The 122,290-nt window shown below is 40.3% G+C and overlaps 2 protein-coding genes and 1 pseudogene across 3 annotated transcripts; 2 read left to right on the forward strand and 1 right to left on the reverse strand.

Annotated features, from left to right (window-relative positions):
* Positions 1 to 14,329: 14,329 nt before the first annotated feature.
* Positions 14,330 to 38,727, forward strand: samd10a (sterile alpha motif domain containing 10a). Its single transcript, XM_051653246.1, has 5 exons — positions 14,330 to 14,497; positions 20,258 to 20,439; positions 31,269 to 31,437; positions 35,408 to 35,548; positions 36,763 to 38,727. Exons 1-5 carry the CDS (start codon positions 14,485 to 14,487, stop codon positions 36,783 to 36,785), a joined length of 528 nt encoding a protein of 175 aa, XP_051509206.1. The 5' UTR covers positions 14,330 to 14,484; the 3' UTR covers positions 36,786 to 38,727.
* A 4,168-nt stretch (positions 38,728 to 42,895) lies between these two features.
* On the forward strand, positions 42,896 to 55,785 carry LOC127415382 (uridine-cytidine kinase-like 1; annotated as a pseudogene).
* Positions 55,786 to 60,378: 4,593 nt separating this feature from the next.
* On the reverse strand, positions 60,379 to 116,603 carry LOC127414857 (uncharacterized). Of its 2 annotated transcripts, none has more exons than XM_051653210.1 (7): positions 116,184 to 116,603; positions 74,761 to 74,974; positions 71,511 to 71,568; positions 70,609 to 70,642; positions 69,413 to 69,990; positions 65,572 to 65,706; positions 60,379 to 63,320 (listed from the first exon to the last, which is right to left on the reverse strand). In XM_051653210.1, the coding sequence occupies exons 2-7, from the start codon at positions 74,892 to 74,894 to the stop codon at positions 62,766 to 62,768; spliced, it is 1,494 nt and encodes a 497-aa protein (XP_051509170.1). In that variant the 5' UTR covers positions 74,895 to 74,974; positions 116,184 to 116,603; the 3' UTR covers positions 60,379 to 62,765. The 2 variants fall into 2 exon arrangements, with proteins under 2 accessions (XP_051509170.1, XP_051509169.1); XM_051653209.1 differs by having other exon boundaries at positions 70,555 to 70,642.
* Positions 116,604 to 122,290: the final 5,687 nt, after the last annotated feature.

Below are 122,290 nucleotides of genomic sequence, written 5' to 3' on the forward strand. Positions count from 1 at the left end.
CAAACTCTTGTGCCCATATAATGCTGTTCTGTATTCAGCAGTGGGCAGAACCTGTGTTCATCCAATGTAATTGCCTATCAAAATAGGGTGGTGTTCTTTTTTCATTTCAATAACAATTTGCACCTTGTAGAGGCTGCAACTAGTAGTAAATGACTCAAAGAGTGCATAAAGTAGAAATAGACCAACACTGCACATTTTGTATTTGTCCCTTATCTGACACACCCAATTCAGGTCTTGGAGTCTCAACTAATAAACTGATGAGTTGAATCAGGTGTATTTGATTAGGGAGATATCCAAAATGTGTAGTGTTGGGGGGCCTCCAGGAACAGGGTTGGGAACCACTTATGAGATGTCTGCATGTTTGTGTGCAGGATCAAATGTTCACTATATGGGAACATAATCTGGAAAAAGCACATAGGCTTAAGTTTTTTAACGGCCTTTGATATGGACAAAAATCTATTACTTTCTCTCTCTCCCGCATCTTTTTTTTTCTGTTGTCTATGTCTGCTAAAAATAGCACCAACCAGTTACATTCAACTCCTGATGGTGAAATTAGTTAAGTCAGCTGTGTGTTTGTCTGCTAAAGGCTGTTGTGTTTGGTGTGAAGTGTGGCTGATGCCTGGCACCTTTTCACTATACAGAAACAAGACTTCTTTTTCCAGAACCAAAAGTGATCATCAATTTATTCTCCTGCAGCCAGACAGATGTATACATCTCAGTACAGGATGTGTTCACTTGTTTGTGTGTGTGTGTATGTATATATATATATATATATATATATATATATATATATATATATATATATATACAGGTGCATCTCAATAAATTAGAATGTCGTGGAAAAGTTCATTTATTTCAGTAATTCAACTCAAATTGTGAAACTCGTGTATTAAATAAATACAATGCACACAGACTGAAGTAGTTTAAGTCTTTGGTCCTTTTAATTGTGATGATTTTGGCTCACATTTAACAAAAACCCACCAATTCACTATCTCAAAAAATTAGAATATGGTGACATGCCAATCAGCTAATCAACTCAAAATACCTGCAAAGATTTCCTGAGCCTTCAAAATGGTCTCTCAGTTTGGTTCACTATGCTACACAGTCATGGGGAAGACTGCAGATCTGACAGTTGTCCAGAAGACAATCATTGACACCCTTCACAAGGAGGGTAAGCCACAAACATTCATTGCCAAAGAAGCTGGCTGTTCACAGAGTGCTGTATCCAAGCATGTTAACAGAAAGTTGAGTGGAAGGAAAAAGTGCGGAAGAAAAAGATGCACAACCAACCGAGAGAACCGCAGCCTTATGAGGATTGTCAAGCAAAATCGATTCAAGAATTTGGGTGAACTTCACAAGGAATGGACTGAGGCTGGGGTCAAGGCATCAAGAGCCACCACACACAGACGTGTCAAGGAATTTGGCTACAGTTGTCGTATTCCTCTTGTCAAGCCACTCCTGAACCACAGACAATGTCAGAGGCGTCTTACCTGGGCTAAGGAGAAGAAGAACTGGACTGTTGCCCAGTGGTCCAAAGTCCTCTTTTCAGATGAGAGCAAGTTTTGTATTTCATTTGGAAACCAAGGTCCTAGAGTCTGGAGGAAGGGTGGAGAAGCTCATAACCCAAGTTGCTTGAAGTCCAGTGTTAAGTTTCCACAATCTTTGATGATTTGGGGTGCAATGTCATCTGCTGGTGTTGGTCCATTGTGTTTTTTGAAAACCAAAGTCACTGCACCCGTTTACCAAGAAATTTTGGAGCACTTCAGGCTTCCTTCTGCTGACCAGCTTTTTAAAGATGCTGATTTCATTTTCCAGCAGGATTTGGCACCTGCCCACACTGCCAAAAGCACCAAAAGTTGGTTAAATGACCGTGGTGTTGGTGTGCTTGACTGGCCAGCAAACTCTCTATGGGGTTCAGGTCTGGTGAATCTATGGGGTATTGTCAAGAGGAAAATGAGAAACAAGAGACCAAAAATGCAGATGAGCTGAAGGCCACTGTCAAAGAAACCTGGGCTTCCATACCACCTCAGCAGTGCCACAAACTGATCACCTCCATGCCACGCCGAATTGAGGCAGTAATTAAAGCAAAAGGAGCCCCTACCAAGTATTGAGTACATATACAGTAAATGAACATACTTTCCAGAAGGCCAACAATTCACTAAAAATGTTTTTTTTATTGGTCTTTTGATGTATTCTAATTTTTTGAGATAGTGAATTGGTGGGTTTTTGTTAAATGTGAGCCAAAATCATCACAATTAAAAGAACCAAAGACTTAAACTACTTCAGTCTGTGTGCATTGAATTTATTTAATACACGAGTTTCACAATTTGAGTTGAATTACTGAAATAAATGAACTTTTCCACGACATTCTAATTTATTGAGATGCACCTGTGTATATATATATATATACACACACACACACTACCATTCAAAAGTTTGGGTTCACTTGCCTGAAATGTTTCTTATGATCTTAAAAACCTTTTGATCTGAAGGCATTTGCTTAAATATTTGAAATGAGTTTTGTAGACAAAAAATATAATTGTGCCAACATATTAATTTAATTACAAAACTAAAATTTTATAAAAAAAAAATAAAAAAAAGATTTTTTTTTTTTGTAAATGGATGACTTGGACCGAATAATTAAGAAAAATAGCCACTAAGTGCCCAGCATATAGATGGGAACTCCTTCGATACTGTTTAAAAAGCATCCCAGGCTGATACCTCAAGAAGGTGGTTGAGAAAATGCCAAGAGTACATTTCTGCAAAATCTAGGCAAAGTGTGGCCACTTTGAAGATGCTAAAATATAACACAGTTTTTATTTATTTTGGATTTTTTTAGTCACAACATAATTCCCATATTTCCATTTCTATTATTCCATAGTTGAGATGACTTTACTATTATTCTAAAATGTGAAAAAAATAAAAGTAGGGTAAGTGACCCTAAACTTTTGAATGGTAGTGTGTGTGTATATATATATACACTGGTGGCCAAAAGTTTGGAATAATGTAGATTTTGCTCTTATGGAAAGAAATTGGTACTTTTATTGACCAAAGTGGATCACAATGTATAGTCAGGACATTAATAACATGAAAAATTACTATTATAATTTTAAATTTTTTTTCTTAAACTACTTCAAGGAGTTCTCATTAAAAAATCCTCCACGTGCAGCAATGACAGCTTTGCAGATCCTTGGCATTCTAGCTGTCAGTTTGTCCAGATACTCAGGTGACATTTCACCCCACACTTCCTGTAGAGGAGGATGTTGTCTTGTCAGGCACTTCTCACGCACCTTACAGTCTAGCTGATCCTACGAAAGCTCAATGGGATTAAGATCCATAACACTCTTTTCAAGCTGTTTCTTTTTTGCCATTTTTGACCTAATATTGACATATTAAGACATGCCAGTCTAGTGCATACTGTGGCAACTCAAAAACAAACACAAACACAATGTTAAGCTTCATTTAACGAACCAAATAGCTTTCAACTGTGTTTGATATAATGGCAAGTGATTTTCTTGTAACAAATGAGCAATTTAGCATGATTACTCAAGGATAAGGTGTTGGAGTGATGACTGCTGGAAATGGGGTCTGTCTAGATTTGATCAAAAATGACTTTTTTCAAATAGTGATGGTGCTATTTTTTACATCAGTAATGTCCTGACTATACTTTGTGATCAGTTGAATGCCACTTTGGTGAATTAAAGTACCAATTTCCTTCTGAAACAGCAAAATCTGTACATTATTCCAAACTTTTGGCCGCCAGTGTATATGTATATACAATATATATACATATATATATATATATATATATATATATATATATATATATATATATATATATATATATATATATATGTAAAAGAAAAATAAAAAAAAAAACCTTTCCTAGCAACTTACACATGAATTTGGCCTACATATTTACAGATCCAAAATGCTTCTTTTGACATTATTTGACTTTTATTCATTGGCACATGGGACAACCCCAAACCCCTCATGGTATTATGAACCAATAAAATTCTGGTCTGATATGCCTATCTAGGAGTATATATCAGTACTTAGCCCTTGCCAGGCCAACTGTTTTCATGTGAAAAGCTTGAACTGGTGGACAAAAATTCAGAGGTGGGACCCTGCAGGGCCCAAGTTGGCTATAATTTGATCCCCAATGCCACAATTGAATTTTTGAGAGGAATACTCACCCTTATTTTAGCTGAGTTGAATTTCAGATCTGCATACTTCACACGATCCATATTTACCAATTTAGGTGACGCTTTATTCAAAGCTAATTCATCTGTGTCACTGCATACGGCATACTGATGGTGTTTTGTAAAGTCTGTATATGAATCGGCTTTTCCAAATCTTTCGATCGGACAGTTATTTTCTTTTAAAGTTGTATGTAACTGTCAAAGTTTAGAGCTATTGTTTTAGCGCAAGGGCTGATTGACAGGTAAGTACAGGGGGGGTTAGTTCCCTTAGGGATGGTTCACCCAAAAGAGAAAATTAGGTAACACTTTATTTTGATGGTCCCAAATAGATATTTAACTGACTATAAGTGACTTATCAACTGGCTTGCTATAGCTAGTAAACAGTGTTTCAACAAACATTCATTAGACTTTCAGTAGCCTGTATATAGATCTTTATTAATGACCTACTTACATTTATCAACTGACTTGCTATAGCTAGTAAACAGTGTTTCAACAAACATTCAGCAGACTTTCAGTAGCCTGTATATACATCTCTATTAATCACCTACTTACATTATTGTTGAGAACATCATTTCATTAAAAGGTCATTAATAAAGATCTACACTAAACAAAAATATAAACGCAACATGTAAAGTGTTGGTCCCATGTTTCATGAGCTGAAATAAAAGATCCCAGAAATTTTCCATATGCATTGATTAGATTAGATTAGGGCCTAATTAATTTATTTCAATTGACTGATTTCCTTAAATGAACTGTAAATCAGTAAAATCTTTGAAATTGTTGCATGTTGCATTTATATTTTTGTTCAGTATATATACAGGCTACTGAAAGTCTACTGAATATTTGTTGAAACACTGTTTACTACCTATAGCAAGTCAGTCGATAAGCTGTTATTTTGCTGCTGTTATACAGGCTATTGAAAGTCTACTGAATGTTTGTTGAAACACTGTTTACTAGCTATAGCAAGCCAGTTGATAAGTCACTTATAGTCAGTTAAATATCTATTTGGGACCATCAAAATAAAGTGTTACTGAAAATTATCTCATCATTTACTCACCCTCCTGCCATTTCAAATGACTTTCCTTCTTCTGCTGAACACAAACAAAGATTTTTAGAAGAATATTTCAGCTCTGTAGGTCCTCATAATGCAAGTGAATGGGTACCAAAAATTTAAAGCTCCAAAAGGATATAAAGGCATTTTAAAATAATCCATATGACTTGTGTGGTTAAATTCATGTCTTTATAAGCAATATGATAGGTGTGTGTGAGAAACAAATCAATACTTAAGTCCTTTTTTACTATAAATTCACCTCCCTGCCCAGTAAGTGGCGGTATGCACAAAGAATGCGAATTGCCAAAAACAAAAGATATGGATTAAACCCCTGGAGTTGTATGGATTACTTTTATGCTGCCTTTACTGTATATTCTTTTTGGACCTTCAAAATTTTGTTACCCATTCACTTGCATTGTGTGGACCCACAGAGCTGAAGTATTCTTCTTAAAATCTTTGTTTGTGTTCAGCAGAAGAAAAAAGTCATACACATCTGGGATGGCATGAGGGAAAGTAAATGATGAGAGAATTTTCATTTTTGGGTGAACGATCCCTTTAACCTGTTGATGTTCATTGACCCCACCCATGAGTTTGACTTCACTTTGCTTAAATGAGTTCACATTTACTATATAGTTTGCTGTTCAAAATTGTTCATAATGTTGTTGGGGGGGGGGGGGGCATGCACATCAACAGGTTAACATGTTTAGAACACAATAATTACTTTAAGATAGGCTACTTAATGCATATAGTTACAGAAAACACAGAGATTTTGCTAATCTCTATGCACGGTTCACAAATTTGAGATTATTGATGACGAAAGCAAGGACGGCTCTAGGGTCGGTAGATATTTGGGGCATATCAGAAAGTGGGAATTTCCAACTTCCTTCTAGGATAAGTGCAATGGAATGCCTTTTTAAGTGTGACATCCAACTTGGAAACTTCAACTCCAATTTCGCCAAGATGCAGGTGCCTGACGTAACACACATATTCCGCACCAAAGAGATTTACACAGATAATGGTAAACTTTCACTTTTAATAAATAATATCCAGCAATGGATACAATTCCTACATTTCATGATAATAAACCCCATCTAGCAAGCGTTTGCAGAGACAGGTGTGTAAAACACTGTAAATTATACTCAATTTTGACAATCGTACACCTATACACAAATGCTAGCATTGCAATCACATACTGTCAGAGTATGTTCTATATTTGCTGAAGGACGCACTTCTGTATCTCGCCGGAAATAGTAGGTCATCCTGGTGTTTCTCGCTTACTGTTGCATTAATACTGATGATTCAGACTACTCCATTGGCATACTAGATGGAAGTGTGGAAATTCGGATGTAGCGTGAGACTAGGCTCTTGGAAAAGGCCTTAAGATAACTGTGGAGAGAAAATAATTTAGGTAAAATGCTGCCCCCTAGTGTTTCAAGTGCTCCGAGCACAATTCGTCCATTTGTCCAATTATGGGTCTCCAGTCTAGGTAGGAGTGTCTCACACAAAAGTATTAGACTATAAAATGGGAAATATTGCATAAATCTTTAAAGTGAGTCAAAAAAAATACACTAACAACTTAATGTTTATTTTATTTTTTATTTTTTTAACAATTTTCTGAACTTTAATGAAAATTATGTGAATGGTCACAGAAATACATCCCCATACACCTAATGGTTCCATGCTTGTGCGTGTCTGCATGTTTCTCTTCACATTCACCACTACAGACTAATTACAGGCTCCTCATGCTGTAGCTGATCTAGAAGGGGATGTGAGAGAGAATCGGGTAGCCGTTTCTCATGAAACACCCAAAGGGGACAATAAACAGGACGATTAAAAATAACAGAATACACGAAGCGAGGGGGTTTTACTTATTTATTACACTTTTTGTATTATTATTATTTTTAAATGTGTATATCCAAATGTGTATGTTTTATTTATGATACGTGCAATATATAACAATGTCAGAGTTTAAGATATTATATATTTTACTGTTTATGTTTCATAAATTATGTAATAAAGAGAGAGAGAATTATATGTAAAACCAGATTTGGACAAGTCGTGCGCTTTTATGCATTTTTGTCATAATGCATTTCTTCAATCCACTATATGCATGATTAGCAGGGGTGTAAAAATTACTCAGAAATTATACTATAGTGAAAGTATGGATACTGAGTAAAAATTTTACTCAGTTAAAAGTCCAAGTATCTGGCCAAAAATATACTTGAGTTAAAGTTAAAAAAAGTATTCATATTAATTTGTACTTAAGTATTAAAAAAGTAAAAAGTAACTTTTTTAGAATGAAATCAAGAGAGGAGACTGTGAAAGAGGATGTTGTTAAATTCGAGTGGTTTGTTAAGTTGCCTTTTTACTGTCTCTAACGACTGTCATATTTCTCCCCCAGTGGCAATCGCAACCTGGTCATAGAATCATGTTACAATATCTACATTTTTGCAAAATGATTTTTATGTTGCCTGTTGTACGTAACACAGCAATTTACTGGTGAAATGAACACTAGAGGTGCTAAAATAACAATTACTTTTATCCCCTTTCACTCAAATCACAAGTAAAATGGCAGATTATCAGTTTCTAAACATGTACTTTTCGCTCTGTTCCTCACAAAATGCTATCTTATGACATATAAACACTTTTACTATAGCGTATGACATATTTTATTGTTTGCATTACATTGTACACTGTAGGAGGGAGGAGTGTAGGAGGGAGGAGGGTGGGGCCGGGTCGTGATGCTGCACACCTGGCCCCTAATCAGGCTAATCAAGCCCTCGAGAGGAATAAAAGTGACCGGAGGCTGCAGTTCCAGATGGAGAGTTACGGGCAGCTGCCCGACACCTGTGTGTGTGTGGCTTTTGGTTCAGTTTATTATTAAACTAATATTTATATCATCAAGCCATTTCTCGCCTCTTCCTTTCCATTGAACTTCGTTACATTGGTGCCACAACCCAGGAAGGAGAAGGGATGCGCTGTCGTGGAGTCCTCGCCACTGCCATCCACCCAAAGGAGCAGCCGCAGCCATCCGCCGGGGGATGGAGGAGTTGCTGCCAACTGCCTGGACGCGGAGGAATGGCCACCGTCCACGAGGGGAGGAGGGGCTCGCTACCAGCCGCCTGGAGAGGTGGAGCCGCTGCCAGGGGCGGAGGAGTTCCCTACTGGCTGCTGAAACGCAGCGGGGCGTTCTGTCCACTAGGGGTCAGAGGACTTGCTCCAGTCCACCTGGGGAGGAGCGGCTGTCATCCGCCAGAGGGTGGAGTGGTCAACGGCGTGTCAGAGAACCGGCGAGTAAGTGTTTTTTTTTTCTCTCTCTCTCTCTTCTCTCTCTCTCCCGCTGTCGCTCCGTGTTGGCCTTTCCCTCTCGTATTTTTTTTAATTTTTGATTTTTTCCTCCCCTTGTCACCCTCCCAGGTCCGAAGAGGCGGGGATGACCTGCCGGCAGGCAGGGGGATGTACATCATGCCGGGGGCTCCCTGGCCTCCTCGCCTCTTCCTTTCCATTGAACTTTGTTACAATAACCATCTACATTTACAAGCTTGTTTAAGTGTGATCAAATTGCACGGAAGCTCAACTGATAGAGTGTTGCATATGCGATACAAAGGACCGGGGTACGTGTCCTGAAGAGTCGACAAGTAAGCCGAAAGTGTCATAGAAGCACCACAAAATTACATGGTTGCGTCTGAAATTGTGTTTTTAATCTCACATTTGCTTTTTCTGACCCTATCGGTTAGGTTTAGGTTTAGGGTAGGGAGGTCAGTTTTGTTGATTTAAATCTCGATAGAACATTATTCTTAAAAACCTCATCTGTTCAGGAGAACATTTCACTCGCTTTTAGCACCACACAGTTGTCAGTTGACTTCAGAACTGCCCTGAGAGGTGTAATGAACCACATAATTGTATTTTGCAAAAACATTTCCACAGTCACGCAATGCTAATTGAATAGGAGAAGCCACTCATGAATTGTGATGTCAGAACACCCAGTCCCTTGAGACATCCCTTGAAAAAATTTCAAATGAAGCTTTGAAGAAAGTTAGTAATGTTGTTGGTTTTGTGAATTGTTTTCTAAGGTTTGCTATACAATTATAGATATGATTTAAATATGAAGACAAGTGTAGAAATAAATGACATGTACATATTTAATTACAAATGCCTTTTGTATATAGAGTGGTGGTGGCGTAGTGGGCTAAAGCACATAACTGGTAATTAGAAGGTTGCTAGTTCAATCCCCACAGCCACCACCATTGACTCCTTGAGCAAGGCACTTAACTCCAGGTTTCTCTGGGGGATTGTCTGTGTAAAAAGTGCACTGTAAGTCACTTTAGATAAAAGCGTCTGCCAAATGTGTGTATGTATATATATTTGCAATGTGAATGACAATTTTTTACTTCATAACTGTCCAATCTGTAAAAGTAGCAGGCGTTTAGAATAAAGTTTAGGATAAAAACTGTCAGTGTTTCACACTTTGTGCTCATTGTTTTGAATGAATACATCACATTTAGTTGTGCGGCATATGGTCTAGTTGCACAAATATTTTAATATACACAGCCGCCATGCGACACTCTGCCATTTGTCAATCTGTCGTTTGTCGGATGCAGTGAAAAGGCGGCTTCAGTCCAGTAAGACGAAAGAAAATGATCTGCAAAAATGTAACAAGTACTTTTCAAGTTTAAATTAAAAAGAAAAGTGCTATATTTTCTTTGGAAACTCATAAAACTTGACACCAGGTGACGCACCCTGAAAACTGCACCGTTAGAACGCTTTCATGCTGAAGAGCCCCTTAAAAGTACATTTGTTTTCTCTCTCGTAAAAGTAAATGAGTGTAAATGCCAACAACATCATATATGTCGAAAAGACTGAAGCCTGTCATGCAAAACATCTCACTGATGTCATTAAATATCATTCTGCTTTTTTATTCCATCCGTTACTCCTGGTCGGAGGCTGCCGTAAATATTTAGTTTATACATAGGGTTACGTCCTACCTAAGTTTAATGGTGCAACGCTCAAATATTTAGTAGTGCATAAATTGTGACTTAGTCCCCATTTACGCCACAACTAGGCTAAGTTGTAACGTAGTATAGCTGGTGCAACCGGCCACTGGGTAGGGTGTAAGTTCTCATGTAAGTAGGGACGTAATGTTCACACTAAGGGCTTAGTAACTACTAGTTAGTTTGTAACTAAGTCAGTGCTTAATTAGGTTGCACCACCTGTTCTTAAGGCAAGATTTAACTAGTAGGTCATAAGCTCTCCATAAAGTGATGCGTTGTCGCATAATATGACGTTTACTTGTATTGATCCAATCAGCATCCTTAAAATTTGTACACAGAAGTGTGAAAAAGCCGTGAATTTCAATCTGATCTTATTACAGTTGATGTTCAAACCTTGTTTACTCACTTAACTGTCAGCTGTAATAAATTATATCCCCATTAAAATACGATACATAATAAAACAAGATTTCTTTAATGGTATATTTAGCTGTAGAGCCAAGGAGGGCGGGGCCGGGCTGGAATGACGCACGCCCGGTCCCCAATCAGGCTGATTGGGGACCGGGCGTGCGTCATTCCAGCCCGGCCCCGCCCTCCTCGGCTCTACATTAGCCTATGTAAATAACAATATTTAATAACTATCTAAAATGAATAAGGGACAATAAATAAATAATTACTTATACAACAGGCTGGAAAAATAGACATGTATTCATTTTAATATCTTATATATTTCGTATATGTTGAAACTTGACACCGTACACAGGAAAGTGCACTGTTAGATCGGTTTCATGCTGACGAAGTATTTTACAACAAGTGTAAATGCCAACACCATCATATATATCAAAAGAACTGAAGCCTGTCAACCAAAACATGAGCTCATTGATGTCATTAAGTGAGTCTGTTTTTTTATTCCATCCGTTACTCATGGTCGGAGGCTGCCGTAAATATTTAGTTTATACGTAGGGTTACGTCCCACCTAAGTTTAATGGTGCAACGCTCAAATATTTAGTAGTGTGTAAATTGTGACTTAGTGCCCATTTACGCCACAACTAGGCTACGTTGTAACGTACGTATAGCTGGTGCAACCGGCCCCTAGGTAGGGTTGCACCAGCTGTGCGCAAGTTCTCACGTAAGTTGGGACGTAAAGTTCACACTAAGGGCTTAGTAACTACTAGTTAGTTTGTAACTAAGTCAGTGCTTAATTTGGTTGCACCACCTGTTCTTAAGGCAAGACTTAACTAGTAGGTCGTAAGCTTTCCGTAAAGTAATGCATAGTCACATAATATGACGTTTACCTGTATTTATCCAATAAGCAGCCTTCAAATTTGTACACAGAAGAGTTAAAATGCCGTGAATTTCAGTTTATCTCGCTATGGTTGATGTTCAAACCTTGTCTGTTCATGTAACTGTCAGCTGTAATAAATTATATCCCCATTAAAATACGATTTGAAAAGTAGATTTGATCAATAGTATATTTGCCCTGTGTAAATAACAATATATAGGAACTGTATCTAAAATAAATAAGGGGTGATAAATAAATACTAATACAACAGCCTGGAAAAATAGACATTTATTCATTTTAATATCCTATATATATTTTGTATATGTTGAAACATGACACCGGGCGACACACCCTGAAAACTGCACCGTTAGATCGGTTTCATGCTGAAGAGCCGCTTAAAATTACTTTTTTCTTTCTCTCTCTCGTAAATGTAAACGAGTGTAAATGCCAACACCATCATATTTGTCGAAAGGATTGAAGCCTGTCACGCAAAACATGAGCTCACTGATGTCATTAAATATCATTCTGTTAGTATACGTACGTTACAACTTAGCCTAGTTGTTGCGTAAATGGGCACTGGGGGCCGTTTACACGACAAAGTTTTCAACTAAAAACTGAAAACTTTTTATGCGTTTTGGCTGTTCGTTTACACAACAACGGCGTTTTGGGGCCTGAAAATGCAAACTTATGAAAACGGGTTTCAAAGTGCAAGTTTTTGAATACGATGCCGTTATCGTCTCCGTGTAAACATACAAAAACGTGAATTTGTGAAACCGATGACATCATCGTGTTATATAAAGAATGATGGATTGATAGGCATCAATTTGAGATGTATAATTATCAATATGAATACTGGTGTCTGTGCAAATAACAATAATCAACAATTTATTAATCTGGAGTGTTTTGTATGGAGTGTGAACACTGTACAGCAGGCAGAACTTGCAATTTGAAAATCTTGAAATTAATGTATGGATTCAGGTGGGAAAAATGTATTTGTATTTTAAATGTTATTTATTTATGTAATTTTATTTGATGTACCTTTACCCTGCAATTCATTCACCCACCGCTTATGTATATAGCCTATAGACAGAGATGTGATGCCATGTACAGTATTCAGTGATATGCTTAGAATATGAAAACATGAGGCAGTGAAAATGCATGTTAAATCCAATGTACACAAGACCTCTCTCTCCGTCAGAAGATATCCATATATCAGAGTCCTGTCTGATATCCAAAACCAGTCAACATCAACAGCTTGTTACGTTAACTTACTCTCCTATCAGCCCAAGAGTCAGCAGGGGGAATACAGAAGGCAGAAGACAAAGTGATGGTAAAAATGAGCAGAGATTATTGAATAATCTTGAGAGTTCAGTCTATAGGCATGCGCGCGAGACATTCAAAACTACAATGGCAGACTACAGGACTGTGTTTGTGCTGCTCAAGATTTTGAGTTTATAGACACTTCTCCAGCAAAATGTAGATTTACTGCAGCACTACTGCGACCAGCGATCGCCATCTTCATTTGTTTGTATTCACCGCTCTGTGGAAGAATGCTTATGTGCGCAGGTGCGTAGTGTTTCTTTACAAAGTGACATCGCCAACTACTGGCCTGGCATGCATAATACAGTGTTTTTAGTTGTTTTCACGGATCCGTGTAAACGGGGATCTTTTTGACAACGTTGTCATCTGTACGCAAAACTTTTCAAAAACGCAAAGGAAAAACTTTTCCGTTTTTAGTACATCAATGTCGTGTAAACGTACCCAAGTCACAATTTACGCACTACTAAATATGTGAGCGTTGCACCATTAAATTTAGGTAGGACGTTATCAATGAGCTCATATATGATGATGTTGGCATTTACACTCGTTTACATTTACGAGAGAAAGAAAAAAAAATACTTTTAAGGGGCTCTTCAGCATGAAACCGATCTAACGGTGCAGTTTTCAGGGTGCGTCACCCGGTGTCAAGTTTCAAAATATACAAAATATATAAGACATTAAAATGAATAAATATCTATTTTTCCAGCCTGTTGTATTAGTATGTATTTATCACCCCTTATTTATTTTAGATACAGTTCTTATTTATTGTTATTTACACAGGGCAAATATACTATTTATTAAATCTACTTTTATTACGTATCTTATTTTAATGGGGATATAATTTATTACAGCTGACAGTTACGGGTTACAAGGTTTGAACATCAACCGTAACGAGATAAAACCGAAATGCACGGGTTTTTAATAATTCTGTGTACAAATTTGAAGGCTGTTTATTGGATAAATACAGGTAAACGTCATATTATGCGACTATGCATTACTTTACAGAGAGCTTACGACGTACTAGTTAAGTCTTGCCTTAAGAACAGGTGGTGCAACCAAATTAAGCACTGACTTAGTTACAAACTAACTAGTAGTTACTAAGCCCTTAGCGTGAACTTTACGTCCCAACTTACGTGAGAACTTACGCACTGCTGGTGCAACCCTACCCTTATGATTAGTGTCTGATGATTGTCCATTTTCAGTTGTGTGCAACCATCCCATAATATTCAAAGTCGATTTGTCTCTGTGAAGTCTTCAAATATCCATGCACATTTGTTTTAAATCGTCAAACATGTTTAAAACCCTTTATAATACTACATGAACTAAGAATGAACTGTTTTCACAAATATGACAAAGCTTCATAAACCGAGCTGGCTGAGTTGAACAGTGCGCGTGGGGAGGTGTCAGTGTGAGAATGGGCAGCGCGAGCCTTTTATTGGCGCGCGCTGTGTATACTATCATATTGTACACTGAGATGTGTGAAGCGCGTGAGTCGATCACACTGCACACTGGATGTAACAGCTAAAGAAACATCTTTCCAGGCACACAGGGTGAAAATGGGACAATTCAGTGTTCAACATTTAATCTAGCAGTAGCAGTGTTGCTTGTAGGAGCTTGTTGCACAGAGTCTGGATCATTGACATGGCAGTGGACGGTAATTATTTTGTTCTTATTGAAAAATATAATCATACTCAAGTCTCAGGTAAATAGATTGTACATTGCAAGCTAGAGATGACTTGAAGGATCAGTTGTCATATTGGAAATTGTTTTTCTTTTAACGTCCTATTTATATGGTTTTAACTATAATAATTCATATAATATTTGTATACATTTATATAACATATAATTTATATACTTTAAATACAACATTAATGTTGAATACTTGGCACTCGGCTAGGCACTTGTATGTATTTGACAGAAAATATAAAGATTTCTCAAGCATATTTGAATTTTCCTGGTAGACCTTTCAGTTTCAAAGATATAATTGCCTTGTATTAATAACTTAAAGATTCATGGTTAGTTTTTGAAGTAGAATATTGCCAGTATGTTGATTAATCTGGTTGATTATGTTGATTCATTTTTCTGGACTTTTGTGGGCTTTTTAATGTGTACAATATACAGTTTTAATTCAAAAGGATCATTTAAAATGACTGTGATTTTGTCTTGTATTTTGAATGGAGTTTTTTTCTTTTACAAGTAAACACACAAAGGATTGGTCAACAGCAGAACTGCAAATGAGGAGATGAGGGGGAAAACACCTTGCAACACTGCTTTGCCTTTATTTGCTTCAAAGGATTAACAAAAACTTAATTAACTATAATTCCTAATTATGTTTATTTCTCTGGCTTCCTCAATGTGAGCATAAAATGACAAAATATATTGATTATTGATATTTTGTGAGGGTCTCTTGCTTGTGTAAAGTTAACAGGAAAGCATTATCTGCTTCTTTGAACATTTTGTGGTTATCATCTGTAAATTGAAAGGTGTTGACTTGTGATTGTGGCTTCTTATTGGAACAGAAAGTCCCGCACAAGGTTCGAAGTCTCAACATGCCCTTCAAAATCCTCAACAGAAAACCCCAATCTTCTCCCTTTTTCCTTTTTTACACAAACACACACACATAGGCACATGCAAATACATACGACACTCAAACCTAGTGTGGTATGAGATCACATACATAATGAAACTAGCCTAATTTTCCATACTTTAGAAATGAACTAGTTACCTGCTGAGCAGTTTGTGTAACTACACTGCTTTAATGAAGGCTTGCATATTCATTTTCGCATTCATCTGCATAGATAATAGAGCCAGACAGATCTGAAGGATCTAGCTCCATATTTCTCTCTCTCTCTCTCTCTCTCTCTCTGCCTATCTGTAGCTCATTACTCTACACAGAACCTCACTTTTCCTGAAGTTCAAAACCCCTCATGCTGTTCAGAGATCTCTGGCACACTTGCTTGGCTCTCACTAGCGACTACATCATAAGTTCAGTCCAGTGGGTGAAGCAGGTGAGAAAATGAAAACACCTTGGCCTAGATTTAATTATGTGATGGATGGATGGATAATGGATCCAGGGGCAGACTGGGAAGAGAAATCGGCAAGGGGTGGGTGGGGGTGTTGCTGTCCTGTTCTGCATATATCAGCCCCCTTCGGCATAACGCGGTGACCTGATTCAGCTTATCGCTGCCCGTTCTCCCTATGGCCAGTCTGCCCCTGAATGGTTGGATTTTGAAATGTGTCTGTGGTTGACTCTCTATTTTATACAGTGAAATATTATTAGTATTTAGCACTATTTATTTATTTATTGGCTTGCTATAGACCAGTCACACTAGACAGTCATTTTCTTGATTGACACATGCAGTGGAATGGACCACCTATGAACTTGGCACCAAGAAGAGTAGCCAAATATTCAACAATAAAAGTGTCCAAATGTTATATGTTGGAGATCGGCCATTAAAAAACAGTTATGATGAAATTTGTCCTGTGATAGAAGGGTTTAGCTTAAGAGAAAACAAAGTGAGACTTTTTAATTGTCACATTTGTCTGTACAATCAAAATACTTTGAAGTCATTCTTCTCCGTTTCAGTCTTGGCATAGTTACTGCATTTTGGCTTTGTAGGGCTGCAATGTGGTTGCGGCGCTGAACGCAGACATTCTTTGTTTGATAAATAAACAACCAGAATCTGCTGCCTCTAGATTTATAGTGGGTCAAGATTACGGTTTAAGAAGGAGATGTTGTTTCTAGATTTAGGAGTGCAAGTCTTTTTGTACATGAATATATAAAATAAGGACAACATCTGTTTGGGACTAACAGGCCTTGACGTAATTTTACCCTCAAGCCACAGCAGTGCAACATCTCTCTAATGCCTGTTCAGAAGTACTGTGATGAAAGACTTTGTTCATCTGTGACTCCATCCCAAATGCATTCATACAGGCAGGCATCCCCATGCTCTCTTGATGAGGATGGCCTTTGTAGCCGTCTGTGAGGCTGGAGGGAACGAGAGAGCAAAAAACATCCCTTTTATCTCATCCAGGCCTCCACCTTCCAACACACGTAATCTTAGTCTCTCCCTCTCATCAACTCTTCCATATGCACACACATATATGAAAATATAAAAAATACACACTCATGCAAATACATTCACATACACACACAGGCATGCACAGAGATTTTTGAATGTGCTTGTTTGTGCTAAGACTATGGTGGTGATTACAAGCGTGAGGTTTTAATGAGCATGTATGCACATTGTCTCTGTCTTTGTCTGTTAATGGACTGGCCTCTTAACTCGTGGGAGAATATCTGCTCAGCCTACCCAGCAAATTATTTGAAGCTGCCAACCATGTGAAACTATGCTGAGCTGGTCCACTGTATTGCGTATAGAAATTTACACATTTTTGTCATTTTCTTACAGGGGTCATGACATACTCTTTTCTTAATCATTTTTTTATCTTCCTTGAGATCCACTGATAATATTAGTAAAAAGAAATGTATTATTATTTAGTAATATATGATCATTTTCCACCCTGTCTCTGGATTATCCTCAAATACAGCCATATTTGAAACTCAGTCGGAAGAGAATGAACAAGCTCCACAACATTATAAAATTACATTTCAGGGTTGACACTAACACACATCCAACACATTGCATCCGAATATATTAAACCAGGGGTTTTCAAAGTCTTAAACAGTAAGCCCCACTCTGACATAATGTACAGGGTTTATATACATACAATAATGTTGTATATAGGCCTATACAATAGCCAGGTAAATAATAAATAAGATAGCCTATGCTAAATGTCAAAAATATCTTTCTTCCACTAAAACAAGCAGTATATTCTGTCCACTTATTTGAAGTTTTATCAGGTATTTTCCTCTAGTGTTATATTAACAAAATTCATAATATTTCAGGTGTTGGAGAAATTCACCAATGATGATCAATCCAATTAAATTCAGTCTGACAGACTTATTCGGCAATACGTCATACACTGGTGCATGATTAATGGCTATAAATATTTCTATTAATAATATGAAACTGTACTTTGCATTAATGTCCATCTCTATGTGAAACTGCACTTGTGACAAGCACATGAAGACACATCGACCCGATATTGTGTTGAAATCGTAACAATGGACATAGAGGCAGAGCTATATGGCTTTATAATAGATTCACGAGGGCACAGGACACGTTTTAAGCGTGCACACGCACTCTATCAGCAAGCGCAGGGAGATTTCATAGAGCGTATATCTGAGAGCGTGCATTCAGTTTTGTGAGAGGACGAAGGAAATCCGTGTGTGAGCGGAGAGATTCGCCCTCGCGCAACCAGTACATGGATGCACTCTCTCCACCGGTACATGGATGCGCTCTTTTATCAAATGCATTCGTTCACAACATTTAATAGTAATATAACACCATAAAGCTACTGTCTATTAAGATGGACTACAACCCATTAATTTTCATTAATCTTGACAATACATTTGTATTGTATTTATGTATCTTTTGATTTTACTTGAATTTATCATAAATCTCCACGCCTCCCCTGACATGCTCTGGGCAGTGAAAACCATGGTATTAAACTGTTCACTCAAGCAGAGCAGTACCATAAACTAAACAGTAATGACATTTGAAATATTCATGAGTGAAAATGTTTACTCACGGTTTTGCGATCTGGCCCAAGTGTTTTTAACTGCCCCATCCTTCAATAACAGTTCCTTTGCAAAGCTTGAATCGTATTATGACAGGTTCACAAGCAATTCATAGAGTCTCATCATCATCAAAACTATCAAAGATGTCCATCTAGTGCATGTTTACATACACCAACAATTAAAAATAGCACAGATGGGAGCAAAAACGCATCCAGGACACGTTTGTGCTCAAAATAGCAAGGTGCAGCTCAGCTGAATGAAACAGAATGGTCTCTCTTTTTCAGAGTTGTAACTTGACACTGCGTCTTTTGAAAGCAGCTCGATATACATGACAACAGTCAAAGACGTATGTCTAGTGCATGTTTATATACAAAAATAATTCAGAATAGCCCAGATGTGTCCTCTTTGGTGTTAAGGAATAGTTAATAGGCCACACTAGGACTGTCTGTTCTACTCTCTCTCTCTGTGTATGAACTGAGCACCAGTGGGCAGGGCCAAGGGTGCGATGATGTAAAAGTAAGCGTTGATGTTGTTGCTGTAGAGGTGGTCATGAATTATTGAGCCCACTAGTGATGTAGGGAAGTCACAGAAGTAGTTTTAAAAAAAGTTGTTAGATACACTACAAGCTACTACCAGAAAAACTACATTGAAGCTACATTAGAGGGTAGTTGACAGTAAATGCAACTAAAATACTAGAACAGTTTTTCACAAAAAAAATCAATGCAAGGCTCGAATCTGTGAATAATTTTTTGAATCTTTTTAAATCAATAGAATAAAATGAATCAGACTATCTAACACCACATTTGAGAATGTGTTTGATAATTGCTTTAGTTTGCTCGGCAGGCATCTGCGTGCACAATACATTTAGCGTTTTGTCATATTACACCACTAGTCAATGGAAAAAGCAGCTTGTTACTGGAAAAAGTTATGCTATTATGAAAATAACTGAGCTGCTGAGAAAATGTATTTAAGTTAGTAGCTTCACTACTTTTAGGTAGTTACTTCCTACTGGTATGTACACTAAGTATTCCAAGTAAAAAATAAAGTTCATGTTGAAGCATATTTTATTTTTTAATACTACCAGGCAGGTATTTAAAGGGTCTTGCAGGAGTCTTTATTAATGTGATTTTATGTTACTTTTATAATGAAGTGAACATGCTGGCTTTCTCCAGTTAAGCAAGAATGTTGTTTTAAGGTTTTTTTTCCGAGGGATTCACTATTTAGCAGCTCTTAAATTTCTCGATCCTGAAAAACCGAAACCTCATATGCTTCTCATTAGATTACCCCATAGGCTACCAATGCTCTGCTATTTTATCACCCTGTGACACGCTAATGCATAATTCTCCCTGTTAACTTTGCTGACTAGCATCTTGAGGTATTATTTTGAGAAGAATCCAAGGCGCCCAATCAACCGCAGTAGATACGCTGAGCCAAAACCCTAACCTCTTCTCCCGAAGACCCTATGAAATCATAGTTTTGTAGCTTTTAGTCCCTGTCTAGTACAGTAACTTTGAAGATATCTGTCTGCTAGTGTTCTCCTAAATGTTGGCAAAATTAACTTTTAATAGTGCACAGATGTGAGGGGGTCAAAGAAAAATGATTGGGAACCACTGCTGTATACAATTTAGAATTTAGGTCATGGTTAAAAGCTTTGATGTAACTAAAGAATTCTGGATATTAAGAAATGTGGAATGAGCCCTTTGTCTCGCCCAAACCTTCTGTTTCAGTAGGCAATATGGCAACATTGGTCTTTCTCTTTTTCTATTTTAGCGGCCTCCAGTTTCACTTTCTGTCGCCCCGCAGTGGAGTACAGGGCTCTTCCAGAGGACTTTAAGTACCAGTTGAGCCACTGTGCAGGTGGAAACCTGACTTGGCATGAGGGGCACAACCGCAAAACAGCAGGTGGCCGCACAGTCAAACTATTACAGCAGCCTGGAACCGAAGGACTGCAGGTGAGACCAGGGGCCGTTTTAAAGAAACTTCCTATATTAAGTCTAAAAGGGATAGTTTACGCAAAAATGAAAATTCTGTCATCATTTATTCACACCTATGTTGTGTTCCATGCAAGAAAGAAAGTCATTCAGGTTTGGAACACACGAGGGTGAGTAAATGTTGACAGAATTTTCATTTTTGGGTGAACTATTCCCATAAATTCAAGTTAGGATTCTGAAATCGCCGTGGTTACTAAATAGATATGATTCTAGAGTTTAGACTTTTACATGTGAGACTCCAGAGCCTGATCTCAAAACAAAATTTTAAAGATATACCAGTCCATGTGATCATGTGTCTTATGATAACTGTTGGATGGGTTTAAAGGTCACATTTGCAGCATGAGGAAGATGTACAGTTTTATTCTTCTGATAAATAAATAATAATGAAGATAAGACCTAACTGAGCTAAGTGGTTTATTATCTATTCCCTTCATCTGTAACGAGTGCTGGCTGCACTGGCAATGACAAAGACGATGACGAAGTGTAGAGAACCCAAGTGCAGTTTATTTACAAACGTGAAACATAAAACTAAACATGAACTTGACTATGACTTGGCTATAAACATGACTTGACTATGCACATGCACAAACACATTCACATTCATTCAATACTTGGCAAAAGACAATGGTGAACATGAGGGCTTAAATACATTGACATGAGGGAACATAAATCAATGAACAAACAGAACTGATAACAAGATAATTAAACAATAAACAAATGAAAACATGACACATTAACATGGAGGGAAAACATGAAATCACATGACAAGGGAAACAGGTACAAACATTTTTTAAAAAATACATGAATCAACAAAATACACATGACAGTATCAGCTTCAAATGATCACCATTTTATACTGTCTCATTAATATGACTTGAGTAACGAAGCTCATTTTAGTGTATTTTCATATGCTTTTTGTGAAATTCATCACAAGAGTAAATTGAGAAAGACTTTGATCTTAAAATTCATTTGACAGCTGTGAAAAATTGCTTGTCATTTTTAAGTCGGCTGTGGAAATTATAGTTGTTATACTATACAGAACTAATGCTATGGCAGCTTTCAATTAGGCCTTCCATAGTTTATTCATAAAAAAGTGTCATTAGAGAATTTGTGTTTGTGCGGATATAATCTATGGCTGTCTACTGTTGCATTATTAATACTTGGAAAATGTTTCTTGCCTTTCAGAAATGCACTCTATAGAAAGCTGTCCATAAAGAAAGGTGCTTCCTTTCTTTCTCCAACCATCCATCTTTCAATCTATCCATCTAAAAGGGTTCTTAGTTGGTAGAGAATGAGTAGGATGTTGTTAGGCCAGAGGGTAGAGCAGAGAGTGGCCATGCCAGACAGAGTGGCTTTAAAAAGCTACAGTGGGCCTCAGGTCACATGCGCACTGGCTACATGCTGATTTGAGCGCTGAGAGTAGAGATATGGAGCGTAATGTGTGTATTCATCTTCATTTGATCTTCTACATTAGCATATTAATGAAGCGAGCACCTCTAGTCTGGTTTGCAGAACCTCATGGGTCAAAGTCAGTCTCACCCTGCATAGCTGGACATCTCACAGATTTTATGACAGGTTTGCACATACTAATTAGGCCAAAACCTGATTCAGTTAAAGTGAGATAAATAATATTATCTTAATGAGTTTGTGTTCTGCCTTTAATTAATGTTATTCAAAAGTAATTACTTAAGGCAAATCCAGTATTCTGTGGTCATTTCCATTTTCTTTTCCATTTTTCCTTTTCTGGTTCTAAATTAGTTTTTTATCTCCTCAATGAAATTAGCAGAGGTGCCATCCAGTTGGAAATTCTATGTAGTGAGGGCTAATTATGAGGGTTTTTCTTAACTATTTTACTAAATTAAAGTTGTACCTACATTTTTAATAGGAACTGCTTTTCCCTGAAAATAATACTTAGGTATTTTTTCGTAAAGGGAACCACATTATCACACAGGAAATAGGGCTGGGCTATAGGACGATGTAATCAGATATCGATGATATCTGACAAATAACCTAATCCTGATTGCAACACTCATTGACAGCCGATGATTGACAACATAGGGAAATTACAAAACCATAGAACTGGGAAGTCTGCAAAAATACTAAATAGCAGCACAGGGTATAAATTAGCACCCACCAAATTCAGGTAGCTTATATCATGCGCATAGCGGGCAAACTTGCTCATCTCCCACCGCTGTGGCGGGCTTACTGTAAAACGTTTTGGAAAGACACATGACAAGAAATGCTGTGAGACACAAAGACCCCTGGTTGAAGAAACACACTTTATTATATTCTGAAGTACTGACAAAAGAAAAGCCATCGATGCGTGTCTCTGATGTGCTGTTTGTTCAGAAGCATGCAGCAGGAGCTAGATGTTTAGATTGCTTTATTTCCACAAAGCGGTTTGTGCTTAAAATGCATTGTGATCGCAGCTCTAAGTTCACTTTATATATAGCCTATATCCTACATGTTTGATTAAATCATAAAATAATATAAAAATGTTCAATTTGAACCTAAAATGTATTTATATTTCTATTATTATTATTATGTTTACATTTATAATTGTCTACCTGTTGTAGACAGATACTTGCGTGACGGCAAATGGAAGGGTGGTTATATAAGATTTTTTGACCACTTTGTTATTTTAGTTGCTTTTCGTTTCGTTTGAAGTGCAATTTGAATTTAGAAATATCTTTGGTTTAAGATTTTCACGTTTCAAAAAATTTAATGTAATTTTTAAAGCAAAATCAATAAAGCAAGAACATTCACCAATCCCTCTGTCGGAGGGTTGATGATGTAATTAGATATAGCAATATTTTTTTAATAACAATGTTTATGTACCCTGAAATCGACCCCATTTCGCTGAATTACTGACAAGTTGTATCCCCCACCAACGCATCTTTGCATCAACTCAAACGTGTTCACCTTTCTCTGTGGCGTGAGCATTTTGTGAGACACTGGTTCTTGTCCCTTGGAAACCAGGACGTATTTGCCAGTTTTGGGTAAGCTACTCAAAACATTTAGCAAGCTAAGCTACCAACTACTCAACAGAAAAAATAGTTAAGCTAAAAACTACACTTCAGAGAAAGTAGCAAGTAACACTACAAGCTTCACACCAAAAGTAGTTCATTTAAGCTACTTCATATTTTTTTCAACCAGATGCACAGAGCATACTGTCATAGGCAAAGCATCTAAAAGACTTATTCACATAATGTTTATCAAAGCCATAGTACAGCCTAGTACACTATAGTGCAATACAGTATACAGGTATGCAGTATGGTGCAATAAAAATATGTCAATTCATATTTATGCATGCTACCTCTACAAATCCATTTGTTCAATATGAAAAATCACTATTTTTACAATTTATTTTTCATAGTTATACTACTACATCTACAAACCCATACCCATTTGAACATAATTTCCTTCGCACATTCCTGTATAAAAGCTCTGTACATATACTATTCATCTTATCCTGTAATTCTGTGTCTAGGTATTGTATTTCTGAAGCCAAGTTCCATGGGTGTTTAAGCACATCTGGGCAATAACAATGTGATCTCTGGTGGTATCAGAAGGTAATACCATGGTACTTTGAGATACAATGACCATATTTATGTACTATTCTGTAGTTACATGGTGCTTCAAAGTACTTCAAAGAATACTGTGGTACTACCATAGTAATTTGATATATGATTTCCACATTCATATACATTTGAATGCACATGGTGCTTCAAGGTAATTCAAAGAATACAATGGTACTACTGTGGTACTTCACTATATGACTACCTTATTTGTATACCACTGTATTAACATTGTGCTCCCAGGTAATGGTACTGTGGTGGTGAGTGTGTGGTTTGGTGCTGAATGGAGAGTGAGATCTGGAGATGAGAACGGTAAGGATCATCACCTGGCAATGATTGTCTAACAGCTGTTTGTCATTGCAGTGAGAGTGGAGACAGGCTTTAAAAGCGAGCCAGAACCCAGTCAGGAGGGGAGAGAGTTGCACACAGCAGTGTGTTGATGTGTGATCATCATTTCTTGTTATGCCGAAAAGCATTATTTGAGTTTTGTGAAGCATTGAAAAGTGTAGGAAATAAAGACCCTTTTGAGTCGGATCTCACCGTCTCCCGCTTCCTCCTTTTCCCTAACTGTGAACATTGTTACACTGTTGCCGAAACCCGGGAATTAAGGGAGGAAGAATGCAGCCATGGTTCTCTCACTTCTGCAGGATGTGGTCAAGACCCTCGCCAGCATTGGAGCTGTCACTGATCTGGTAGTGCTGGAGCAGTTCATCGCTTGACTTCCAAGAGGGACGGTGAAGTGGGTCTTGTGCCACCGCCCAGTGTCACTCCAAACGAATCCAGTGGGCAAAGGACCACACGGCAGCGTATTCGGGTGCCGGCGTGCCCTGAAACACTTCTCTCTCACTCTCGTCTCCACCCCCTACCTGCTTTCCGTCCTGTTCCTCGGGGAGGAGCCCCTCCCTTACCAGCTCCTCGACTCCGGGGATTGCACTACCCGCTGGTTTCCCCTGCCCCTCTTTGCTCTCACTCTCAGGATGAGCCTGGGCTGGTTTGTTGGAGCTGTGGGGTGCCCAGGCATTTCCAGGACCAGTGCCCAGTGATGGAGGTAGGCACATTGGTTCAGGTCCCTGACACGCTGCAGGCTGCCCCAGATCAAGCTGGGACATACTGCATACCTGTGAGTATTAAGGGGGGTACATACCAGGCCTTGGCGTATGTGGGTTGCAGCCAAACCTCCATCCATCAATGCCTGTTTCAAGATGAGGCTTTGGGTGCGAGTCACAAGTTGAAGTTAAGGTGTGTGCATGGGGATATCCACTTATCCTGTAGTGACCGTAACGATTCAATTTCGGGGACAAAAGCATAGTGTCGATGCTGTTAAGGGAAATTTGTGTGGATGGGTCCTGTAACAGAGCATCTCTGTGTGGGATTTCTGATGCGCTGGCTGGGGAGGCAGAGCTACTTCAGGCCGTCTACTTCAGCTCCTCATCAGGATGACGTAAGGGAGGGGGAAGTCTCGGCTTCCCCAGCCCTTAGAGGATTCCCCGCCAGGGATTTCCCTCTGGAGCAGATGTGAGATGAGACTCTTTGGCACGCCTTCGACCAAGTGTGAATGATTGATGGTTAACATCTTCAGCCAGACGTTGCACTTGCCTATCCAAACTTTTCTATTGTAAATGACCGGTTGTAAAGAGTGACGCAGGATGCTCAGACAAAGGAAGATAAAACCCTGTTATTGATACTGAAGAGCCATGGGGAAATGTTATTCCAGATGGCTCATTTTAAACCGCTGGCTGGTCACTTAGGGCAGTAAAAGACACTGAACTGTCTAATGGCCCATTTCTATTGGCCGGGAATTAGCGGGAATGTTCACAGATGGTGTGCGGCATGCCGTGAATATCAGCTGGTGATCGGCTGCTATGTTTCAATGGCTTATGGACCAAGTCCTCAGACCGCACACTGCATATGCCGCTGCCTATCTGGATGACATCATTATATACATTAATGATTGGCAGCGGCATATGCAGCATCTGAGGGCAGTTCTGAGGTCGCTGAAACGGGTGGGAATCATGGCAAACCCTAAGAAGTGTGCAATTGGATGGGTGGAGGTACGGTATCTGGTGTTCCACTTGGGTCCCCCACATTGATAAGACCGCAGCGGTTGTGGTCTGCCCAAGACCCAAGACCAAAAAGGAGGTGAGACATTTCCTGGGGCTTGCTGGCTATTATAGGAGGTTTGTGCCTAATTATTCGGACGCCATCAGCCCGCTAACTGGTCTCACTAAAAAGGGAGCCCCAGACCCGGTCCAGTGGTCAGAGCCATACCAACAGGCTTTTATGAAGGTGAAAGCTGCGCTTTGTGGTGGGCCAGTGTTACATGCTCCTGATTTTTCTCTCCATTTTGTTGTACAGACCGATGTATCGGACAGGGGGCTGGGAGCCGCATTGTCCCAGGTGGTCTTGGGGGAGGAGCACCCGGTGCTGTACATCAGCCGGAAGCTTTCGACAAGAGAGGTACAGCACCGTTGAGAAGGAGTGTCGGGCCATCATATGGGCTATCCTCACCCTTCGGTACTACCTCCTGGGATGGCCTTTCAGCCTCTGTTTGGACCACGCCCCACTCCAGTGGCTCCATCGCATGAAGGATACCAACGTGCGGATCACCTGTTGGTATCTGGCTCTTCAGCCTTTTAAGTTCATTGTAAAAGGCTGAAGATCAAGGGTGCAGATGGCTGTTGCGGACTTTCTCTCCAGAAATGGGGGGAGTACTGGGCAGGCCAGATGGCTCCCTGGACTGAGTCGGGTGATGGGTGTATGTGGTGGTGGGGGCGTGGTTAGGCGCCGGTTTGTGAATGGAGAGCGAGATCAGGAGATGAGAATGGTAAGGATTATAACCTGGCAATGATTGTCTAACAGCTGTTAGTCATTGCAGTGAAAGTGGAGACGGGCTTTAAAAGCGAGCCAGACGCTAGTCAGGAGGGGAGAGAGTTGCACGCAGCAGTGTGTTGATGTGTAATCATCATTTCTTGTATCTGAGTTTTGTGATGCACTGAAAAGTGTGGTAAAATAAAGACCCTTTTGAGTTGGATCTCGCTGTCTCCCGCTTCCTCCTTTTCCCTAACTGTGAACATTGTTACATGTACATGTCCAAAAAACATGGTAATTTTTTTGTGTTTTCGTGTAGGCTACTGTGTTTTTATACTCTTTTGGTGGTATCTTTACCTGCAGTGAACTTAATAAAGACCTTCTTCATCACAGGCAAATTACAGGATGCATTTGCAGGTTTGGTTTCCATTGATTGTAGATCCACTGCAACCAGCGTTATCTTTATTTTCCATAATTTAAAATATTCCATGAGTGTCTCAAGTGAGTGTGGGCACCAAATGATTCTGCAGCGCCGATTGCGAATCGCGGACCAGTTCAGACCGATTTACAAATCATTGTAAAGAACCAACTCAGATGATCGATTCATTTGTGAGACGGACATCTTTAGTTCTGATTCAAAACTGGCTATAGTAAACAATGGTCATGTACGCATGGTGTAGCGGTGTAGCTTTTTAGATACCTAATTAATAAAATAGCTTTGCCAATGAAAAGCTACTTGATTTAAAAACAAGTGAAGCTACCACCTCCATACTCAGAAATGTAGTTAAGCTAATAGCTTTGCTATTTGTATCAAAGCTACTGCCCATCATTGGTAATTGCATTCACATAAACAATGGTGAGTGTGATTCTGAGGTTGTATTTTTGCTCTAAAATGTTATTTACTCCACTGACGTTTAGGTTAAGGGTTGGGGTTTGGGTTAGGGCATATGGTAAATAAAATATGCTTTCCTGTTGACTGTATTACATTGTGTACAACTGAAAATACAACTCGCTTTTAGCGCCACCCTGTGGACATTTCACCTCAACAACACTTACAGCTTTGGCCACTGGGGACAGTGGTTCGAATTTTGGTAAACAGACTGATTTCAGCAGCAGATTTTATTTTATTTTTTTAGACATTTCAGTATGCAGAAAGGTACTTATAATTTGGGAAAATTAATGACAGAATTGTTTACACTATAATGTTAACATAAATATATTAGTGTTAAATCTAAATCGTTCACATATCCTGAGCTAAAATGTAGCATTTTGACAGAGTAATTGGAAGTGGAAAGCCACACTATAGGTGAACCTTTTGAACTTTACATTTAGATTTGTTGCATTTTGCTGAAACGGATCTGAGTGGGAAGGTTCAGACTGTTTTCCTTTGATTTTCCTAAAAGTGAATTCATGATCAAAAGCTTGGCATGATCAGAGCTCTGTGTTAATTTAGTGCTCATGTAAAACCCTTAACAGGAGCTGATGAGATTCTGGCTAACCTCTGCACTCTTTTGGCCTTAATTTAAATAATCGTTAATGAATGGTGAACTTTCTTAGCCTCTTCCTGCTGTGACAGGTGAGAGAAACAGTTAAGTTCTGTTTCATCCCTTCCCCTAATGGCATCATACCCAAATGCTTTGTTCATAACATCTAGACTTGTTAGTATTTTCCCTAACAATGTAGGTTTACACAAAGTTGTTTATCCCTCATATATGAAAGAGTCACTGACATCTCGCCACACAGTGCGCTCATCTCAGAAAAAATAGAGAGATCATAAAAGGAAAAAATAGAAAACACACCAGTTTTATCACAAATCTTTCTTCACTTTCATCATTACTGTTATTGTCTATAAACTTGCAGAGACATGCCATTTTGCACAGCCATGCCATTTCAAAATGATCAAAGATAAAATGACTGAAGTTACATTTGAAATATAAAGAGAGTTTATTTGTTTATTTTAGTATTTCATGGTTATATATTCATTTGTATATTGAAAATAACCCTTGATGTTATGGTTTGTATTTCTGCTTTATTGTACTCACTCCAATCTTCAGGGGTCTATATGAATGGAACATAAATTACCATCTTTACCATTGTCTATAGGGACATTCTAGAGGGACAAGCATTGGGTTAGGCTTTCCTACTGTATAAGACTCCATCCAATGTCATACAGAACACAAATTAAGAAAGAAAGGGCTAACTTGTCATTTAAATTTCCAAAGCTTGACAGGTCCTCAGTCTAAACCTTTTAAAAGCCACAAACAATAGACTAAGAACTGTTTGCTAGAGAGATGTGCACAGGTTGGGATTAACAATTCAGATGGAGATAAACTCACTGACATGCCTGATAGTGTCATGTTCCCAGGGCTTTATGTATGAAGAAGAGTCCTGCAGCCATAAACCTCAGTGCACTTATGCCCTCCAGAGAGCATTAGAGACAAAGGGACAGTTACTGGGATGTTGCGCATCTAACCCAAGACCAACTAAATGGAACATCAGCCTATATGTGTGCATGCATGCATGTGTGCATGTGTGTGTGCTTGTGCAAGAATATACAGTATGTGTGTGATTTTCTGCAGTTGCAGAAGGAAGAATTCCCCAGTGCCCTCAAGGGCAAACACAGCAGTGAAATAAAGTAGAAAGTTGCCTGAGGGAGATAGAGAGGGGGAGAGAAGGAGAGATGGGGTAAAACTGTGAAGGAGAAAGGAAATTGAAGAGGGATGGTGTACAGATGGTGGCAAATGGTTTAGAAAAACAAGATAAATAGTGGGAAATGTGAGAAAATGGAAGGCTGTGATTTTCCGGCTGTGATAGTTGTGTTGTGTTAATGAAACAGAATACACAAGACAATAAGCAAAGTGCAGTTGCCAAAACAGAGGCTGTTAACTTTTTTAATGATATGCCATTCAGTCAAGTAAAGATATAATGCTTTTTGGTGTCACGGTAAACAACAATAACAGATTGTACGTCACATATACATTATACTCAGGTTTATTAGCCCATCACTGACACTAAATGTGGATGATTTGTTTTGAATGATCTCTTTGTGAGCTTTTACAAGCTTGATTAGTGATTATATAGATGTGTGTGTTGAAGGTCAGACAAATTATATTGGAGCTCATGTCACCCGTGCAGCCATTGCAACAAATATTAATCACTCTAGAACGGTCTTCGTTTATATAGCTCAATTTGCAGAATCATGAGTGTGTCCAATAGCCAGCCAATCAGATGGCTGTGTGAGATGAAAATATCCATCTTAATCTCAGCCGGTGCATGACGTGGAACGCAGTTATTTTTTGAGACGTGGAGAGAGGTTTTTATCATGGCAATGCTCAATAAAAAGGGAGAGACAAGCTGTTCAGTGTTAGGAGTATTTTAAACAGTTGAACATTCAGGCACGGTTCACTGTGAAACATTTTTTGTCAGTTAACCTAAAAAATGTACTTCATGTTGTAAGACCCAAATTAACTGGTCCAAGTCAAATAAACTGGACCCACTTTATATTAGGTGTCTTCAACTACTACGTACTTAAGCATTTGATACAATGTACTTATTATGTACATACGTGTTGTTGCATTGTACTTACATTTAAAATACCTGCATTTAATTACATATGTATTTACATTGTTAACCTTACCCCTAGTCTTAATCCTAACCCTACCCCAAACCTTACCCTAAACCCTAACCCAATCCCTTAACCTACCCATACCTCAAACTCAGTAGCAGCAAATGTGAATCTTGTGAGAATTTTGCAGAACAACATGTAGTTACACAATAAGTACATTGTACTGTATGTATTTTATTGTTAGTACGTAGTCGTTAAAGACACCTTGTATAAAGTGGGACCAATAAATTGTTTAATATGGCTAAGTCAACCTGACTACATTGAGCTATCCTAATGAAATAAATTTTTAAGGATTAAAGGAGCTACAAATAGCTCCTTCAGTAGTGTGTTTCACTCAAAAATTAAACTTATGTCATCAATTACTCACCCTCATGCTGTTTCAAACCCATATGACTTTCTTTCTTCCATGAAACTCAAAACAAGATGTTAGGTAGAATGTGTGACTGTTAGTCACTGTTCACTTTCATTGCATCTGTTTTCCATGCAATGAAAGTGAATGGAAAAATTATGAATAACCCAATGTTAGCCTAACATCATCTTTTGTATTCCAAAGAAGATCAAACGAGAGTTTTGGAACTACATAAGAGTAAATGACAGAATTCTCATTTTTGAGGTAACTATCCCTTTAAGGTAAAAACAGCACATGTTGACTTCATACAGTGTAAGACATAAAATTTAGTTTCATTTTGAGGTTTAATTTTCTGTCCCAGCCTTTTGTGAAATGTGCATTTGTATTTTTTTCTCTACCCTCCCCCCCCAAAAACCTTTCTCCTTTATAGTTACGTTCAGGTGAATCTTACTCTGTTTACCACACCAGTCCCACGTTGCCGTCTCTCTCCAGGCCAGTGGTTCTGTGGTCTCAGCAGGATGTATGCAGATGGCTGAAGAAACACTGTCCACACAACTACTTGACCTACGTGGAGGCCTTTTCCCACCATGCAATTACAGGTATGCTATCCTATGAAATAAAGTCTTTATGACCTAATAATTATAAATGAATTCCATACATTTTAATGGACTCATGTATTGCATCATAAAGAGAACACAAGCAACTGTAAAAGCCATTATGACATCATAAAAAAGCTTCCAATATCACATGATAATGTAACAAAACACATTTAACACACCACTGTGAATAATTCTACAGAAAACAAAAGAACATAAAGACTATAATGCCAAAGCACTGCTTTTCCGAATTATTCTTTTAGGACATCACAATATGGAAAACACTATTCATAACAGCAGACATATCTACAATAAAATAACAAAAAAACAGAAGTTTGAAACATGTTAGTTACTATTCATATGGAATTATATACATATAACCGTAAATGTGCAGACAAAAATCATACATAATAGTAAAGAGAGATCAGAGCAGACTATCTGGTGAGCATGTTTTTAAAGGTACTGCATGCTCAGCAGGTAGACCAATCCCTTGATACTAACACATCAATCTCATACATTATGACAGAAGCTTTACCCTTTGAGTTGAAGGTTAGCCAACCTGTACTCTTCTGCTTTCACAAACATGCCGTCAGTCAGAGCTGTTACCACAACTTTTCCTTACTGGAGAATAACTGGAAAATTCTCTTACTATTCATGTATGTATGTTTGTATTTGTTTAAATGTGTGCCAACTTGAGAAGGTGGGCTCCCACGGTTGAGACTTGGTTCTTTCCCAGGGAGTTTTTCCTTGCTACTTTTGTCCTTGGCTTTATCACTGGGGTTTTGTTATGCACTATAATTTGTAAAGCTGCTTTGAAACAATATCTATTGTGAAAGCACTATAGAAAATCCATTGACAGTACTCCCATGTACTGCTATAGAAGTTTACCCCACTGTTGTTTGCTTCCATGTTACAAACCTGCACTGTAAAATGTAAAGATTTAGTGTGAGTTTACAATAAATTCCTGGATACTAGTTGCATGACTTTCACAGTATATTTTACAGTAGTATTTCTACAATTTATTACAGTTAAGATGGAACTGTATTCTGTGATTTTTGCAGTGAACAGGGCCAGGGAATGACTAGAATTTAGCAGTGTTGGGTTGTATGATCACAATTATTCAACGTATATTTTTAACCTGCGATCTTTGTTAATTGTCACCAAATGTTGAGTTTTGTATGTAGAGTGTTGATATCTATCCATGCCTGTTTGAAAAGTGACATTAAACGTTTTTGAAGTAATCATGTTATTGCATACAGTGCATTCAGAAAGTATTCAGACCCCTTAATTTTCCCCCCACATTTTGTTATGTTGCAGCCTTATGCTAAAATGGATTAAATTATTATTATAATTTTCACATCAATCTACACTCCATACCCCATAATGAAAAAGCAAAAAACAGTTTTTTGATACATTTATTAAAAAGAAAAAAATTTAATATAACATTGACATAATTATTCAGACCCTTTGCAATGACACTTGAAATTTAGCTCAGGTACATCCCATTTCTCTGGATCATCTGTGAGATGTTTCTACACTTTGATTGGAGTCCACCTGTGGCAAACTCAATTAATTGGACATGATTTGGAAAGGCACACACCTGTCTATATAAGGTTTCGCAGCTGAAAATGAATATCAGAGCAAAAACCAAGCCATGAGGTCAAAGGAACTGCCTGCAGAGCTCAGAGACAGGATTGTGTTGAGGCACAAATCTGGGGAAGGCTATGTGGAGGAAACAAGGCACCGGTGGTGGTATGGTGGAGGTATGTTTTTTAGCGGCAGGGACTGGGGGACTGGTCAGGGTTGAAGGAAAGCTGAACGCAGCAAAATACAGAGATATCCTTAATGAAAACCTGATCCAGAGCGCTCATGACCTCAGACTGGGCTGAAGCTTCACCTTCCAACAGGACAATGACCCTAAGCACACAACCAAGACAACACAAGAGTGGCTTAGGGACAACTCTGTGAATGTCCTTGAGTGGCCCAGCCAGAGCCCGGACTTGAACCCAATCGAACATATCTGGAGAGACCTGAAAATGGCTGTCCCAATGCCCTCATCCAACCTGACAGCTTGAGAGGATCTGCATAGAAGAATTGCAGAAAATCCCCAAATCCAAGTGTGCCAAGCTTGTCACATCATACCCAAAAAGACTTGAGGCTGTAATCGCTGCCAAAGGTGCTTCAACTAAGTACTAAGTTAAGGGTCTGAATACTTATGTCAATGTAATATTTCAGTTTTTTCATTTTAATAAATTTGCAAAGTTATCAAAAATCTGGGTTTTGCTTTGTCATTATGAGTTATGGTGTGTAGATTGATTTGAAGTTTTTTTTTTTTAAAGCATTTTAGCATAAGGCTGCAACATAACAAAATGTGAAGAAAAAAAAATGGAGGAGTCTGAATTATTTCTGAATGCACTGTACATCCCTTCCTCAATGATTTTTTAAAATAATTACATTTCATCACTTTTAAATGCATGAAGTAGAGATGGTAATATATTGTGATCAGACTTGAAGTCAATCACTAAACTAAGTTCCTCCCTGCATTTCAGTGCAATATATTGTGTTCACAATTGTACCAGCAGGAAGAAAATTAGTTTAAAATGATTAAGTCAAAAAGCACCATAAAGGTGACTTAAAATGAAACACTTTTTTCTCACAATGCAGTGCAATATTATAATGTATTTTTTACAGTAATTTGTTGTGTTATGGCAGAAATTCCGAATACAGTATTTTATTGTAACAAATGACTGTTAAATCCTGGTAATTTTTTACAGTGTAGAAATGTGAAAAAAGTCCATTGAATTTATTCAGTACAGGAAGCATTTACTTTTAATGAAAAGCCAGTTCTCTGGCCCTACTGATATCATTTATTATTATTTTATCATATATTTTCCATTGTTTGGAGAGTAGTCCCTGATCACAAGTGGTCAGGGCTAAATTACAGGTGTAAATGAGGTCTAAAACTTGTTGTGATACGACATATGGAGGTAGTCAAAAATGCATGTGACCACATCGCACTTGAGGTGTAAATGCTAATCCTTTGTGAATTCATTCCTGACCGCAGTGAAGCACCACCCCTCACCTGTCAGTCAACCTCTGTGCTAAAACAAGAGTTTAAACTTTGCCGGTTACATTCTGCCTTAAAAGGAAATAACCATCTGATCTGAAAATGTGAAAAAGTGGATATATACACAAGCACGAGAACTTCACAGATCTTCTTAAATGTGTCTGATATCAATGTGAAGTGACACAGATGAGAATCATACACATTTGATGTCCGAACACACCCATCAAAATCTGAGAACAAATGGTCACAGGACACACATTTAAGCGACAAGGTGTAAACAGCAATGTGTCTCGCCTGACCACATGTGATCAGATTACCCGAGACGGATCATAATACCAGGTGTTAACGGGGTCTGTGTGAGTATTCTTGGACTGCAGCTCCATCCACACTGTCCTTGAGCTGTTTCCTGTCACTCCTGCTCTCTAGGGAGCTCTCTATTCCCAACTATTCTTCTCTTCTCTTTATAGCTTGACACAAAGCATCAAGATTACAGATTTGCGAAGCGAGAGCCAGAAAGAGAAAAACGGAGAGAGACAATGAATTTAGGGAGTATAAAAGAGATGATATAAAAAGAAATGAGACATACAGAGTGGTTTTTCTGCAAGGCTACAGACCGAAGTGTTTAGAGCCACAGTGTGAAGCTCAGTTGGACAGAAAGTGGGGAAATAAACCCAGGGCGGCTTGTGCCCTCAGGCAGCAGTTCCACACAGCACGTTACCATAGTCACACATTCCATCCTTCCTGCAGAGATCACTTGGAACAGGCTGATAATAACCTTAGGGGGACTTGCAATGTTGTAACTTGTTTATTGCAGCCAGCAAAACTGTATATACATTATGCAGAGGATACAGAACTTGTGTGTTTCCAAAGAGCACTTGCCAATTAAAATCTTTCTTTCTCTGTCAGGTCGTGCTCTGTTGAGACTGAATGGTGAGAAATTAGAAAGGATGGGTTTGGTTCAAGAGACCCTGAGACAAGAGCTTCTCCAACAGGTTCTACAACTACAAGTACAAGAGGAAGGGCGCAACTTACAGCTGCTTAGCAGAGGTGTGTGTACATATCTAGTTCATAAAAGTTAGCCAAATCTGACAAAACCTTCCTTTTGGAGACCTTTTGTGAAGTCCTCAATTGGAAAATCGATGCATGAATGAAGCAAATACTTTTATTCTGTCCTAAAAAAAATTAGTCTATAGTTTTAGTGTTATATAAAAACAACAGAACTCTATGGTGTCCTCATTTAGATAGCTAAGTAAATTTGTGTGGGGAACAGGTTTTGTAAATCCTGAAATCATCTGCATTGCGGGGACCAAACGACCACCAGTGCTGGAGGAATTCTAATTACAAGTAGCTTCTGTAATCTAATTGCTTTTAGTCAAAAAAAGTAGTGTAATACATTACATTTAAATTCTTGTAATCCGATTACAGTTACTGACTTTCAATTATTTTAATTACTTAGCACTTAAGTATAGGTTACACAATTTCTAAAATATTTTTATGTAAAATACATGAATTGTGTATGCCTATTTGTGTTTTTGTGACATTTGAAGAGAGTGCGACCCCAAACAAGTCATTGTAAGGGAGAAATGTGCAGTGCTAAGTGTATAACTTATGTGCAACAATGAACAATGAGGAAATATAGACATTATTTTGAATATGTTAAGTGAAAAAAGTAACTTGAAAGTAAAGTAATTAGTAATGTGATTACTTTTCAATGAAGTTATAAGTAATTTGATTAAAATTTTTAGAGAATAATTAGTAATTTGTTGTGGATTATTTTTTTGAGTAACTTACACAGCACTACAACCATAGGGAAAACAGCAAAATACAGAAAAACATACTAAATTGTCGTAATGAAAATGTTACAGAATGGTTTGCATGAGGCTTAGGTATAGGGTAGGTATAGGATTATAGGGTTTAGCTCAATATAAAACCAAAATAAGTCATTGGAAAGTTCCCACTATTACAGAAAGAAACGTGTGTGCAAGATGGAAAAAGCATGGTGATGTGACATAACAGCCATTATGTGAGAAAAATAAAAAATGAAATTGTCTTTTGCCTATATTTCTGTCGCATTAGTATTAGTACATGTTTTTTGGTTTGTTTTTCGTGCTGTAGTGTTTTATTGTGTGTATTTCTGTGTATATATATAAATGTGCATTTATATGCAACCACTGAAGGATTATTCAGAGACATTTTATATTAATTCAGAATACCGTTTCTATCCATCTCTCACTCTTTTTCACTTTCCCCCTCTTCTCCAGGGTTATCTGGAAACCTGTCATAGCTTCAGCCAAGCGTGGGGCAGCAGCCTCAACCCCATGCTGGTTGCACTCGGGGTTGAGGCCAGAGACATTTGACTGGAGCTGTCAGGGACTGGGACACTCTGAGACACAGGGACAGCTTTCAGTTATACTGTTCTACCCCATATTCTTTTTACGTGTAAGAAAACTCAGACCAGCTGAGACTACTAAATGAGCTTCCATACATGACTGCTGATTTACTGTATCTACCCTGTATCTGCTTCAAAACGCAAACATGCAACGCAAAGGAATCCTTATATCTGAAGAAGGTGGACCCAGTTTGGTGTACCAAATGTCCCTGCATTTTGTTGCAAAAATTTGATCGTAGAATTAAATCTGGATGAACAGATGACCCAATTTCAATTTTGCAAGACATTCTACAATGATATGGATGAGTAATAATCTTAACAGACCATACAAATGCATTTGTCCACAGTAAACAGGTTTGCAAACTGTTTTCCTCTGAAATGTGACCTTGCCAGACATGTTGTCCACAGAAAACAGGTTTGCAAACTATTTTCCTCTGAAATGTGACCTTGCCAGACGTGCCCTAAAATGTTATATAAGCTAAATGTATTCTGTAGAATTCCTGCAGGTGTTATAGGATTTTTTTGACATGAGCGATAGACCTTAAATACACAAACCTGCATTTCTACTGTGAACTCAGTAATTTAACATCAATTGTGCCGCCCATATCTGGCTAGGCTGTACAGTTCTTAAAAGGAGCTTAGAATATTTTTGCCTTGTTATAATTAGTTACTTTTTAACTTAAGTTGATTTAGTTTCTGGGAACTAAGATACAAAAAAATTCAAAACTAGTTCCCCATATGATGAAGACAACAGCATTGACATTGAAATGATAAGTATCTTTGGCCACAAAAGGCTGTGTTTATGCTGTGTAAATTACAAAGCTCTGAGAATTGTAGATGACAGATGTAAAGTTAAGGAAAACAGATTACTGCTGCATCATTGATGTCTAAAAAAAGACTCAGGTCTGGACTTGCCTGAGAAACAAGTCAAATAACCTACATCCAAATGTCAAAGATGACACAGTGTGATAACTTTGCAAGCTGAATGAGACATGCAAAAACTATGTAAACTTTATTGTTATTTTGTTATGTTATTTTGTGAAAAGAGCTTGATAGTGTACTATTTAATGATGATAAAAATAATAACTTTGGTCTCATTACACTACTTGGATTGTTTAGTGTAGTAAACTATGACTCAGCTTGTGATAAACAGTATTAGACCTAAAGATTAATTGAGGGCAGAAACACTTCTAATACTGCTAAAATGCGGGAAGTGCATTTTACCGCTTTCAGATGTCATTTAAGATCTTTACTTCGAACAGTTTTATAATGAAAGTTAGTGTTGTAAACAAATATTGTTTTCAGTTTGTTGAAAAGAAAGTAGCTTTGTCAAGAAAGAACAGACATACAAATCTTTCTCGACTACTGTTTAGATGACATAGTGTGCTTTTACCTGAGGATAGGACTGCATTGCTGCCAGCAAAACGTACATTGCCAGAAAGCTTTGTCACGTAGAGCACATTTTCCCATGACATACCAAAAGATAGTTTTGCATAATGCCACACATATTTGTATGTTTTCCAGTCAGTTACAGACTGTTCTAATTGATCACAAATGTTACATATTTAATTGATTTGTGATTATAATTTAAAGCAAAGATGTGCATATACTTATGTGGCATTACATCCAAATGATTTTGCTTTTTACATTTTACGTTAAAATGATTTATAACATATTATACATGTCAGGTTGTTTATGATCGCTGTGAAATATGAAAGCTACCTTTTCGTTTGTGCGTGATGTGGGAATTAGTTCTCTGATCACAATACTCCAAGCAATTGGAGTTCAGTTCAGGCAGTGTTTTTGTGCACCTTTTGTTTACAATAAAGTACGCCTTTACAACTACTGTACTCTACATTTCAGAACAGAATGTGTTTTCTTTTTCTAATGATGTGTTAATATATTAAGACTAATTAGTCACAGAGTGGCCTGAAAATACATTTCACACAATGCAGTTTTCGAGGAATTAACAGCTGACCTTCCAGATTTGGCGCTGTCAGGTCTGAGTGGAGAATTCTGCTGGAGTGCAGGAGGAAAAACTCCAGCCAATCGAATAGGTAACACCAAACACCTAACTCCTTTATTCTACGAAAATGTATTAATAAAAGTGGTAAGAACATTAGTCAATACGTTTTGATGCAGGTACACCTGACGCTGTCTTGACGTGTAGCCACATTGACCCACTAAAGTCAATTAATGTTTTAGAGGCATTAGTGCATGGTATCTGTTTGCCCCCTGGTTGAGAACCAGTGATTTAGCAGACACTTTTATCCAAAACGACTTAAAAATGAGGAACATATTGTAACAAGTAATTTGTCAGAAAAAAGCTATATGGGTTTGGAATAACATGAAAGTTGTTGTATTTAAATTTTTGGGTGAACTATCCCTTTGATATCTTAATTGTTTCTCCTAGTCAGCAATAAGATTAAAGAGAGAGCAAATGGAGACTTGCGCAGAAGTCTCCTGCTGCTTAGATATGTCTACTGAAAAAAGAATCTACTCTACTCTAGAGTTTTAGAAGAGATCTCAGTTACGTTATATACTTTATGTGCTCATATTTGCCAAGATAACAAAATCTAGAATCAAAAGTCAGAGGTTTAAAAATGAACTCATACACTCCTCATCATATTTTTCCAAGAACAAAATGATCAGACATACTGTCTGCTATTCATAAGTTTTATAGCTCTATACTTATATTGTACTGTATATTAACAAATGTCTCTGTTTTGTTTCTATCAGGGACTAAAAACGGTTCAAGGAACGAAAACAGAAAACGAACAAAATATTTAGCAGAACGTAACTGGAACAGGAACAAAATCCCTTTCAATTGTTCCGCTGTGAAAAAGTTATTTTTAAATGCTAACTGGTTAATAACTGGATAATTTTGCTCTGATATTTTTTTCATGAAACTAAAGACCAAAGGGTTTATCACAGTAAAGTTTCGAATTACATCACTTCCTGTTGGCTTTGTAGAACTACAAAATAGCATGTGCTTTGATTCTGAAGGAAACCGCTAGTTTCAAAGCCAACATTTTAAAATAATTTTGCCCGCATAATGTGACGTTTAGTCCAAACACACCAACGCAGTGTGTATGTGCATGCTGGAGAGAGAGATTTAGGATATAATTGATTTTAGGTGGCCAGATGATTTTTTGAAATTCTTCAAATATTTTAAGAATATTTTAAAAGGTGCATTCTTTAAATTATTTAAGTAATTTTGTCTTGGACTTACACTGAACTCTAGGGGCTTAGATGCAGCATGATTCAAATGCAATAGTTTTCAGTTTCAGATGCCATTGTAGAAATTCACTATTCACAGTCAGACATGATTAATTTAATCCATGACTGAAAGTGTCTAATAACAAGGTGGTTACTGAGATTAAGAGAGTCCTAACATGGCCGCCCCCATGAGGGGACCCTCTCCATGTAGAATTAAACAGCTTTTATAAGGTTACTGATATGACTGGAGTCCCAATCTCATGTGAGTGCTCATGATTTTGTAGATATGTTTCAAAATTACTTAAAAAAAAATTTTATTAACCGTTCTTTTACTTCGTTCAAACTGGTAACCATTTTGAAAAGAGGCTGCGGAACGCCAGAACGAAAAATGACTGTTTCTGCTTAGAACGAACTGAAATTAAAAACATTCAGTTTTAAGTCCCTGGTTTTTATATCTATTTGTTATCAATGTATTTTCAGAGAAACATTTGAGACTTAATTTAAGTCTTTGAAAGAGCTATGAAAGAGCAAACTCTATGAGCATTAAAATATGCCTTTTTCTCTCTCTCTCTCTCTCTCTCTCTCTCTCTCTCTCTCTCTCTTTCCTAGTTCTATTAAAACTTTGTATCCACGTCAACATTAGAGCGATCCTCTTACTTGAACAAACCCACACGCTGGACAAATGAGTAGCCATACACAGAAAGAAAAGTGTGAAAGTTTTGCTTCTATTCATTAAAAGCTTTCGTGAAGACATTAGTGGTCAGTTAATGTACACATTAAGGGTTATGGTGATAAAACAGAGGCTCAGATCCATGTTGAGTCAGCAGATCTGGCCTGTTTTTGCCCGTGCATTCAGAGTGGTATAATGTCTGACCTCTACATAACCCAAGCTTTGTGCTTCAGCTGTGATTATTAGCTGATTTATCTGTGTTGGGCTGTTTGAACTGCTGTGAGAATATGACCTTTATTGCTCAAATGGAAGACGGTCATCAGACTTTCTCAGGAGCTGATATGAGCACGATACATTTATTTATTAAAAAACCTGATAACATGTTTCTCAGCAGCTCCTTGCACTTTTGATCAGTGTTTTGTAGTTGTTTTGGATGCTGTTTAGCAGTCAAGTGATATTGGATTTTACCTATATGTTAACTGAGGTTATGGAAAAGCCGATAACTGATTAATCGGCCGATAGTGTTCCTATGTGTTTTGTTTTTAAGAACACAAGTCTTTCCTTACTGTGATGTACACAGACATAGAGGCTACAGTTACATTCAAAATTGAGTCCAAATTAAGTGAAGTCCCAATTACAGTTTATTGTGCAATTAAAATCCTAATAATAACCAGAAATATACAGAGGACTCTTATTTTGAAAAATTTGTGGTCCCAGCTGCTCACACCACAGAGAAGGGAAACAAAACATGCACACTTACGATCATCTACAATGTATTTCAATATAAATACTATAAAGTACACATGGTCATATAACAAATATGAACAGTAATTAATTAACAGTAGTTGACAAACTAGGAATTTAATCCAGCATTACAACCTCAAGACGTGAAACAAGTCATACTATGTACATTTCATAAAACTTGTTGTCTTGCTTTGACACTGCGTTTACACCAAAAAATCTATTTTCTGAATTTACTTGTGTGTCAGCTCCCTTCATTCAACACTTTTATCCAACTAAGTGCATTCATGAAGGTTCCATAATAGTTCTTACTGCCATCTAAAATTTGAGGAGAAAATAACATCCAATAGATCTTTTACCATTGGGGGGGCATTTAGCCCCATTGTACCCTATCATATAAAACTGTGTTAGTAAACTTATTTACTAACATATTACCTATTCAAAACTGTAATATGAGGAAGCTAGAGAACAATATGGGGCTAGGGGCTTCAGAAAGTCCAAAGGTGAAAGGTCACAATTGCTTCCTCCAATATGGGTGAAAATTGACCCATTAAGACAATACAAAGGAACAACTTGTTTTAAATTTGTATTTCTCTTGAACAATTATATACAAAAATGAATGGTTTTTTTTTTAAATTTATTTATAAAACAATTTTATGGTCTTGACAAAGTCACTACATTTGGTTCCAGTACCAAAAAATATGCTGTATTTATAATGTATTCTTTACCTGTCCCGGGTCACAAATGCCCCCAAGACAATGGGAGGGTTAATGTGCATTCCCTGTCTGTCACTCACTCAGCGTTGTCTCAATCACCTTTGCTTTATTCAGAAAAGGCCAATGAAAACTGGTGAGTGGAATTTGCATGCCACTCTCCACCCCAGACATACGGGTATAAAAGGAGCTGGCGTGCACCACTCATTCAGACTTGTTCTATGGAGCCGAGCGCATGTGTGTGTGTGTTCGTCCCGTCACCTTATCTTCTGCTGCTGGAATTTACGGCGCATATCAGCGGTCACCCTCGCACGATCGAGTGTTGTGCTTCCCCTGTGCGCTTCGGCGGCTTAGTCCATAGGTGTTAAAAGAGTATATTCCAAAAGAGTATATTTTCTTTAAAAGAGCTATCTCTCCCCACCGGATGGCCATGAGATCTGTCTCGAGTGCTTGGGTTGCCAGCATGCCAAGGCAGCTTTCGTGGAGGGGTCATGTTCTCACTGCGAGAACATTCCCATGAGAACGTTGCGGTCGTGGCTCTCTTCCTTTTTCGTGAAGCAGAGAGCCACGGCGGTTGCTTCCCGACCTGGTCCGTCCTGGGTTGAAACTCAGGCGGCTGCATCGGTGAGCTTCGAGGCGGTCCTGAGACGGGGGACCCAGGGATGAGGCAATTCTCATTGACGACTCTGACCCAGGTGTGCGCACGGGCCCCACTCCTGCTCCTGGGTCAGCACGAGGGGTATCCTAACATCGGAGCCCAGAAGGCATCCGGCACCCAAATTGTCAATAAAAGAGCAGTTTCCTCATTCCCTGGGTCATTCTCCAACGCTCAACCCCTCCGACCCTCACACCCGTGAGTATCTCACGTTCCCTTGTTTTCCATCGTTCAGTGGCATCCTCTCCACCGCAGTGCGAGGCAATGATGCATCGGTCCTTCGGGCGGAGATCGCCACCCTTCTGGTGAAGGGAGCGATAGAACCCGTCCCCTTAGCCAAGTCACACAAGGGCTTTTACAGCCCTTATTTTATCATGCCCAAGGGGGGGGGGGGGGGTTTGCGCCCAATCCTGGATCTGCGTGCCTTGAACAGAACCTTACACAGGCTTCCGTTCAAGATGTTGATGCAAAAGCGCATTGTCTGTACGACATCAGGATTGGTTTGTGGCAATCGACCTGAAGGACGCGTACTTTCACACATCGATCCTTCCTCGACACAGACACTTTCTTCGGTTTGATTCGAAGGACGAGCATACCAGTACAAGGTCCTCCCTTTCAGTCTGTCCCTGTCTCCACACATCTTTACCAAAGTCTCAGAGGCGGCCCTGACCCTGCTAAGGGAGAAGGGCATTCACATTCTCAATTATCTCGACGACTGGCTGATCCTAGCTCACTTGTGAGATCTATTGCGTACAGGGACCTTGTGCTTTGGCACCTCGACCGACTGGGGCTTCAGGTCAACTGGGAAAAGAGCAAGCTCTCCCCGGTGCAGAGCATCTCTTTTCTCGGTATGGAGTTGGACTCAGTCACCCTGATGGCATGCCTTACGAACGAGCGTGCACAGTCAGTGCTGGCCTGCCTGGAAACCTTCAGGCAGAAGGTAGCGGTCCTGGTGAAACAATTTCAGAGGCTTCTGGGGCATATGGCATCCTCAGCGGCGGTCTTCCCCCTTGGGTTGATGCATATGAGACCGCTCCAGCACTGGCTACAGACTCGAGGTGGGCATGGCGCCATGGCACCCAGCACGTGACTATCATGCCACAGGGCCATCAAACTTTCAGTCCTTGGCCAGACCTGCTGTTTCTACGGGCAGGGGTTCCCTTAGAGCAGGTCTCGAGGTGCGTTGTGGTCACAACAGATGCCTCAAATTCGGGCTGGGTCGCTGTGTGCAAGGGGCAGGATGTATCGGGGCTCTGGACAGGGCCCCGCCTGCAATGGCACATCAACTGCCTAGAGTTGCTGGCAGTATCGCTGGCCCTGCGGAGGCCACAGAACTACCACTCACTGGATGTTTTTTGTTTTTGGCACCATTTGGAGTTTGGCTTGTTTTGAGACTGTTGTGTGTGAAAATCCCAGGAGATTTTCCCAGCAGTTACAGAACTACTCACACCAGCCCATCTGGCACCAACAATCATCCCACGGTCCAAAATCACTGAGATCACATTTTTTCCCCCATTCTGATTGTTGATGTGAACATTAACTGAAGCTCCTGACCCGTATCTGCATGATTTTATGCACTGCTGCTACACGATTGGCTGATTAGATAATCGCATGAATAATTGTTGGTGCCAGAAGGGCTGGTTTGAGTATTTCTGTAACTGCTGATCTTCTGGGATTTTCACACACAACAGTCTCTAGAATTTACTCAGAATGGCGCCAAAAACAAATAAACATCCAGCAAGCAGCAGTTCTGTGGACGGAAACGCCTTGTTGATGAGAGCGGTCAACAGAGAATGGTCAGACTGGTTCAAACTGACAAAATCTACAGTAACTCAGATAACCGCTCTGTACAATTGTGTTGAGAAGAATAGCATCTCAGAATAATGCTATTCTGAGATGCGGGTTGGCACTGTTTTGGCGGCACGAGGGGGACCTATACAATATTAGGCAGGTGGTTTTAATATACGGCCTTGCTCTTGTGTACTTAATTTTAAACATTGTTTTCAAAGGTAATATTCAGAGGTAAAACTTGAGGAAATAAATGACTGTGTGGACCTTTTACCTTTTGCATTAGTGCAGTACATGTAAAATATCTTAAAATGTATATCACTATAAGTTAGAATTAACAACACGCCACTCCTTCTCTCTTTAACTCAATTTCCTGTTGAACAGTTTGAGTCATCTTATGTTTTCCCTGAGCTAATGGACATGAAGAATTTTGTAGATACAGATTCAGATATTCAGCTGGTATGTAGGCTGAGGAGGGACATCACAGGGAGGGGACGGGACATTTAGGGTGTCATTAAACAGTACAATAAGTTTGTGAAGCCAGCCTTTAAGTAGTACGTTGAACCCACCATGAGATTGTCAGACATTGTAGTGCCACGTGGTGAGATTTACATTCATGTTATGTAGAGATTCTACTATGAACATAGTAGTAATTATGTAAAGGGGACTGACACTGTTGTTTTCATTTGCTCTTTCTCTCCTTCACACAGACACACACAGGTGGAGGTAACATGGTGGCCATTGACCTGATCGTTCAACATGTTCACAGCCAGCTGGAAGAGGTGAGTGAAAAAGGACATTGTGGGAAAATGTGTCATGTGAATTATCCCAAAGACTGTAAGCAAATCTTAAGCTACCTTCACATTTCCAGACACTGAATAAAGAAGTGGTGCCCTCTGCCTGTGAAGAGAGATTGTGCAGAAAATCCTTAATTTAATTCTATTTTATGTGGGGACTGTGAAGTAAACGATTATAAAATGACTTGCATGTTGAAAGTGGTGCAATGTTTGCACTGATGACTGGTTTAAAATGATTATTAATAGCACTCTATACTGTTGTTTTGAGGAGTATTTATACACTAGATAAAAAAAAAAAAGTTGATGCTTTTGTTTTCATCTCTTGTTCTTTTACTTTCTCTGTCTTCTCACTCTTTCTTTTTCACTCTTTTTTACTTACATTTCATCTCTGTCCGGTAGCATGCATTTTCTGGGCAGCGTGAGCTTAGTGTCAGGTAGAGAAGCTTTGTTGTTCACCTGTGTTCTGTTGGAAATATCATGTCCATTACAGGTGGTCTTCATTCGTATTTAAATCCTCTTTTTGTCTTTGAGAGTGCTGATATGCTTTATTTCTGCTTCCACTGACATGCACACACACTCTCACAGGGCGCTCCTGGATACAGCTCATCAATCCCAGCCTCTCCTTCAGACTCTCAGTGTGTTAGAGAGCACGCCACAGGTGCGAGGCTGTCACACCATAATAAGGTGATCAGCTCTCGTATGAAACTTCCGCTAAAGCTGTTTTTTTCAATGCTAAGCTACTTTCTCCTATCCCAGTTAAATGTGCTGTGACAACTAAGCCATTTGTAGGCTGATTTGCTCAAAGATTGTGTTTGCACTTTGGCTTTGTGGTGGTGTTTTTACCATTGCTGTTTATTTGAGCGAGCTAACAATTTTGGCCCAGCCAGTGATGTTGTTTTTGGTGGGACTGTCTGTTTGGCAAATAAAAAAAGTGACTACAGGTCACGGTCGGGATTGTTTGAAGACTTTAAAGCCATTTCAACCTAGTCTCAGCCTCAAACAGTATGCTCACGGACATGCACTAATAGTCTGATGCATATTGCACACAAAACTGGAAAAGGCTTTCTCAAGTTATTAAGTAATAACTTGATTAGCTGGTTTGATGGAACTTTGTGAAACTAAAAGCAAAGGACAAGACTTTTTAGCAGTCCACACAGAAACAGTTTTCAGAGTCGTTTTCATAAGGTTCTGTGCTGATACATCAAGCGGTGTTGAGAATGAAATTATCACTGGATTTACCAGTGTTTATGATGGATATGAAGTCATGCTTGAGGGCTACTAGTTTTAATAAAGCAATATCACACGAGCAATGGCTCGTGTGATAGCATCTGCATGGCTGTGATTCGGCCGCAGACCGAGTGCCATAGGTAATCACAGCAGTGCGGATTTAGGGCATGATTGTGAGATTGGTGCCAGAAGGGCTGGTTTGATTTTTCTGTAACTGCTGAAATACAACATGATTGCGAGTGTGATGTTGCTTATATACAATTCAATGAACAAGTAACTAAAACAATGAGTGAAAAAAAAAAAAAATGCATTTGTGCATGGAAATACTCTCTTATGCCACAAATCAGGATCTGCCATTGCTAGTTCAAAAGATACGCCCAATCCATCCATCCATGCATCTGCTAAAGCCTATCCCAGCTGTCTTGGGCCGAAGGCAGGGAAGCCCCCTTGACAGGTAGCCAGTCCATCACAGGGCTAACACACACAGACATACACATTTACACTCTCACTCACACCTATGGGCAATTTAGAGTTTCCAATTCACTTGACCTGCATGTTTTTAGAATGTGGGGGAAACCGGAGCAAACCCAAGCGAACACAGGGAGAACATGCAAACTCCACACAGAAAGCCTCTCAAGCAGAGCTGAACAGTAAAGCTATAGTTGTTTAACTCTATTCCTCATCTTTAGTGTTAGTCAGCTTGCTGTAGATAATGTCAATTTGGTCAAATACATAGGGCTCCTCCCTGAGTATTTTGCGGTAGCCGGCTCGTTCTCTCCTCCGCCATGTTGAATGTTTACATCTGTATTCTGCTCCCAATGCAGAAACTCTGGTAGGTAAGCACTTGAGTATGTGTGATTACTTTGTCTGTTGTGTCTATCAGCTGTGATAAGCCTTAATGCTGAAGCTGTATTTCCCAGTTGTAGTCTAGTCGTAATCCGAGCAATCACAGAGTGAGAGGCAATTGTCAATGACTTAAAAAACAAAAACGCTTGCTGACTGACAGTGCTGACTCAAATGTCACCTAAACTCACTCAAAACACACAAAAATGGTCTTTGTTGCCACCTGTTGGCTAAAATCTTTAATGTCACAGGGTTAAATGAAAAGAGATGCACCTAGAGCAGTTTTACACATCTACGCTGCTCTTACACTTAGTTTAAAATGCCGTGAACACAAGCGGAGTGATACAAACAGTAAAGTGTCTGAGTACTGCTGTTCTGAGACATCAGCACTCATGGAACGTGGCATGGCGTAAAATCACTAAATAACTAACTAACTCATGAAACGTCTCTCATTTAATCAGATTCGAGGACCGGAACTAACTGTTGTATATAAGATAATACAGTAGACCACACATTCAAAATGTTTACAGTTTTTCCAAATTGTTTACACACTAAAATTGGAACTTAAAACGCAATCACCGAAACCTGAAACTCATGTACCAAAGTCTGCAAAATTGCAAGCACAATTCCTGCTTTACACCCCGTTTTCAATTCTATATCACACTTTTTGCAAAACACTACACACAGTTCTCTACATTAGGCACATCATTCAAAATTAAAATCTCTTTTGTCCCTTTGGAAACCAATGCAAATCACAATTCCAAGTTCTATACACCAAGTGGCAACACCCACTCCTCGCAGGTGTAAAGACTAGTTGCTGAATTGTTCACTTAGAAATCAGAGCTTTAGCACTATAAAAGGCCACAGATGAGCTCTCCTGTTTTGGAGGAAAATGGAAGTCAATGGTAAAGCAAGAGCTAGAGGTGCAGGAGTGAGAGGAAGAGGAGGAAGAGGAAGATGAGGTCGAGGAAGGACAGTTGTCTCAGATGAGATCAGGGCCACATTGGTTGACCATGTGCTCAACCATGGATTGAGTATGAGGGAGGCTGGGCAGAGAGTTTAGCCCAGCTTGAGCCGCTACACGGTTGCATCTATCATCCGTACATTCATAAATGTATACACTATTGTGAACATGGTGGTGGCAAACAATACCAATAGACTACGTGAAATCCAGAACCACATAATTGCAGATAACACAATATTCAATGACATTCACCAGGTGGGCTTGTGTACATTGGACCTTGTATTGAAGCGCAACCGAATTCGGATAAAAAAGTCTACAGGGTGTCATTTGAACGAAACTCAGAGAGGGTTAAAGAACAGCACTATGAATATGTACAAGTAAGTACTATACTGTGAATTTACTATCATATCAGCACTGCATAGACACATTACAGTACTATAATCCAGTGTTTTGTGCCTCACCATATTGACTGCTCTAGGTCTATTTCACAAATTGTTGTCTGTTTCAGAATTGTCTGTTTTAGAGAGTCTTGGAGCTGGATGCCGCTGCAGTGCAGTACATTTATATTTACATTGATGAGGCTGGCTTCAACCTAGCTAAAAGAAAGGGATGGGGACAGAATATTATTGGCCACCGTGCCATTGTGAATGACCCTGGACAGCATGGAGGGAATATCACCATGTGCGCAGCCGTTAGAGTGGGCATCAAGGTGTCCTCCATCACCATGCCAACCTTGGTCCGTACCACACCGCCCTTCTCATCACATTCCTGGACACACTACATGGCATCCTCATTCCAGCCAAGCAGAGGGGTGGACCACAGCAGCCCAGGTATGTTGTCATCTGGGACAACGTGAGTTTCCACCGGGCTGCTCTGGTCCGCAACTGGTTCATCGACCACCCACAGTTTATTGTTCTATACCTCCCACCATATTCCCCATTCCTAAACCAAAGTTGTTTTTTGGCATGACGATGGAAGGTGTATGACTGCCATTCCCTCACACATATGCCTCTTCTCCAGCCAAAGGAGGATGCATGTGGTGAAGTTGATGTGGTGGCTTTCGGCAGCTGGATCCGTCACTCCAGAAGATTTTTCCCCGCTGTTTAGCCAGGGAGAACATTACTTGTGATGTAGATGAGGTGCTGTGGCCAGACCAAAATTGGAAGCAGGATGCAGCTTAATTTGTTTTTTCTTACATTTTGCACGTGTTTTTGTCCTTTTGTGTTGAAAGTTTTGAAAGAATGAGCCACTTTCATTTTTTATATTTGTACAGAAAACCCTTTATCTTACTGAATGTTTTTCCTGGTTTTCTCCTGTTGGGTATGGAAAGTGTTACATATAAAACACAAGTGTTCAAAAATACTGATTTTGGAAATAAATGACAATGTTTTTGTTACTGTATTGCATTTGTGTGTGTTTATTTATGTATATTTGAGTAGGTATTCATTACTGTAATAATCTTTTACAAGCTAGAGTGTAACACTGACAATGCAAAAGGCATAAACCTACTGATGGGATATTCATATTAGTGTTTTGTGTTGAGGGGTTTTGGAAAGAGGGGATGTGTCTAATTGATGGCTGCTAGAAGTTCCAGAATGGCTAACATCTCTTCCAGCAACTTTAACGCTTGTTAAATTTACATTTACATTTACATTTATTCATTTGGCAGACCCTTTTATCCAAAGCGACTTACAAAAGAGGAAAACAAAAGCGAATCATCTTAAGGAGACAGTGGTATGAAAAGTGCCATACTACAAAGTTTCACTAGCATTAGAATAGAATTCAAAACAGATTAAAAGTGCAACAAGAATATTATTTTTTTATTTTTTTATTTTTTTTATTTTATTATTAATGACTGGTTAAGTGCTCATGGAAAAGATGTATTTTTAGTCGTTTTTTGAAGACAGATTGTGAGTCAGCTTCACGGATGGAGTTGGGAAGGTCATTCCACCATTGTGGTATGATGAAGCTGAAAGTGTTTTGGTGCCTCTTTGTGTTGGTACAACAAGGCGACGTTCCTTAGCCGACAGCAGGCTTCTAGTGGGCGCGTAGCTCTGCATAAATGACTTTAGGTATGCTGGAGCAGACCCAGTGACTGTTCTGTATGCCAGCATCAGAGCCTTGAATTTGATACGTGCATCAACCGGCAGCCAGTGGAGAGAGACAAGGAGTGGTGTAACATGCGCTCTCTTTGGTTCATTAAAGACCAGACGTGCTGCTGCATTCTGGATCATTTGCAGGGGTCTAATTGCACATGCAGGGAGGCCTGCAATGAGAGCGTTACAGATAGTGATAGTTAAATAGTTAAATAGTGCCGGCTGTTTTGGAATTCATGTGTCTGTCAGAACTCTGCACGTAGAAGAATGTCTTGGTGTCATAAAATCAGGCTAATGACTCACTGGCCTGCTTTACCCTTTTCTCTGCATCTCCTCCGCACTCGTCCTCAATTGTCTGTTTGTTTGTAGGAACAAAGCCGTGACGAGTTTATCTTCTACTCAAAGAGACTGATGAGGCTGCTTATTGAACACCCTCTGTCTTTCTTGCCCTCCAAGGTTTGTGTGGGTGTATTTGTGTGTGCAATATGGATGTGTCTTTTTATCAAAGCTTTATATTATTTGGGAGATCAAAGCTAATTCTGTGGTGCTTTAAATTATAGATTCATATTTTGCTGCGTTTTTTTATCTGCATTCATTCATTGCACTTCATAATGTTCCTCTTTAGCTTTACTCTGTCATCACACAAATGTCTCTTTTACAGGCTTTTACAGGCTTGCACTGTCCAGACACCACAAAGCCAAGAGTGTGAGGGACAAAGATTTAGCAGAAAAGGGGTACATTTGTGTGAATTTGTGTCTCTAAATGGTTCATTTTCAGTATTTTGAAATCATGATAGTTATGAAGCAGCCCCTGTCTTTCTCTCCCTCAGATCACAGTTGTGTCCATTCTTCAAGCAGGTGAAACCATGGAGCCTTAAATCACTGCAATCAATAATAGAATCAAAATGTCTTTCTATAGGTGGTGCTTTTCTCTCTTGTGTAGACTAAATTTAATTCTAGACTACAGGCTACTTTCTGAACATTTTTTTCTGGCCACAGTTTAAGCCTAGCAATTAACATATATATATATATACACTGGCAGCCAAAAGTTTGGAATAATGTACTGATTTTGCTGTTTTGGAAGGAAATTGGTACTTTAATTCACTAAATTGGCATTTAGCTGATCACAAAGTATAGTCAGGACATTACTGATGTAAAAAACAACACCATCACTATTTAAAAAAAGTAATTTTTTATCAAATCTAGACAGGTCCCATTTCCAGCAGCCATCACTCCAACACCTTATCCTTAAGTAATCATGCTAAATTGCTAATTTGGTATTAGAAAATCACTTGCCATTATATCAAACACAGTTGAAAGCTATTTGGTTCGTTAAATGAAGGTTAACATTGTCTTTGTTTTTGAGTTGCCACAGTATGCAATAGACTGTCATACCTAAAGTCAATATTAGGTCAAAAATGGCAAAAAAAGAAACAGCTTTCTCTAGAAACTCATCAGTCAATCATTGTTTTGAGGAATGAAGGCTATACAATGCTTGAAATTGTCAAAAAACTGAAGATTTCATTCAAAGGTGTACACTACAGTCTTCAAAGACAAAGGACAACTGGCTCTAACAAGGACAAAAAGAGAAGTGGAAGGCCAGATGTACAACTAAACAAGAGGATAAGTACATCAGAGTCTCTAATTTGAGAAATAGATGTCTCACATGACCTCAGCTGACAGCTTCATTGAATTCTACCCGCTCAACCCCAGTTTCATGTACAACAATAAAGAGAAGACTCAGGGGTGCAGGCCATATGGGAAGAATTGCAAAGAAAAAGCCACTTTTGAAACAGAAAAACAAAAACAAAAGGTTAGAGTGGGCAAAGAAACACAGACATTGGACAACAGATAATTGGAAAAGAGTGTTATGGATCTTAACCCCATTGAGCTTTTGTGGGATCAGCTAGACTGTAAGGTGCGTGAGAAGTGCCCGACAAGACAGCCACATCTATGGCAAATGCTACAGGAAGCGTGGGGTGAAATGTCACCTGAGTATCTGGACAAACTGACAGCTAGAATGCCAAGGATCTGCAAAGCTGTCATTGCTGCATGTGGAGAATTTTTTGATGAGAACTTTTTGAAGTAGTTTAAGAAGTTCTGAACATTTTGTTCAAATTGTAATAGTATGCCATTTTGGTGAATAAAAGTACCAATTTCTTCCATAAGAGCAAAATCTGTATATTATTCCAAACTTTTGGCTGCAGCGTATATATATATATATATATATATATATATATATATATATATATATATATATATATATATATATTGTACAAGGGCGCAACTTTAATACAGTAACAGTATATGTAAAATACACAACGCATAGGGGCACCACACAAAAGTGGGTGGTCGGTCAGAAGGCAAAATGCTCAAATTAAAATTAGTGCTGAAAACAAAAACAAAACAAAAAAATTAGTGCTGTCAGTCAATTAAAATATTTAATCGCGATTAATCGCATGAATTTTCATAGTTAATTACGTTTATCGCAACTTTTTAAAGTGCTGAAAATTGTATTCTTTATATACTTCTTTTCCTGTAAAAAATGCATTTAGTTCCTTTTTGGAAAGAAAACAAAACAATATGTAACAATAGTGTTTTATTAAAAATTTCCAAACACAGCATTTTAGTGTAGAAAGATAGAAATACAACAAAGCAGCACCAATTCAAGTAACATTAAATGTTTCCCAAATTCTAAATGGGAGGTTGAAAAATTTAAAGAACCTTTCCCCATAGGTTGCATTTTCATTTCATTGGGCCTGATCATTGACACGGAATCATTGTTGTGTGTTTGTTTGTGGTATGTACGTCAGGGATATGACCCCGGCATATCACAAAGGTTCGCTATTCCAACCATTGTTTAGCACTCAAACAGAGCTGAATAAAATATTAGAATCTAATGTTAAAATGGTAAATGTGTTAATACCGTTATTTTAAAACATTTAAAATTAATCACATGCATAATGCGTTCGTTTTGACATCCCTAACAACTTGTCTACACTGGGCGCGTCCGTTGACGCAACGCAACGGCTTGAGGCTGTCTGCACTGGACGCGTTAACACCAACGTTCTAAGCCGTTTATTTGTGTTGTTGGCGGTAGTAGCGCCAGCACGTGCAGCTCACAATGGAACAGGACACCTGTTTACTGTCGGCCAACGCGCCGCAACGGATGCTTCCGACGTAGAGAGCATCATTGATTATAATGGTATTCTATTGCTTTTAAAGCGACGCGCCTCACGCATCAGGTGTTGACATGGTGTAAAAAAAAATGTACCTTCAGTTTTCTGAAGATGACATGAAAGATGGAGATGAACAGTATGTGTGAATGCAAAATGCAAAATATTTTGAGGTCAAATTTGATTAATAGATTTACTAAAAATTATTTGATGTTGAATAACATGCTGAAAAACCAATGGTGAAAGACTATAACAGGTTCTTCCAATATAGGTCAAATTTGAACTGAGAAAAAAAAAAAAAAGCTTTCATTGTGTGTGTGTGTGTGTGTGTGTGTAGGTGGGTTTTGGTGGTTTACAAGGACTTTTTTTAGGTTACAAACTGGTAATTACAAGGGTATTATGCTATATATGTGGTTTATGATGACATTTCTAGTGTTCCCATAATTCAAATCACTTAAAAAAAACATACTAAACTATGCTTTTTTTTTTTTTTTTAAATGGAAGAATGCAGAAAGTTTTTGGTGAGGGTTAGGTTTAGGGGTAGGGTTATGGTATAGAATCTATAGTTCGTACAGTATAAAAATCATTATGTCTATGAAGAGTCCTCATAAGGATAGCCGCACCAACACGGCCCTGTCTTATGTATGGTAAATGTTTGGTTGTGGATTTTTTTGTAATTTAAAAACAAGGCTTAGTGTGTGTGTGTGTTAAATGATACTGATGTCAGGTTTATTTTTCTCACAGCTCTCCTCACACCTCTGTTTTAAATTTTGCCTGTTGGTCTCTGTCTCCGTGGTAACAGAGATCTCCTGACTCCTCAGTTTGATTCTTTTTGGTGGCTGTGGTTTCCTCTCCCTCACTTCGTTTCCGTGGTAACTAAGGCTTTTCCTTCCCCCTTTCATTTGGCTGCACTACCTGCGACTGCCCAGAGTCATAAGTGAGGATCATTTGATTTTGATGGACAGCACCATTTCCACGGGAGCAGCAGCCATGATGGGGGTGAGGGTGCTGTTGGTATGTGGCTGACAACCTAATTTTTTCCAATACATTTAAAAACAAAGCACATCTCTCTCTCTCCCATGTACATTTATGCTGAACATTACACACTTGCACAAAGTATACTGTATTTGACATATCTCAGTAATTAGGCACAAAAATTAGATTTTTGTTTAGCATATGTATGTGTATCTACAGAACCATGATGACCAGGAAGACAAGATTGTGTTGGTGTCACTGCTGATGGCAGAGTTGGGGGTTCACTCAGTGGCTTTCCTTGTGTCAAGATCATCACCACTGCTGTTGACAAGAGACTGGATGTTCTCCTCAATGTCATTCCAGGGATAGGTACATTTTTTCATGTTAAGTCACTTGCTGCCTGTTGCTTCTTTGTACAAGATTACCATGATGAACTTAACTCCAGGGTTCCCACACTTTTAGACCAATGAATTTCCATGATTTTTACAGTTTATAGAGATTGCACTCAAAAAGAGCTAAATCTAGCTGCTGAAACATTTTAGAGCTAAGCATAAATAGAAAAATGTGTGTTGTCAATAAGTATTTCCATGACTTTTCCATAACACTTTAAGACTTTATTCATTCCTATTTATTTCTCATGCCTGCAAATCACAATTTTAAAATTCAAGGACATTTTCAGGCTTTCCATCACCTTGGGAAATGTGTAACTCATCCTGAAATATAAGATGATATTATGGAACAGAATTGTACATTGATGTAGAAGTAGATATCTGTTAAGTGTCAATAACAATGAACAGATGATTTTTAAATCTAAATAAATGGAACATGTAGAACAGTAGTTTAGAAATATCTTAGTCTGTCCTAAATGCTTGTGTGTTTATGTGAGTCTGTTTGCTGTCCTTGAAGGTGATTTTGGTGACCTATACTTGGACAGGTCACCAAATCTGCCCCAGGACAGATGGGCCTTCATCATGGAGTGATGAAGAAGAAGAACCTCATAGCTGCTGATCAGAGGTTTGGTGCTTTGTTTGAGGTGGTATATTGTAGTGTGCACTAAGTCATCAACCAGAAATTTGCATTACAGTTACTACAGCCAGCATGCACAGTATTATGTTCTGTGAGGAACAACATTGTATTTTATAGAGTCAACCAGGAACAAGAGAGTTTTTGGTAGGCACAATTTGATTAAATGTAAAACAATTAAATGTCTATTATAACTGTACTCTCTGTGCATAAACAGAACATTTTGATCAGATTTGATGTCTTTCAATGTTATAAACAAAACAACCTGCTTACTATCACAATAGCATCCACTTTTATACATTTCTAAGTACTAGTCTATATGTTTGTGTAAATGGTTAGAATGGCTGGACTCATTTGGCTGTTTATTGGTTTTGCACATTCAATGTGAAATACATTTTTTGCAAACCCTTGATAATGCCTCTTTTTAAAATATTTTATTTGTTCCCTCTTCCTCACAGCTCCCTCTTGTTTACCTATGAAATCTGTTTGTCTTATATACAGATGAACATATTCAGACATACCTACCCCACTTTAGAAATTTCTACTTGGCAAAACAGAGGAAGTTTTCTGAGAGCAGGTTACAGCCATTTTTCCAGACAGCCCCTGTGCTTCTGCATTCTCAACACCAGGAGTCAGTATATCACCCCTCCTGTCTCAATGTGCTTTCGCAGGTTCCAAATGGACACAACTGTGGAACTAAAATGTATGTAACATTAAAAAAAAAAGAATACAATACAAATAATATGGGATATAAAGGAAAGATCCAGATCATCAAACCAAGCTGTTACTACAATCTAAGTAGTAAAATATTACAATGAGTGAATTAACCTTAACATTCACTCTGCTTAAGGACCTTTTCATAGCTGTGGGTGAAGGAGTCTATTGAGGGAATGCAATTGAAAAAATTTCATTTGGTTGAGAGCTCTATTGAGATGGAATAATGAACTGCCAAGAACTGCTAAGATAGGAAGACATATAAGGAAATTAAAAGACGACTTTGTAATGTTGTGAGGAAGAAAAAAAACCATAGAAGTTTCTAAAAAAAATGTGACATCCATTAAAAGAAAATAGAGACAACTTTGCATAAACAAGTAACTTAAAAGATCTTTTTTTTTTTCTACATTATTGTACAACTGGAATAAAAAGGGCACTTGTCAAAGAAATAACCTAGAGCCAAGCTGTACAAACCTTGCAGATATCTTTGGCACAAGGGAGCCAAAATTTGAAGATCTGCATTTAGGGAAAATATGTCTTTTCTAGCAGGATGGTGACTCGAAGCACATGGCAAAAATTCTGATGGAATGGTTTGAAGGTTGGCATTTTGCAATGGCCCAGCCAGAGCCCAAACTTTAATCAGGTGAAAATATTTGGTTTGACTTGAAAATTGCTCCCCACATGCTGTACTCTCCATCTAATTTGGCACAGATGGAGCAAATTTGCATTGAGGTATTGGCAAAAATTCTATAATTTCCAAGTGTAATCTCATGCAGACAAGAACAATTACTGCTATATCTGGTGCTAAAGGACTGTGTACCATTGACATGGAAGGGGTAAATATTCCAGTAAATGATAAATATAAGGCTTTTATTATCAGGGGGGGAAATCCTGAATAAATATTACTGTGTGGTTCATTAAGGTGTTTATTACTTATGTGGTAAAAAACAAAACAAAAATCGAAATCTTTTTTTTTTTTTTTTTTTACATTAGGAGATCAGGGCAGGACAACTTTTGTTACATGGTCTGAAAGGGAATGTTATGCCCCAATAATATGTAACAACATATGCTGAAGGCACTGTGCATTGCTAAAACTGTATAGGAACCTGAATGATAGAGGCTATATTGTACCCTTACTAGTTTGCCACAACATTAAAAAAACAGCCAGACCCTTTTTTCAGTGTTGCTGTGGCTCTAAAATGTGGGTGGCATCTTGACTTAGCAGAGCTCCTTGTACACGCTAAATTCACCTAGACAACAAACTTGTCTGTGACTGCATCCTCAAGGTTAACCTGTTACTATGGAAACAAGTCAGCCAATAAAAAAACAGCAGATGGTGGCTATGTTGACTGCACCCTTTTTGTTTTAAGGATGACCTATTTTTTTCCCCAGAGCAAGTCAGATACAAGCTTGTGACACACAAACACAAACACAAACACACACACACACACACACACACACACACACACACACACGCGCGTGCGCACACACAGTAAGAGGTTGGGAAACAAGCTACACTTAACACAAGTTCATATGTTCATTTGAATGAAATAAAAATCCCTGTGACCTCCTCCATCTGTTTGTAATGTAATCTTTCTCTATAATATAAGGAGACTTTGTCTCAATGGAGAGGAATTTTTAAATACCATACCATGACAGTGAGGCAGTTGTCATAGGAATGGCAAGTACCATGGTGAAAGGCTGATGTGACTACAACTTCAATGGCTAATTAGGGTAAACAAAGAACTCTGCGATCCCTCATCTACCTGAGCACATAAACTAATCAAATCTGGTTTAATCAGAGCCTAATCACATCCAGATTTAGAATGAGTGAAATGTCCTCTAGAAGATTTGCTCAACCTTTTGCATTGATGCCTACAGACATCACAGAATGCAAATGAAGCACAGATGCACATCTGGTTCTTTTGTAAGTCAGAGAAGCAAAACGATGCTTTTGTGGGATCACATGTCTTATGTATACAGTGGCAAGAAAAAGTATGTGAACCCTTTGGAATTAGCTGGTTTTCTGCATTAACTGGTCAAAAAATATGATCTCATCTTCATCAGTCACAAGTATAGACAAACACAGGGGCAGATTTAGACATGGGCAACATGGGCAGCCACCCGGAGTGGCATATTGCCAGGGGCAGCACGGGATGCCCGCACAAAAAAGCGGGTGCCCTGAAGTCCACCAGCCATCTCATCTCCAACCACCACAACCAGCAGCCCCAGGGCGCCATGCAAGCTAGAACCGCTACTGGACAAACACAACGTGCTTAAGCTAACAACACACCAACAATTATAATCTTTCATGTCTTTATTGAACACATCCCATTAAACATTCACAGTGCTGTGGAAAAAGTAAGTGAACCCTTGAATTTAATAAATGGTCGATCCTCCTTTGGAAGCAATAACCTCAACAAAGCATTTCCGGTAGCCGCGGATTAGACCTGCACAACGTTCAAAAAGAATTTTGGACCATTCTTCCTTACAGAACTGCTTTGGCTCAGCCATATTCCTAGGATGTCTGGTGTGAATGCCTCTCTTGAGGTCTCTATTGGTTAAGGTTTGGGCTCTGACTGGGCCACTCCAAAAGGTAGATTTTCTTTTTTTGAAGCCATTCTCTAGTGGATTTACTTTGATGTTTTGAGTTATTGTCCTGCTGCATCACCCAGCTTCTCCTGAGCTTCAGCTTGCGCACAGCCATCCTGACATTATCCTGATATCTTGGGTAGGGTATCATGATAAACTTTGGAATTAATTTTTCCTGCGATGACGGCAAGTGGTCCAGGCCCCGAAGCAGCCCCAAATCATGATGCTCCCACCACCGTACTTCACCATTGGGATGATGTTTTCATGTTGCCCTTTTTATGCATACACAGTGCTGCGTGTTCTTCCCAAACAATTCAACCTTAGTTTCATCAGTCCACAAAACATTTTCCCAAAACAGTGATGTTAACCAATTCCAGTGATTCCTTCAAGTCTTCATCTGTCCCTTCATCTGTTCTTTTTTTTTTTTTTTTACCTCATTGAGCATTCTGTGGTGTGCCCTGTGAGTCATCTTGGCTGGATGGCCACTTCTAGGGAGAGTAGCCACACTACTAAATCGTCTCCATTTATAGACAATTTGTCTAACTATGGGCAGATGAATGTCTAGCAATGTCTTTGAGATAACTTTGTAACCCTTTCCAACAATTCTTGATTGTAGGTCTTCTGAGATCCTTTTTTGCGAGGCATGGTCCATGTCAGCAGATGCTTCATGTAAATAGCGAACTCAAAATGTTTGCCAACTCTAATTAGCTTTTGTTGATGTCATAAACCTATGGGTTCACATACTTTTTCCAACCTACACTGTGAATGTTCGAATAATGTATTCAGTATGTACAAGAACAATACAATAATGTGTGTGTTATTAGTTAAAACAGATTGTGTTTGTTCATTATTGTAACTTAGATAAAGATTAAACCAGATTTTAAGACAAATTTATACATAAATGCAGGTAATTCCAAAGGGTTCACAAACTTTTTCTTGCCACTGCATATGTATAATATGTAGTTCTTTTTATATAGCTCTTATATAGTTTATATAGTTCTGTTTTACCCCAGAGACATAAAAGGTTTCTACTGTAAAAAAAACTAAATAAAAATAAAAATCAGGCCCTTGATATGTTATAATTCTTAAAGATTCAATCTGTAATGGCTTTACCTATAAAAATGCAACAAGTTAACAGTTTTAAACATTAGCAATTCCATACACAGTACCTCTCCATTATGCTTACACAAAAAAAAATATACAGTTTTAAATAGTTATTCCTCTAGGTGTCTCAGTCAGCACATACACTTGTATCTTTAAGAATGAATAATAAATGCTGTTGTATTTTTTTTGAAGTGCTACTTTATTAAAAAAGTATAAACTTGACCCGACATTTTTATGAATAGTCATTTTGATATAAAAAACATTACAATCTTTTGCACATTAGTACTTAATTACACAGCTTTAATACACACCACCCTGTTGTTTGATAAGCAAACGCACAACATTAGCTGCCACACTAAACTCAACTGGTCTTTGAGATACACAGTATAGCTAAAATGATGAGAAAAATAAAAAAAGAATCCCAAAGCACATAACCAAAACTCACAGAGATACTGCCAAAATCATTTTTCACCAGGGAAAAAATCATTCCAAAAGGACAATCAGAATGAAACAAATACTTTCAGGAACACCAATAGCAAATTCCCTCCCCATCTTTTCTGCATTTTCTTCTTCACTTGTTTGTAGCATATTTACATTTACAACACTGCACTGACATTTGATAGCAACTCAGGGCTTGATTCAGAGAAGCAGTTTGATTATATCTGGTTGACCTGAGCCCCTTTATATGTGCTCGAGCCATTTGGGATAATTTAATCCAGATCGCATTAGTATCAGATTCTAAAACACCAAGAGAGAGCAGCTGTAGTCCATGGAGATGTGCTATAGATCAAATATTGTTTAACATTGTCCACTGGTGAAACTTGTCACTGTCTTATCAAAAACCTCAAAACACTTTGATCCAACCCGCCAGTAAACTCATTACAGGGCATCATACACAAATTCAAATTGCTCAGTCATTGTGCCAATTGTTTAATCTCCACCTATATCCATATAACACACAGGAGATTTTTGCCACAATTAAATGTATTTTGATTCTACCTTATTTTCATCCACCAGCACCCTCTTTATTTAAAGAATAGGTGTGACACCTGGATCTCCTATTTGCAACTGTAATGACAGAGGGTAAAGGGAATGTCTGTGATACATTTCTTCTCACCAATTATGTTATATTTTCTAAGAATAGAGAGTCCATGAGTCCTCATTGGTCTCCCCGTTTTGTAGCGAATCACTTTGTGCTCTTTCTTAGGTGAAGAAAAAGGCATAGAAATCAAACAAACCACCGACAACAGCAAGAAATTAACCATTCTCTGATACCACACAACAGTGCTAGTTTTTCTCTTTTTTTCTTTTCTTTTTTGCCCTTTTGCAAGGGTATCTTTTTCTTGAAAGCATGCATCTTTTTTTTGTCAGGCAAAGTGCATAAAGAGTATTGACAAAGAAAAAACACTTACTTTTACTGCATCAAAGTGCTGTGGTCGTGAAAGTTTGAATTGATGTTATGACCAAAACATAAAATAACACGAAAAGACATTGGGGTCTCCGGTCAAATGTCATAACATTTTTGTGCACAGTTATTTAATCAGCTTTTCACAGTCCCTGAGCTTTTGCTAATACTTTCTGTAATCTTTCTTTTTTGATATTTAACCATCTATAAATATGAACTAATTTTAAATTTGCTATTTTAATTTCATAAGGGGACTGTCTTTGACAAACAACATGCTAAGCATGCTACACTTGTGCTTCATAAGAATATACTTCCCTTATTTACTAGAACTGCTTGACCCATCAAATTAGAACGTTTGATTGATTCCTTTTTTACAGAAATAGAGGCTTTGACATTACAAAAATAGGGCCATGTATTTTCTAAATCTTATAGATAATAGATAAATAGGATCCACTTATCTATGAACACATTAAATATGGGCTTTTTGTCAATATATCATATTTTGCTTGGCAATAGCTTTTTAATGGGCTTCATAATAAGTTCCACTTCTTGAAAGCTCATTTTTGAAATAGGGGACGTTGCTTTGCTAACACTATCAAATCAAAATACAATTTTCTCCTCGCAGAGAACCGCAGGAATGGAATTAAAATCTGTGCTTCAAACATATTTTTTTTTTTTTTTTTTTTGTAATAGACTTGTGCTCATATTTTTTTCTCCTTTGGGATTTTCTAGGCATCAAATATACGCTTGATATATCCGATGGTCACTTTGTCAAAAACTAAAGCATGCAATGACGAAAAAACAAGGATTTCATAATATTCCTATACAGGACTCCCCACTGATGCTACTGTCTGTTGTGATATGTTGTCTGTGGTGATATGTTGTGGCTGGTTAAGGATTCTGAATACTACTTTTCATCTTCGTGACGTAGGCATGTGATTAACTGATATCATTTAGTCGGATTTTCATGTAAGCATTCTATCATTTTTGTGCTGCCAGAATACTGACCTTTAACTAGTCTTACAAAACTCAAGTAATGCTTAACTAATACTTGGAACCCATGTAAAATATATAGCAGTGGTGCATTGCGTGTATTCCATTTGTTATGACACTATCCCCATTTAAGATTCAAGCTCTGTTTCTTTTCAATGAGAAAAGTTCCCCAAAGCTCCCCCTACAGGCCAGTGACATACATCTCCATGCCGTCATTGAAGGTAAAGATGGTGGTTGTGCTGGAGGTGGCCGAGCCCTGCTTCAGGTCGGGGATGCTCTCGTACAAGCTCTCCCCAGGAACCAGCAGGGCTTTGGCTGGGAGATGCTGCAGTTTGGGGGTCTGCTGGGGGGGTGGAGGGGGTGGAGGCGGTTGTTGCAGAGGCTGCTGGGGCCTCTTCCTCTTGGGTCGCAAGGTGGCACTGGCATTGGGTGGAGGTCTGTCACGCCTCCAGCCTCCCCCACCCTCCATGGTCTCGTAAGCCAGGTCTGTCTCCTCTGTGCTGATGGCTTCATAGCAGTGGTCCTCCATGCAGCCAGGAGGCACTCTCGAGCCTTTGCCCTCCTGCGGGGCCCAGGTCTGGGGTTTGACTACCACGCTGAAACCCCCGTCACGCTCACCGCGATCACCCCGCGCCAAGGTCCTAAAGCCGCTGATGTCCCTTGCGGCTGTGGGCGAGCCAGGCATGCCTCGCTTCTTTTTGCCTGGTTTGCAGACTTTGGAATACATCTCTGTGATCTACATGGCAACAAAAAGACCAATCATCTAAGGGGCCATTCACACAGGAGGCATTTGTTTAAAAAAAAAGAAAAAAGCATGGTGCAGCAGATGGGAATCAGATGCAGGTGTCTCGAAACACACTTTAAAAAGCTGTTTTAAAAAACTATTTCAGAATCAGAATTAGCTTTATTGCCAAGTGTTCTCACGTACACAAGGAATTTATTTTTGTGGTGACAGGAGAAACAAGTGCACACAGAACATTACAGTGAGACATAGAATATAAAACAAGGTAAGAGTATAAATAGACATACAAATAATAGGACATACTGTATTACAGAATGGTATATGTACATGTGCAAGTGGTAATGTATGTGCAAGTTAGGGGTATGTACACTTATTGAATTAAATATGTGAATTTACATATGTACATGAGATATTTATTTACATTATTGCACTATGGGGGAGTCCTGAGGCAGTTTAATTGTTCATGAGGAAAATGGCCTGAGGGTAAAAATTGTTCTTGTGCCTGGATATCCTGGTACTCAGTGCTTTGTAGTACCGGCCAGAGGGCAACAGTTCAAAATGGGAGTGGGCAGGGTGTGTGGGGTCCAGAGTGATTCTACCTGCACGTTTCCTCACTCTGGAGACCTACAGATCTTGGAGGGTGGGCAGGGGGGCACCAATAATCCTCTCAAAAGTCCTGACTGTCCGTTGTAGTTTCCTTCTGTCTTAACTGTTTCCTTTAACTTAACACAGTGACTTAAAGGAATAGTTCCTCCAAAAATGAAAAGTCTGTCATCATTTACTCACCCTAAAACCCATATAATTTTCTTGCATGAAACACAAAAGGTAAATTTTTATTTTAAGTGAATAACAAATCTGATCTGTCAGGCTTGAAAAGGGCACAAAAAAAACACACACCATAAAACCACAGTAAAACTAATCGATTAGACTCATGCACTATTTGCCAAGTCTTCTGAAATGATACAATAATTTTGTGTGATGTACAGAATGAAATTTAAGTCGTTATTTACTCTGAAATCAAATTATATTAATAATTAAAAAATTTTAATTAAATTTTTTTTTTTTACATTTTTAATTTACATTTTTCACGTCAAATTGGTTTTCATCACATTTCGTGACCAAATGTGCACCATAACGTCATGCCGTTTGGTCACGAGACATGATGAGAACCAATGAGGTTTGATGTTATCGACACAGCTGCCACATTTGATTGTATTTCACATTCAAAAATTCCACAGAACAGTTTGGAGCGAAATAAATAATGACAGAATTTTCTTTTTTGGGTGAACTATTCCTTTAAAATGAAGCATTCATAGTATAAGATGCTAAAATTCAGCGCGTCGCAATGGTCAAAGACGTCTGTCTAGCTTGTGTTTACATAGAAAAACTGAAATAACAAATCAAATAAAAAAACTGCGCCAACTGACAAAAGAACATGTCCTGAGTGAATGGCCCCTAAATCTGCAGCAGAAAGTTCACCTCCATGCAAAAGAAAAATTCACATGCAAACATACTTTTCAAAATTTCAAACTTTCAAACCCTTGAGCCCTTTTTATGGGTGTAAAATGTGTGTATATATCTTTTACTCTGAATGTTTGCTTTTACAGTTCCTGCTGTCTGATTTTCTGCAAAAACAATCTTACCCTTTAAGTATACACATGTGTGGGTTTCCAGCTGTTTCTGGTTAACTTAGAAGCAGTTTTCAAATTTAGGGGGTGTCTGTAATGTTTTGAAGGTTACAAGGTTTTAAGGCACTGGGACCCCTCACAGTTGACAAGGTGTCTAGATTCTATAATATTTAAAAGCATTTTTGACTCAGGATTGAGTCAAGGGTTTTGTAAAAATAATTTTATAGAGATTACACTCAAAATGAGCCATTTCTAGTCAATTAAATATTTTGAAAGTACTTTAAGTATAAAAAGAAATGTCTATTTACATATATGCATCTGGCAGAGATTTTTTTAGGCAACATTTTATCAGTATGTTTATTCCCTGAGAATCAAACCATGAGCTTAGTGTTGCTAGTGCCAAGTTCCACCAGTTAAACTGCAAAATGTATTTTCGCTATAGAAATTTCAATGGATTTTTTATTATTTTCCATTTCTTTTCCAGGCCTGGAAACCACAATTTTAAAAATCTGTGATATTTCCAAGATTTCCATGACCATGGGAACCAATTTGACTGCATTTAAAGAGAGGTGGAGGATGTGTCTCAGACCTGTGTGGAAAACTAAAAGCATGCTTACCCCTGCTGCCGGTGCTGCCATGTTCTCTCCAGTGTGAGAGCCCAGAATACCTATCTGTTTGTGCTGGAATATGATTTCATCGTCTTCCGGAGGTTTCCATATGTATTGCTCTCCATTTCCCATAAACACTGCCTCCTGAATGTACAAAAAATATAAAAAATAAAAATGATTGACTAGATAGAATAAATATTATATTACAGTTTAACAAGGCACTATCTCAAACAATACACACTGGAGAATACTGCGGAGTAGAACATCATGTATTAATATGTAGGCTGATTACATCAACATTGCACTAGAAGCACAGTTCATAGCTTTAAACTGTGATTGCCTCTTTTTATGGTGCCTGCAAGCCAGACATGTATTGATACTACTCAAACATTCTGGTTAGTGTTTGTTCTAATCCCCTAACCTTAACCTCTGCAATCAATTCAGCCAGAACTGCTTAAAGGGATAATTCACCCAAAAATGAAAAGGTTATCATTTTAATTTAGAGACTGACAGTCTCAGTCACCATTAATTTACAGTATATTGCATGGAAAAATATGCAATCAAAGTGAATAGTGACTGTGGCTGTAATTCCCTAACATTCTGCCTAACACTTTTTGTGTTCCATGGAAGATAGAAACTCAAACAGGTTTGGAACAACATGAGATTGAGTTAAATTATGACATAATTTGTATTTATGGGTGAACTATCCCTTCAACAGACTTCAAACTTTGTTTTGTAAATAATTTCAGCTTTAGATGTGCTATTTATTTTGGTTTCTATAAACTTTATACTTCTAAAGAATTTTAAGATTACAGTTTGCAAAACTCCCATTGACTTGCATTGATAGAATATTCAGCATTCAAAATCTGATCAACAGTGACGATATCAGCGTAATATTTGCATTCAGAATTCCAACTGGTCATTTTTTTTTTATAATAGCTATTTGCTTTTGAATTGTGATTGGTCTTGTATAACCATTTTCAGTCAGCAATGGCAAAGCAGCAGGACTAAAGCTTAAAACCTAACACTATTTTTTGTCTGCTTTGCAAGCACTGACATCGTCTTCAGGAAATACAAATCTAAGTTTAGTTTTGAGAGACAGTTCAAATTAATCAGAACAAAGAAACAACAGATGATAAAACCCTTTAAAATCATGTCTTAATCACACACAACCAAAAAGATAGATAAGAAAAAAGTCTCCACAAAGACTTGACAAAGGTCAGCGGAGAAGTTATTTTATAATTCCTTTACCAGTACAATAAGCTCATGTAGCATAATCAGGCTACAATCCACCCGCTAAATACTAGCCTCATGTCTAACTACTCAGTGTATCTAATGATATTGGCTTTAATGTGTTTCCTGTACTGTGGCTGTAAGAGAACAGGCTGGTGCTTGCTGTGCACTTTCTCCTCATTGTTATGCAGGAAAAACAGAAGGTGGGCAATGGGGTGTGTCACAGTGCCATTTTTAAGGCAGAGATTAGCATGTTGTTGTAGCTTCTCTTGTTCACCATAGCAATTCTCTTTGTCTCCCATTAGGACTGGCGCATTTTCTAGGTCAGGCTGTTTGCCCGGGTTTGAGTGATTGAGAGGTTTAACTCCAAATTTCTACTCATTGCATCATCCTCATAGTAAAGGGCCTTTGGGCGAGCAATACCCTGAATGCTGTTGATGGACTTCCAAACACTTGCTAGTATCATTGATTTGGACAGATTTCTCATGGAGGCAATAATGAAGTACACTTGCAGTATACTTAATTGGAGACCCATTTTCTTAAGTCCACTATTGTGCTGAGGCACACAGAAAAAGAGGAAGCCATTGCCTGCATGCTTCTTTTTTTAAGATTTTCCATTTTAAGACTTAAAAGCACAATCAAAGACAGTCGAAGGCCATTAGTTTTCATATAACAACAAATAGCTTCAATCAGCAACAACACTCTCTCTTATGTACTGCAGTACTGCTTTTGTATTTGTAGCCTCAGCTAAATCCCTGTGGTTGCAGTGCTTTATGAATTGTGGAATTACGTGAGTGCTGACTGAGTGTATGTGTAGAATATAGATATATAGATGTGATACGATAACATTTTAGAATGCTGGTTTGTCATGATACCAAAATTTCATGAGTCGATACCAAGACATGTAAATTGATGATTCTCGATACCAATTTTAATGCCACAGAAAAACTACTATGCTATTGAACATATTCTTTTAGTATTAAATATTAAAAAGGTTATATATAAATACAAATATTTGAGTAATTTTTCGATTAAAGTCCCCTTAGTTTTAAGCGCAGTGCTATGCAATATGTCATATGCACAAAGACATTAGGCATTGCCATGAAGTTTTGGTATTTTCTTGCAAACATGTGCTAAGTCTTAAGTCTTAGGAGTTGACGAAATAGGGCGTGCAAAGCATGAATGGGTTTGCACAAGTGCAATTTAATTCAGATGTTTTTCTCAGGTTATCAGGCTGTTTGTGTCTTATTATACAGTATATTCCATTCTCTGTCAAGCAACATCGATGTAAAAGGTTTAAAATTCAAAAGAATTTGGCAGTGTAAATGAGCTGTTTGCAATGCATTAGAAAAATGGAAATATGGGCCATTTGTGTCTTATATTCTTTTGAGCATTAACTGTATCTTTGTTGAATGTCAGGCAAATTTCTATTAGGGATGTGCACAAGTAATCGAGTAATCATTCTGCACCAGCTAGCTGGCTATTAAAAACACTACTCGAATATCGCAAAATGATTTTCCTTTGCGCATTTGTCTGCCGTGAGCAACGGCGAATTTACTGTCCACTGAATCTCTCACCAAATCTCACAGTTACAACTTAGTCCACCAAGGGGGAGCTGCGTATGTGTTTCGTCGAGGTATTCGATGAGAGAAGGAGTTATAATGGCGTCTTTGGACAAGTGTGTGGTCAAGTGTGGAAATACTTGTAATATATTAATTTGATAAAATTTTACTGTATTGGTATTCAGTTCTTGTTGGAGTCATGCCTACCAACAGACAAGGACCTGCTTTTTTGTTGGAAAGAAAATGTGAAGCGGTACGAGACCAGTTTGTGTGTATATCTCTGAACACAGACAAAGCACATTTCATATAAAGCCAACTTTCACCAATTGTTTTTCTGAATAATAACAAAAATGTGAAAGCCTTTATGAAGACTTTATGTCATTACCTTAATGTCATCAGTATTGGTTTCTATGTAAGCCCCAGGTGAGTGCAAATGTTTTGCTGTTATTTTTACATCTTTTGTACATTTTTATTAATGCATATTGTTCGTTTCAATTTTTTCAATTCATTTTAAAAGAAAAGCATAGTTTGTTGAAGTTAACTTATTTTGGAAACCGTTCTAGGTAACGTTTGTGAATAGAACAAAATAGAAATTTCATGTACATGTCAAAATTGTTTTTTTAACTTGCATTTAGATTTACGAGTAAACGATTACTAGATTTTTTGCGGGTTAGAGTACTCGACCACAAAATTACTCAGTAATGCCCATCCCTAATTTCTATGACAGTGACTCGCTCCTTATGTGGTTCTCAGATATCTTAGAGCAATGACCTATTTCTCAGGAAAACAGCTAATTGTGATTTGCACAACTTCATTAACATACAATACACCCACAGTTTGCGCGCATATGCCCACAGACTCCCACCCATGACCACTTGCGCTTTGTGTTGGCATGAAAATTTCGCTTTGAATTAGCCCTCTCACAAAAATTGGATAAGACGCAACGCATGGTCATTGCGCGTAGTGCTGCGTCTTTTCTTGTTCATTGCCCAAGGACAGAGTATTAATATTCTTATAAAGCCAATGGGATGCATCTCCCATTCTTCTCTGCCTACCTTAGGGAAAGAGGGAAGGTTGAAGGCCTCCACATTTTTTCGAGGTATCTTCTGACTGTGTGGGTGAGATGGAGGCGGGGCTGGATGAGTGGGAGGGGCATTCCGAATATCCCCACTGCTGTGTCGTTGCTCTTGTCCGAGCCCCTCCTCTGTCTCCGTCCCATTGTCCCTCTTCTGGGCTGCTTTGTCCACTCTCCGGACCTTTCTGATGCAGGCATATTCCACTGTCTCCTGGGGTTGAGGTGGTGTGTTTACCACCTGGGGGATTGTCTCTGCCTCTTGGATCCCACCTTCCATGCAGTTCTCATCAGGATCAGGAGGAGCTGGGGTATTAGCAGGGACTGCCGGTGGGGCGGGAGTGTCCGTCTCACCTGCTCTACCTCCGACTCCATAGCGGGCATCCTCAGAACCACGTGTGGGTGAGGAGCGGCGGCCCACCTCAGCATACGTGTGTTCCCCGTCCTCACCGGAGGGGATCTGAGGCAGCTGGCGGCCCTGAGAACGCAGGTCAGAATTTGAGCGACGGCTTGGGAGAAGGAGCAGATCCATGCTGGCGGGACGGTTCTTCTTAGAAGATTCTACAGGAAGCAGCAGATCAGTTAACCAAGATGAAGAGTTTAAAATCTGAGAACCATTATAATTAAAGGGATAGTTCACCCAAAAATTACAATTCTGCCATAATTTACTTACCCACATGTTGTTACAAACCCGAATGACAGTCTCAATCACCATTCACTTTCATTGTATGGAAAAAGGATGCAATGAAAGTGAATAGTGACTGAAAATAACATACCGCCATTACATCTCCTTTCGTGTTCCACAGAAAAAAGAGAGTCGTACGGGTTTGGAACAAACACAAGGGTGGGTAAATGATTGCAGAATTTGTATTTTTGGGTTAACTATCCTTTAAGAATTTTCAAAGAGACAATAAAAAGATTTTCTCGAAACTGCATAGGCAAAGGGCAGCAGACACATGCCAATCACTACAGAGTAAACCCCCTCAATTACATATCCTAAGGTGACAATAAAAACTCACAAAATGGAAGCTGTTTCCATGCCTACAATTTGCCCCCCGAACTACAGGTATATATAAAGAACTAGGGACTTTAAAGCTTTAATAAATGTGATTGTACAGTACATACTCTTGCCATTGCAGTTGAGTCTGTTCATCTCATGAAGCTTGGTGTCTGACTTACTGATGGAGCGCAGCTTGGACTGCCGCAGTATACTCTGAAAACAGATGCATAGAGAACTGCTTAATTGTCTGTAAATATTCATTTAAAGATACAATGCAAGCCTGCTAAAAAGACCAACATACTTTGTGTTTTGGATGCTGGTGTTACAATCACTTTGAGTGAGAAACAAAGCAAAATTGCAGTCCTTATTCACCAAAAAGCTTCACTTCTGCCCAGCTCTCCGCATTCATGAGAGAAGCTTGTTCATGCATTGTTTCTCACCCAAAGCTATCATATCACTTCAGAAGACATGGATTAAACCACTCGAGTTGTATGGATTACTTTTATGCAGCCTTTATGTCCTTTTCGGAGCTTGAAAGTTTTGGACCCCATTGACTTACATTGTATGGACAAAAACCTCACACATCCTTCAAAAAATGGTTGTTTGTGTTTCGCTGAAGAAAGAAAGTCATACTAGTTTGAGATGGCATAAGGGTGAGTAAAAGATGAGAGAATTTTCATTTTGGGGTCAGATTGGGAAGAAATAGCTCTTTAAGATAAAAAATGCACAGTTTGACTTTTTACAGTGTAATAAGATTAGACAGGATTTTTGGACCTGTTTATTTATTTATTTATTTATTTATTTATTAGGTCCAAAGCTTCAAAGATCCATCCAAACTTGGGGACAGATCTATTTCCATTGAGCCAATTAAGAAGATTAATTTAATTCAGGGGGTGCATTCAATTCATTACTTGTAAACAAGTGCGAGGGAAGAATTTAAATCCTGAAACAAAAACATGAACTAGTTGAACTGACATGGAACTGAGCCCAAATCTGGGCCTCTTCTAAACTGAGGAGAAAGAGAGGGAACAGACTGAGAGGAAGAAGAATTAAAGGAGAGAGGATGCTGAGAAATGTTCACCATGTCCATGAGTCTGTGTTTTCTCTCCTCCCCAGGGCCATTGTGCATTTTCCCCTTCCTGCAGGACACAGAGAGTGAGATATAAATCACACACTTTCCCAAACGATCAGCAAGAATCTGTGCATTTTAGCATTTCAAATTAATTTTCATATTCAGCCACCTCCAAGGTCTACAGTTTAAACTTTAAATCTTCCATTTATACAGTGATTTATGGAGAAGAAAAAGCCTGACTCATTTGAGCTCTTTGATTTAATTTACATTTGCACCCTTTACTTTTTACATGTATCTTGTATGGGAAGAAAACGCACATTTCAATTACATTGCGCAGTTCAAAGGATGAAAGGCAGTTGTTTTTCCTAAACATTTAAAGGGATGGTTCTCCCAAAAATGAACATCCTGTCATCGTTAACTCACCCTCATGTTGTTCCACACCAGTCTTACTTTCTTTAATCTGCGTAACACAAAATGAGATGTTAGGCAGAATGTCACTGACAGCCTTAATCAACATTGAACAATGAAAGTGAATGGTCACTGAGGCTGTCATTCTGCCTAATATCTCCTACTGTGTTCCATGGAAGAAACAAAGTCACACAGGTTTTGAACAACATGAGGTTGAGTAAATAATGACAGAATTTTATTTATTTATTTTTTTTTTTTATTTATTTTTTTTTTTTTGTGGGGCGAACTATCCTTTTAAGTGAAATTGTTTGATCTGAATTAATTGTGAAAGTGCAGATAATTCTAGATTCTTCCAGATTGGCTTTCTTTGACAAAACAGGAACAAACAGATTTAAAAACAACATTGACATTAAAATATCAAACAACAGAAGGCTTTCAAAAACGGGAGGATGATTAACAGGCCTCTGAATAATTCTGTCCAAAACTGAGCCTCAAAAATGTAATTCAGTCAAATAATCAACATACTTTCAAAGAGCAATAAAATAGTAACAAGGGTGCAAAGGATTATTGTACTCATGAACAGTCAGGAAGTGACAAAGGTTCCACAGTGACTGTCTTAAATAAACTTACATCAACACACACATACAATTCACACTAGGGATGTGACAAGATGGTAGTCGACTGGTGAGATCAACTAGTGAGTTCTGGATTTTTTTTTTAAGCTTCAATATTGATACAGCAGCTGTGGTTATGATCTTAAAAACACAAATTCTCAGAAAGTGTTTTAGCATGCTAACAGCCAAACAGTTATTTTAACCATTTCTGTTAGCATGCTAAAGCACAGCACACTGTCGGCACATAAAAACCGCATCACTAAAATCACAAACTTGTCCCTAATGTATAGCCACACACATTCATATGGCCCCTGATAAATCCAGACTAATTGCCCGGAATATTCTGTCAAATACCTTACACCAAATTTGGCTAGACATCTGTTTATTTTTGGTTGGGGGGCTGGGTGATGAGTGTGTCAGCCAGCCGTTACTTTCTGGATGCCTGCCATTGCTTTGATAAGATCACAGGAACAGTGTTGAAATCTTCTAGGAAGACTAGGAAGAAGATTGGATACAACATTTATTTGGCAGGATTCTAAAGCTTTTCCTAAGATTACTGTGATATTTGTTAAACCTTGACTGGAATATCAACCTCCAATAGTGAAAAGATCTCTTTCTATCTTCACTAGTTAGGGTTAAGGTTAGGATCTCTATGTCTCTCAAATCTGTATTTCCCAAAACCCTTTTCCTCTCTTTTTTTTTTTTATCTCTCATTCCTCAGATACTTCTATTACTTTTGTTATTACACATATGATGTGCTTTGACAAAAAGAGACATTAGTATTCACACTGAGTGCTCTTTGCATCATCGGTAGGACAAGGGAGACAGAGATGGAAAAGTAAAACAACACAGGAACTTCCTGTTTAAACATCACTGCCATGTCAAAATGACATCCCCACCATTACGCAGTGAGCATGAAAGAAGCGTGGGTGAATTTCAATGGCATTTTTGAATAAGCTCTATTCAAAGGCCTGAGTGACACTGATGGGTGAAGACAGGTGATCTCTGGGTTTCATCCTGAAATCCACACACAGCAGGGGTGGGATATGAGGCCTTTGCTTAATTTTACAGGAGTGTTTTCTGGGGTTTTGATGATGTCAAGATTTACAGGATGAAGCATGCTATTATAAATAAGAATGAAGAAGCTGTAGCTCTGTCGTGGTGGAATTCATAGTGTTGTGTATGAACATGGTTGTTAAAATCTCTGTACTATTAGTTGTAATTTTGTTCGTTAACAAATACTGGACAAAATTCAGACCTGCCTTAGAAGGCAAGATCTACCAGTCATAGAATTCTTTGTATAATGCATTTTATTAAAAAAAAAAAACAATAAATAAAAACTTGAAAGTTCCATCAAATGAAATGAATTCCATTATTTCATTTTATTCTGAATTCAAAGACTTTGAATTGCAATCTGATTTAATGTTGTTTGGGTATAAATAAGGCAATTTATTAATTATTAATATAAACTACATTTGTACATTTTCTAAAGACAATATGAGTGGTGCTTGCCCAAGCAAAACTCACCACCACAATGCTAGGGTGTTCTGGGAGTTTGCCAGGGTTTTCTGGGTGGTTGTTAGTGCATTTCTATACGGTCCCTTGGGTGTTCTGAGTGGTTGCGAGGGCATTGATAGAAGGTTACTAGGTTGTTCTGGGTGGTTGTTAGCGCATTTCCATACGGTTCATTGGGTATACTCGGTGGTTGCTAGGGCATTGGTAAAATGTATACGGGAGTTTTTTGCCCATTTGTTCATATTGTAAGCAAAAATGTTAAGCGAAATTGCTTAGAAGAGTAATAGCACACTTAACCTGAAAAATCCATATGATTTGAGTATTATTCATGTCCATAGCACAAACAGTGTGGGACTAATGTGTGGCTTTGCTCTTAATTTTGTTGCATTGATGCTAAAAAAGCTTCTTGCCTTCAAGATATATGAAATTGTAAAACATGTTCGTTCTTTCCGACTAAAATCACTTGAACTCAAATTAAATCGTATTTATGATTTCCAAACTTGTAAGTGTAAACTTACCAGGAGGACTTGAACGCACTATAGTTAAGCACCGAAGTTTCATACTTAGAGTTAGAAGTCTGGACAAGCAAGCACCAGTAATGAACAGAAACAAATGAACTACCAAAGAAAGTCTGTACTAGATGGCAAGAATGTAGAGAGTACGAGAAATCAGAGTAGCATTTTACAGATGAGTGTGTTTGTGTCTCTGTGTGTGAAACTCACCTCTGGCAGCCCACACATAGCACAACGATGAGGATAGTGACAACAAAGGCTGATGCGGCGGCGATGGCCCCAAGCAGCAGTACTTTGCCATAGGGATGAGCAGAGAAGTTCACCCCGTCCTGCATGGAGGCCATGTGGAAGTGCAAACACACACACTTTCACTCTCTCCCTCACACACACATACACACACACACTCTCAAGCAGTCCACAAAACCTGAAAGGAAAAGGTTGAAATGCTGTAAAAGCTAGTTCCTTAGTTTTGAAAAAGTAATGAGAGAGCTTTTCACCCATCAGAGTGATAACAAAACTTTGAATCACACTCTTTCATTCCTCCTAGTCATTCTCTGTACTGTGAATGAATGACAGAGTGTGAGGCTCCCCCAGACTTTCTCTTGTTTCATCTCTTGCACTTTTATTTGGGCTTTTTCACACTGTGTGAGTCTGCCTGTGAGAATCTCTCTTCTCTCTCTCAGTGTCATTTTCTGCCCACTGACTGTCATTCAGTGCTTGTGTAGAAATCATTTTCCTCCAACTGGGGGCATTTTACATCCTTTCATGCAAAGATTCCCAGGCATCAGGTACCTCACCTGTCTCGCTGCGAGCAAATAGACAATGGTAGACAGGCTTGCTGAAATTCTGAAGCTTTTACTCTTCACTGTAAAGTTAATTTGTAAGCAGATAGAGAGTGTTATTATCTCTGTCTGAGTTGTAAAAACCACTAAGTCTATATTCTGCTTTCTCTTGAATAGGATACATAGTACAAATCAAGGTTTTTCAATAGTTCTTTGAAATACCCCTGCTTTACCAAAGAATGCTCTACCTATCAAGTAATATTTTTCTATGTATAGGGTTTAGTAGTTCGTAAGCGTCTAAACGGTGGGGCCGGCCTATTGAACAGCGTCCCCCTGACCCCGACTGTGAATGTTGTGATTAGTCAATTAGGGCTTGTTGTGCTTTCCTGATATGGAGCCGGTTGGTGCGGATGTAGCTGAGATATGCATCGGATGACCAGTGGCCCAGTAATCATATTTGGTGCTCGGGCAGGTCTTTGTGGGCTGCTGTGGTTGCGAAACCGATGCGAAAAGAAAGGCTTGAGTATAGTTTATCTGAGATGCCAGAATTGAGCAGGATAGATTTGAGGTGTTTTTGGAACCAGATAGGGAAATTGCTTGGTTTTTGTCGTCTATGAAAAGTGGATCGGGAGGGGCTCTGGTTAGGGACCCTCTGTAATGGAGATAGTGTGCTAATGATTGAAAGGGCTGGATGGGAGTTGGCAGATTGAAAATGAAAATTGAATGCCTTTTTTTTTGGTCTGATCTGTTTTGCTTTGTTTGATATGGTATCTGATTGCCTCGTTGTTTATGATATGGAGGTCTGAAATGGTGGGATGGATTCTTGGGTCGAATTTAGCCATGGTAGTGAGTTCTGAACAGCGAAGGAAGCCGAAGAAGGCAAGGATGAACATTGCGTCGTGTTTTTGAGGTGTTTGGAGAAATGTAGCCCTGGCGGAGAGTATTTAAGCATCGGATTAACAGATCAATGGTGGGGGCAAGCCTGGTTTCGGTTCTGGTGAGTAGGGATTTGTGGATACCTTTAACGAGAAGTGAGATCTGGGGTGGCTTATTAAGGAGGAGTTTTAGCCGAAAATTAATTTATAGAAGAAATGGATGCCACTTAGGTAACTGTGGTGATGGGGGCGTGGTCATGTGTCTGTCTGCGGGAGAGAGAGAGAGCGGTAAGGCTCGTCACCTGGGTTGTAATTATCTCTAACACCTGTCTCTTGTTATAGTGATGGTGGAGGGAGACTTAAAAGCCACACCAGACAGAGAGAGAGAGCCCTGAAAGCACGAACTCAATGCTTGCTGAGTGTATTGTTTATCTAACTGAGTGTTTAAAATGTTTTTTTTTGTTATCTGATTGAGTGTTTGAATCTACGTGAATAGACTGCATTAAGTCACCCCAGAACCTGAGGCAGAAAAATAAAAGTCTTGCCTGCACTGCGATGTCTCCTGACTCCTCCATTGCCCAAGAGAACCAAACTTCTTACAGTAAACTTTGATGGCTCCTGGATGGAGGTTTTTGGATTGATTGAGGTGTGAGGCGAAGGAGGATGTGGATGTGGAGAGAAAAATCTGGAAATGGAAAAGCCTGTGTTTTTGTGTGAAAAGTTTATGCTGCGTATGAGCGAGAACTCGCCCTGCAATACAAAAGTTTGGGTTGTCGAGCACGGCATTCGACGTGAGGGTGTATAAAAGGCTATATTCTAATGAAATTCATTGATACGGAGATGCGGCATGTGTTGAACTGTTCAGGGAAGACCTGAAACGGCCCGATTGTTGTCAATCACCAGGTGGGTGATCGTTCATTTGGAATGAATGGCATAATATGGGTTAGGGAGCCATGTAAGCTTAGACGCATGGCTGAAAGACGTGCCGCGGTTGTGGCCAAAGTTGCGGCGCTTGAACAGCGCATTTGCGCTGTTTGCGGTGTAGTGGGAGGTTTAGTCGCACAGCCTGAAAGACACCGCAGTTGCGGCACCTGGACAGCACATTTGTGCTGCTAAGGAATGTATTGAGCCAACAGAAAACATGGTAACGTGGTAAACGTAGCGTCTGCAGACACCTGAATGTAATTGTATGCTAGATTAAATGTCGGGAACATACACTATATTGCCAAAAGTATTCGCTCACCCATCCAAATAATTGAATTCAGGTGTTCCAATCACTTCCATGGCCACAGGTGTATAAAATGAAGCACCTAGGTATGCAGACTGCTTCTACAAACATTTGTGAAAGAATGGGCCGCTCTAAGGAGCTCAGTGAATTCCAGCGTGGTACTGTGATAGGATGCCACCTGTGCAACAAGTCCAGTCGTGAAATTTCCTCGCTACTAAATATTCCACAGTCAACTGTCAGTGGTATTATAACAAAGTGGAAGTGATTGGGAATGACAGCAACTCAGCCACAAAGTGGTAGGCCACGTAAAATGACAGAGCAGGGTCAGCGGATGCTGAGGCGCAGGTCGCCAACTTTCTGCAGAGTCAATCGCTACAGACCTCCAAAGTTCATGTGGCCTTCAGATTAGCTCAAGAACAGTGCGTAGAAAGCTTCATGGAATGGGTTTCCATGGCCGAGCAGCTGCATCCAAGCCATACATCACCAAGTGCAATGCAAAGCGTCGGATGCAGTGGTGTAAAGCACGCCGCCACTGGACTCTAGAGCAGTGGAGACGCGTTCTCTGGAGTGACGAATCACGCTTCTCCATCTGGCAATCTGATGGACGAGTCTGGGTTTGGTGGTTGCCAGGAAAACGGTACTTGTCTGACTGCATTGTGCCAACTGTGAAGTTTGGTGGAGGAGGGATTATGGTGTGGGGTTGTTTTTCAGGAGCTGGGCTTGGCCCCTTAGTTCCAGTGAAAGGAACTCTGAATGCTTCAGCATACCAAGAGATTTTGGACAATTCCATGCTCCCAACTTTGTGGGAACAGTTTGGGGATGGCCCCTTCCTGTACCAACATGACTGCACACCAGTGCACAAAGCAAGGTCCATAAAGACATGGATAAGCGAGTTTGGTGTGGAAGAACTTGACTGGCCTGCACAGAGTCCTGACCTCAACCCGATAGAGCACCTTTGGGATGAATTTGAGCGAAGACTGCGAGCCAGGCCTTCTCATCCAACATCAGTGTCTGACCTCACAAATGTGCTTCTGGAAGAATGGTCAAAAATTCCCATAAACACATTCCTAAACCTTGTGGAAAGCCTTCCCAGAAGAGTTGAAGCTGTTATAGCTGCAAAGGGTGGGCCGATGTCATATTAAACCCTATGGATTAAGAATGGGATGTCACTTAAGTTCATATGCGTCTAAAGGCAGGTGAGCGAATACTTTTGGCAATATAGTGTATGTGAAGCAATGTCAGTAAACATGCTTGCGTGTGCATACAAACAATGTCATTTAATGTTGGTTTGTCATGAAATTAGAAGGCACCTGAAACTGAGTGCCCAGATGAATACCGTAGTCTGAAGTTTATTAATTAAAGCATATGGTTTGGAGATTTATAGATTGTTTTCCAACATAATGCGAGTCATTTCATGACTCTTTATTAATGGCGCGGGGTGACTCGTCTCGAGAGAGGAGTAGAAGTTTGTAGAAATGCTTGCTTCATGGTTATCGGGGCTGCGCGTTGAGTTCGAATGCTGTGAGGAGGCGAGAGACGCGTTTGCGGAATGATTATGAATGAGTTGGACACGACACACGATCCACATCTTGTGGAGACAAATACGGCTCATGTCTGTTTGGACAGAGGCTGTATAGCCGTAGTGAGCTGTAGAATGGTCAGAGCAGGAGCTGGGAGTTGGAAGGAATGGAATCGCTGAATGGAGCAAGGCCTAAACGAGCTGCATGGCAAGTTAATAAGGCTGACAGGAATCACCTGTGCGGGAGAACCAGATTGAAACGCTGGGGAGTGTTGGAATGATGCTTGAATTAAATAGTTAATCTTTTGTATCCCTCACGTTCAAATGAAGCTGTGATAGAACTCAAGTGGCATGAAGCCGGAGCTTCTTGCGGGGGGGGCGGCATGAGGCACCCACACAGACCCCCCACCCCCCGGTCAACAACTTTGGGGGGGTGTTGAAGTGGGTTTTGCCCAACGCGCCATACAAGCTAGAGCCACATCAAGTTTAGATAGGAGAACATATGAACCGCCGCAGGGAGCTGCTTCCAGGGTTGGGAGGGTTACTTTTGAAATGTATTCCACTACAGATTACAGAATACATGCTGTAAAAAAAGTCAGTAACGTATTCTAAATACTTTGGATTACTTCTTCAGCACTGGTAGATTTTTTAACTTGTTTTGACTATAAAACATCTGCCAGTACAGTGACAAAATACACATGTTAAAAATAAATTATCTGAAAAACCTAAATATCTTATGCAGTGTTGTTTCTAAAACAAGATCAATCAAAGTGATCTTGTTTTAAGGATTTTTTTTTTTATTTTTACAGGAAAACAATACAAAAATTATTATCAAGAATACGATTTTTGCCCTAATATCAAAGGTCTTACTAGATAAAAAGAAATTATGATCCAACGTGAATTTTCTTGATAAAAAAATATGATCGTGCCTGGTAACATGTGCATGTAAAATGACTAGAAATAGGATTTTAACTTAGTGTAAAGTTGACAATTTACACAAGGTTTATTTCTATTTCTTCTGCTCCAAACTTACTTCAAACTTACTTCTCTGTCTGCTCATATGAATGTAACACATCATAAGAAAGTGTTTCACTGCTGTTCAAATGCACTTTGGATTGCATCATTTATATGTATAAATGTTTTCCATCTGAAAGGAATTATATATGAAACAATGACAATAAAATGTAAAGTAATCTCTTCAGTAATCAAAATACTTTTTGAATGTAACTGTATTCTAATTACCAATGATTTAAACTGTAACTGTAGTGGAATACAGTTACTTATATTTTGTATTTTAAATATGTATTCCCGTTACATGTATTCCATTACTCCCCAACACTGGCTGTTTCACATGTATACGGCACAGAAACGGTCGCCGTGCGGAAGTAGCTTTGTGCAACGGAGCTGGTAAAAAGACCACTCCATCCCCCGGTGGAGAGCCGGGTGGAAAATCTTTTGTTGCCTTTTTGTTTGATTTCGCTGCATGCCCAAGTGGTTGCGGTACCTAACAGTTCAGCAAAAGAGTGGTTTCCTTCCTCCCTGGGTCACATACCCGGTGTGCACGGTCGTCATCACGATTACCATCCACGGGTTTTTTCTTGCAGGATTGGTTGCGCTTTCCAATCCGTCGTGATGGCTGATCCGGACCGTCCGACTCGGCTACGCGATTCAGTTCGCCACGCGCCCGCCCAGGTTCAGCGGTATTCACTTCACCTTGGTCAAGAACAAAAACGCTGCTACCTTGCACGCGGAGATCTCCTACGGAAGGGCGCGATAGAACCTGTCCCTCCAGCCGAGATGAAGAAGGGGTTTTACAGCCCCTACTTCATCGTACCGTAAAAAGGCGGTGGGTTGCAGCCCATCTTGGACCTGCGAGTACTGAACCGGGCCTTACACAGACTCCTGTTCAAGATGCTGACGCAAAAAAGCATTCTGGCGAGCGTCCGGCATCAAGATTGGTTTGCGGCGGTAGACTTGAAGGACGCGTACTTCCACGTCTCGATCCTTCCTTGACACAGACCCTTCCTGCGGTTTGCATTTGAGGGTCAGGCGTATCAGTACAAAGTCCTCCCTTTCAGCCTGTCCCTGTCTCCTCGCGTCTTCATGAAGGTCGCAGAGGCTGCCCTTGCCCTGTTAAGGGAGGTGGGCATTCACATTCTCAACTATCTCGACGACTGGCTAATCCTAGCTCACTCTCAAGACATGTTGTGCGCACACAGGGACTTGGTGCTCTCACACCTCAGCCAACTAGGGCTTCGGGTCAACTGGGAAAAGAGCAAGCTCCTCCCGGTTCAGAGCATCTCTTTTCTCGGTTTGGAGCTGGACTCAGTCTCTTTGATGGCGCGCCTTACAAACGAGCGCGGCCAGTCGGTGCTGGCCTGTTTGAAGGCGTTCAAACAGAAAACAGCGGTTCCACTGAAACATATGCAGCATATGGGGCATATGGCATCCTCGGCGGTAGCCACCCCGCTCGGGTTGGTGCATATGAGACCGCTTCAGCACTGGCTCCAGACTCGAGTCCCGAGATGGGCATGGCGCCACGGGACACATCACATGGTCATCACGCTGGTCTGTCACCATTTTTTCAGCCCTTGGACTGACCTCTCGTTTCTATGGGCAGGTGTTCCTCTAGAGCAGGTCTCCAGGCGCGTCGTGGTCACGACAGACGCCTCCAAAACAGGCTGGGGCGCTGTTTGCAATGGGCACGCAGCCGCCGGCCTGTGGACGGGCCCGCGACTGCATTGGCACATCAACTGCCTCGAGTTGTTGGCAATTCTGCTCGCCCTGTGGAGGTTCCGGCAATTGATCCAGGGCAAGCACGTGTTAGTTCGGACAGACAACACGGCAACGGTAGCATATGTCAACCGCCAAGGCAGTCTGCGCTCTTGTTGTATGTCACAACTCGCCCGCCGTCTCCTCCTCTCGAGTCAGCAGCACTTCAAGTCACTGCGAGCCACTCACATCCTGGGCAACCTCAACACTATAGCGGACGCGCTGTCACGGCAGGTTACCCTCAGGGGAGAGTGGAAACTCCACCCTCAGGTGGTCCAGCTGATTTGGAGTCGATTCGGACGGGCACAGGTGGACCTGTACATCTCCCAAGAATCCTCCCACTGCCTGCTCTGGTACGCCCTCACCGAGGCTCCCCTCGGCATAGACGTGCTGGCACACAGCTGGCCCCCTGGCCTATGCAAATATGCATTTCCCCCAGTGAGCCTACTTGCACAGACCCTGTGCAAGGTCAGGGAGGATGAGGAGCAGGTCGTCCTGGTAGCACCCTACTGGCCCACACAGATGTGGGATCTCGGACCTCGCGCTCCTCGCGACAGCGCCCCCCCGGCGAATTCCCCTGAGGAAGGACCTTCTTTCTCAGGGACGGGGCACCCTCTGGCACCCATGACCAGACCTCTGGAAACTCCATGTCTGGCCACTGGACGGGACGCGGAAGACCTAAGCGGACACGATCACTCAGGCTAGGGCCCCCTCTACGAGGTGCCTGTACGCCTTTAAGTGGCGTCTGTTCGCTAAGTGGTGTTCTTCCCGACGGGAAGACCCCCAGAGATGCGCAGTTGGATCAGTGCTTTCCTTCCTGCAGGAGAGGTTGGAAGGGAGGCTGTCCCCTTCTACCTTGAAGGTGTATGTTGCCGCCATAGCAGCACACCACGACGCAGACGACGGTAAGTCCTTAGGGAAGCACGACCTGATCATCAGGTTCCTAAGAGGCACCAGGAGGCTGAATCCCTCCAGACCACGCCTCGTTCCCTCATGGGACCTTTCTGTAGTTCTTCAGGGTCTACAGAGAGCCCCCTTTGAGCCTTTGCAGTCAGCCGAGCTTAAGGCACTCTCCTTGAAGACTGCCCTCCTGACTGTGCTCACTTCCATCAAGAGGGTAGGAGACATGCAAGCGTTCTCTGTCAGCAAAACATGCCTGGAGTTCGGTCCGGGTTACTCTCATGTGATCCTGAGACCCCAACCGGGCTATGTGCCCAAGGTTCCCACCACCCCTTTTGGTGAACCTGCAAGTGCTGCCCCAGGAGAAGGCTGACCCAGCCCTGTCGTTGCTGTGTCTGGTGCACGCTTTATGCATCTATTTGGATCGCACGCAGAGCTTTAGGATTTCTGAGCAGCTCTTTGTCTGCTTTGGTGCACAGTGGAAAGGAAGCACTGTCTCCAAGCAGAGGATCGCCCACTGGCTCATTGATGCCATAACTATGGCATATCACGCCCAGGACATGCCGCCCCCAGTAGGACTATGAGCCCATTCTACCAGGGGTGTAGCGGCTTTCTGGGCCCTGGCCAGGGGTGCCTCTCTAACAGACATTTGCAGAGCAGCAGGCTGGGCAACACCCAACTCCTTTGCAAGGTTCTACAACTGCCGGCCCAGTACATGTGCTAAGAGTCCTGTTCTGGGGTAGGTGCTCCGCATGTGGCAGTTCCCTGTAAGGCTAACCCCATGCGATGTATATCTTCCACTAATTCGTTTCCCTGTTGGCAAACTGCATCTTCCTTGGGCAGAGCCCCTCTGCCCCAGTCTCCATGTTTGTAGTAACTCCTCCCCCGTTGGGTAGGATCTACCTTGAAGACACTCCACATGGTTGGAAAAACCATGTGACGTATTCTTCCACTTAAATACCCCCCCCCCCCCTTTGGGCGAGGTGTGGTCTCCACGGTGTCTTCCCCTTGGGAGGGACACCCCCCGACTAGACCTGGCGGCCCAGTCGGATAATCCCCCTTCTTTTTTAGGGAGTGGAAAAAAGAGAAGGGAAAAAGAGGCCACGACTGGGTTAAGCCTGTCTCTATCTCTTGGGTAGTCGACTTGTCCCCAAAGGGCCGTTCAACACTCATAACTATGTTGGGAAAGGTTACGTGTCGACCTGGTGTGCTGGCTATCAGGCACACAGTAGTGTGCCCACCACACACCGCCAGTTCACGTACAGAGCTGAACTGACGGTGGCTCTGCAGACAGGGCGGAGTTCAGTGGTGTCATCACGGTAAGTTGTTAACAAGTTTGTGATATACATACTGGAAACTTAATAAACAATGACCCCATCATTTTCCCTTTTCAATATAACTAATATAACGTTAACTTTGTCCCAGACAACCATGTCACTCATGTCTGTTTGCTCTTAGCCAGCTATAGTTTGTCAGTGCAGTCAGTAATGTAGCAGATTGAAAGGTAAACATCAGAGCATCTTTTTGCAGCTCAGCAGACAACGGTGCAGTGGTGGATTGTGTCTGTTGAGTGTTGATTTCACGCTATGTTGTTGCCTAGTTGATGAAACAAAATGCTGGAAAGTAAAATTAACAACATCCGTCTTTTACTCTCCGTGACCAGTGGTGGATTTAGGCATGGGCGACATGGGCAGTTGCCCAGGGCGGCATCTTGCGGGGGGGGGTGTTAAAGCGGGGTTTCACCCAAGGCGCCATACAAGCTAGAACCGATACTGTCCGTGACAATGAGCTTATAGCTAACTAGCTAATCACGTAGCTATTTTCATTGTTGTCAGCTGAGTGGAAGCTAATGTGTAAACATGTATTCACCAAACTGTTTTGTTTAGGATTCACAGTTTGGTACCCCCTTTAACCGAACAATTCCAGTCATTGCATTTATAAAATGTAATATTTAAAAGTCTGGTTTTCCACCGTTGAAAGTTTCCCCCAAACTTGTATAGCAGAATACAGTGTAACACCGCTGCAGCTGTTTATCTCTTGACTCGGCAGTATTAATTTAGTCAGCATTTGACTGATACTAAACAGTAATACTGATGTTTATTTAGCTATTTATTTTATTTTTATTTATTCTTTATTTAAAATGGTTAGCATTTGACTGATACTAAACAGTGCTACTGATGTTTATTTAGCTATTTATTTTATTTTTATTTATTCTTTTTTATTTTAATGGTCAGCATTTGACTGATACTAAACAGTACTGATGTTTATTTAACTATTTGTTTTATTTTTATTTATTCTTTATTTTAATGGTCAGCAATTGACTTATACTAAACATACAGTACTGATATGTATTAAGCTATTTATTTATTCTTATTTTCTCAGTGTTCATTTCTAGAATTTGTTGACAATGTATAATGATAATGTCAAATATTCTTAGATAAAAATATTTGTTTAAGAAAGCAGCCTTCTGAGTACCTTTGCATAGTCATATCGGTGCAAAATTGGTGAAAAATCCACATAGAAAAGGTCTGTTTTCATTCCAGCTCAAAAATGAAATATATCAGCCACCATATCAGTAACAGGTGAATATTCCCTCTCTAAAATCGGTATCGGTCTCAAAAATCCCATTTCGGTCGGGCTCTAGTATAAAATATAGTAATCATGTGAACAAATGGGTTATGTCTGCTGTACTGTTTTTGTTTTATTTCATTTTTATAGCTGTAAAAAACAAATGAACAAATAATATCAGCAGTCTGGTTTGCCTATATGCACTGTTTGACATCTCAGACATTGTGTGTGTGTGTGTGTGTGTGTGTGTGTGTGTGTGTGTGTGTGTGTGTGTGTGTGTGTGTGACAAGCAAAACAGACCTGGCTGCGTGCTCGTATAATCGTGCTCTATCAGCATCTATGAGTATACGAGTTTTAAACTGTTGCCATGGTGCTTTTGCGAGAGTTTGGCTGTCTCTTTCAGAAAACAAACATATTATATGCCTGAAAAGACTGTTTGAGTTGCTGTTTGTGTGAATGAACTGCATCTGCACCTAATAAGTAGGTGTGGCTACGTGCATGGGAAGATCGCATTTAGATATGATGGCTGTGCATATACAAGCTGTGAACTGTTATCGTGGTACTTTGGTGACAATTTGGCTGTTTGCTACATAAAATAAACATATTATGTGCTTGAAAAGACTCTTTGAGTAGCTGTTTGTTTGACGAATGACAACCGCTACTAATGTGAACAAGTGGCAGCATGCATCGGAGGAAGATCACGTTTGAAGTATTGACTGTGCGTATAAGAGCTGTAAACTTTTTATCGTTTATTTGAGCGAATATAAACTTCAGACACTTGACCAGTGCAGCCTGTGTCGGCACGAAAGCTGATTTGAATCTGGCAGCTTGTAACGTAACTGGCTGTAACAGAAACACATATGTGTGACGCTACTCTGCGGGGCCCAGTTATTAACCGTCACATATGTGTGATGGTATGTATGAAATGGTTAAATAAGTGCCATTGTGGATTGATGGCTTAATTTTCTTTTAAAACAATTACTTGTGTAGCCTTACATACTTAAGAAAAAGCTACATGCAATAGGGGTTGAATAATTATGACATGGCTGTATTTTTAAAAATCCTGCTATTTAGAAATATTAGGTTATATATTCACACTATGACTTTGAATATGTCACTCAACTGATAAAGATGTAATCTTTAAAAATTCTGGGTCATCAGAAAATCTTACCTTTGTAAATCCTTACTGTCTTGGGGGGGTTGAATAATTTTGATTACAATTGTATACATATTCATATATATATATTATGCAGAAACTGACTTTCAAAAACAAACCTTCGTTGAGAAATAGGCTATTCACTGGACTAACTTGTCTTCGTCTCCCCTATATATATATATATATATATATATATATATATATATATATAGGGGAGACGAAGACAAGTTAGTCCAGTGAATAGCCTATTTCTCAACGAAGGTTTGTTTTTGAAAGTCAGTTTCTGCATAGCCACATACCTTAAACTAAAGGAATATTCCGGGTTCAATACAATTTAAGCTCAATCAACAGAATTTGTGGCATAATGTTGATTGCCTCAAAAAATAATTTTGACTCATTCCTCCTTTTCTTTAAAAACAGCAAAAATAGAGGTAACAGTGGGGCACTTACAAAATTTTTGGAGGGTTTAAAAGGCAGAAATGTGCAGCTTATAATTTTATAACAGCACTTACATTTATTCTTCTGTTAAAACTTGTGTATTATTTGATAGGAAAAATTGTTTAAATTGTCAATTTTAATCATTGTTTTAGGGTTTCGGTGTTTACAGCGTTACGTCGTCAAGATGTCAAAGTTGTAAAATTGGATATAACTTTAAACAGAAAAGGTTAGTAAGCAATTTAATCACACTAAAATCATGTTAACACGCATGTTGTTTATGTCTTGTGGCTATACTTTTGAAAAAGTATGTATTTTAACATTTAAGAACTGGCCCCATTCACTTCCATTGTAAGTGCTGCACTGTAACCCAGATTTTTGCTTTATTTACAAAACAAAAAGGAGGGACGAGTCAAAATAATTTTTGGTAATCAACATTATGCCACAAATGCTGTTGATTGAGCTTAATTTGTATTGAACCCAGAATATGTGGCTGCAAAAAAAGCCATTGAACATTTTCACCAATAGCAGGGGATGTTGTTACACCATATGAGGTCAGTTGTCACAATGGAACCTACTATTAAACTAGTGACCCAGATTTCATGTGAACAATGAGGGGGGACATGTTCCCTTATCACCCCACCACCACCAAAACATCCTATCATAGGCTTTTCAGCAAAACGTGAATGTGGCATGAGGCACAAAATGATTCAAGAAACAACAAAAATGGAAAAGGTAACGTACAAAAATATCAAAACATTGTTTTGCCCAAGAAATATTGTAATTGATAAATTTATAACATTTTAAACACAAGTGACAATCTGCCCTGATTAAAAATGTGACAACATGCCCCATCCTGACTTTCATGAAAAGCAACTTTGTCCTAAAACACATTTAAACCTTTCAGTAAAAATCTGCCTTAATAATCTAGTTGACACTTTGCCTTAATGTATGCCAGTATGGTTTGATTATGTTTGCTTGTTTACCCAAGAGCTATAACAAAAATATATGGGTTGTTAACATTTACCTTGTTTGGCAGAAGTCATACAAATTATAAAAGGGCTTTGAACTAGGTGTTTGAAACCAAGATACAAAAACTGCTAGAGAAAACGTCCTGGTTACTTTCGTAACCTCCGTTCCCTGATGGAGGGAACGAGACGTTGTGTCGATGTAGTGACACTAGGGGTCACTCTTCGGAGCCCCAAACACCTCTGCTTTTTTTTAAAAATGGGAATTCCAGCCTCTCCTGCAAGAAGGAAAGCACCGATCCGACTGCGCATCTCTGGGAGTCTTCGCGTCGGGAAGAACACCAATTAGCAAACAGACGGCACTTCAAAGCATACAGGCACCTTGTAGAGGGAGCCCTAGCCTGAGTGATCATGTCTATCACCGTGGATGGTAGGCCACATCCGTCCAAGGGCCAGACGTGGAGATTCCAGAGGTCTGGTCTCGGGTGCCAGATGGTACCCCGTCCCTGAGAAAGAAGGTCCTTCCTCAGGGGAATTCGCCTGGGGGGGGCTGTCGCGAGGAGCGTGAGGTCCAAGAACCACGTATGGGTGGGCCAGTAGGGTGCTACTAGGACGAGCTGCTCCTCGTCCTCCCTGATCTTGCACAGGGTCTGTGCAAGTAGGCTCACTGGGGGAAACGCTTATTTGCGTAGTCCAGGGGGCCAGCTGTGTGCCAGCGCGTCTATACCGAGGGGTGCCTCGGTCAGGGTGTACCAAAGCGGGCAGTGGGAGGATTCCCGGGAAGCAAACAGGTCTACCTGTGCTTGACCGAATCGACTCCAAATCAGCTGGACACCTGGGGGTGGAGTCTCCACTCTCCCCTGAGCGTAACCTGTCGTGACAGCGCGTCCACTGCGGTGTTGAGTTCACCCGGGATGTGAGTGGCTCGTAGCAACTTTAGGCACTGCTGACTCCAGAGGAGGAGATGGTGGGCAAGTTGTGACATGCAACGGGAGAGTAGACCGCCTTGATGCTTGATGTCCGCTACTGTCGCCATGTTGTCCGTCCAGACTAACACATGCTTGCCCTGGATCAATGGCCGGAACCTCCATAGGGCGAGCAGTAATGCCAACAACTCAAGGCAGTTGATGTGCCAACGCAGCCGCGGGCCAGTCCAGGAGCCGGTGGCTGTGTACCCATTGCATACGGTGCCCCAGCCCGTCTTGGAGGCGTCCTTCGTAACAACGATGCACATGGAAACCTGCTCTAGGGGAACCCCTGCCCGTAGAAATGCAAGGTCGGTCCAAGGGCTGAAGAGGTGGCGACAGATCAGCATGATGACCACGTGATGTGTCCCGCAGCACCATGCCCATCTCGGGACTCGAGTCTGAAGCCAGTGCTGAAGCGGTCTCATGTGCATCAACCCGAGCGGTGTGGCAAACGCAGAGGATGCCATATGCCCCAGGAGCCTCTGAAAAAGTTTCAGTGGAACTGCTGTCCTCTGTCTGAACGCCTTCAGACAGTTTATCACCGACTGTGCGCGCTCATTCGTGAGGTTTGTCCTCATCGAGATTGAGTCCAACTCCAAGCCGAGAAAAGAGATGCTCTGAACTGGGAAGAGCTTGCTCTTTTCCGAAGCCCTAGACGGCTGAGGTGCCTGAGCACCAGGTCCCTGTGTGCGCACAGTAACTCTCAAGAGTGAGCTAGGATCAGCCAGTCATCGAGGTAGTTGAGTAAGTGGATGCCCACTTCCCTTAGCGGGGCAAGGGCTGCCTGTGCGACCTTCGTGAAGATGCGAGAGGACAAGGACAGGCCAAAGGGGAGGACCTTGTACTGGTACGCCTGGCCCTCGAAAGCAAACCGCAGGAAGGGTCTGTGTCGAGGTAAAACCGAGACGTGGAAGTACGCGTCCTTCAGGTCTACCGCCGCAAACCAATCTTGATGCCTGACGCTCGCTAAAATGCGTTTTTGCGTCAGCATCTTGAACAGGAGTCTGTGCAAGGCCCAGTTCAGAACTCGCAGGTCCAAGATTGGTCGCAACCCACCGCCTTTCTTCGGTACAATGAAGTAAGGGCTGTAAAACCCTTTCTTCATCTCAGCTGGAGGGTCAAGCTCTATCGCACCTTTGTGCAGAAGGGTCGCGATCTCCGCACACAAGGTGGCAGGGCGGAGCCTGAGGCGCCACTTCGTGGGGGCTTGAGACCCGTGGCCATGCTGTGTCCAGGGACATCAAAGCACTTACCTGGCTCCTGATACCCACCATAAGATTGGTCGAGGAGGAGGGGGGAGGAGGAACATCGTCCCCGCAGTCCATCTGAGCCAACCCAGTGTGGGCGTGTTTGTGCCACAGCTGAACGCACAGAGGCGGGGATCCCCCTCTGGAGCACCAAACCTGCCGAAATGGGATGGTGGATGGCGGTCGTGACGAGCCTCTTGGGCATGCGGCGAAAAATGAAACAAAAGATTCTCCTCCCGGCCCTCCACCGGGTGGTCTTTCTACCAGCTCCATAGAAGCGGATCTCCTCATCCCTGGGTCGCCCATCTCAGGGGCGCTTCCTAGGTTTCTTGGCGGCCAGCCGTGAGACAGGTTGCGTCTGCTTCCTGCGGTGGGCTCCATGCTGGGGCCGGGCCGCAGGGGCTGGCTGCGGCGGAGCCAGTGCTGTTGCTGCAGGACGACACCCTTGGTGACGAGCAGACGGGGTGTGGGGTCTTGAGCCACACCAGGGCAGGATGTGCTGTATAGCCTCCGTCTGCTTCTTCACCGGCGAGAACTGCTGGGCGAAGTCCTTGACGGTGTCGCCGAACAGGCTGACCTGGGAAATGGGGGCATCAAGGAACCGTGCCTTGTCAGCCTCTCTCATCTCGACCACGCTGAGCCATATGTGGCGCTCCTGGACCACCAGGGTGGACATCGCCTGCCTGAGAGACCACGCCGTGACCTTCGTCGCCCGGAGAGCGAGGTCGGTCACCAAGCACAGCTCCTGCATCAATCCCGGGTCAGAACTACCCTCGTGCAGTTCTTTTAGCACCTTGGCTTGGTGCACTTGCAGGAGAGCCATGGCGTGCAGGGCTGAGGCGGCCTGTCCAGCGGCACCGCAGGCCTTGGTCGCCAGAGATGACCTTACAGGAGCTGGACGGGGGTCTCAGGCGGCCCCGCCAGGTGGCAGCGTTTTGCGGGTAGAGGTGCACCGCAACCACCTTATCCACCTGGGGGAATCGCCGAGTATCCCCCTGGCAGCCCCACCATCGCTGGCGGTCTCATCCCAGCAGGGCAAATGAGCGTACTGGGGAATGGGAGGTCCGTGGGGAGTTACCCGGTGGAGTGGCTCCCATTGGGGTCCCCAAATCGCCCCCAGTGCTAACCGACGTGGCCTCAAACCCATAGGTAGAAGGACCGAGGCGGGGAGCCGCTGGGGTGGTCTTTCCTTCTAATGAAGAAAAAACCATGACCGCAACGTTGCTATGGTCACGCTCTCGCAGTGAGAACATGACCTGTCCACAAACGCTGTCTCCGCATGGGCAGCGCCCAAGCACGTAAGACCGCGATCGTGGCCATCGGAAGCGGAGAGGCATCTTTAAATAGACGCTCTCTGTTAATACCACTCTTTTAAGAAGGGAAAATATACTCTTTTGGCTGCTGAAGTGCCCAGGGGTGTTCTCTGCACTTCACCAGTGCAAGAGGGGGAGAAGCCGCTGTAATGCGCCGTAAATCCAACAGCTTTTCGAGGTGAATGGATCGGCAGAGTAATTCAGCACGCTGAACACAACCGCTCGGCTCCGAAGAGAAAATCTGAATGAGTGGTTGCATACCAGCTCCTTTTATACCCATATGTCCGGGGGAGTGGCATGCAAATTCCACTCGCCAATTCCCATTGGCCTTTTTTCAAAAAGCAGAGGTGTTTGGGGCTCCCAAGAGTGACCCCTAGTGTCACTACATCGACACAACATTGAGTGAGTGACAGATAGGGAACACACATTTGCGCTGGACTTTTGACTCCAAATCTTATTGTTACTGAGATATAGCCATTTTGACAACAATTACTATATGTCATCATCTTCTTCACTCTATGCATTTATCAACTTCTCCAATGCATCTCCAGTTTCAATAAGAGACAAATGTGTAGTACAGTCTCTACAGACTTGATTGCGTTCTTGTGTACACTTTTCCAATTGTCCAATGTTCTCTATATATCAGTCTTTGTGACAGAGATCTCCTGAATAAGCCAGTGCTTCTGAATGGAGAGTCAGACCCAAAGGGTTTAGTCACCTCTTGTTTGCATGCACAATCACGTCGTTTATTCTTCATTACAAAGACTTGCACAGCTGACATGGAATTCTGGGACTATTTCTGACTTTCACCTCACAGGCATCATGCATGAGCTGGAGTGTGTGGATTTTGTCAGATACAAAATTAGCCCAGAATTAATTAATTTGGCTCTTGACTGTTTTAGTACTATCAAAGGGACCTGAGTCATGATTAGAGTGAAAAAATACCTCACTAGCAAGAATAAGTGTGTCGAAACAACAAATGAGGGAGACAATACAAGAAAAAAAAAAAAAGTCCTTCTGTTTCTCGTCTGGAAAAAGTTTGGGTTACTACAATGCAGTTTTCCCAAGTGTTGTAACACTGCATTCGGGGGCTTCCACATGACTTGCGTGAGTGTTTCAGAATACAATGAACTCTATGGAGTCTATGGTGCTGTGTTGCGCTTCCGCCAAGCGTTGTAATGTTTGAAATGTTTCACATTTCAACATTTCACTAGTATGTAAGCTTTAAGACAGAGATGTCCGAGTGGTTTTAGAGTTGGTCAGTTTGATTCATTTCTGTGATTCAGTTCAAAATGTTGGTTTTAGCGAATTTGTTCAAAACTCTGATTCAGCGATTCATCTGCATCATATATTCAAATGTTTTAGTAAAAAGATATGTAGGTAAATATTGCTAGTTATGAAATGATTAAATATCATTCATCCTTTCATTAATTTCAGAGCAAATACATAAATATCAAGATAAATATAAAATATTTTCAAAAGTCTAAAAAATAGAAAGATATCTTTTTTTTTTTTTTTTTTGCAATATTGCCCAGCCCTAGTGAGCATGCACACCCTTATGATTAACTGAACCTGAATTTTTGCTGAACTTAACACAGGAGACTTGAATATGCATCAATGAAAGAACATTCCAGAAGATCAGTAAGTGGATCCATCATGCTCTGAGTTCCAGTTAATACACAGAAAATAAAGACTGTTTATCAAAGGCTGACAGCCAAAAGTGGGAAAAACTGCTGTGCTAAGGGAAGACACACATCCAGACTCTCAGATTCCAGAGAAAATGATGAATTTTAGGATAGGATCATCAGGGGAGTTCTGTCCACCCAACACCATCAACCAAATCACTAATTTGCTCTGTTCTAAAACCTACTGAGCTGCCTATGGAAGCAGTATTTTAAGGCATCATAGGCACACTCCCGATATGAAGGCTGTTCCAAAAGGTAGGCAACTTAATTATGCTTGCTCCTAAGCTGTTTTGGCAGTATTGCATTTATTTCATGTATAAATAATAATATTTCATTCACTTCTAAAAAATATCTATAAAAATAGTTCAGTGCAATAAAAAAATATTTTATCAATATTTGTGTTCTATGTATTTTATTAGAGCTGTCGAAATTAACGCGTTAACGCATTCAATTATTAAAAATGTTTAATGCTGTAATATTTCTTTATCGCGATCAACGCATTTGCCAATCTTAACATTAGATTCTGACATTTTATTCAGCTCTGTGTGAGTGCTGAACACTGGTTGGATTAGGAAGGAACCTTCATTACTCTGACGCACACACCTCAAACGCACACACAACAGCGATTCCGTGTCAATAACCAAGTGATGGAGAAAGGACCTCTTAACCGTAATTTTTCGTGCAAAACAAACCCAGATGGGACTTGTGATAAGCCGCATTCACACGACCCGCTGAAGTGAAGCATCAGCATTTCCCAAGGTCAAATTTCAGCACTTTTAAAATCTGCAATTAATCGCGATCAGTGGTGGAAATGGCAGAGATTCACTGGGGGGGGGACTCCAGTTGGGGGGGAACTGTTCACCAAGGATGCATGAAATTAACTGAAAATAATTGTAAAATTACAGTTAAGGGATTTATAATGTTTACAATTGTCTATTTCTTTTAAAATAAATGCTGTACTCTTCAAACTTTGTTCATCCAAAAATCCTCTACGTGCGGCATATACTGTTCATTAAATGGCTAGTTTAGGACCTGTGAGGAGTCTGTTTCTCAAATTAGAGACTCTGATGTACTTGTCTTCTTGTTGTTTTGCATCTGGGTTATTCACTTCTCTCTGTCGCAGTTAGATCAAGTTTGTTTTATTCTTTCAGAACAGAAGTGCATGGAATATCTCTAAAAAGAACAATAGATTGATGAATTTGAGGAGAAATATTTTCTTTTCGGTTATTTTTACAACCGAAATTTGACTTGCAAGAGTAAAGTAACTTATAAAAAAATTCAAATGTAATCAATACCTCAGCTGGGAAAACAGCTATATTGCATTTTCCACACTTCATTAAGTAGCACAAATATTTTAACCATTCTAACAAAAAGAAATGTTACTTTAGTACTAAGTTAAGGATTATGTGACACATAATTTTCTTAGTAGACTGAAGTAATGAGAGCTGAAAATTCCAGCCATTTCCAGCCCTGATCGTGATTAACGATGAAAAATCATCATTAATCACGATAAAATATTTTAAATGACTGACAGCACTAATTTTTATGCTTCTTAGAGTTTCGCACGGTTAGCTTAGCAACATGCTAACCTCAAACTCTATCGAAATCAATTGAGACTCCATGCAGAGTGTATTTGTGTTGCATGCAGAATACCACTGTATAGTTTCAAAGTTTCAAACAGTCACTTATGAGCATGGGCGCATGCAGGATTTCATCTGAGGGTACACACAGAAATCTGACTAAGAAATATACCCTTGTTCTCTAGGGGTCCAGGGGCATGTTCCCCTGGGTGAATTTTTTTTGCAAAAACAACACCAAAGTATTTTTTAATTTTTTTAAGTATTTTAAGTATGTGTAGCATTAATGTAACTATTAGCTAAAGCATTTCTAAAAGACAGTAACCGTTCAGTGCAAATGTGTTCTCAAGCTAAAAAAAGCAAGATGCAGTGCAACTAATATAGCAGAATGCAGGTGTCTTGAGTTAAAAAGTAATAAGCCGACAATGTGTGTTGTCCTGCAAATTCTTTATAGAGTTTCCTTTAACAGTGTAAGGTCAAAAGCGGCTTAAGAATAAACCGATCGACACATGTAGATTTTTGCCCATTACCCAGATTTCGCATTGCATGTAAACACCTTTACTGGCGTTCTAACTGGCTTATCCAATGTGCGCAAATGTTGTGCGCATGCCTCTTTATGGTTTGACATTAAAAGCAAAATGACCATGTTAATGATTCATGTAATCCTAGCATGGTTTAAGAGCATTCCAAAGAGCATCTCTAGTGCTTCAATGGAAGCAATAAAATCTGACCTGTTGCACGATGTAGTTAACATCGTCAGTGTCACAAATTTGCTTACATTTGTATGGTCCTATAATTTCTGTGATGCAGAAAACGTGTACGGAATTGCAGAATCCAGTCATAAAAATTTAATTAACTATAAAATGCGGAATGTCAAGGAATTTGACATATTTGGAATAAAATGAATGTATGAATGCAAAAATAATCAAATTAAATCATGATTTGTCCTAGTGTGATGATTAAACAACAAAAGGCTGTTATTTAATTAAATAAATATACAGACTGCATGTGCTGCTGTGCACTTCAAAATTAATTAATGTGTAAAGCCGGCCTCTCATACACTGATAACACCACATTTGTCCCTTTCAAGGCTAAATAGTCTCTGATCATTATCATCATGCACGCTCTGTGTGTAGCAGATTACAGAGAGCAGAGCATTCATTAACCTTGAAGTGCGCAGCACATGCAGATTTTATTTATTTACTTAGATACTTATTTATATAATTACATCGCAGCCTTACGTGGTTTAATAAACACATTAAACCATATAGCAAACTGCTGATCCAGAAGTGAGAAGTTACTGTCAAACAGAAACTGAAAGGTCTTCGCTCCAAAATAAAAGCTTCCACCAAAATAAAAGCTCAATTTAACTAGACACTGTCAAGTCATTATGGTTTCCCCAAGGACTTTTATTTTGAAGAGACTCTTAGTTTGAAGTTTTTCCTCTGTTATATCTATCTTCCTGCTCCATTGCCCTAATTGTATCACAGGTGTTGCTGTCATCTTGTTAGCAATTGTGTTTATATATGCCCTCTTGTTGCTTGTTCCTTTTTCGGCTCTTGTTTATATGTAGAGCATTGTAAGCCAGCATACTGCTGTTGAGTTTATGTTTACCTTCTTTATTGAGTTATCGCCTTCTTCTGTTTGCTCATTAAAGTTCTGCATTTGGATCCTCACTCTCTCGCCTCATCACTACAAAAACCCTGACAGATGCATGATATTGAAGAATATATAACTACTATAAAGTAAAATGTAATATTCAATGTTGTAGTAATAATTAATAATAATAATAACAATGATATTATATTTAATTGATATCTCACAAGCAAGAATGCTTTTGTACTGAAAAACTTTTATCAATGATTTCAATAATTTTTATCCTCTGCTGTGCAGCACTGTATTTGAAAAAAATTTAAATAACTCCAATGTTGTGTTTCATTGTGCTGAAAAAATCTGTATAGAAGCTCTTCATTTGATAAAAATAAGGCAATGGTATGTTGAAAAGTATTTGTTCTGTTTTCATTTAAAGTTCAAATAATTCATTTTTTGGATGATTAAATTAAACACAGATTTCAGAAATAATAAAACAGAAAACACTGAATTTGGGAAAAAATAAAAAATGGACTTCATAGGGCACTACATTTGATTATAGTGACCAAGACAAAGTGCAGAATCTTAAATATGTCTTATTCATTTTCTGTCATGATGTGTCTTTGCTCAAAATCCTACACCTTTCTGTTTATTTCTAGGTTTAAAATAGATTCTGAATCCCAGCATGTAGTCTCAGATTTTTGTACTGCACTGAATACTGTGAATTTTAACTTAAAAATCAATTTAATGTAGACTTTTTTGCTGCCATTGTTTCCCACATTAGTAAGAGTACAGTACTGCTTTGACTAGAGTGCTGATAGCACAATGCTAACACCACTTGCACTCACTTGCTAATAAATTACTGGCACTTCACCCCACTCATATCATTTTCATAAGCTGAGAGCCAAATTGACCCATTATTCCCACTCGTATTACAATAATGTTGCGAGACTAAATGTTAGAGGACATTTTTACACTGAGTCTTTCGCTTTTGCTCTTTGTTTAGATTTGTCAGACAGTAAACCTCTAGATTTTTCAAGCCATCAGTCCACTTCTTGATTCTCTCAGTGTGAATATATCTCGCCCTCTCTCTTAATTTTCTGTCCCCTCACTCATTGGGTCTGTTCCAAAACTTAGTGAGCTACCTCACCATCTCTTGCCTGCACAGGCAGCTATCTTCTATGGCAGGATCTTAACTGAAATGGAGCCTCATAAGAGACCAATTTGGGACACTGGTAATGTGAGAGGAACAACGCAATACTCTAATGAGCATAAATATGCATAGCACACACACGTTTGGGGTAAATAATATGTTTTCTTACATATTAAACTATTTTTTAATCTTTACTTTTCAGTATTGAATGGATTATAAGTATATTTATAATCAAAAATTTCTCTCTTATATTTCCACTGTGCTCATCACGTTGCATCCTGGGATAATAATAATAATTCCTTACATTTAAATAGCACTTTTCTAGGAACTCTACATAGGGGAATCTCCTCAACCACCACCAGTGTGCAGCATCCACCTGGATGATGCAACAGCAGCCATAGTGCACCAGTACGCTCCCACACACCAGCTATTGATGGAGAGAAGAGTAGAGTGATGTAGCCAATTCAGGTATGGGTATTATTAGGAGGCCATGATAGATAAGGGTCAATGGGGGGGATTTGGCCAGGACACCAGGGTACACCCCTACTCTTTACAAGAAGTGCCCTGGGATTTTTAATGACCACTGAGAGTCAGGACCTCAGTTTAAAATTTCATCTGAAGGACGGTGCCTTTTTACAGTATAGTGTCCCCATCACTATACTGGGGCATTAGGACCCACACAGACCACAGGGTGAGCACCCCCTGCTGGCTTCCCTAATACCTCTTCCAGCAGCAACCTTAGTTTTCCCCAGGAGGTTTCCCATCCAGGTACTGGCCAGGTTCAACCCTGCTTAGCTTTAGTGGGCAACCAGGCAAGAGCTGCAGGGTGATATGGCTGTTGGACAAATAGCCTACCTGCGAAAGGATATATCCATCAGCATCAGATGATACCTTACAGTTTGGCCAAAATGAGATATCTTAGGAGGCACCATAATTAAGATACCTACCTTTCAGAACAGTCTTCGTGTCGGGAGCGTGTCTATCATGTCTTAAAGTGCTGCCTCCAGAGGCAGCTCACTAGGTGTTGGAAAAAACCCATTCAGTTCAAGTACACCTCAACCATTGGAACAACCCAAGAGGAGAGAAGCAACGATTAGCCATCTCTCGAAAGTGACAGTGACAGACTGAGTGTAAAGGTGTAAAAAGGGAAAGCAGGAGGCGAGAACCGGCTTGACACTATAAATAAAGTTTTATGATAAACTTAAACAAAAACACACAAACATAAACACATACAGGGCAGCTGCCCATAGTTCTCTCTCTCTCTCTCTCTCTCTCTCTCTCTCTCTCTCTCGAACTGCCATCTCCGGTCGTCTTTATCCCTCGCTCGCCTCATCAGGCTGATTGGGGTCCGGGCGTGTGTCATTCTGGCCCGGCCGGGGAGACCCCGGCATGACTTGCATCCCCTTACGCCCCGCCTGCTGGCAGGTCATCCCCACCTTCTTCGACCTGGGAGGAGACAGGAGGAAAAAAAAAGGCCAACACAGAGCGACAGCGAGAGAGAGAGAGGAGAGAGAGAAAAAGAAACTCACTTACCGGTTCTCTGATGCGCCGTCACGTGGTCCTCGATCACTCCTCCACCCTCTTAGGTGGACGACAGCCACTCCTCCCCAGGTTTACCGGAGTCAAACCTCCGACCCCCAGCGGACAGTACGTTCCTCCGCGTTTCTGCCGGCCGGCAGGGCACTCCTCCACCCTTGGCAGCGGCTCCATCACTCCAGGTGGTGGGGGAGTCCAGTCCCTCCTCGCCTCGCGGACGGCGGCCATTCCCCACGTCCGGGAGGTCGGGCTACTCCGTCCCCCGGCGGATGGCAGCGGCGCTCCCCTGGGTGGACGGCAGTGTCGAGGACTCTACGACGGGCATCCCTCCTCCCTCCCGGGTTTCGGCACCAATGTAACGGGGTTATAAGTGAAAGGAGGAGGCAAGAACCGGCTTGACAATATAAATAAAGTTTAATGATAAACTTAAAAACACACAAACATAAACATACAGGGCAGCTGCCCATAGTTCTCTCTCTCTCTCTCTCTCTCTCAAACTGCTGTCTCCGGTCGCCTTTATCCTTCGCTCGCCTCATCAGGCTGATTGGGGTCCAGGCGTGCGTCATTCCGGCCCAGCCCCGCCCTCCTCCACTGAGACTGAAATTACACTTTCTGGACTAAAATAAGATTGGGTAAGTGTGAGGATTTTGTGGCTAAATCTAAATTTTGTCTTTGCTGAGCTAATTAAATAGTGAAGAGCTTGTTTCCTGAGTAATGACACATTTAGATGCTGTATGGGAAGGAACAGAGCCTTGTCTCTGATACACAGTCCCTGTCTTTACTCTCAGGCTGATTAATTTGCCTTTCTGAAAAACCAACTCATTCAAGCAAGACAGAATCCTATTTAATTGGGAAAATCAGCTAATGCTGAGCAATTATTTAGGATACCCTCTTAAAATTATTACCACTTCATATTTGATTAATGTGACCAAGCAAAACGAAAACATCCTGTTCACTCTTAATTGGAGAATTCTGTTGCATTTAGGGACACATCTTACAGTCTAGCACACAATTTTAATTAAAAAACAAATGAATTATAAAAACCTCTCCAGTCTTGAGAGCTCTGAACAGAAGTCATAATATATTACTACAATATACAACTACATACAACTCTGTGACAAAAATATAAATTTAGCTAGCAAAGAATGTGTAACAGTAATGTTGTTAAAATGTGCAAAAGATTTCAGTAGGTAACAGGCCACTATATAATTAAGATCTATCTGGAATACTTTATTCTGATTAGTCAATTGCAACATTCTGCAGTCAAATATTTCTAGAATTAACTGTTGTCCCAGACAACTGATTTCCTACATAGCTGTGTTAGGTTCATGTCTCTCATATCACTCTATGGACTTTCTTCATTCTTCATGTTCATGTATTTATTTATTTGGTCAGTAGCTGTGTAATAACCAACATTAATGTATAGTCCAAAGAGTTTAAATATAAATAGAGAGAGCTATCCGTTAACATTCCCATTAACCTCAAAGTCAGTTGAAGTCTATTTCACACTGTTAAAAGAAAAGAAAATCAGTCACTTGTGAAACATCTACTATTACATAATAAAATATTTGGGATTTATGTGAAAAAATAAGTATGTTCATCAGAATACGCTGCTAATTTTGCAATTCTTAATCCTTCTTCTGCTATTTTTCCTGCTGCTACCTCTATATCTGTGATGATTTCTTAAATTTTTTGTTGATAAAATACAGGATATTGGATCACATATTGTGCCCTTTATTACTGATCCTTCGGAGCCTTCACCGCCACCTAGCTCATTTGATCATTTTCAGCCTGTGTCCTGGTCTCAGTTATCAGAAATAATTTCTTTAATGAAACCTGCTAACTATCCTTTGGATGTCTTACCTTCACAGATTTTTAAAAATGTTCTGCTTTCATTGCTCCTATTTTGCTGGCCATAACAAATAGCTCTCTGAGTAATGGAGTTGTTCCTGCCAGTTTTAAACATGCTGTAGTCCAATCCCTGTTGAAAAAAACCCCACTTTGACCCACTGTTTTTAACAATTATAGGCCAATTTCCAAGCTGCCTTTCATTTTCAAGGTTTTGGAAAAAGTGGTTCCCTATCTGTCACTCACTCGACGTTGTGTCAATGTAGTGACACTAGGGATCACTCTTGGGAGCCCCAAACACCTCTGCTTTTTGAAAAAAGGCCAGTGGGAATTGGCAAGTGGAATTTGCATGCCACAACCCCAGACATACGGGTATAAAAGGAGCTGATATGCAACCACTCATTCAGATTTTCTCTTCGGAGCAGAGCGGTTCTATTCATTGAGCTTAATTCACTCGCCGAGTTCATTCACCTCATCTGCTGGATTTTACGGTGCATTTCAGCGGCTTCTCCCCCTCTGCACCTGTGGAGTGCAGAGATCGCCCCTGGACGCTTCGGCAAAACATCAGAGTATATTCTAAAAAATAAAAAGAGAGTATATTTTCAAATTCTAAAAGAGTGGCACACACGGAACATCTTTTTAAAGATGCCTTTCTGTTTGTGTGTTATTGCTGGTTGCGGTCGTTATCTCTCCACTTCTGACGGCCACAATCGCTGTCTTACGTGTCTGGGCGCTGCCCACGCGGAGACTTCGTTCGTGGATGGGTCTTGTCCTCATTGCAAGAACATGACCATGGCAACGTTGTGGTCGTGGTTTGCCTTCGTAAGAAAGCAAGCCACCCCAGCAGCTCCCCGCCTCGGTCCTTCTACCTACGGGTATGAGGCCGCGTCAGTTAGCACTGGGGGCGATTTGGGGACTCCAATGGGACCACCTCCGCCGGGTAACCCCCCACGGACCTCCCATTCCTCAGCACGCTCGCTTGCCCCAGTTGGGCTCTCGGATGAGACCGCCGGCTCATCTCAGGGCGAGTTCGACCTCTTATTTGGGGCCCGGGAAGACGATGAGTTATCGATCGCAGCATCAGAGAGCGGGCTCATCCACTCTTACGTGGAGGCTTTGGCTGGGCTCCCCCCTTCGGACGTGGTCGTCCAGTCTCAGGCTGACGTGGAGATGATGGACATGCTTTCCCGGGCAGCCGCGAGCGTCAGCCTAGAGTGGAACCCTCCACTCTCCCCTGAACCCTCGCGGCTCGATGATTGGTTCCTGGGCCCAGAGCGCCTCTCACAGCCACACCCCGTCCCGGTTCCTTTCTTCCTGGAAGTGCATGAGGAGCTGACAAGATCGTGGGGGGCACCTTTTACTACCCAGTCCCGATCTTTCAGCTCCCTCGCTCTCACTACCCTCGATGGTGGGGCGGCCAAGGGGTATTCGGTGATCCCCCAGGTGGACCACCTGGCGTGGGCACCCGAAGCTCTCATCCAGGGCCTGTAGGTTTACGTCGTCTCTGACGGCTAAGGCCTTTGGTGCCGCTGGACAAGCCGCCTCCACCCTGCACGCCATGGCTCTCCTGCAGGTACACCAAGCCAAGGCATTAAAAGAGCTGCAGGAGGGTAGTTCTGACCCGGGATTGATGTAGGAACTGCGCTCGGCGACTGACCTCGCTCTCCGGGCAACGAAGGTCACGGCGCGGTCTCTCGGGCAGGCGATGTCCACCTTGGTGGTCCAGGAACGCCACCTTTAGCTCAAACTGGTCGACATGAGAGAGGCTGACAGGGCATGGTTCTTTGACGCCCCCATCTTGCAGGTTGCCCTGTTCGGCGACACCATCGAGGACTTTGCTCAAGACCCCACCTCCCATCTGCTCATCGCCATCCTGGCCCCGGCATGGAGCCCACCGCAGGAAGCAGACACCACCCATCTCACGGCCGGCTGCCAAGAACCCTGCTTCGAAGCACCCCTGAGACGGGCGACCCAGGGATGAGGAGACCTGCTTCTACGGTGCTGGTAAACAGACCATGCTCCTACTTCATCGTACCGAAGAAAGGCAGTGGGTTGCGGCCAATCTTGGACCTGCGAGTACTGAACCGGGCCTTGCACAGTCTCCCATTCAAGATGCTGACGCAAAAATGCATTTTAACGAGCGTCTGGCATCAAGATTGGTTCGCAGCAGTAGACCTGAAGGACGCGTACTTCCACGTCTCGGTTTTACCTCAACACAGACCCTTCCTGCAGTTTGCTTTCGAGGGCCGGGCGTACCAGTACAAGGTCCTCCCCTTCGGCCTGTCCTTGTCCCCTCATTTCTTCACGAAGGTCACAGAGGCAGTCCTTGCCCCGCTAAGGGAAGTGGGCATCCGCATCCTCAATTATCTTGATGACTGGCTAATCCTAGCTCACTCTCGGGATGTGTTGTGTGCACACAGGGACCTGGTGCTCAGCCACCTCAGCCAACTGGGGCTTCGGGTCAACTGGGAAAAGAGCAAGCTCTCCCCAGTTCAGAGCATCTCTTTTCTCGGCTTAGAGTTGGACTCAGTCTCGATGACGGCGCGCCTCATGAATGAGCGTGCACAGTTGGTGCTGAACTGTCTGAAGGCGTTCAGACAGAAGACAGTGGTTCCACTGAAACTTTTTCAGAGGCTCCTGGGGCATATGGCATCCTCAGCTGTTGCCACACCACTCGGGTTGATGCATATGAGACCACTTCAGCACTGGCTTCAGACTCGAGTCCCGAGGTGGGCATGGCGCCATGGGACACATTGCGTGGTCATCACGCCGATCTATCGCCACCTCTTCAGCCCTTGAACCAACTTGCATGCGTTCTCTGTTAGCGAATCGTGCCTGGAGTTTGGTCCAGGTTACTCTAACGTGATTCTGAGACCCCGACCACGACCCCGTTTAGGGATCAGGTGGCGAACCTGCAAGCGCTGCCCCAGGAGGAGGCAGACCCAGCTTTGGCGTTGCTGTGTCCGGTGCGTGCTTTATGCATCTATCTGGGTCACACGCAGAGCTTTAGAAGCTCCGAGCAGCTCTTTGTCTGCTTTGGTGGACAGCGGAAAGGAAGCGCTGTCTCCAAACAGAGGATTGCCCACTGGGTCGTTGACGCCATCGTGATGGCATATCACGCCCAGGACGTGCCGCCCCCCGTGGGGGTACGAGCCCACTCTACTAGGAGTGTAGCGGCCTCCTGGGCCCTGACCATTGGTGCCTCTTTGTCAGACATATGCAGAGCAGCGGGCTGGGCAACACCCAACACCTTTACGAGGTTCTATAATCTCCGGGTTGAGCCAGTTTTGTCCCATGTGTTGTCAGGTCCGAACAGGTAAGTTCCGGGACAGCTGGCCGGGTGTACCACTTGCGCATAGCGCCTTTCCCCTCCCATGAGGTGAAGACGTGTGCTTTTGACTCCCAGTTGTGTTCACAAGTTGTGATCCCTGGATAAATTTCCTCCTTAGCCCTGTGGCAGACGAGTTTGCAGAGAAACTCGCTGCCGGCCCAGTATGTGTGCTAATTAGGCCCTGTACTGAGGTAGGTGCTCCACATGTGGTGGTTCCCTGTAGGTGACCCCACGTGATACCTTCCGCTAAATCGTTTCCCTGTCGGTTTCCCTCTCTGGGTGGGGTGTGGTCTCTGCGGTGTCTTCCACTTGGGAGTGATACCCCCCTGACGTAGACATTTATGGCCCCAGTTGGTTAACAAGTTCCACTCTTTTTTGGGGGGAGAAAAAAAAGAGGAAAGAGGCCACGGCTGAGCTAGCCTGTCCCTATTTTTTGGGCAGTCAACTTGTTCCTGAAGGACCATTCGATGCTCATAACGGTGTTGGGGGATGTTACGTGACGGCCTGGTGCGCTGGCTACGAGGCACACAGCAGTCTGCCCATCTCGCACCGCCAGTCCACGTAACACAGTTCAGCTACTTGTGGCATTTTGTATAGGGACCCCTAGTGTCACTACATCGACACAACGTCGAGTGAGTGACAGATAGGGAATGTCCTGGTTACTTTCGTAACCTCCGTTCACTGATGGAGGGAACGAGACGTTGTGTCCCTCTTACCACAACGCTGAACTACACGCTGAAATGGCCGGGACCTTGTCTCGGCTCCTCAGCACAAAACCTGAATGAGTGGCCGCATACCAGCTCCTTTTATACCCGTATGTCCGGGGGAGTGGCATGCAAATTCCACTCACCAATTCCCATTGGCCTTTTTTCAAAAAGCAGAGGTGTTTGGGGCTCCCAAGAGTGACCCCTAGCGTCACTACATCAACACAACATCTCGTTCCCTCCATCAGGGAACGGAGGTTACGAAAGTAACCAGGACATTTTTTTTTTTTACAGCTTTATCCCTATCTGAATTCTTCTAACTTATTTGACAAATTTAAATCGGGTTTCAGGGCACTGCACGGCACTGAATCTGCACTGCTTAAAGTAACAAAAGGGCTGGTGTTAATATGTTTCGACTCCTATCTCAAAGAGTCTGTCAGCATTCGTGGTTTTTCTTCATCCTCTGCACCCATTACATATGGTGTTCCACAGGGTTCCATATTAGTTCCTCTACTCTTTTCCATGGTTTGGCAAATTTACTCTTTTCTATGCTTCCTCTGGGTTCTATCGTTCAAAAATAAAATATTTCATATCACTGTTATTCTGACGATTCACAACTCTATTTCCCTGTAAGGTCTACCAATAGCTGTTCATTAAGTTCATTAATCTATTTTCCTGTCTTGAGGATATAAAATGTTGGATGTCACAGAATTTCCTTCAACTTAATGAAAATAAAACTGAAGTGATTGCGTTTGGCTCTCTGTTATGCATCTTGAGCATTGGTAACCAGTTAGGTCCTTTATCTTCTAACTTCCATAACAATGTTAAGAACCTTGGTGTCATTTTCAATTCTGAAATGCTCTTTGATAAGCAGGTTAGTGCCGCTGTTAAAAGAAGCTTCTTCCACATTATGCCCATTTCTAAATTAAAACCTGTTTCTTTCACAGAAAGATCTGGAAACTGTTGTCATGCCCATGTTACTTCTTGGCTAGATTACTGTAATTCCTTGTATGTGGGCCTGCCTCAGTCCTCCCTTGCACGTCTGCAGATGGTTCAAAATGCAGTGGCAAGATTTTTAACTGGTTCAGGAAAAAGAGACCAGATCACCCCTGTGCTGATATCTTTTCACTGGTTTCCAGTTAGTTTTAGAGTTGATTTTAAGATTTCACTTTTCAAGGCCTTGCATGGTTTTGCCCTGCAATATATTTGTGATCTTCTTCATCCACATTCTGCTCCGAGATCTTTCAGGTCATGTAACCAATTATTTCTCTCCATTCCACGTTCTCATTTAAAGTCTAAGGGTGATCAGGAATTTTCAGTGGCTGCCCCCAAAATTGTGGAACAGCCTTCCACTTCATGTTAGGTCTTCTCCTACCCTTGCTATTTTTAAATCTAGTTTAAAGACTCATTTTTACTCTTTAGCATTTGAGGTTGCCTGAGATGTTAACACATTTGTTTCTTTTAGTACTTATTTTTGTTATTATTATTGTTGCTATTATTCTTGTATTCTTGTATTATTTTATTTGTTGTTTGACCTCTTTATTATTGTACAGCACTTTGGCTCAACATCTGTTGTTTTTAAATGTGCTTTATAAATAAACTAACTAACTAACTAACTAACTAACTAATTTTGAATGGCCGGCACATTTAAAAAAATGATTTTTGCTGCTTGTTTAATTTACTTAATTAAATTGAACTAAAGCAACACAATTCTAGAACATTTTGTCACAACTTGATTTAATTGCATTCTATCCATTTACATTTGTAAAATGGAAGTTTACTTAATCCATTTGAGTTGGGACTACATTAATAATTTTTGTGGTGTTAATGTAGCATTGATGAAACTGGGCAGGGGATAATTTTTTTATTTTATTTTTTTTTATGTTGAGATTTAGAAGAGATTAAGCTACCATTATGGTGAGGAGTGGAGCTTGAGCTAATGATAAAGACAAGTAGATGTCTCACATAAAACGTATTGCTCGCTTCGTTGAGAAAATGCTGTGATAACCATAGCATAGTAACTAAACTACACTACACTCTGTAGTGCTTCTAACCAGCATGTTTTTAGCATGCTTACATTCACTTTCACTAGTTAGTACTTAAAGAAATAATAGATTTATTTGAGTTACACTAACACATCTAGTTTTGTTGGGTTTACCCAATTCAACTAGGTTCTTTATACACAAAGTGTTTGTGTTGAGATTACATAGTAATTTTAAGTTAAGAAAGCTCATTTCAAACATGTGGAACCACTGTCCAGAGTTATTTTTTTGAATGGAAAACTTTTTAACTTCATAATTTGCTAGTTATGGCATGTAGCCTACCAGCAGCAGCAAACCAGCCAAACCTTGACTCCCTGCATCCACCCAGCATGCACTTCTTCTAGCTCTATAATTCAATGCTTAAACTCTGCTCCCTTGTGGTTATTGTCTGCAACTACAAATGCTTCAAACATCAAAAGCTTACAGGTCCCCCTTAGATTCCCCCCTAAGCATCAGTATGTCTAAACTCCAGAAAATATGGTCACAAGCTCTTCTCTTCATTATTACATATGTATTTGGAGGGGAATTTTGGAGGAATCAGATCACATAACAATTTCAGATTTCCATCTCTATTTTAAACACCAGCTTCTATTTTCAAGTCAATTACTACCCCAGAGAAAGAAAAAGTAAGACAGAGCAGTCTGTGTGTAAGGAAATAAGGAACCGAGAAAGAGCGAGATTGGGGAATGGCATGTTTTAATTACTGTGAAGCCCTAGATTTCAGTCACAGAGAAACTGGCACGTCCCCCCAAACCCCCGAGACATGACTCTCTCTCTCGTCTCCTCCCCCTCTCTTTTCTTCCTTCTTGCCTCTCTTTCTGTCCGTTCAACATCAGCAAAACGAATGGGGGAAAGAGTACAAGAAGATATGAGAGCCAATTAACAACATAAATGATGAAAACAATTATATTTGAACACAATCACAGAGAAACTAAGGTTTAAAGGGATAGTTCACCCAAAAATGAAAATTCTGTTATCACTTATTCACCTTCATGTTGTTCCAAATATGTATTACTTACTTCCGTGGAACACAAAAGGTGACGTTAGGCAGGACGTTAGCCTCAGTCATCATTCACTTTCTTTCATATTTTTTCGATACAATGAAAGTAACAGTTGACTTTAGGCTGTAATTCTGCCTAGCATCTAATTTTGTGCTCCACTGGAAGAACATGAGGAGGATTAAACAATGACATGATTTTAATTTTTTGGTGAAATATCCCTTTAAGTGGCCTCTGAGCAGTGTGGCTGTTTATGTCTTTGTGAAACATGTTTAATGATTTATTAGAGAGAAACTGGTAAAACAGAGTGTTCTCTGTCAACCTTGTCTTGGGTTTAAGATAAACACATCTTTGCAAACCACCCAGCACATCACACAACTGCTAAATTGTAACTATTACAGTACTTACTGCTTAAATGTTACTATTTCTATCCTATTACAACACTAACAGCAAACAGTACTAAAACTCACTTCAGACAACAAATGTAATGATCTTAAATTATAGGTGAGGCTTGCTAAGGCTATTGCTTTTCTTATTGTTCATACTTAAAATTAGGAACTTGAACAAACCTCTAACCCTACATATAAAACTTGTGTAAGTTCCACACCGTATGTGCTACATACATGGGAGAGGTGAGGGAGAGGGGAGACATGTGCTATTATTTTTCGCTTTTAGTGTTTGTCTCCTGATAATCTTATAATTTTTGCCTGACAGAAAATAAAGCAGGCCAAGAAAACCCCCCTTGACTTACATTGAAGGATGGCCCCAAGCCATATCTAGGGACCAGAATGTCACAGAGACTTGGGGATGGGCTCTTTTGGCTTGGGCTTAGCAACCACCTAGCAACACCATAGCAACCATCTAGCAACCACCCAGAAGACCCTAGCAACCTCATATCAATGCGCTACAAACCACTCAGAACCTTAGCAACTGCATAGCAATCCACTTTTGATCATCAAAAGACAAAAATTCAGCCTACACATGATGACTAATCATCTCTGTAATCACAGGACATTATTACAAAATATTTTTCTTCTTTACATCTAGAGTTCTAGACTAATCCAGAAAAATCATTTAAAATGATATTCAAAATCTCTCAAGCTCTCATGCAAATTCACCTCTGTAAAAAAAAAAAAAAAAGTACACAAAACATCTATTTACTCTATCTTAGAGCAACATAACTCTACTTACAAAAACTGTATTTGTAGAGTTTGTCTAAATGGGTTAGAGGAAACAACCGCCCCAGTGCTGGAGTGAATTCAGTTGTGATTATCATACTGTGCATCTTGTGCTATGAATAGAAGACACCCAAATAATATATCAGGAATCGTTTCCTATTATCAGTCTTACACAGCCTGACTGTACATCTCTCGTAAATACCACTACTATTCAACTTAGGAAAAACAATTGTTGAAAGTTGTAGAAACTGCTTAAAAAGCAAAAGAGTCTTTTTTTTTTTTTTTTTTTACAACTCCATTTGTCATTTCAAAAACATTAAAATATATTAAAATACAGTATTAGAATACAGGAAATATAGGGACAAATTATTAAAGTGATAAATAGCCTCCAGTGCTGAACTGTAGACCAAAATGTAATGACTGAAAAAACAGACTGTAGGGTCAGCAGAGATTCCTGTCCTTATGATCTTTGTCAAGAGCAGACAAGAACCCTCTGACCTCTCTGTAAGAGCCTGTGGGGATATTTTTTTGCAAGTAGTAGTTTTGAAAAAGGACTATGTTATGAAAAATATTAATCCTCCTCTTTCTCTTATACACAGACACCCTGTCGAAAGCAGACGGGAGTGGTGCGTCCATCACGTCAAAAGTGAATAGATCCCTTTATAATCAATGAAGCTGTCTTGAAACGTCCGTTGCACTGCGTCACACAGCGCTTACAGTAAACAGATGCCCTATTCTATTGCTGATGGGCTGCTGAGTTACTGTAGCCACTTTGTTATCCAGTCCACCTGAAATTCAATTATTTTACTTACCAAATATCATACGTTTGATATGACGTCTGAATTTTGTTTTTTGTTTTTTTTTTACATGAATTTTGTTTGTTACATTTAAATATCTTCTGACTGCTACATTAAAGCAGCGAATATTAATTGATCACCAATATATATATATATATATATATATATATATATATATATATATATATATATATATAGTAGATTAGTGGTCGATCAGTATGGGGTTTTTAATGTTGAATTTTTAAACAAAGGTAAAAGCTTAAGAATTGGCCATTGAAAATCCCATATTGATCGACCACTAATCTGAATATTGGGTGTGGGATGTGTCTCCCTCAATGTCTATGGCGGTTACGGCCCTAACCATGCCAGATAACACAGTTTACTGAGATAAAGTGAGTAGTATTTGTCTGGTCATGTGATCTCAGCATGTCAACCCCCATGAGGCAACCCGCTCCATGTAAAATAAAGCAGTTTTAATTTGGTTACTGATATGAAATGAGTTTTCTCCTCATGTGAGTGTACACGATTTAAATACTGCAGTTCTAAAACATTCAATCAGACAAATTTTGTAGTAATTTTGTAGTCAAGTGCTCTAACCCACAAAAAAGGAGTAATCGATGACTCGTAATTTAAATTATAAGTTAAAAATAACATGTATGTCGCGTACGTGAAATGTATATTTAGTTTTATTCACAAATGTTACCAAGAACGGTTTCAAAATAACTTTAACAAACTATGCTTTTTTTTTTCTTTTTTTTTATGAAATGAACAATATGCACTGCTGACAGTATATATTTATAGAGATAATATCAAATATACTACGTATCAAGGAAATTTAAACTAATATGATGGATAAAAACAGACCATGATGGAAATTTGACAACGGTCCATCAGATATTTGTTGTGCAACCTCTGTATGTGACCTATAAAGCTGGCACATGAGTGTCAATTGTAAAACAGTCAGAAAATACAATAAACAAGTACAAAGGTCAGGCCATGTGAGGGGAGAAACAAGCCCTCCATCTCTATTCAGATACTATACATACTAAATATTATGTAACAAACATAAAACTTCAACCAAAGGAGAGTTTGTCAAAAAAAATAAATAAATAAAAAATAAAAAAAAAGATCATGAGGGAACCTAGGCACAGCAGGAGGACTGAAAAGTGTGGTGTAGTAGTATTAAAAAAAAATGTTTTATGCCATTTTATCTTTACTAAATGTATTAATGTTACTATTCATTAAAAGTATTAAATTTACTATACACCTAAATGTATTAACTCAATTATTAATTCAGCGTTGCTCACAGCAGGCAAATTTGTGACATTCGAGTAGTGTTTTTAGTAGTCGACTAGCTGGTACAGAACGATTACTTGCTTAATCAATTACTCATGCACATCCCTAACAGATATAGGCTGTAAGTTGCCTCCTGTGCTTTAAGAGAGCCTGGAGCTATGACCACTCATCTGCACGATAAGGCTAAGAGAAGGAACTCCTCTGCAGTTTACAGTATCATCACTAGAGCCTCGAGTTTAATGGATGTCTACCTGCAGGACCTTATCACACCGTCACAGACCTACAGCAAATCTCTGATGAAAACCTCTCAAAATCTGCAGCCTTTGTTCACTCAGTAGGCAACCACAGGATAAGCAAGATGCTGAGGAACTTTAGTACATGGGGAAACACATTTCAGATGTGACAAAATGAGGCGTGTGATTCACGTAAAAGGGTTCCAGAGCAGAGGATGACTTCCATGTACTGCATTTTTAAAGGGATAATTCACCCAGAAATGTCATCTTATACTTATACTCACCCTCATGTCATTCCAATCCTGTGTGACTTTCTTTCTTCAGTGGAACACATGAGGAGAGATTATGAAAAATGGATGCTGCTCTTTCCCATACAATGAAAGTGAATGGTGACTGAGGTTGGCAACATTCTGCCTAACATCTCCTTTCATGTTTGACGGAACAAGGAAAGTCATACAGGTTTTGAAACAAAATGAGAGCAAATAATGCAGAATTTTCATTTTTGGGTAAACTATCCCTTTAAGGGTTTAAATTTGTTTGACTGATGTCATTCTGAAGATAAAAATTTTATTGATATCCTGATTTGTTTGGTCTGTTTCATTGTTTTCCATTTCCTTAGTCCGTGAAAAAGATCAGCAAGGCTTTTTTGTGTCTTGTTGACCAACCCCATCTGCTTTCTCTTAAAACCAGGCAATGGAAAATGGCATAAATCAAACTATTTATTTTTTGAAGAACAATTTGAAGAAAAATGTGTTTATACTTGAAAAAAAAAAAAAAAAAAAGTTAATCAAATTAAAACATAATCAAAGAGACCCACAGTACACACAGCTTCCAAAAATTGGAAGGGTTTGAAAATACTCTTGAGAACATTTAACATACCTGTTTCATGTTAAATTAGACATGTAATTGAAATTTGTATATTTCTCTCTTTATATTTACAGACTGTATTTTAATTAACTTTAGGATTTCTAAAAGAGTGCAGCCCTACCATTTTTTTTTAAAGGAACCATCTGGAAGAAACCGTTATTTCAATGAACTCTACATACATTACACATAATCACATGTGATCCAATATGGGCTTTTCTCATTCATTGATTGGACAGTACAGACTATTCTGCTAGATTCTCTGCTGCTCATGGTTGGGTACACCATATCTGTTCCAGTCTCAACCAGTCAACAGGAAGCTTATGTGATTGAGCAGCTTGGCCCCAATGGTCTGATTCACTGCAGCCACTCAATGAATCAGTTGCATGTATGGTACCCTCAAAACCTAAATCTGTCTGCATGTAAGTGTATGCACTGACAGGTAATGAGTGGGGAATCATCACACACTGTGAGCCTGAACTGACAAGCATTCCCTCTACACTTATTACAGAGATATACTGGGGCTTGTTCGGTCATCTGTGCAATGTTTAGTGTATGTACATAAATTGTGTGTTTTATCTAGGCTCGAATGCTGCGCACAGGTGACAATAAAACAACCTGTCCCGTGCGTTTATTAAAGGAGCGTTCAGGGTTCATTACAGGTTAGGCTCAACTGACAGCAGTCGAGATGAATGATTACCACACACAAAACAATAGAATCATCTGTTGTTGTTGTTTTTTTAAATCACAGTTACAGTAAGGCACTTACAATGGAAGTGAATGGGGCCAGTCCATAAATGTTAAAATACCCACTGTGTCAAAAGTATAGTGACAAGATGTAAACATTATATGTGTTATGATTTTAGTGTGATTAAATCACTTACCGGGATTACAGGGTTACAGATGTTACGTCCTCATGTCAACGAAGTTGTAATATTGAAGTTAACACAGATAAGGTTAGTAAGTAATTTTATCATACTAAAATCATGTCAAAATGTGTAATAACTTGTCTTCTGGCTATACTTCTGAAACAGTGTGTATTTTTTTTTTACATTTATTTATGGACTGGCGCCACTTCCATTACAAGAGCCTTACAGTAACCACAAATTGTTGGTTTTTTTTATATACAGGTGCATCTCAATAAATTAGAATGTCGTGGAAAAGTTCATTTATTTCAGTAATTCAACTCAAATTGTGAAACTCGTGTATTAAATAAATTCAATGCACACAGACTGAAGTAGTTTAAGTCTTTGGTTATTTTAATTGTGATGATTTTGGCTCACATTTAACAAAAACCCACCAATTCACTATCTCAAAAAATTAGAATATGGTGACATGCCAATCAGCTAATCAACTCAAAACACCTGCAAATGTTTCCTAAGCCTTCAAAATGGTCTCTCAGTTTGGTTCACTAGGCTACACAATCATGGGGAAGACTGCTGATCTGACAGTTGTCCAGAAGACAATCATTGACACCCTTCACAAGGAGGGTAAGCCACAAACATTCATTGCCAAAGAAGCTGGCTGTTCACAGAGTGCTGTATCCAAGCATGTAAACAGAAAGTTGAGTGGAAGGAAAAAGTGTGGAAGAAAAAGATGCACAACCAACCGAGAGAACCACAGCCTTATGAGGATTGTCAAGCAAAATCGATTCAAGAATTTGGGTGAACTTCACAAGGAATGGACTGAGGCTGGGGTCAAGGCATCAACCACACACAGACATGTCAAGGAATTTGGCTACAGTTGTCATATTCCTCTTGTTAAGCCACTCCTGAACCACAGACAACATCAGAGGCGTCTTACCTGGGCTAAGGAGAAGAAAAACTGGACTGTTGCCCAGTGGTCCAAAGTCCTCTTTTCAGATGAGAGCAAGTTTTGTATTTCATTTGGAAACCAAGGTCCTAGAGTCTGGAGGGAGGGTGGAGAAGCTCATAGCCCAAGTTGCTTGAAGTCCAGTGTTAAGTTTCCACAGTCTGTGATGATTTGGGGTGCAGTGTCATCTGCTGGTGTTGGTCCATTGTGTTTTTTGAAAACCAAAGTCACTGCACCCGTTTACCAAGAAATTTTGGAGCACTTCATGCTTCCTTCTGCTGACCAGCTTTTTAAAGATGCTGATTTCATTTTCCAGCAGGATTTGGCACCTGCCCACACTGCCAAAAGCACCAAAAGTTGGTTAAATGACCATGGTGTTGGTGTGCTTGACTGGCCAGCAAACTCATCAGACCTGAACCCCATAGAGAATCTATGGGGTATTGTCAAGAGGAAAATGAGAAACAAGAGACCAAAAAATGCAGATGAGCTGAAGGCCACTGTCAAAGAAACCTGGGCTTCCATACCACCTCAGCAGTGCCACAAACTGATCACCTCCATGCCACGCCGAATTGAGGCAGTAATTAAAGCAAAAGGAGCCCCTACCAAGTATTGAGTACATATACAGTAAATGAACATACTTTCCAGAAGGCCAACAATTCACTAAAAATGTTTTTTTTTATTGGTCTTATGATGTATTCTAATTTTTTGAGATAGTGAATTGGTGGGTTTTTGTTAAATGTGAGCCAAAATCATCACAATTAAAAGAACCAAAGACTTAAACTACTTCAGTCTGTGTGCATTGAATTTATTTAATACACGAGTTTCACAATTTGAGTTGATTTACTGAAATAAATGAACTTTTCCACGACATTCTAATTTATTGAGATGCACCTGTAAATGAAGGCCAAGTCTAAATTATTTTATGTTGTAATAAACATTATGCCACAAATGCTGTCGATTGAGTTGAACTTGTATTAAACCCTAAGCATTAACTCGTCCTGTGCACAAATTACACATCAACATTTTCAAAAAGCCTACTGTGCCTATTATGCACACATACACTCACAGAACACTATATTAGGAACACCTGTACACCTACTTATTCATGCGATTGTCTAATCAGTCAATCGTTTGGCAGCAGTGCAGTGCATAAAATCATTCAGATACGGGTCAGGAGCTTCAGTTAATGTTCACATCAGCCATCAGAATCAGGAAAAAATTTGATCTCAGTGATTTTGACTGTGGCATGATTGTTGGTGTAACTGCTGATGTCCTGAGATTTTCACGCACAACAGTCTCTAGAGTTTACTCAGAATGGTGCCAAAAACAAAAAACATCCAGTGAGTGGTAGTTCTGCGGACAGAAACGCCTTGTTGATAAGAGAGTTCAACGGAGAATGTAACTCAGATTACCACTCTGTAGAATTGTGGTGAGCAGAATAGCACCTCAGAATGCACAACATTTCGAACCTTGAGGCGGATGTACTACAACAGCAGAAGACCACGTCAGGCACTTTATTAGGACTATGGTGTTCCTAATAAAGTGCTCAGTGAGTGTCTGTCGCAAGAACCTCTAAGAGACCAGTCCGTTTGGACTGCGGCGGTTTCAGCAGACACACAACAACAGGTTGGAGGGTGGTTATGCGAATGCACTGATTTGCTATGTCCCACAGCGGTCGACCTCTTATTCAGCACGAGTAATTCGTTGTTCCCGTGGGTATTGTCCCGCCAATCACCAGTGCACTCAGGAAATAATCTGGCAAGATCAAAGTGTAAATGCACGCGCAGTGCAGGCGCGTCCTCGAGGCCAGCTCCCACAACAGACAGCGAGAGGTTTCCATCGAAATCCTTTTTAATTGAAGGGCAAAAACAAATAAATGACCGGTTGTCATGTCGCTGCTCTGTTAATCGATTCTATAATTCACGGTATTAAATCCGCTAACAAACAGTGCTCGTTTCCGCTGAGTAAGAGCGTGCCACAACCTAAAGTGCTGCTTATAAATCGTTTAATTAAGCGTCGAATCACAAAGGGTAATGCGGCTACATTGAGGCTGTTGCACACGTGTCGTCTGACTTGTATAAAGCGAGTTGTTAATCTCTTATAAACAGGACGCATATTCTCCCCACCTCCACTAGCAAATGATTATGTTATACATTCTGATATGCGTTTAATACAGCATTTCTGAGGATTCTCTTTTTCCATAATGCCAATGAGACACGTAGCCTATAGAGAGATGCTGCTGAAGGGCTCATACTCACTCAGTTTAGGGATTCAGGGGGCGCGTCTCCGTGCAGCATCCACCTCGCTGCACTCTCGGCTGCTGCTGAAATGTCTGGCACCCGGTCGGACCCCGGAACACCGCAAGCATAATCAATAACCTGCCTTGAGCCTGGATTCGTATGTTAGGGAGGACATGTGTGCGGCATGGCATTTGGCGTCCTCATCGCAACCTCTGACCATTCCCATTGTTCCTGTGCATTCGGCGTCGCTCACAAGGCAAAAGGTGCAAACGCACAGCTGGGTTATTCCAAGTCGTGGTTCGGTTGTGATTGCAAAATCACGTCACAGTTGCCTCCGTTGAGTCTCAAAGCCTCCTCAAGCCTCAGCCCTGTCTCGAGCATCGGCGACAGTACCATATGACAGCGCGGTGCCCACTCCATTGGCATCTGGAGCTCGCGTTTTGCGTCACTTCGCGGCGAGTGCGGGAATGACAGTACGGACCAGACAGCAGTACTGGTGTAGTGAACATAACAGGAAAATATTAACCCAAAACGGTCATTGGTAAAATAATAATAATAATAATAATAATAATAATAAAAAGATTCTTGTTTTTCCCTTGCAAAAAGTACTGTTGCTATAAAAAAAAAAAAATAAAAAAAATTAAAAAAAAATCTGGTTACAAAATGTAAATGTGAAGAATAAATGTGTTTCTTTTTATTGAATATTAATGGAGCAACACAATTTGTGTGAAAATAAATGATAATGCAATGTTGTTTTGATAAAAATTCATAAAAAAATAAATTAAAAAAAGGTGGTGAGGGAGCCACACTTGGAGTAAAAGGCCCCCAGGTGGGTTATTGTGATAATGTGTAGATATATGGGCAATAATTATAGAGCAAAATTTGTCAACTAATGCAAATAGTTTTTAGACCGCAACTTGCTTTTTTGAGTAACAAATTAAGATAATTCTTACTAAAATTAACTACTTCAGAAAAGGATGCCCAATTTCCTTTTAATTTCAAACACATCTGGCATTTTATTACATCTCAAGTATTTTATAAACAAATTAATTTAAATTGTGATTGGATCAGTCAAGATGAGCCAACTTTGAACACTCTTAATAACAAATCTAAGGGTAACAAAAGTAAGGGGCTTACTTTACCTCAGTTGTACCCCACCATAAGTGAAAATGTGCAGTTGTTACCCCTAAGAGCTATTTAAAAGTATCATTGTACCGCATGGTTTTTGGTACTTTGTTTTTTTTGTGAGCTGAAACATGTTTGTTCCAGTCACTTGCTGTAGTCAGTGCTATGTGATCTGTCCATTAAATGAACAGTTCACCCAAAAATTAATTCTTCATTTACTCACCTTCATATTCTTTTAAACCTGTGTGACTTTCTTTATTCCATGGAACACAAAAGGAGATACAAGGCAGAATGTTAGCCTCAGTCATTATTCACTATCATCGCATTTTTTATTCCATACAAGGAAAGTAAATGGTAACTAAGGCAAATTGTCAGGTGTATTTTGTTGATTCATGTCTTTTATTTTGAAAAGTTTAGTTCCTGTTCCCTTGTCATGTGATTTCTGTTTTCCCGCCATGTTCATGTGTCATGTTTTCATTGGTTTATTGTTTAATTATCTTGTTATCAGTTCTGTTTGTTCATTGGTTTATGTTCTCCCATGTCTTGTATTTAAGCCCTCATGTTTTCATTGTCTAGTTGTCAAGTATTGAATGTGAGTGTAGATGTTTATTGTCAGGCCACGGTTTTAGTCAAGCCATGTTCATGTTTATATTTAGTTAGGGTTTTTGGATTTCACGTTCTGTAATTAAAACTGCACTTGGGTTCTCATCTTCGTCTTCATCATCATTGCCAGCAGCCAGCAAACGTTACAGAATACTTGACCAACCATGAACCCAGCAGTTTTACTTCTGCGCCTACGTCAGGGGAATCGTCCCCTGGAGGACTATGTTGAGGACTTCTGCGGTCTAGCCAGCCAGGTGGACTTTAATGAGGTTGCCCTCAAAGACAGTTTTAGATTTGGACTGAATGAGTCCATTTCTTTTTTGATGCCTGGCGGTTGCAGTTCCCTCAGCCTGGCTCGATATATTGACCTCGCCCTACGGTTCATTGGTTCCCCGTTCACTGTGGGGGAGGCGGCCGAGCCAGAGTTCCACGTCGCGGCAACGCCTGAGCAGTGGGACCTGGAGATGGTTCCCACCCTTGGTTCTCCTGAGCAGGCAAGGGGAACTCTCAGCCCTCTGACCCCGCCTGGACCCTCCGAGCCCTGGACTTCGCCTTGGCCTGTCGGTCCCTCAACATTGCCTCAGCTCTGCGTTCCCTCGGCTCCACTACGGTCCTTCAGCCTGTCGGCTGTGCCGGGGTCCCTCGTCTCTCCGGCTCCTCCTTGGTCTGTCGGTCACCTGGCTCCGCTTTGGCTCTCCGATCTGTCAGCTTCACCGGGGACCTCCTTCCCTACGGCTCCACCTTGGTCCTCGGTCCCACCGGCTCCACCTCAGTCTTCCGATCCCTCAGCTCCGCCTTGCTGCTCCGAGCCTCCAGCACCGCCTTGATCCTCCCTGCCATCGGCTCCACCCTGGCCCTTCGAGTCTTCGGCTACTCTGGCACAAAGTCCCATGGCTCCACCCCTCAAGCCTCTCTCAGCTCCGCCCCTCAAGCCTCATGGCTCCACCCCCCACAGACTTTGCCCTGGTCCCATGCCCCTCGCCCTTTCTCGCCACGCTACGCCTCAAGACACAACGCTCCCTACAGAACGTTGAATTTGTCGTTTTGTGTTGGGGTGTCAGGAGCCACCCCTTAGCGGGGGGGGGGGATATGTCAGGTGTATTTTGTTGATTCATGTCTTTGAAAAGTTTAGTTCCTGTTCCCTTGTCATGTGATTTCTGATTTCCCTCCATGTTCATGTGTCATGTTTTCATTGGTTTGTTTAATTATCTTGTTATCAGTTCTGTTTGTTCTCCCATGTCTTGTATTTTAAGCCCTCATGTTTTCATTGTCTAGTTGTCAAGTATTGAATGTGTATGTTTATAGTCAAGTTTGTTTCACGTTTGTAGTTAGTGTTTATTGGTTATAAATATAATAAACTGCACTTGGGTTCTTCGTCATTGTCAGCAGTTCCAGCATACGTTACACAAATATATCATTTGTTTCACAATAGAAAGTAATGTAAGGAATGACATCTGGGTGAGTAAATCATGATGGAATTTTCAATTTTGGGTGAACTATTCCTTTAAAAATTACTTTTGTTAGTATAACTGATTCAGTTTAATTCTTACATAATATCTGTGATCTTAATAAAACAGGTAATTTACATGTTACCATATGAAGCACAATTTAGGCTACCTGACAAAACTTTTCTTTTCATTGTACCATGTAAAAACTTTTTGGTACTTTTTTTGTAAGTTGAAAACATGAAAAGCTTCCTTTGTTCCAGTCACTTGCTGTAGTCAAAACAGGGGGTAATTATGAAAATACATGGACTTTTTTTTTTGTCTAACTAAACTGAGTGTGAGAACAGGAAACATGTCTCTAGAAAACTAGTGAAACTAGCTAACACTGTAAATGTATATTTTATAGGACACGTACATTTAACTACCAATATTTCTCTGAAATAGTCTTGTCAAACATACTCACACACCTCAATCACAACAAAAGGATTCACAAATATGTATGTTGTAGGTGCCAAGCAACCCACCAAACAAACACATCTCTCTCTAAAGATGATAAATATGTTTACCATGACCTAAACCCCTGCACACTGCTGTTAATCACCCATCTGTGGGCCAACGGACTGTGCCAGTACTGTAGAAAGCAGCTGTGTTCAGGTGGGTGATGTGTGCTGAACATGGCTGGGCACTGCAGGGACCAGTCATGTAGGGGAGCATTCAAATTATGAAAAATGCAACCTCAGGGATGACATCTTAATTACGACACAGATATAGAAGAAATACACACCCAGGAGCCCATACACACACAAACACACACAAATGCTAAGGGAACACAGTGGGCTGCATTACTGCTTATGAAGCAGATTTGCTAACAAGATGTTCAAAAGTTTGTGTGTTGGCCTTATCAATTATTTGCCTAACAAAATAATTGCTCCATACATCTATTAGAATGTGCTACTAGTCAGGGCCGTAATCACTATAGACATTAAGGGGGACATGTCCCCGCTAATATTAATAATAGTGGTTTATTGATATGGGGTTTTTCCATGGTTGATTATTAAATTATTCCATTTGGTCCCCCTCTAATCCTTAATATGTGGTAACGTCCTTGCTACTAGTGTTACAAAGGGTTGTAATTAATGAATCAGTGACAGCTGGAGCGGGTACTAATCTGGAACTTGTGAATGTCTCCATGGCAGTTTTAGAGTTCTTATTCATGGTAAACAGTTGGACGGAGAGAGACACTGAAGTGCTGGTGGGACAAGATTGGGGTCAGTAACATCTGCAGGCATGTACCCAAGGGGTTTGGAGTTAAAAATCCCATTGACTTTAATAAGGACTCTACTCAACCTATCAAAATGGCATACAGGGCAGCCTTAATGGGTCTAATTTCTAATTTCCAAGATACCCCTAAGTGAGTAGGCTACTACTGAGAGGGTTGAATTTGAATTGAATATGCTGCCTGGCCAATCCTGTGTTGCTAACCCTAATCTTTCTGTGTTTTACTCTATTTTAATAAGTAAATAGCCCAGGGTTAGAAGGGTTAGTAGGGTTTCTACAAGTTTGTGTTTCTATGAAATCCATCACCTAGCAGAAACTTTATCATATTATTAAAAAATAAAAATGCTATTCATGCATGCAAAATGTATTTGTAAACAATGTGAAAAGTATTGCAGAACTGAGCAGAAATGATACAAAAATTCCAGTCACGTTTAGTCAGATCAAAAAAATAGCTAAAGCTGTGATGAAGGTATAGTCTATTCACTTTCCACCTCTACCAATAAGGTAAACTGAGTACAGTTGTAACACTTTTTGCTGTACTGCACAAATACAGAGCAGAATAAACATGCCATTATTTCACATGAGATACCTTTATCTGTCTTCTTACAAAATAAAAGCCAAAAACCAGCATACATTGTTCCTAATTTCTACAATTGGTGTTTGAAGACAAGGAGCGCATTTGTTACAACTATCCCCATACCAGGCACAATTGTAACATTACCCCGGGAGAGCTGTTATGTGCTAAATAAGGCATTATGTCTAACTTAAGTTAAATATGCTGACACATTTTATACTCTGTGATTGTTTTCAAATATTTCTAATGCACATCAGCTGGAAATACTCTCTTAGTTTTCCTAACCCTGATACAAGGCATCCTGTGACATGAACACGCATGTAAACAAACCAAAATACTCATTTACAATCATATTTTTGGACTAAATCTACTTTACAAAATCATTTACACAGAATAATTATATCTATCTATCTATCTGTCTGTCTGTCTGCCTGTCTGTCTAGCTACACTCACTGAGCACTTTATAAGGAACACTGTGGCCCTAATAAAGTGCCCGACGTAGTCTTCTGCTGTTTTAGTCCATCCACCTCAAGATTCGACGTGTTGTGCATTCTGAGATGCTATTCTGCTCACTACAATTGTACAGAGTGGTTATCTGAGTTACCGTAGCCTTTCTGTCAGCTCAAACCAGTCTGGACATTCTCCATTGGCCTCTCTTATCAACAAGGTGTTTCTGTCTGCAGAACTGCCACTCATTGGATGTTTTTGTTTTTGGCCCCATTCTGAGTAAACTTGAGAGACTGTTGTACGTGAAAATCTCAGGACATCAGCAGTTACAGAAATACTCAAACCAGCATGTCTGGCACCAACAATCATGCCATGGTCGAAATCACTGAGATCCAGTTTTTTCCCCTGTCTGTCTGTCTATCTATCTATCTATCTTAATTCCTTCATTTGTTTTTCTTACTTATCTAAGCTTTCTGACTGAATAAACTGAATAAAAGCTAACAAAACTATAGAATGAGTATTTGCAACAATATTTCTTATGTAGCGGGGACAGCTGTATCACAGTGTTTTATCTGTCCCCCGCTTCTCACCTTGTAAGTTTGCCTGATTTTCTCCGTGACCTTACATCCTAGGATGTCCCAAAGTACATTAAC

This window comes from Myxocyprinus asiaticus, chromosome 24, assembly GCF_019703515.2.
Source record: "Myxocyprinus asiaticus isolate MX2 ecotype Aquarium Trade chromosome 24, UBuf_Myxa_2, whole genome shotgun sequence".
Lineage (NCBI taxonomy): Eukaryota > Metazoa > Chordata > Actinopteri > Cypriniformes > Catostomidae > Myxocyprinus > Myxocyprinus asiaticus.

Excerpts from the sequence above, each read along its gene's own strand:
- samd10a (XM_051653246.1), top strand. Across the intron at positions 31,438-35,407 it reads TTCCCACCATGCAATTACAG|GTCGTGCTCTGTTGAGACTG; the intron begins GTATGCTATCCT and ends TTTCTCTGTCAG. Across the intron at positions 35,549-36,762 it reads CTTACAGCTGCTTAGCAGAG|GGTTATCTGGAAACCTGTCA; the intron begins GTGTGTGTACAT and ends CCTCTTCTCCAG.
- LOC127414857 (XM_051653209.1), bottom strand. The coding sequence starts at position 74,894 with ATGGCCTCCATGCAGGACGGGGTGAACTTCTCTGCTCATCCCTATGGC. Across the intron at positions 69,991-70,554 it reads ACTCAACTGCAATGGCAAGA|AATCTTCTAAGAAGAACCGT; the intron begins GTATGTACTGTA and ends TGCTTCCTGTAG. Across the intron at positions 63,321-65,571 it reads TGGCAGCACCGGCAGCAGGG|ATCACAGAGATGTATTCCAA; the intron begins GTAAGCATGCTT and ends GTTGCCATGTAG.